The sequence below is a fragment of the Neomonachus schauinslandi genome, chromosome 7 (genome assembly GCF_002201575.2).
Source record: "Neomonachus schauinslandi chromosome 7, ASM220157v2, whole genome shotgun sequence".
Lineage (NCBI taxonomy): Eukaryota > Metazoa > Chordata > Mammalia > Carnivora > Phocidae > Neomonachus > Neomonachus schauinslandi.
Window position 1 is genome coordinate 38,843,315 of NC_058409.1, and position 144,179 is coordinate 38,987,493.

Here is a 144,179-nt window from a genome sequence, read left to right on the forward strand (position 1 = left end):
CATTCTCTCTCTCTCAAAAAAATAAATAAATTTAAAAAAATCTTTAAAAAAAAAATAACTCGGGGAAAACTACTGAATAACATGTATAAGTTTAAGCAAAGGAATCATAATGAAAACGATAAATTGTCGAGGGTGATGTTTATAAAACATTAAGTTGGTGCTATTTGGCCTTGCTGGGAATCTTAATTGTTCCCAACACGCATCCTCTTAGCTCTTCTCACCAGGGTGAATGTTGAGTGTTGGGTTTTTTGCTGTTGTTGTTGTTCTTGTAGTTTTGATTATTATACCAATGAATATGCTTTTGATTTAAGTAACAGAAAACAGAACTGAATATAGTTTAAATAATAGGAAAATTGTATTACTTTTCATTAAAATGTGAGAAACCCGGGGACTCCAGAGTTGACTAGTTCAAAGGCTCAAAAATGTAATCAAGGAGCCAGGTTCTTTCCACTTTTCTGTTCTGCCATCCTCAGTTTATTCTCAGGTACACCCCCTCATGTTCTCAACACAGCTGCCATAGCTCACTGTGTCTTAAGGCTGGAAGAGGGGAAGAGGCATGTCCCTTCCTCATGTGCCACCGTAAGGATGATGTAAACTCTTGCAGAAGTCCCCTGACAGATTCCCTTCCTCATTTGCTTCATAATCCTACGCTAGCCTTGGTAAGAAGAGAATACCATGACCAGCCTAGACTAATCCGGATTCATCCCTGGAACGGGGAAGAGCCCTATGTTTCTGAAACACGTGGTTATCTAATATGTGAACCAAATGGGACTGTATTAGCAAAGGAAAATGTGGGGGAATGAATACTGGGAGGCAAGAAATATGTCTGTCACAGTCACAGTTTGGGTGTCTGCAACCTTAGTTGCTGAGCGGATGAACCAGGAAGTGGGCTTTCACCAGACACCAAATTTGTCAACACCTTGATCTTGGACTTCCCAGCCTCCAGAACTATGAGAAATGAAGTTGTTGTTTATAAACCACCGTGTCTATGGGACTTTGTTATAGAAGCCCAAATTGACTAAGACACACAGTTCAGTATTGCTCTTCGTCTGAGTCTTAGAGTACTTTTGAATGCTGACTTTCCTTTCTTAGGTGACATAATTCAGTAGTAGTCATTTCAATTTGTGGGTGGAAATAAAACCCTTACATCATCCTGATTCACGTAGAATTTCAAATTTACCCACAGTCAACCCACCCCCTCTTTTTAGGAATAGGAGGAAAAGTCTAAGAAACGTATCTCTGATTGAAATAGAGGAAAGAGGTCAGCATTATCAATGAGAGGGCTTCTAGGACAGTGAAGTCAGAGGGGTGGGGGATGCTATAGGAGGGCAGTCTGAGAGCTGAATATGACATGGGAGGGGCATTTGGGGCAAAGGCCATCAGAACTAGAAATGTAGAATAATGGTAATACCTCTCCCTTAGATTGAGTTGTCACTCTGACCTGAATCTGAGATCCTGAGTGATTAGAAGTTTAAGATGGAAGCTATTGGGGGTGCCTGGGTGGCTCAGTTGGTTAAGCCTCTGACTCTTGATTTCAGCTCAGATCATGATCTCAGGTCGTGGGTCGTGAGATCGAGCCCCATGTCAGGCTCTGTGCTGGATATGGAGCCTGCTTAAGACTCTCCCTCCGTACCTTCCCACCTGCCTGCACGTGCGCACTCTCTCTGTCTCGCTCAAAAAAAAAAAAAAAAAAAAAAAAAAAGATGAAGGCTATTAAATTCCTCAGACTAGTCCAGAAGAAGACTGTCCCTTTCAGGATTAACCCTAGCAGAGTTAACCCCTGGGGCATATCACTCTTTGCCTGCTTCTTCCAGGAGGTCCAGTGTCCCCACAACGATAGCTGAAGTCTTGCAGAGGGTTGGGGAGGTTGGGCCCACCACTCCCACAGTCAGATCTCTTTTCTGTCTTAATTATTTGTGATGTTCTCCCTAGGGCCAGAATGTCCTCCCACCCTTTTTCAGACTTTTTTTTTTTTTAAGATTTTATTTATTTATTTGACAGAGACACAGCGAGAGAGGGAACACAAGCAGGGGGAGTGGGAGAGGGAGAGGCAGGCTTCCCGCCGAGCAGGGAGCCCGATGCGGGGCTCGACCCCAGGACCCTGGGATCATGACCTGAGCCGAAGGCAGACGCTTAATGACGGAGCCACCCAGGCGCCCCCCCTTTTCAGACTTTTGAGAACCTTCCCTGAAATTTCTTTTGTATCCATCTGCCCTGAGTGCATTTAATTTATATCCTGAGTACAATCTGGATCTTGGTAACTACTCTCAGAGCGTCAGGGACCTTTCAGGAATGGGGGTACGGGGCGGGGGATAAATTCTGAGTGTGGCAAGGAGGAGTTAGAAAGAAGTGCCACCATCAGTGCCCTTTGATGTTAAATACGTTAACACTGGGATGATGCAAAAGGCACACCTAACGCTCTTGGTGAGCCAGCGGAAGTATGAATGTGAAGAGGGGGAAGTGGGAGCAAACAAGAAGGATGCTACATATCTCAATTACTTTCCCTTCAAAATCCTTTTATTTTTTTGGTGTGTTTAGTAAAGAATTTTTGCTTCAAATTCATATACCTGTAATAAAACTATAACCAGAATGCTTAGAATGTTGTATTAATTCATATCCCACTTCTCTCGAGAAAGGAGATATAAAATCCAACTGTATAGCATGAACAATTATTAGAAATAAAGGGGGGAAAAAAGACAACATAAAACAGAGCCAGGAACATGACTATAAAAGCGTGCCATAAGCACCAGGCACGATTGAGCGGCAAACTCAACTCCAGGCTTACCAGCAACCAACTCAAAGTGGAGAGCGCCTCTGGTTATGCTGTTCACATAGCTGATAAGATAAACAGGCCAGTGGCCCAAAATAAGTCAGTTATTCTTGGTACTAAGACGAGACAAATGCTTTAGGGAGTCCTCTGCAACGGGACAGTGTGAAATGCTGAACAGTGTGGTCAACCGTATCTTTACAGGAGATCCAATGATAAGCTCTTTCTAATAGCATCTTTCATTATAGCAAATTCTACTCAGGGGAAGGGTGGGCGGTGGTTTCTTTGAAATGTCAGTGTGTGTTCATAACTTTGGAAAGCCAGAAACACATTGCCAATTTAAGACATTTCAATGTTTCAGTGAGAGAAAAAAAAACCTAAGAGTCCATCTTCTAGAAGAAAAAGAAAGTCCTGTCTTCAGAAGCCCTCATATCACTGTTCCCCTCCCCCACCAACACACACACTTCTCTAAATTTGCATTCCATGGCTTGGCTGAGTGAAGGAAAGATTATACTATAATAACTGTTTTTAAAATTAAAAAGAAGCCACCAATTAAGGAAACCAGGCAATAAATTATAGTGAAAAATGATTCACTCTTATATAATAGTAAACCAGATTTTGTGGGTCCTGGAGCTTATACAATTTGGGGCACTCTCTTTAAGGAAAATGATACAAAATTATGAATATAAAAATTGTATAAAAATAAATATACGTAAAGAGAAAATTAATCACAACAAGTTCCTGGCGCTATGGAGATTTGAGTCCTTTCCTTCTGAGATTAGGCAATTTACCAGAAATGCTTACAAAGAAAAGCTTCCTGATTACAACCTGCCCTCCCCTTCCCACCAGCAATGAACTCCCAGCACTCGTAGGGGCCTGGGTAAGCGAGGGGCCCTGCAGCTTAACCTTCATTAATTCATAGCTTTACAGAGAAATCTTCTGAGTTCCCGTCACTAGGTCTACCAGCTTTTCCTACAAGAGGAAGCTTCTCTCTTCCTCTGATAAAGCAAACTTTGAACTGTTACTGACAAGACCCCAAAGAAATCAGTGTCTTTATTTCTTTGAAAATGACTCCCTATCCATCTGGAAGAAATAATAGCTCCTCATCTTGCTCTGTTTAAAGTGATCATTTGCCCTTATTCACATGTCAGGCTCTAAATATGGGGTATCCTTGGCTCTCATACAAGAGAATTTCCAGAGAAGTGTTTGGGGGCAAGGAGGAGGAATGTGGGATCTGTTCTCCTCTGTGAGGCAAACAGCAGGAAGTTGGGAAAGTGTGATGTTCTGAGTGTATTTTCTGTACATCTTTTCCTCTATTCAAATCACTTTTACTTTTATTTCTTGGATGAAGAGCGTTAATCAAGCTGCCACTGAAGAGCTGGGAGCATTTTGACTTCAGCTTTGTTCCTAATGAATTTGAAAGTGGAAAAGCCAGATGGAAAAACAATCGCCAATCTAAAAAGTTAAAATCTACTTCTTGAAAAATATTGCCAATGACTCAGAAAAATTAGAATTTAAAAATGAAACCTCAAGGACACAGGTTTTGCTGAGATTGTTTCCTCTTTGCTTCTCGTACTTGTACTCTGGAATTTAAGCCACGTTAGCATATTCGCTACACAATAGATTTCCGGTGGTGAGAGGAAAGAGTCATAGGTTGAGTTTAACTGAAGGAAGGCAAGGCCCTCTGATGATTAACACAAAATGTAAAGTGGTCAGATTTTTAAGAAATCAACAAATGGTTTAACACAGGAAGATTCCCTTACATGCCTCCCATGGAGCCTTGGAGTAACCGAGCTCCTGGCAGTTGCTGAATGTCAGTGAGTCCCTCCAGGTCCCCGGAAGATGATGCGTGATGGGAAACTGGGTGAGTGTGAGTGCCCAGGGGGAGGCTGGGCTCTGAGCCAAGCCTGGAAAGCAAAGCCTGGGGTACTCAGAGCTCATTAGTCAATCTCCTGGCCCAGGGGGCTCTGGAGAAATCAGGGAAGCCTTTTAGAATTGATGTCTTTGCTTAGAAGGCTGTAGATCTGCCAATGAGAACCTCCCAAGCTGATCCACAGGATCACCGTGCATGGGAAAGGAACCTGAGATGATGGATAAGAAGGAAAAAAAGGCAGGAAAAGAAAGTAAATGTCAGTTTAAGCCCAAAGTATGGAGAAGAAACACTGATGGACAGCTCTGAAGCATTCAACTTCTGAGTTACTCTCAGTAACTCAGAATAGTGTCAAAGGGGTCTGATGTGGATAAAAACACAAACTATGCGTTAATTTTTAAAGTAAACATAAATTTCTTATTTTAAGGCATATTCCTTAATAGTTAAAGGGCAGAGGAAGCAAGCAGAAATCCTCCTGGGAGTGTTTAAATGCTTAGAGGGGGCAAAAAAGTGTAATTGGGTCAATTAAGTGTTATAAAATAGATGCTAAAATTACTTTAAGTACTCGAACACCGGTTTGTTTCCTTCAGAAGGCTAAACGTGATTTCAGCATTTGTTTTGCAAAATATTGCTTTGATGGAGTCTATCTCTTGAGCTTATTCTGCACTCTTCCTTTTTTGCAGGTGAGAAAGCATGTGGTCTTATCCCATGTGGAATGCGTTAGTATATTGCAGCAATCATCACATAACGGCTGCTTCCCATTTTGTATTTACTATGTACCAGGCTCTGGACTGATCTCTTTCTGCATGTGCGTTTTGAGATTTTTTTTTTTTAATTGAATTGACTAAAACATTTAAAAGAAACTGAAGTGCACAGAGTGAGATGCTCATAAAGTGGGTCTTCTACTCTTGTTCCCTAAACATTCTGCCCAGAGTCACCTTGGCTCACCAGTCCCCGACGTTTGCCTTCCAAGAGAGTGTGCTGAGCATTTACAATACATCACCATATGTAGTCCTCACTACAACCCTACACAGCAACTACTATTATTTTCTTTGTTAACAGATGAGGAAGCTGTGGCACAGAGCGTTCTTGCCCCAGATGACCAGAAAATAGGAGAACCGGGATCAGAACTCACATCCGTTTTATCACAGCACTTCCTTCCCATTATCTTCACTCCAGATGGCCTCAAAGCCTGGACTCTCCCTTCTCCACCCATCTGCTTGTCCAAGTCCTACCCATCCTCCAGGGCCCTGCTCAGAATAATCCTACTAGCATTTATTGAGTGCTCACTGCATGCCAGGCTCTCGTATACTCGATCTTCTTTAATCCTCATGAAAGTTCTACGAGGTATGTGCTATTATTGTCCTCATTAACAGAAGTGAAACCGAGACTTCAAAAGCCACACAGCTAGTAAGTGGTGGAGGCAACACTCAGCCAGGACAGCCTCATCTGAGGCCCCTGCCTCCCAGCTAGGACACACCCACACCCAGACCCCTAGCTTGCAGTGATTTCACGCCTCTGGGGACAGCCTTGGTACTTCTCGTCACAAACCAAGATGGCATCTGCTTGCAAGTCACCCTGTATTGTTCTCAGGCAATTCAGCATTCTAGGGTCTTCTCTTCCAACTTGGCTGTCACTCTCAGAGAGCAAAGACTCTACTTTTAATGCTTGGTTATATTGTTTAGGAAGTGCTTGGCAAACATTAAGTGTGCAATAAACAATTGGTTTATTATACTAAAAAAAGTTTTAGCGCCATATGAGCGGTTGCAGAAACCCCAATGAGACTTTACAAAGTAGGACAAGAAACTGGACTAATGAAAATCGAACTCTTCAAACCTCTGTCTGGAATTATGTCATCAGGATATTTAACCTCTGGAAAATCAACTATCTGTGCACTAGGAAAAAATGAGAGAGGAAAAAGGGCAACTGAAGAGTGCGGTGATTTTTGCCCAGCACTGCTCTCCTGGCGCTCCGGCGTCCATGTGGGCACAGCCCGGGTGTCTGACTCTTCCAGTAACGCAGGGAACCTACACGGCTCTCTCTACAGCTGCCGGTACAGCCACAGAAGCCCCGCAGCCCATAAAACAAGCTGAGGGGAAAGTCTGTGACCTTAGGGCTCTGCGTCTTCATTATGGGTAGCAGCACCCAGCGGCCACCATTTTTGAATGAAATTAAAACTCTCTCCTCCCAACTTCCATGAACTCAAGGGCCTCTCAAATCCATCCCAGTCTCCTAAGTGAGGTAAGGTCCAGCACACCACTGCCCCCCCTCCTGCTCCAGACAGATGGTCTGTTTCAAGGCAGTAAATGATTCACAGTGGCTACTCCTGCCGGTGGGGAGGGGAGACATTTCCATTCATTAGACTGAGAAATAGGAGGGATTTGGGCCATACTCTCTGCCATAATGTCTACAGGGAATTGTCTTGGCTGAGACACTCCAGCAAATCAGCCAGGAAGAGCACGATCTACTTTTCATTTCAGAGGGAGAGGAAGAGGTGGGCAGCTTGGGGCAGGGAGAGAACGGAGCTGGTGGGAAGTTTTGGAACAGCTGTGTTTAAATCAGAGGCCCTGGGTCAAGGGCAGTCAGAGAACATGAAAATTCCAGGCACAGAGAGGATTTCTAAATATGTTGACCCCTCTTTAGGCAAAGAGAGAAGTGGAGAAGTAGTCATGAAAGCAGGGGGTGTAAGCTGGAAATCCCAAGGGGACAGTCTACTCAAATCTGATATGAATATCTGTTGACTTTGGTCAGCAAGGGACCTAGAGAGCCTTAGCATTGACTGTGGCCACGAGCAATCTCTTCGTGTTTGTTTGTTTTTTAACAAGGAAACATCTCTCCAACAGCTACATTTCTAGTGCTGCCGTAGGTCTCATTTCATTCTTCATTCTTCCCAAACATGGTAATAAAGGGGAGAAAAAAGATGACTTTATACTTTCATACAAAATTCTTAATTTAGGGGTCAGTTAAACCTTTTTATTGTTTGGTTCTCCCTCTAAATAATTGTTTCCTGTTTTCCCTTTTGGCAGTGGTGCTCCCCTCCTTATCTCTCTGCACCCCATTGCCCTCCACTTTCCTTCTCTACTTTCATTTCAGTGGCTGGCAAAATCAGAACGTTATTTGGTTTTGAAATAGTCACTGTGGAAATTTATGAAATCTTTTTAACCGGAGGTTTTACCAAAGCGGGTCTGAGCCTCTCTTCTTTTGCAACAGTTTAGGGAGCCTGTGTGTGTTGGGGGAGGGGTTGGTGCTGGTGACAGATCAGGTGGCCTCTCAAGGACTCCCCTCCCTGTGGTAGAGACAAACCTGATCCTCAGAGTAGGGGCAGAGCATGGAAATGGGAAAAGCTTCTCTGCTTCCTCCTCAAGATCCAGTGGGAGGCCTGGCCATTTTGGCAAATAATGGTGGCTCAGTGCCACCACTTTATCATGTGGTTGATTTGGAAAGCAGATTGTTGAGAATGTCAAAGCAAAGCAGAATCTTGAACGCTGCTTTTAGGTGAGGGCCCTCCTGATGCACACTCCGGGATGGGGTCTAGGGCCCATGTGGGGCTACCTGAAGTCTTCATATCAGCTGTGTGGGGTGGACAATCCCCTTCCTGTATAAAGGTACACAGGGAAGTGGGGCCTGGGGGTCTGAGGCAGCTTCAGCTTTCTGCGACTATATTATGGAAAGCAACTAAGTAACAAGAAATAATCACTTGGGCTATAAAGCAGGTTGGTGCTTTATTGAAGCCAGTGAATATAGAAAATGGTCTAAAGAATCATAACACAAACATAAACCTGAGAGAGAAGGAGGGAGAAAGGACAAGCGTTCATCTTCAATTTCTAGATACACTGCACTGTTTGTCCTGGTCTAAGAGCCGACTGTTGTGGCCCTTTCCGGACTTCTACCTCTAGGTTCTTTTTTCCTTCCCCTTGGTCTCTGCTTCCTGAGGTCAGCCCCACTTCTTCAATAAGCTTTTCCTTGGGCCACCAGATCCTCCTGGGCTTCAGGAGCCCTCCTTTCTCTGTCCTTCCCCAACGTTCAGCGATTGGAGGCTCTCTGAGCACAGAGCCATCACACCGATGATCTGAGGTGGTGCCCAGGACTCGTCAACAGCCGTGACGGTCCCCTTGCTGCTCATGGAGCTCGGCTAAAGCCTGCCCTGGGCCTATAGTCGGTGGCTGGGAGTTAAGACCTACCTCTTAAAGGAAGGAAAGAGAATGAATGACAAGGTTGATTTGTCATGTTTTCTACTTATAAGCGAAACCACATTTGGAGAAAACGTGTGGCCATAACGTTGGCATCCAACTATCTGTATTTTTAGTCAGTCTTCTGTGGGAGAATTTTTCTTCTATTTTTTAAGAGAAAATAAAAGCCACTGGAGAGAAACTCTCTCAAATTTTTGCCACACACCCTTCTTCCGCCATTCTTTCATCAGCTCCCTCCACCGTAGTTGAAGAGATTGCTCATCGCCACCATCAGTGCTGAGGCTCTCCCTAATGGGCTTGCTCCGTTCTAGTCCCTTCTCCTTCCTGCTGCCTCTCTTGCTATTGCTTCATCGCATCAGCACTGAAACCAGCTCAAGTTTCTCCCATCCCCAAAACAATGCCCTCCTTTGTTTCCACATTTCTTTCTAATGGATTAACTATAGTTTCATCATTCTGTATTCTTGATGCTCTGGCATCCGAGGCCTTGCTGACCAGGGAGGGTCTGCCTCTCTCCAGGTTAGCTAATTCCTAGAGACAAAAAACTACTCACCTGTCCTGTGTAAACTAGCCATTTTGGAAGCCATACCCACACCCACCTCTTTTATGTGGCTCTGACAGGACTGATACACTTGGCCCACTCATCTCCTACCCTAATTACCCCAGGCCCAGGTACCAGACAGCTACAGAGAGCCCCTCTGCTCCAGAGCCTGCTGGAATTGGTCCTGCTCGCCAGTCCTCAGCCTGCTCACCCCGCCTTGCCTTGCCTTCCTGTAAAATCCACAAGAAAGTCTTCTGCCCGTGTTTTCCCCCATCTCCCTCTGCCTCCTCACTGACCCTGGTGCTTCCCCCACGGGGCCCGGTGCGGCCCGGTGTGCCCTTCCTCTGGGGATCTGGAACAAACTATGTTTTCCATGGCAGTGCTCTCCTGATCTGCTAGCTTCCCTTTACTGGAATAATAATGAAACCTAATTTTAAAACATCCACCTACTTCCTTACCTGTTGACTTTTGGCTTCAGTCAAGTATATTGAAACAGGTGTCTACACTCACCATCACCACTTCCTTACCCTCCACTCTGAAGTCCTCCTGAAATCTGGCTTCTCTCCCAACATTTTTCTCATACAGCTCCTGTCAAGATCACTAACAATCTTGTTGCTAAAATTTAAAGTGGCTTTTTGGGACGCCTGGGTGGCTCAGTCGGTTAAGTGTCTGCCTTCAGCTCGGGTCATGATCCCAGGGTCCTGGGATCGAGCCCCGCATCGGGCTCCCCGCTCAGCGGGAAGCCTGCTTCTCGCTCTGCCTCTGCCTGCTGCTCCTCCTGCTTGTGCTCTTTCTGTCTGTCTGTCTCTGACAAATAAATAAATAAAATCCTTAAAAAAAAAAAATTTAAGACGGCTTTTCTGGCATTATTTGATTTAAGTTCTAAGCAGCCTCTGATACTGGTAACCACTGTGTTCTTGAAACTGCTTTCCTTTGGCTTTAGTGATATTTATCTTTTCCACCGCAATTTCTTAGAACCTTTTGTGGGCTCCAGTTCCGTTTATCTCTTCGTTGCAGAATCCACAGAAAATTCAACAGTATACTTGTCATCTCCACGTGGATATCCACCAGCATTTCAGAATGGGGATATCCTAAATTGCGATCACACCTCCACCCCAAGCCCACTCCCGCACCGTACTCCCTTTCTCAACGAGCGGCACCATCATCCCTGTTTTTGTCCCTCGGGGCCACAGGGGTCAGAGTCTCGATGGCGTCCCCGGCTCCTCCCTCTGCCACATTCCCCAAATCTAGTCAGTCACTGAGGCCTACTATCAGTTTTGCTTCTTCAATTTTTCAAATCCATTTATTTCTCTCTCTCCCAGTTGTCCCTATGTTAGTTGGAGTTCTTTTATCTCTCATCTGGTTAATCCAACAGCCTCCTAACTAGTCTCCTCAACTTCATTTCCCCCCCCTTTCTTCCATTCTCCACATTGCAGCCACATCACTCTTTCTACACATTCCCATCAGAGCACGCAACCCATTTCCTCCACTTTACACCCCTCTGATTGTGTTTAGGACCCTGAGGACACAGTCCAGATTGCTCCACATGACCTTCAAGGACTCTCATCTTGAGTTCTTTGCTTGCTTCTCTTGTCTCCTTTCCTGTCGTCCCTCCTGCTCCCCCATCAGGCTGTGTCCTCAATGCCCTTTCTCATCTCTTAGCCTTTGTCTGAGCAGTTCCATAGACTCTCTTTCCTTCTCCTGTTCCTGGCCCACTCTAGCTCATTATCAGATTATCATTATCAGGTTAGGGATATGAATCCCACCCTAAAGTCTTCTCTGATTTTTAGGTGGCTCCAGAGCCAATGGAGTACCTCTACCAAGAGTCTTACCACACTACTTGTCAGTGCCTGGTAGTGATAAGCACCTTGGGGGCAAGCCCGTCTCTGGCTCACTGTACCGTTTCTAACACCTTGCACAGCGCTGACACAAATGCTTGCCGAATAAACCACTGTGATTCCAACCAACGCTTGTGGGCAAGAGTGGTTCCATGGGATGGCCTGTCCTGAGAACACTAACATTATTGTCCTCATGTTCCTTTCACCATCAAGAATAATATTCATTGAATGCTTACTGTGTGTCATGCAATTTTCCAAGGGTAGGGAAAAAAGCCAGACCACTTCCTTATTTATTCCATTGAAATGGTATTTAAATAAAGTCACTTTCATTTTTCTTTATTTCAGTGGTGATTACAACTGAGATCATTCTTCTAGGGGCGGGTGTATAAAAGCCCCAGAACTAATCACTGGCCTTAAGCAACACTGACCTCAGGGGGATAGATTTCCTAGTCATCCATCATGTATTATGACCATGTGCATCTAACCATTCATTAGAAGCCTGGAAATGTTAAGGCCAAATCATCACCACTTAAAAATATACTTGTTTAGGGCTTGTTTTTCAACTGGTTGAACTGGACCATGTTTCCCATCTCTAATTAATTCCCATAGTTAAATAATTAATAAACTAAAGCCATCTTTTGGTTTGCTTGTAGAAATGCAATTGTTAATATGATATGCTAATATTAATTGCCAATATGGGAAAAAGGAGGTCATTGTGGGGCAAAATGAAGTCACTACTTCTGAGTTAGTAGAATTTTTGATGATTTCCTAGAGCAAACAGATGTTTCTACATGTGAGGTTTTGAGCATATCTGACAGAAGCTATAAATAATATTGTAACTTACATATCTGGTACTGGCCATTGCCATCTCCAGAGTCTTTATCCACATTTGTTATGAAACAGTTCACAAAGACCTAACAGGAAGAGCCAGGCAATTCCTGGATGAAATTATTCCATTTCATCTTCAGAGAGAAGAAATTGTTGCATTTAATGCTTCCCTACCCCACCATTCAGACTAGGAGGAAAGGTGTTGTCTTAGTCCACTTGGGCTGCTGTACCAAGTACCATAGACGGGGTGGCTTATAACAACAGAAATTTAGTTCTTCCAACTTTCTTAGTCTGAACAGACTAATACAAATGGATCTTGCCCAAGGGAACTTCCTAGAGTAGAGAGGGGACCCCAAAAGAAAGGTAGGCAGTTGGGATCTTGGTGCTGGTAGGAAGACAAACTGCTGGCCAGAGGAGAGCTGTTCTCAGCAAGAGAGACCACAGAAGAGAAACGTGAAGCCATTGCACTGGAGAGAGGCAGCTATACCATGGCCATCACCCAGGGTGGGGCCGGGGCCAGGGCCGAGGTGGGGGGGGTGGGCGCAGGGCCAGAGCGGGACTCTTATCAGACTTTCGGGAATGCATCTATGCTCCCTCATCCCCTCTCTCCATAAGGTGACCCTGACCCTGAGGGGTCAATACAAGTGCCAGGAGGTTGGAGAAGAGGTAAATAAAGGAGGAGAGAAGAAGCTAACCACACCCAATTCTCCACAGCAGGCCTCCAAGCCTGAGGCCAACTTGTGTTCAGATGAGAATTAGGTTGGAGTTAAAATGCTAAACTGTTCTGAACTTTGACCATCAAAGACTATTCTTTGGCCTGGAAAGCTATGGGACCTGCCTGAGATTTTATCTAGGGCCTAGAAAAATGGTCTCCGTCTACTAGGGAATGATGGGCAACATTAAAATTGCTTTCATTTTCACCGTCAGTTGAGACATACATCTTGAAAGAAATGGGTCATGTAGGCATTTTGAAATGTTTGCTAAAAAATCAGCTTGATACTTTACGACTTTTTTTTTATGTGTACATGAGTATGTACATACATATATATCATACATACATAATCACAGACTTTTACAGTTGGAAGCATATTTACAGATGTTCTAGTCCAACATACTCATTTCATAAATCAGGAAAATTAAGTTTCATTAAGATCTCTTTCAGTTCCAACGTTCTGTGATTTTACAATATGGATAGCCACTCATAAAAGATACTGAAATAAACCATTCTTTTCTCTTATGGATGTGCACGAGGTTATCTTAAAACAGAGTGAAGTAACCTCTGGGGTCGGAGAGGTGCTCTGGACACCAGCTGGTTCACTGCTTCTGCAGGAGACACAAGGATGCTTGCTGCTTTTCTTTCTTTTTTTAATAGACTGGGGATCTGTCAGCCTAAATAACTGCAATATTTGACCAAAAGCCAAGCCTGGGAGTCTAAAAACAGAGTCCAACATTGCCCTTGTTTTAGATAAGATTATTTCTATTCACCTTCAGAGAACGTTTGGGTCTCACCTGCCTAGAGATTGAGGCTTGCAGGTTTACAAGATGTCAGTCTTTCTATAGAACCTTGGTTCTGCATCCCTGAGCTTTTCTCCCCACCCCAAAGCTGGAGGCAAAAGTGGAAGGATATTTCAAAGATCTTTAGGCAAGAAAACAGAAGAGTAGACAACGACCATAGTCCATCAATCTCATTCCTTCTGAGTTCTCCATTTAACATCATCAAATTCTGTTACCGCTCCCGAACCACTCATCATGTGTATTATGGTGATTGGTGGGAGCGGGAAGAGATTGGTATCTTCTTTTGCAGCTTGGCAAGCATTCTGTGGTTGACAGAGCACCAAAAATCCGAATCCCTTTTCCCTTCTCTTCTTAGGCCCCTATGGTCTAGAAGTAGATGTAGGGAATGAGTGGTTACAATGTCAGAGGAAAGAGGCAGTTGTCTGTAGCTATGTGTCGGGGCCTTGGATATTCAGAAAAATGCTGAGCGCAGTGAGGAATGTGAGGAACTCCCCCTGAGAAATCCCTTGGGCAATGCACAGATAGAATCCAAGGGTGTCTCCATGACTTGAAAGAGGAGGAGGCCTGCCCACCAAGACCTCTCTTGTGGCCTCGGGGCTTCTCCAGCACCAGTTCAGCTCAACTCTATGAGAAGATGCAGCTTGTACCAGCTCTGGGCTCCCAAGTCTCCTTGGCCTCCCACAGTGTACAGGTTGCCAGAGTGACCTTGTCCAGGTTGCTCGTCACCAAAAATTCCGAAGTGTTAGCTCTACGGGCAAAGCCGACAACCACTCTGTTGGTTTGCTGAGATTCCCTATACAAGATGACAAAGAGCTTTTCCAGAAAAAAAGAGGAGGTCCTAACAGCAAAAAGCTACTACAGTAGTAACTCCTAAATCTCAGTGATTTAAGACAAGATGAGTTATTTCTTGAAAACACTGAAGTCCATTTGGGTCTTCGGCAGTTGGACTCAGACCACATCAGGTAGTGGCTTCGTCATCGTCTGTGGCCTCAGAGCTCTCCACCGGGGCCTCCACGTCTTACTCATGGCGACGGAACAGAGAGAGCATGAATGGCCCTATGAGAGGTTCTAGGGAGTTCGGACACATCACGGCCACTCACCATCACAATGAGCCCACGCCTCACCCCGCTGCAAGGGCACGGGACAAGCAGTTTTGCCCTGTGCCCAGGAAGAAGAGGACACCACAGTGTTGGGGGCACCCGCGATCTCAGCAGCAACCAGGTGAGCTCCCTGGGGCAGGGAGGGGAGCAGGGTGTGCAGGGACAATGAGCCACATGGCCTGGGCAAGGAGGCTGGCCCTGCCCTTTACAGCTGTGAGGCAGAGTAATGGTCCTATCTCATGGGACTGTTGTGAGGGTTCCACAAGAGGACTCCCGTGAGTACCGGACTTAGAACTGCCGCTGCACCATAGGAAATGATCCACAATAGGAGGGACAGTAGCTGTTTCTGAATGGGCAGCACCTACACCACCTACACCAGGCCTGACAGAACACGAGCTGCTTTTGTTTCTCTTCTCTGGTATTGATCGCTTCAACTACAAATGCTTTCTTTCTCTTTTTTTTTTTTTTAAAGATTTTATTTATCCATTTGAGAGAGAGAATGAGAGACAGATAGCAAGAGAGGGAAGAGGGTCAGAGGGAGAAGCAGACCCCCCGCTGAGAAGGGAGCCCGATGCGGGACTCGATCCCAGGACTCCAGGATCATGACCTGAGCTGAAGGCAGTCGCTTAACCAACTGAGCCACCCAGGCGCCCCCATCTTTCTCTTTTTTTTAAAGTAGGTTCCATGCCTAGTGTGGAGCCCAACACGGGGCTTGAGCTCCCTGAGATCAAGACCTGAACTGAGATCAAGAGTCGGGTGCCACCCGGGCGCCCCTAAAAACGTTCTTTTCTAATATTTGAGGTCCTTCACAGACCTCCATCTGCTTCTCCTTTTATTTCCTGTTTTCTTCTTTGCTGCAGCTCTTATGGCTGTTTCCGTTCTGGATTTTAATTTCCTCCATCACACACCCTCTGGCTGTAAAATCTCCTTTGCTTATGCTCTATCCTCTGGCCTCCAGTTCCCTCCCCACCATCAAGTACCTCGTGAAAACCTCCTCTTAATAAAACTGTGTCTTTATTGCCCATTTAAAGAATCTTTCTAAATTAAATGGTGTGGTCCCCTCTGGTTTTCTACTTTTCTCTCTGTATGTTTTATCAATTCTCACAGGAAATTTACCCCAGGAAAAACAGGGCTATTAGCAGAAGTGATACCAGTAACCGGTAATCAGGTTTTGTGGAGTTCCTTGGACACTGATGGGACAAAGTCAGAAAATAGAACCTGATATAATTAACAGTCTTTGTCACTGCCTTACCCGTGTAAATGCAACCTGCAGAATTTTGGTTGGCACCCTCAACGACAATGAGCTTTATAAAAGTAGGCATTTTGTTTTATTCACAACGGTCGCTTCCTCGCCCTGGAACAATGCACATAATGGTATTCATAACTTTTTCGCTAAAATAATCAGTCTTTGTCTGGAGAAGGGAGAGTTAGCAGCAGAAGGTAAATGGTAAATGAAAACAAGGGAACATTTATGAAAGACTACTTAGTTTCTTCTGGTATTCTCTGCCACAACTTTTTATGGAATTTTTAATTACAAGATTAAAGTCATTATTAAGAAGTATTGTTCCCTGCATCAAAAACTATATTAGTAGTATTAGAAGGGCTAGCACATTTTATAAAAATGTATGTCTTAGGATCTAAATGGCCATTCTTCTTCATCACATTATTCATTTTCTCTTAAAAACTGTCAAAAAGGGTCATCTGGGTGGCTCAGTCGTTAAGTGTCTGCCTTCGGCTCAGGTCATGATCCCAGCGTCCTGGGATGGAGCCCAGCATCAGGCTCCCTGCTCCACGGGAAGCCTGCTTCTCCCTCTTCCACTCCCCCTGCTTGTGTTCCCTCTCTCGCTGTGTCTCTCTCTGTCAAATAAATAAATAAAATCTTAAAAAAAAAAAAACTGTTAAAAAGACACCTCTCTAGATTCACTTTAATTGAAAAAAAAAAAGCAATTACCCATATGTTCTTGCCAGGGAAATTTTAAAGTAATAAAAAAAACTCAGAGCAAAGCATTATGTTCTGTTAATTCTGATTTTAAAATGGTTTGTACAATTACCTTTCAAACGCTGAAGATAAAACACACTTGAGGAGCTTCCTAACATTTTGTTCTAAGTTTCTTTTCTCATAAGAACCAACATTACATTGAAAATGCAGAAGAGACAGATGATTTTTAACTTTATGCTTGATGTCTGCATGTGCACATACTTAGGTCTATGCTACTCAAAGCCAATTCTCTATCATCGGGGGACTGCTTTCAAAGTTGACAGATCTTCCACGCCTCTTTTCTTCCTCTTCCCTCTTCCAGAGTTCATGTGCACACCCACAGAACGTTTAAGAGGTTAAGAGAAATGGGATCACAGAAATCAGTTTGTTTTGCCTCTTGTGAGCAGCTGTGTTCAGAGAAGGTAATGGATAATCCATTAAAATAGCTGTGAACTGGAGGGTATTATGCTGAGCGAAATAAATCAATCAGCGAAAGACAATTATGATATGGTTTCACTCCTATGTGGAATATAAGAAAGTGCAGAGGGTCATAGGGGAAGAGAGGGAAAACTGAATGGGAAGTCATCAGATGGAGAAAAACTATGAGAGACTCTTAACTATAGGGAACAAAGGGAGGTGGATGGGGGGATGAGGTACCTGGGTGATGGGCATTAAGGAGGGTACGTGATGTCATGAGCACTGGGTGTTATACGCAACTGATAAATTATTGAACACTATATCTGAAACTAATGATGTTGGCTAACTGAGTTTAAAGTAAAAAAAAAAAGCCGTGGCTCAGGAGTACCAGAAGCACCTCTTTCCTCTTTCCTGGGGTAACTACCATTGCTTCTTCTGTCCCTCCACCCTGAGAAACTCTCTCCTTGGCCCTTGGGTTGGGCCAGGAATAGCAGAGACTGGGGCTGGTGAAAGTATGAGCTTCCATGTCCACCCCCTCTCACCACCCTCTTCACACTTCCTACAGAGTCTCAGCAGTTGGCTATCCTTTCCTGAATAGATCTACTGATGAGGAAATGAGGTCAAATTAGCACAAAGTTTCATTTTGAGAAAGAAATACTCAGCAATGCCAACACTTTGGAGAGTGGCACAGCTTTGTCAAATATGTCAGGTTTTTGGTTTGGGGTGTTTTTTTTGTTTTGTTTTGTTTTTTGTTCTCCTAACCAATAAGGTTACCACTTTATAAGAACCAGTCTAGATTTTCTCAAACTCTGATCTTCTACCTCTGGCTTTCATCGTCAGGATCTTGAAGAGGTACAATGTTAATACTCTGGATTATCATTTCACTAAATTGTTACTTTCCCACTGTGGGAATTTCTAACATGAAAATGTATTCTAGGAAAATGAAGGTCTTTTTTAAAAAAATAAAATGCTATAGAGGTGCCCAGCTGGCTCAGTCAGTGGAGCGTGAGACTCTTGATCTTGGGACTGTGAGTTTGAGCCCCATGTTGGGTGTAGAGATTACTTAAAAATAAATAAATAGCCATATAATAATTCAAAAAACAATAAAAGTAGAGAAACAATTTAAGAGTTAACATTTGGCTTTACTTGGGAAAATGAATAAAGGAAACCTCATTTAAAGGGGAGTCGGGAAAACCTGAAGGGGGAGCTGTCACACACTACACTGCCCGTTTGCAGACCCCACTAGGAACAAGCATAGCTCCAACTTCGCAGGAGGCCGAAGCTTACTTCACCATTCCACAACAGGAAGGAAGTTTCCTCCTTGCCCAGGACAGGCCAGCCAGTGACAACTCCAGCAACTCAGCCAATGAGAAGCTGCCACAACCCCAAACTCTTGCTCTCTTCCAATGCACTTCTGTTCCCGACAGCCCCTCCCAACACCCTGTGGATCCCTGTAAGAGCACATTCCTCTCCTTAGTTCTCTGGACTTGCCGATGGTTGCCATAGCTTGCATGTCCAGAATTGCAATTCCCTTATTCCCAAATAAACTCCTTTTGCTGGTAAAGTTGTTAGTTTATTTTTAAGGTTCACATATTAAAAGATAATTTATTGGCTTCAAATTCTAAAAATCACCAAAACAGAGAGTACACAATTTCAATGACTTTTTTTCTTCTAAGAAATACAGGAAAATCCTCATAACTTAACCTCATATAAATTTGTTTTATCCCTTATACTTTTTTTTTTAAAGATTTTATTTATTTATTTGAGAGAGAGAATGAGATAGAGAGCATGAAAGGGGGGAGGGTCAGAGAGAGAGGCAGACTCCCTGCTGAGCAGGGAGCCCGACGTGGGACTCGATCCCGGGACTCCAGGATCATGACCTGAGCCGAAGGCAGTCGCTTAACCAACTGAGCCACCCAGGTGCCCTATCCCTTATACTTTATACGTTCTTTTTCCTACAGCATCTGCCACAGGGCAAACAGTCAATAAATGTTTGCTGAGAGAATGAATGACAGCATAAATGCATTACAATCATCTGCTTCTGGTCCAAAACAAGCTAAGGCAAGAATGGAGAAGAGGGGCTGGAAATGGAGATAATTTCCAGATCTTGACATTAGAACTGAATCCGTAAGAGGCTTTCCAGCCTCTCTGAGTGATGTCTGAGTTCTTGCGTCACATGATGTAAACTAACCTTTCTCTTTACCAGCAGTGAGTGGTTGTGCAATCAGCCAAGCAGTTCAGACCCATAGATATCCATAATTTGCCTGGTTTATAAATATAAGGAGAACCCTGTTTATCCCCCTGATTCTAGGAGAGTTGGCGTGAGAAAAGGCACTGTCTCATTCATTTCCTACCTGCCTTTCACTCCTTACCAGGGGCTGGCATTGATCTCTTAGCTAGGAGTGCAGTTAAGGGGGAAACTATGCATTTCCTGAGTATTACAGGCCGTGGGGTAACTACAAGATCAGACATGAAGTTACACAGAGTCCTGCCTACATTACCACCAGGCTACCTACCTTGAACAGAAAAATGGACTAAATTGAGCTGTGAGCTGTTAAGAGGCTCACAAGGTAACAGGGAGAAACTGTTCATCCATGAATACTCATTACGGTGTGATCTGGCTCATGATGAGCTCTAAGGGGAAATCCCATTCTTAGTGCAGTGTGGAGTCATGCATACATGTATTATATGGGTTTCATTGACCTTGGATTATATTCTATCCCACAAAATATTACAGTTTAATACAGTAAAACATACACATGATTCCTGTGCCTCAGCATCAGTGCTTGTGAAAGGATATAATTTAAAAATATCGCAATCTGCTACACAGTTCCAGGTATGTGTCTCTTGCTTCAACAGTGTTTGGAAGGAACAGCGAGCCCAGGACGCCCCTTCCTCCCGCCTCCCACACCCTGCAACCTCTTTTCCAGTCGCAACCTTCGGAACCACCTTCTCCGCCATCCCCTGCCTCCCGTCGCCAACACCGCGTCGCAGCCCCTGTAGTGTGCCCCCCCCCCCCCGGAGCAGGAGCTCCCCCCTTCGCCCCCCTGGTTCCCCCCGGGGGGGGGGGCCCCCGCCGCCCCCCGCCCCCCCGGCCCCGGGCCCCCCCCCCTCCCCCCCCCTCCGCCAAACTGACCTGTCTCGGGGCTGCGGCTCGGCCGGGAGCACGTGGCTCCGTCGGCGGCCACTCCCGCCCGCCGGCGGAGGAGAGGCTCCCGGGTCCCCGGCGTCGTCGCTTGCGGATGCCAACCGAGCGGCCGGCGCGGCGCCTCTTCCAGGACGTGCGGAAGCCGCGTCCGCCCGCGGGGTCGAACCCTGGACGCCGAAGAAGCGGCCCGGGTCCTGGGAGGAACCCGACGCGGGCCGCCCGGGGTCCGCTGCCCGCCTGCCCAAGCTGGGCCTCGCGGTGCAGGTGCGACCCCCCCCCCCGCCCCGGGTCCGCGGCCCGCCTGCCCAAGCTCGGCCTAGCGGCGCAGGTGCAGCCCGTCGAGAAATTGGCCACGGCCGGCCCGACCCCCGCGGGCGGGCGGGTGTCTCCGCACCCGGCTCCCCCTCAGGCACCACCGGGAGCCTTGCTCCGAGGGTCCCCTTGACACCGCCCTGGCGTCTGGGCTCCTGCCTGAGCCTCTTCCTGCGGCCACCGGGCCTGTGTTCACCCTGGAGCCCTCCCCCAAGGCGTAGACCAAATGGAAACAATAAAGCTTTTGCAGAAAATAAAATTAAAGTGCTCTTATAGCTAAAAGATTACCCCCCAAAATGTTATACCCAGTGGTATGCTGGTAAACCAGATCTCAAATAAAAGAAAGCCCTGATTTGTAGTGTTTTCCAGTTTCCATGGTGTAAATGTTCCCACCAGGGCCAATGTCAAGCCACCAATGGTTGAACAACCAGTTCACAGACTTCTTGAATACTGGATTTAACAATCAACTCTTACAAGCTGGTAAGAGCTGGCTCCAGCATATCCAAGGAAGCAAAATCTTATTTATTATATAAGCCTTTGTTAGAACAGTAGAAAGGGCTTTATGGAAATTTGACTCTTCATCCTGGGATAGTAGACTGTGGCAAAGGGGAGGGGGTGCTCCCTAAACTTTCCACTAACTGAGGTTGAATGGGCTAGCTCTCAGGAACTCAGGAGCTAGACATCCAATGGAAGGGAGATTCTTTAAATCTTTTCCTTTTTTCTTTGCATTTGTATTTTTTCCTCCTCAAAGTCACTTATTCGGAGAATACTGGCATAGACTATCTAGGAGCAAGCTATTTCAACACATGAGACACTCCCTTGGTTTTTAGCTTTTCTGGAATTCAAGCACTTGCTTGGTTTTGTCGTAGAGATTTGAGAAAAGTCCTCTGGCTGCTTCCTTCTAGCCGTAAACCACAGTGCTGATTGGCCTCACCGTCTTTTTGTTATTCTCTTACATACTTTCAGAAAAACTTCTTCTCGTCTAGCTCTGCAGCTTGAATAAGTTATACTTTCAAATATGATTAGTGTTGGGCTCCATAGTGGTGCTCCCGAAGTCCCTTTTTAGGGTTTTAAGCTTCTTTTTTTAACCTGATTGAGCATAATGCCTGTAGGCTCTGTATCTCCTCAGTAGGTGGGATTGAACCCTGATGAAGTAGAGAAGTTACAGTTGGTATCTCCTGGGACATCTTGGAGCGATGCCTTACGTGTTAGTCAAGGGAAGGGTGTCATCTTCCGTGGGTGAGACCAGTTCTTGTGTTTGTCACAGAGAACAATTCTTTGGGCTCCAAGATGTGGCTTTGCTTCTTCATAAACTGTCTTTTTATTATCGGCCTCTAAAGAGTTGGTAAATATAATTGGTTTCTCTTTAAAAGCTTTTTTGGAGTAATTTTATACATCACATGAAATGGAAATGATGGAGATAATTTCCTTTCCTCATTCCTTTATGTCACTCACTGCTATGTCTCTGCTGGTGATTCACCTTCAGTGCACCCAGGATACTGTTGATGATCATCTGTAGCTGAGCTCAGTTCTTGCATTCACTGACCATGTGCACCCTTCACTCCACCTTCTCACTTTACAGCTGACCCCACATCTCCAAATCTCCAGACTCCAGCTTCCCATCAGTAAAGACAGTATGTTAGAGTCTACCTTGTCCCCCTAAGGGAACAAGCAGTGTTTCTTTTGCTCTCATTTTTCCTAGCTGTGGACCACTAGTAATTGCAAGGTGATTTACCATTCACCATTAATAAAATTTTTACTAGGGATTTAATAATTAACAAGCTATTTCCTGTTTTTCACACATAAGTGCGAAAACTACCTTTGTCCTTCTGATGACAGTTGTGCTAGCATACCATGCTGACTGGAAACTCTTGAGCTTTTGATACAATTTATTCATTGACTTTTCCTATTTGGCCTTTGGGATTTCTTGAAGCTCAGCTGACTAAAAGACCAAGGCTGGATGGACTAAAATAGAGGTCAGAATTGGAAGGCATTTTCTTTGGAAAGTTTTGATAGAAACATACCGTTTGCTGACAGTCTTCATCTATCAGTATTAACATTTCTATGTCAACGTCTAGGAAATATGTGAATCTGATGGAATTTCCTGATTTGATTTTATTTTTTTAAAGATTTTATTTATTTATTTGAGAGAGAGAGAGCACACACGAGAGGAGGAGCAGAGAGAGAGAGACAGGCAGACTCTGTGCTGAGCGCGGAGCCTGACGCGGGGCTCTATCCCAGGACCCTGAGATCATGACCTGAGCTAAAATCAAGAGTCGGTCGCTTAACCCGACTGAGCCACCCAGGCGCCCCTAAGGAGAAAGATCATTTTCCCTGAAGGCATTAAGAGAGGCTAACTGCTACATGTGAGAGCTGCTATCATGTGGTGTGGTTTTTTAAAAAATTAATTTAGTTTTTAAATTGAGTGTTATATTTTATGCTAAGTTCAAATATGTTCCTTCTTAATTACCCCATTTGGCCCTATGGTAGATTCCAAAGGGTTGTTTTCAAAAGGCTGCCTTTAAAATGCCAAGATGCCTTTGCTTAGAGACATGCATTGGTAAACTTCAAAGAGTAGGGGCAAAAGCAAAATCAATGGTTATGTTTGTTCTTTCTGGGAGGCACAATGTTTCTAATCGGTCACTTGGTGAGGTTTTCTAAAATTGTGTATCAAGCTGTGGTTTAATAGAGTTGGAAAGGATAATAAGCTGGAGTCACAGAAAGCTATTTATATTGGCTGAATTCTATGAAAATGAGAGCATTAGAGGTTAGTGTTTATGGGGAGAAAGAACACCTGTGTTGCACCAGGTGATTACCGAAGGGAAATAAGAAAAATGGGGGGAAACCCTACCTTCCAACAACTCTAATTGGCTAGCACAAATTACTGAATTGGTGAACTCTTTCCACAAATATTAACATTGGCTCCACTCTTCCTGTACAGATGCTTTGCCAAAGGTGTATCACACCAGTGAAATTTCTGGAACAGGAAAACAATGATTTGGGAATTATGTATGTAGACTATGGGACTAGAAAGACTCTGCCATTAACTGTGTGACTTTGGACAAATTAGTTAACTTCTTTCTTTGCCTTGGATTCCTTGTCTGTACTTGGAGAATATAGGTGGAGATAATGCTCCCAATGAAATAATGGATGAAAAGTTATGATTTTTATGTATGTAAATAAATGGTATGTCCTTAGCAAGGAAGGGAAATATAAGAGGTAAAATAAGAGAAAAGTCATTTTAGAAGAAAAACTTGCTTGACATTTTTTTAAGTTGGGCACAAATCAGTGAATACCTTATATCTGATTTCATCAGTAAAATATTGGCTGAGGATAAATCTACCCTAAACAAGCCACTTTACTTGGTGGCAGAAGGATAACTGCTCTATTTAAAAAGGTGGTAGTGGGCAGTATATTACTTCTTCATAGCTAACAAAAGATCCTTAAATCAACTTTAATGGGCAGGCCTAACATTAGAAAATCTGTGTGTTGGGGATCCCCGGGGGACTTAGTTGGTTGAGTGTCCAACTCTTGATTTCAGCTCAGGTCATGATCTTAGGGTTGTGGGATTGAGCCCCGCATCAGGCTCCATGCTCAGCAGAGTCTGCTCATAATTCTCTCTCTCCCTCTCCTCTGCCCCTCCCCCATGTGCTCTCTCTCTCTCGAAAATAAAATAAATACATCTTTAAAAAAATGCTATGTGTGTATACGTAAGTGCAAGTGTTGAGGGGCGGTGGCTTTTTCCAGAGCTATAGACAGATATGGTTTCTTTGTTTTTTAAATTGCTTTAGCCTCTTAGCTACCCACTTGGTAAAGGGAACTTAAATGATCACTTAGGGACTGAGCTTTGGTTAGTGTGGTAATTTTTTTGGATAATTCATAAATATTCCAATTCTCCCCTTTCTGCCCATGGAAGGATTGCATTTGCTTACCTCATTTGGAGTTAGGCATGTCCACATGACTTGATTTGGCAAATGAAATGTGAAAGGAAGTGATGAGATTCACCTCGCACTTCCTCTGTTTTTGTCACCAATGAGATGCATGCTGCAGTAGAATCTATATCAGCCAACTCTGTTAGCTGGTCCAGGCCAGGTATTGTGAATGAGAATTGTCAGCCAATGAGATTTGGGGGTTGTTTATTACTGAAGCAGAGGCTGGCCTGTCCTGACTAAGCTAAGCAGTCTATGGCCGGGTATCTACTGTGCATGAACATAGATTCGGAAGTGACCAGGTGACATAATAGAACCACTTAACTGATACTTAACAGAGAATGCAGCCCACAAACAAAACAAAACATAACATAACATAACAGAAAACCCTTCAGAATCTAGGTCCTGAGAGCTCTTCCGTTTGCACCAGCATTTGCCTTCCCTACCACCAGCTACTGTCTAGCTTAAGTGACTGCTCATTTCTCTTCTATAATCCCTAATTCAGACTACTATCATTGGCAAAATGAGATTGTGGACCAATAACCTCTTTATTACCATTTCCTACATCTCTCTACCTTGCTACCTCCCTCTCTACATCCCTACTTCCTTCCCTTCCTTCTTTCCTGGAAAAAACAACAACTGACTGCCTACTATGTGCCAGGAACTGTATACATTTCTAGAAGAGCAAAGCCAAAGAACTATGATTTGGCCTCAGAGGAGCTGCTATTTAGTTAATGGCATAGTCTGACCTGTCTCAACAAATAATGTTAATATAAAACGGCAAGCGTTGTACTTGAGATATTTACAGAATAAAATATAGGCTTAGATGTAACACGGAATGACTATGATCTTGTATGTCTGGACCTTGAAATTTAAATCAGTCCAAACAACACACAAACATCTTAGTAAGATCTACAGTTAGTAGTAGTCTTTCAAACTTTACTAAGTCATAAGTTTGGGAATGTCTTGAGTAGGCAGACACCATTATTTTCAAACAGAAAAAAGAATGATTAAATACATAGAGTATTTGAGGAATGTATGAGAAATGCCTATCTCATTCTGTTAAGCCAGGATGTAGACCCTTCCAACTCACATGATCTTCTCACTATTAGAACAATCATATCTAAAAATGACAATAAGTGGAAATAATCAAATAACAAAGAAGATACATAAACATTGGCAAACGATTTGGGCTGTAGCCAGGATGAGAAGATGTTAGAAAATATTTTACAGAAGCCTGTACATTTAAAAGCTATAAACTCTGATTAAAGGAATTTGCTACTTTAATTTTACTTAAGTTTCATCAACCTAAGGTAGAATTGCAATAAGTGTGAAGAAAAAGTATGGAAACAACAGCTTTTCTGTTGTTTTTTATTCAGCAAAGCATACATTTTTAAAACAAAATCATTCAGGAAAAAAAAAATCTGCTGATACCACAATGCAAACCAAACATAGCAGTTTCCCTACTGATAACATATTGTGATTTTTATTTTGGCATGGAGACATCACAGAAACTCACAGACTTAAAATATATATACAAAGATTCCAAGCGCTTATTTGGGAAATATCATTGGAATGTTATAAAACTGTGAATGGCTTCTAGAACACAATTTACTAAATCAGTCTTTGTTTTCTAGAGTAATCTCATCCTTTGACGGTTGAAAATATATATAATCTCTATTTTTACAACCAGGGACGCACAGTTAATTTTCGTCAGTGGCGGGATTGGCCAGGCTTTCACTGTCTTCGGCTGCTGTGTTGTGTCCCCGTTGGCTTGGAATAGCAGGAAGCACTCGGTTGGTCCGTAGAGGTCCTCCAGATAGAACTGGGGAGAAAGGATAGAACGAGAGACTTTCAAGGTTTGCTTCTCTCAGAGTCTCAGGAGGAATGGCTGTGGGAAAACGAGGTTATTTCTAAAGGAGTGGAGGCATTTCTAAGGAGCTTGTCTCGTTCAGAGCCTGGCTGCAGGGGAAAGCTGTGTCTCTATCCATTCAGGCTTCCCACATGTCATCAGGGATGTCAAATGTGCACAAACACAGGACGGGGCCAAGTTTGATCAAAACGTGATTGGGCCTTGCGTGCCTGGCAGAGCTCTCTTTTCCTGGGGTGGAGTAGCTGTTGATGGCCAAGTCAGCATAACGCTCTAAATGAGCCCCAAGACATCTGTATTACCCTTTTATGCGAACCTCAAAAGGTTCTTGGGGTTCTCTTAGGAAAAGCCCTCTGTACCTTTCCATTTCTTTTTCATAGAGCTGGAGTTGATCTAAGATCTTTATCTTCACTTCTCTCCGCACACTTAATTGTGAAGAGCAAAAAGCTCCTGGGCTCTGCCAAAGAAAACCCCCTCTCTGGCTTCTCCAAGCCCTACCAGGATTCAAGGCCGAGTGACTAGTTAATTAGATATCTTTGTGAGTCATTCCTGCTTAAAGACAACTTCAGGCTTGAATTTCATCCAGTGATTGAATTCACACCATCCCAAACCCTCACTTTTACAGAAATCAGTCAAAGCAGAGGAATGGATCTGTTAAGGAAGAGATTTTGGTTTCTGCTACAAACTCTTTGTGTGAGTTTGGACATACATCTCTACCTCTCCCTTTCCTTTTCTGCAGAAGGACAGGGTTTTACTAAGACCCCATGGTTCACTGTTCTTACCTAAGGAATCCTAGAACTCTTGATTGGTCCCTTCCAAACTACAGCCTGGGGCAGAAAAGACATGTTGGATATTTATTCTGTGCAAACAGTTGCCAGTGTTTTCCATACGTTACCTCATGTAATCCTCCCAACAACCTTATCAGGCTGGCACTTATAGGCTAAGGGAGGAAACTGAAGGTTAAGAAACTTGTCTGAAACAGGGCAGCTCTTAAATCATCCAACCTCTCCAATTAAGAGGGTATGGGGAGAGAGAGTGAGAGAGAGAGAGAGAGAACGTGCATGCTCGCATACATGTTATAAATGACGGGGCTGGGATAGAAAGAAGAGGAAAGGAAGGCAATTAGAATCCAGTATTGCTTGTTTGCATGAGCCAGCTGACTCTGTGTCTTATAGTTTTGCTCCCGGCTCTGCTACTTACTACCTAAGTAATGTTGGGCAAATCATGTAACCTCTCTGAACTCAGTTTTCTCATCTGTACAATAGGAATAATAATAGAACCTGCCTCCTACTACATATATGAGGATATACAAACTCAGAATTTCTGGGGTGTGGGGCCCAGAAATCTGTATAACAAGCATTCCAGGTAATACTTCAAATACACTCAAACTTGAAGATCACTGGCTGAATGGAATATATTTAATATTTTATATTGTAAGAAATTTTTGTACAAAATATTATAGAATAAATCAATAATGTCAAAAGCAATATGGGTGAACAGCATCTACATGATTATTCCTTTCTGTTTAGGGATGCATAGCTTCTGAGTACAGGAATGACACATATTTGTACCTGTTCATCATAGTAAGGAAACCAATGTCAAGAGACCAGTCTTAAGAGAAGAATTTTTTTGGGGCACCTGGGTGGCTCAGTTGGTTAAGCGACTGCCTTCGGCTCAGGTCATGATCCTGGAGTCCCGGGATCGAGTCCCGCATCGGGCTCCCTACTCAGCAGGGGGTCTGCTTCTCCCTCTGCCCTCTTCCTTCTCGTGCTCTCTGTCTCTCATTCTCTCTGTCTCAAATAAATAAATAAAATCTTAAAAAACAAAAAAAAAGAGAAGAATTTTTTTTTTTAGATTTTATTTATTTATTTATTTGAGAGAGAGAGAGAAACAGCACGAGAGGGGAGAGGGTCAGAGGGAGAAGCAGGCTCCCCGCTGAGCTGGGAGCCCGATGTGGGACTCGATCCCGGGACTCCGGGACCATGACCTGAGCCGAAGGCAGTCGCCCAACCAACTGAGCCACCCAGGTGCCCAAGAGAAGAATTTTTAAAGCACCTTCTTAAACACATTAAATAGTACATAGCTAAATAAACTTCAGTCATTGTTTTTACAATCCAAACATAAAAATTCCTCAAGGGAGGGAGTTTTTTTTTTTTCTAAACAAGCATTACCAACTTGGATGAAGCTTTAAAGACTGCTTCTCTTGTATTTTCCTGTAATTTACAAGTTTTGGCGCCTCATGTTCCCTCAAAAAACGAAAGTAAACTGAAATAAGAGTTAGTTGCATCTAGACATGTTAACACTTGCAAAGGAAGCTGAAGAAGTTTCATAATACTTACATTTTTGGTCTGGCAGGGGAGCTAGGTTGTTCCGAGTGATAGGAAGGTCCCTGATCTGGGCTCTGTTTGGGGAGAAATGCTGAAAATTTTGTCCTGGGGACAAACAGAATGGTATCAATCATTTGAGACATAACCAAGGGCGAATTATAAAATCCAATGGATAAGAGAATCATGAAGTTGTTAGAGATCGCCGAGTTTAAGATGCTAACAAGAACCAAAATCATAACAGCTACACTTTATTGAGTTTCTATTATATGCCAGTCACTGTTTCAATGAAAGAAAAAGATGTGGGAAATCAATTCTTGAATAAATTAATTGAAATAAAATTTTATAAACAAGCACAGTTGGCCACCCACTCTATAAAACTTAAAAGTTTGAAAAAATAAAATAGGGTATAAAGTATAACGTATCAATCAAATCTGTGGTGAATGACACAGATAAGTGGGATATATTTTTCTAGATCAGTGTTTCTCAATGCTGGTTGCACATAGGAATTATCTGAGGAGTTAAAAAACAACAACAACACTGCTGCCCTAGCCAAACCCCAGATCAATTAAAAGAGAATCTCTGGGGCTGGAATAGGGCATCAGACTTTTATCCATTCCCAAGGGATTCTAGTGTGCAATAGGATTGAGCATCACTGCCCTAGAAGATGGGATCTGGGTGAAGTCACCTGGGAGATGGCTATTCTCTACTATAGGCTATAAGCAGTGCTCTGCTGGAGCAATGTGTCCTGGCTCTTGGGAACCGATGGTGACAATTTCAGGACTTTAGTGAGGGGGTTGACATCACAGTGGTGGCTAGGCATCGGTCAAGGTAGAAGTATTTACACCATGGAAATCAGCAAGCACTGATCCTTCTGGAGAGCCAGCTGTTAAATATTTATCAACACAATACTGATTATAAAAGAGCGATCCAAATATCTGAAAATAGAAAGGAATACCCAAGTTATTTAGGTCCTTTTAAATAGTTGACCAAATGGGACAGGATTAGACTCATTTGCCAGCTTGGGCAAGAGATGCTCCCTCTCTAAACCTCAATTTCCTGACATACAAAATGGTGAAAATAATTGTATCTGTCTTTATCACTTGTCATAAAAATAAAGTAGGAGAACAAATGTAAAGCATTTAGCTTACAAGGCTAACGCTCAAGAAACATTAGTAATTATTACAGTTTTATTCTGTGAAGTGTTTAACATGATCTCCTGGAGAGTGGAGAATGTATTCATTCGATCTTTTGCCTCGTAGTCTTGTAAGAATCAAAACAACTATAGGACTGCTGATGGGTTTAATTCTTCTGCTTGGGCCGAGTACTCCTTAGAATAAGGGGAGAAAAGCACTAGCCAAGATCCCCTGTCCATCTGCGTAGGGGAGTCCGACGACATATTGTAAGGGCAGACATCTGAGCACTGCCATTTGATGAAAATTGAGCAAAATTTCCAGTCTCTCTGGTGGGTATTATATTTTTATTCCTTTGTATGCTAAAGGTCAAATAACTTCATAAGCTACTATTTAAAAAGAAAACATCCCTGAGTAGAATAACAGTAAGTAATTACAGCAAGTACCCATATCAACTCATACCTTATTTATCCATGACCATTTGAACAGAAATTTGCAAAACCAAGAAATGAGATAATGATAATTATGGATAATGTTCACTGAGAACTTACGACTGTCAGAGACTGGGCTGAATGCTATAGGCATGATTTCATTGAATCTAAACAATCACTTTCCCTTGTGACATAGATACCATCATCACCCCCATTTTACAAATGAGGACCCTGGCTTGGAGGCGTTCTCAAATGCGTTCAGGGTCACTTAATGGAAAGTGACAGAGCCTGGGCTCCAACTTAGGTTTGTCTGACATAGAGCCCATCCTGCCTTCCTAGCAGCCAAAGCCATTTTTACAGGATGCGAGATGGGCAGAAAAGGGATGCGGCAGTGATTTGGGAGGTGGGGGGAGAGCTCAACTTCATTCTGCACTGGCATTTGGCTCAGTTTTGAAGGACAGGGTGGAGCTGTACACAGCCCAAAGCTCTTTTATCTGTGCTGCAGGCACCTCGGGGAGCATCCAGCCCTTGGGGACAGGGTCAAGGACCACTGTCCTAGATTCAAAAGGCAGGAGGGGTTTTCACAGTTAAACAAAGGAATTTAGTTAAGCAACTAAAGAAATTCAGCACTCATCTATTGTGTATTCACCGTATTCCTGAGCCTAGAGCAAGAAGAGGACAAGGCAAGGTGCTCAGGAGGGGATTATAGTGTATGTTGGAAGAAAAACGGGCTAACTTATTCTTTTGGAGCCCCAGAATGGTGGTGTGAGGGCATCACATAGGAAAGAGGGGTCCAGAGAGGTGGAGGTATCTTGAATCCCACAGAGCTCACTTGAATGTCTGCTCTGTCACTTCCTACCTAGCTCTGTGACCTTAAGCAGATGGGCTAACCTCTCTGTGCCTCCATTTCCTCATTTCCAGAATAGGGATTAAGAACTCCCGAAGTGCTGTCAAAGGGGAAGTATGCACTTCACTATCTGCCCCACAGGAGGCTCAACAAGGTGGAGCTGTTCTTCTATCGTTCATAGTAAGAAAGAGCCACAGCTCCTACAGAGGTCAGGGTGACTTTGAGACAAGGGTGGCTTTTGAGCTGGTTCTTAAAAGATTGTACAAATCTAGGGCGCCTGGGTGGCTCAGTTAAGCGTCTGCCTTCGGCTCAGGTCGTTATCCCAGGGTCCTGGGATCGAGCCCCGCATCGGGCTCCCTGCTCTGCGGGAAGCCTGCTTCTCCCTCTCCCACTCCCTCTGCTTGTGTTCCCTCTTTCGCTGTGTCTCTCTCTGTGTCAAATAAATAAATAAAATCTTAAAAAAAAAAAAAGATTGTACAAATCTGCGAAGCACACAGTGGACAGAAGGTATAAATAACACGGGCACCGGGGCGCCTGGGTGGCTCAGTCGTTACGCGTCTGCCTTCGGCTCGGGTCATGATCTCAGGGTCCTGGGATCGAGCCCCGCATCGGGCTCCCTGCTCCACGGGAGGCCTGCTTCTCCCTCTCCCACTCCCCCTGCTTGTGTTCCCTCTCTCGCTGTGTCTCTCTCTGTCAAATAAATGAAATCTTTAAAAAAATAAAAAAAATAAAAAAAAAAATAACACGGGCACCAATGCCACAGAGTGAAAGGTATGGGTTATCAGGGAACTGAGAGACATTCAAGGAAGTGTTCAAGGGGACGGGGGAAAGGATAGGAGATGTGAGGCCCAGACACTGAGAATGGGAAGTGAGGCCCAGTCATGCTGGGAGCATTTTGTTTACCAGCTAAAGAATCTGATCTTTGTCCTGGAAAAGATGCAGCACCTCTGATGAGTTTAAACAGAGGGGTCACAGGATCAGATTCTACAGGATCAGGGAGGAGAGCACATTGCTGCTGGGATAGTCTAGAAAACGGGGGAGAAGGAAGTTCTCTCTTGAAGGAGAAGGGAAGCGAGCACTTTCTTACTTTCAGTGTGATGGCTTGTAAATAACCAGGCTGGTAGCAAACACCACAGAGCTTTCTGTTCCATTTTCTCTGGAAGCTGCTCACAATGAATTAAGCTGATGTGCTCCAAATTTCCTCATTAGGTTAAGTGCCTCATCCCGCATCTCTCTCCATCTAGCCCACTGACAGGTCTCAATGAATGTTAAGTAATAATCATTACAGTTAAATGTTCAGAGTTGCTGATGCAAGCACAGGATATTGGCTGCCAGGAATTCAAACAGTAGGACTGCTAGACCCTATTATTTCTACTAAACGCTAGGGCAGGAAAAGAGAAAATCCAAAGCTAAAGGGACTATCCAAGTTTAAATCAGTGGTGGGTGCAGTGGTATGACTTACAGTATCCGATTGCTTTATCGTATTAGACTTCGTATCAAATATGGGAGATCAATGTTGAAATGTGCTAGATAAACAACTTAAACCACTTAAGTGAACCCTCATAACTGTAGTCCAGAAGCCTCAGTAGTTCTAAAAACAACATTTCAAATTGGGTTAAAAATGTCCACAAAAATAAAATCCATAAGACAGGAAAATCTTTTTGTTTTGGGAAGGACAATGTAATTTCTAAGCACATCGCACCGTGGGTAAATTGGTAAGTATACTAACAAACTGGACTTTGAGATTTCAGGAGAGAAATACATTGCCACGGTGATACTTGCTATTTAGGAGATCTGGGTTTGAGTGCTGATTATGTCATTAATTAGTTGTAAGACTTTGAGCAAACCGTTTTGACTATTCTAGGCCATGTGAATTATAACTGAAAAGGGCCTCATGAGACATAATGGTCTCAGCCTCTGGATGAGTAAGAAACTCGCTCAGAGAGATGACATGTCTTGCTTTATCAATGAGGGCTCATCCAGGAAAAAAGAGACCTCTCCTGGTCTTTCAAACAGGGAATTTCGTATAGACTGTTGGTTATGTCTGCGATAGAAAAGCTAAGAAGACAAATGAAGAGAGGGTAGAAGGACAATCCAGAGATGAGCTGTTATATGAAAAAAAAAAAAAAAAAGCAACCCCCCTTAGGCTGGTGAGATGAGAGGAAGAGGAGGTAGAAGCTCGTGGGGGCCAGAGCCACAGTGAGCAGCTGTGGGGGGTGGGGGCGGGAAGGAGAGGATGGAACCGTCACTGGGGCTTCCAGAGGAAGCCGAGGGACATTGTGTACAACTACACTGCTTTCCCTCATTCTCCTACTCTTCTCCTTCTACCGCGCCTCCTGGGACTTGGCCAAAGTACCTGGAAGCAGCTTCAAGGAAGTCTAGGAAGGTTGTTCCCTGAGAGACAGAAGAGAGCTGGAGGGAAAAGCCTAGATGTGAAAGCAATGAAGCAGTTGACTAGCACATTCACTTAAATTTCATTATCTTTAAAACAAGGTCATTTCTAGCTTGTATCTGAAGCATAGTGCTTAGTATAGGGCCTGGCACATGGTTTTTTAAAACAAAAAACAAAAACCCAAATACTTCCTTGTGTGTACAACACTATATTCAAATCACTGTTCTAAGTACTTTACTCTTTTAATCTTAACAGCAACTCCCAGTCCTATGTTAGGTTTTTTCCTCCCAGTTTTTTCAGGTGAAGAAACAAAAGCCCAGAGATTAAGTAGCAGCAAATAAGTGACAGAGCCGGAATTTAAACCCAGATTTTTTTTTAAAAGATTTTATTTATTTATTTGAGAGAGAGAGAATGAGAGAGAGCACATGAGAGGGGGGAGGGTCAGAGGGAGAAGCAGACTCCCTGCCGAGCAGGGAGCCGGATGCGGGACTCGATCCCGGGACTCCAGGATCATGACCTGAGCGGAAGGCAGTCACTTCACCAACTGAGCCACCCAGGCGCCCCTAAACCCAGATGTTTTAACCACTGGAGTATTCTGCCTCTCGACAAATTAGAATGACAGAGACTCTAACCATTATAAAGACCATATAATCTTCTATCTAAACATGAGAAGAAAATTGCTTTAAAGTCAGTTGCACAATCATTTTAGCAAATCCGTATCTTTAAAAACTCATTTATAGGCTGAAGATTCTTGGGAGATTTATTTTATCACAACTCAGTTGCCTAGAATGGCTCCTAGTTATTACCAGTGCCTAAAAACATTGGTTTGAAAAAATAAATGCTTTGATGTGCCACAGCTAATTATTTAAGATTCCCTTGGAGAATTTTGTTGCTTCTTTTCTGCTATTCTGCAACCCCAGGACTATTCAAGTTACCTCACTGGCAAATGAAGCAAGTTTTCAAAGCAAGCTTATTGAATTTCCTTTTATTTCCAATAATATAGAAGGTTTTAGATGGCACCAGTGACAGAATGTACTAGTTCACTATCCAATATCTATTCTCTTCTCTCTTCAAAACAAAAATCCAATTTTCGAGGGACAGCCATATGCCAAGATAAAAGACTACAATTCCCAACCTCCCTTGCAGATAGGCATGACCATGTGACTAGAGTTCTGGCCAATGAGATGTGAGAGAGACATGGGGAACTAGTTAACGAGAGCTGATTCAGCTGGAGGCATATCCATCTTTCCCCTCTCTGTGCTCCTTTCCTCCTTCTCTAGTTAGCCATAACAGAAGCTGTGGAGCATGCAGATGGAAGGAGCCTAGGCCTTTGGTGATGATGGAGCACCTGGGAACTGCCTAATTCAGACTTCTTTCCTGTGACAGCAATAAAGTCCAATGTGATTGAAGCCGCTGCTACTTTGGTTTCTGTTACAGGCAACTGAGCCCAGTCGTAACTGACAGAGAAAAGACAGACCAAGGCTGTCCTGGGAACAGAAAAAGAACAGGATTTTCACAAATTTCAAAAGCTTTTCAAAAGGGAAGGTATTGGGCACCTGGGTGGCTCAGTCAGTTAAGCGACTGCCTTCAGCTCAGGTCATGATCCTGGAGTCCCGGGATCGAGTCCCGCATCGGACTCCCTGCTCAGCGGGGAGTCTGCTTCTCCCTCTGACCCTCCCCCCTCTCATGTGCTCTCTCTCTCTCTCAAATAAATAAATAAAATCTTAAAAAAAAAAAAAAAGAGAGAGAAGGTATTAGCCAGGACAGGACCAAATCCAGAAAGGAGGCTGGGTTGAGGCCCTGGAGGCCACTAAAGTGTCCAAAAAAATGAAGACCAATATCTTTCCTTCCTTTAACCTCCTGTAGAACCAAAGCAAAAACACTATCTATACCACTAACCACACACTTCAGTGCTTTGTGGAGGAAGTAAAATGTTGGGTGGAGTTTTTCTCAGATACTGGGAAATAGCCTTCCTGTGCTCATTCATATTTATTCTGTGCTTCAGTACATATAAATCTGTATGTGGGGAGCCATACTCTACCTCACATGTTTCGGACAGCAGGCACCTAGAAATGACAGAAGAGAGCCAGACTCATGCTGCGTATTAAATAGGAAGGAATATTTTACATTTCCAAATACGCATGTTCCTCCTCTTGGTCCTTCCTTCTTCTGTGTTTGACAGAAATAGGGGTTCAAGATACAGCATTTTTTCTCCCTCTCAACCCTACTATAAGGAAAACAACAGAAAGCCGTGGATAAAAACACCGGACATTCCACGGAGAGATACTAGGGAGTGTGCTGGATTGCACTGAAATGGGGACAGGAACGTCCAACTGGTGTCGAAGGGGACTGTGGTTATTCACATCCAGCCCATTAGGACCAAGTGGGATTTGGGTTCAGTGTTGCCTGACTTTTTAATTTCTCAAGAGAAGCTAGAATTTTCGATTTTTATGTAAAACTTCATGATTTTTAAACATTAGCCATTAACTCACTTGAAAACAAAACAAGACACTGTGGTAATGAACTGATTTGGGAAGCTGTTTCATAGCCTCTGCTTTACGACAATGGTTCCCTTTCTCTGGTGTGCATCAGAATCAACTGTGGCCCATCTAAAAAATTAAATGTTTTAGTGTGATACATTTATTTAAAAGGGGTGATTAGATACATATTGTTTGTATGTGTATAAAAACAAATTCTTCAGTGTGATACATTTATTTAAAAGGGGGATATGTCCTTATGTATAAATATTTCATGTGTGTGTATATGTGTGTGCACACACGTGTATAAAACATCTCTGGAAGAATACAAAAAATAACATCAGTAGTTCTGATGTGGGGTACTGTGTAGCTGGGGGAAGAGACAGGAGGGAGAAATGCAATGTGAGCCTTTGGAATGCATGGAAACTTGAGCCATTAATGTGTGAATGTGTTTCCTTTCTACGTGGATACACAGAAAGCATTGCCATTTTCCCTCTTCCCTCACCAAGATTTTGCTTCGGTAGGTCTGGAGTAGGGATTGAACACCTGATTTAAAAACAAGCCATCACACAAACAAATCAAGCCCTCATAATTGATTTTGCCACTTACCCCTGGTTAAGAATCTTTGCTACTGGAAATACTAACATTCCCGCTTGAATCTGCCAGTCACCACACATATTTGCTGGGAAGATGAGAAGGCACATACTTCAACATGATGACTGCTCTCAGGGTGGAAAAGCAGAATGCTTCCACAGCCTGGAGATCTTGAATCCAATGGATTCAAGGAAAAAAGTTGGCCCTAATCACCATTTTGTTCTGGCCCTGCCCTCTAGGCTACTACCGTCAGTCCAGTTCCTCACCCAGAACTACAGGAAACATTTCTCACATAGAGAGAGCTTGCCCGGAATGAGGGAGAAGGAAGCAAGGACAATACCTGATGAAGGATTGTGTAGGTGAGGAAGATGGGGCAGCCCCAAGACCTCCTGCTGACCAGACCTGCTGGTGAGCAATCTGTCTAGCAGCTTATCAGAAGAAGACACAGTCCAAGCCTTACAGAACACCTGGTTAGAATCACCTCTCCAGGGGTTATCTAGCAATGTCTGGCAGCCAGTTCTGTTGTGCAGTAAGTCCTGCTCGCTTCGGCTTTTCTGAGATCGCTGGGCCATCTGATGAGTACCGGAGCTCAGGCCAGCTTGGGAAGTGGCCCCCTGGGAAGCCACCAGAAACTTATTGCCCAGGGTGATGGGAGGGAGACTCTGCGTTCTGATTGGTGGAAGCCCCTTATGGGCCAGAGGCTTCTTTTCTGGCAAGAGATATTTTGAATTCTCCAAGGTTCTCTTCTTAAAGTCGATCATAGCCACCTGATCACCAGGCTCGTCTTGGCAGTTGGTCTCCACGATGCTGTCAAAGGTGGTGATGATGTCATCGACTTCCGAGGTGTGCTCCCCCCTGTGTCGGTCCCTGCTGTGATCCTTGTGATAGGCCCTCTGCTCTTCTTTTTTGTTTTTGCAGAAGATTTGGTTGAGCATGCTAAATCGTCCCTCCTTCTTCTGGGGTCTACTGTTCTGGGAAGGAAGGGGTCGAGTAGGCTCTGTTCTATGGGGATATAAAATAACAAGGATGCTATGAGGAGATAGGAAATAGAGACAATCCCCAACCAAAAAAACCCAAAAAACCTCCTTCTGTTCCATCTGCTTGAGAAGGTTGTCTGAGGTCATCCAAAGACACCCCAAAGCCGTGTCAAGTCAAAGGTGATGTGGAGGAATTTGCAACACCCTTTGTCACTTCCTTCCTTGCCATAGTCACTTCTCAGCCCAGTTATTTCTTAGATTCCTCTTAGTTCCTCAGGAGCTGTCCTTTCACAAAATTTACCTCTAGAGAATCTCCTTTCACCAAGGGATAACCTAAGCTGAACCTCACTTCTCAAGGACAGTGGGAGTGTAAGTTTTAAGTCACAGAGATGAAGGTCAAGCATGAGTTGAGGCTTCAACTAATGGGAGTGGGGTATGCTCGCAGAGGTGGGGGAAGTGTGGTTTGGGCTTTCTCTGAAAGAGATCGCAGCAGATCTGCGCAGAGCTCGGACATTATCTACTTCAGGAAGCTGGCCCATTTTACGCTATTTGGACGTTCTTCGCTTCCCTTTCAGTTTTTACTGAATTTCCTATTGAAAAAATACTTAAAAAAAAGTATACTAAGGGAAACCAAGGGAAGAAGCTTTTGTCTGGGCTTCAGCTGCTCGAGGAAGTGTGTATGCCAGAGATCGGGCGTGGCAGCAGAAGCAAAGTGAGCAATACCCAATGGGCAGGCAAATTCTAAAGAAAAAAAGGTCAGCAGTTGTCCGGCTGGTTCCTCTGCTGTGGTGAGTTTCCCTGAGGCACCATTCTGTTTTTGTTCCTTGGAAAATTCTGTTATTCTCTTTTGAGGCCACAATTGACTTAGTGCTTTCTGTGGTACGAGTTAATGATGAAACCTGACCCATGTGCATGTCCTAAAAGCCAGATTGCAACATTACTTTTTGGAGTGAGATATTGTAATCTGTAATTTGAAAAACATCACCACTTGACTGCATATAATTCATGTTTTTCTTTACAGGTCACACAGTGTGTAATTGAATCTTTACTTCCATGATGTATTTATATCTTTCTTCTTTCATCTTCCACTAGGCTTTTTGAACTATTGAACACAACTTCTGGACCCCTGATATTACCAGAGAGAGCCCCAGGGGATCTCTAACATTCTCTAAAGTGGACCTGTAGAGACTATTTCCCTGTGTGAATTAATCCTACATAAGTGTCTTCTACAATCTCTCCTCCTTCTGTTACAGACTGTGATTTAGGCCAGTGGGGTCTCAGAGTGCGGTCCACTGAACCCTGCGGGTGGGGTCCCTAATAGTCTTCAGGGGTTCCATGAGGTTAAAACTATATTCATAATAATATCAAGATGTCTTTTTCACTGTGCTGCTTTTTGCTCCAAGGGTACAATTGAGATAGTGAGTGAAAGTATTGGGCTCCTTGGAACAAATCAAGACAGTAGCATCAATGGACTTACATTTAAAAAAATTATCATTTAACTTATTAATGTCCAGTAAAAGTGATTAATTTTATTAAATATTAACCTTCGAGTATACATTTTTTGACAAAACAGGAAGTACTCGTAAGCAATTCCACTATATAATGAAGTATGACAGTTGTCTTGAGGCAAAACACTTGTGTAATTGAGTTGCCAGCTAACCCAGGCACTTTTTTTTTTCACAGAACACCATTTTTATGACTCACAGACAAACTATGGTTATTTGGAGTTGCCTATTTGCAGAAATTTTCTCAAAAATGAATAAAATAAGCCTGCCATTCCAAGGTAAACAATTGACAGGAATTGCTGCCAATGACAAAAGTCCAGTTTTCAAGCAAAAATTAGAATTTTGAAAAACCTGTATGCATGCTGTAAGCTTGACAGCTTCCTGATACATAAAGGCTTTTCTGATAAGATCAGTGGTGATATTAACAAACGTGATTTTTAAAAATTGTATAATGAAATGTGTCATTTGGAAGATATTCACAACTAACTGAACCAGTATTTTCCAAATGACCAGAGCAAGATGTTATAAAGTCATGCATGGGTATAAAACCCATTTAAAGTGCAAGGTAGACTAATGGATTTTGACACAACAGAGTATAAAAAGATCATTGATATGCCGACAGTCCACATTGCAACTAACATTTAGGAAACTAACACTTGTCAAGTTTTGGTGTAATATCAAAGAAAAAGTACCCAAAATTATCTCACAACACCACTGAAATATTCTCTTCTCCAACTACATGTTTACGCAAAGCCAGATTTTTTTCAGACACTTCAATCAAAACAAAGTATTGCAAGAGATGGAACACAGGAGTAGATATGGGAATTCAGCTGTATTGTATCAGGCTTCTGTTAAGATATCAAAGAGATCTGCAAAACAATGTGAAGCTAGGCTATTCTTCTCATTACAACTTGTTTTTAGTTTTGGAGAATAGGTTATTTTTAACTAAAAACATGGTATTTATGTCAACATGTAAATGTAATGGGGTTAATATTGCTTTACGTGAATAACTAAATAAATAGTTTATTAAAAATTTGTTTTAATTTCTAATGCCATAAATATCGATAGGTGTAACTCACGTCCACAAAAGCTCTCTGGGGTTCCCCATTTTTAGAAGTGCAAAAGGGTCCTGAGAACAAAAAGTTTGAGAATTGTTGATTAAGGAAAAAAAGAAGATGAAGAGACCATGGCATAAAGGGAAGAAGAAAGGGAGAAAAAAGAAAGAAGTGCCAGTCGAGCGGGCATCAGGGCTGATGGATTTGGGCTCGTGACTGTCATTTTGCTCCACCGAGTTGAGAACATGTCACCCTCTGTTAGACAATGGCAAACACAATATTAAGGTAATGCTGGCTTTGTACATCAGCAAGTTCAACAATTGTAACCGATTTTATACATCGCTGAGAGGAAGAAAACCAGTGCCTGCTGGTGCACTCACCTGCTCTCCTGGGAGAGGAGTCTGATGCAGGCCGCGTGGCCGCAGTACAGGGCGTAGGCCAGGGGCGTGCTCTCCTTGGTGTCTCGCAGGTTGCTGTCCATGCCCAGCTCCAGCAGTGACTGGACACAGTCTGCCTTCCCTGCAGCTGCAGCCCAGTGCAGCGGGGTCCTGGGGGACCACAGGGGAACAACACAAGAGTCAGAGCACAGACATGGCCCAGGTTGCTTAGCTGGCGACAGGTCCTGTTCAAAGTCTGGGCACGGCCTGAAACACACGTTGCTATGTAGGCCGTGGAAGTGGTAAGCATTAGATGCAGCTTCAGGATGATGGTGTGTCTGTCGGAGCCTGTCCTCTAATTCTAAGCATCCCCTGGCCTACTGCCTTCTCTGGCCTTCCTGAGAATGTCCTAGAAGAGGAAGTAGTGGGTCAAAGGCTGTGGATAATTTTCAGGCTCTTTATACACAGGGCCAAGCTGTCTTCTAAGAACATTGACTCAATTTAGCCACCTACCAGCTGGGTCCCTATTCCTTCCCTAAACTGAGTGTTATCAGAGCCTTCAAAAACCTCTGCCAATTTGGTAGGCAAAATGATACTTCAGGGTTGTTTTCTTCTGCATTTCTTTAATAGTGAAGTTGAACTTTTGAAATACATTTTTGTCATTTGAGTTTCCTCACTGAAATGACTCTTAATATCTTTTGGCTGTTTTTCTGTTAGATTATTAGTTTTTCTTGTTATTTATGTGGGCTCTTTATGTATTAAAGGTATCAATCTTTTTGCAAACATTTTCTCTAATTTGTTACTTGACTTTTAATTTTTTAGTGATTTTCCATAAAATTAAAAAAAATAACCATTAATCATCTCTTCACTTTCATTTCTTTCATAACTTTATGCTTAGAAAGCCCTTCATCAGCCAGAAGGTAGGTATATATTCATCAGTATCTAAGCCTTTATTAAATTGTAAAACCAGTATTTTCTTAGGAAAAAAAAGCAAGGGACTGGGAGAAAATACTGTAATTTATAAATTGCCCTGGGAAACGCTCAGTCCTGAGGCAGGAAAGAAGGGCATGGACAGCTTCTCCTTGGCTTTGTGGTGGGGCCTCAACCTTGGGCAGAAGGGCAGCCAAGTGGGCTCTCAGACATGGAGGCAGCTGAGGGGCTCAACCGAGAAGGGCTCAGTTGGGGCTATCTATGAAGGTATATGAGCCTTAATATTTGGAGAGTAGCCTTGTCCCCAGTGTGGCCAGTGCCCCGAGGTGTGGATTGTATCTCCTGTCAATCAAAGCATCCTTCACCTCAGATTATGCTATGGGCAGCAATTTGAGACCACTTAATAGGACCATATTTTTTTTCAATATAGTGATCAATCACAGTGCTTATTTGAATATGTGGCAGATGTGATTCATTCCACCCTACTTGAGAGAGGTCTCCAGACAATGTTTATTATGAAATAGGATGAGGCACCAGCCAGATTATGCCATCCTGTTTAGAGGATATATTGCCAATGAATTCAGTAGATGAAGGGCTGGACATCAATTTCATCAGGTTTACTAACACATGACCACCCACTGTGGAACAGCTTGAAATATTTCTTCACAACAACTGTGAAGACTGACTGTTTTAATTCTTCGGACTACCAACATGGAAAAAGAGGTCCGGAAGAACAGTGGGGAAACTGAAAATATTTTTCAGAAAAACAAGGGGAGTATATAGACAACTCCTAACTAATACACATAGAGCTTTTGTGCGCCATCTGTAGTATCCAATTTCAAGTGATCTCAGCTGTAATTCCTTTCTTATCTCCAAACTTCCTGCAAACACAGCAGACTGGTTTCAGCCATCACAGCGTGGAGTTGGAGGGTGAGAGCCCATGATGGAAGAAATTCATTAGAGATGGCCGAGGAGGTAGTCTCTGAATGGCAGGAAATGATGGCTCTGAGCATGCAGCATTGGTTGAGGTATCAGCAGCTATGGAATGATTTATAGGACATGGAAACATCCCCTAGAGAATTCCCAGAAACATGTAGTGGGGGGAACGTGATGGAAGACTATCTTTCCTGAAGATAAATGGGTTGAGTATTAAAGTCAAGTCTGACCCCAGGCGCTGATGAAACTTGGGACATTTATGCCACATAAGCTACTTCTGGGTCACATGTGCTGTGCCATCAATCTCAGGCTAATTTACACCATGTTTTATTTTAATTTTAATTTTTTAAAGATTTTATTTCTTTATTTGACAGAGAGAGAGAGAGACAGTGAGAGAAGGAACACAAGCGAGGGGAGTGGGAGAGGGAGAAGCAGGCTTCCCACCGAGCAGGGAGCCCGATGCGGGGCTCGATCCCAGGACCCTGGGATCATGACCTGAGCCGAAGGCAGACGCTTAACGACTGAGCCACCCAGGCGCCCCTACACCATGTTTCAAATATCATAGATCTATAAAGTACTTTAATATCTAGGAGGACTAGGGCCCCCCACATTTTCCCTCTATTTTTTTTTAATCACTGCCTTATTTTTCTTTCCTTTTCTTCAAACACTTTCTGTGAAGAAGGAAAAGACAGGAAATCACAGTTACTACAAATGCTTAAGGTACTTACACCTCTGAAAATTTTGAAAAAATTCTAGTACTGAGGCAAGCTCACAGTTTCAGCGTGAAGGCACAGCTGTGTGAAGCAGAAAACATGAAAACAAAACAGAGGGCAGGATCTGTCAGCGCAGGCTACCCAGCAGAGCCTTAGAGCAGGAACTACATCCTCCTTGAGACTTTACTTCACCTTGAACTCTCCTTGGACCTTATCTTTTGTACTCTCTTCCCTGAGGCTTGTGGAGCTGGATTTTCTTTGCTAAGTGTGTAATAATGCCGGATGGGAAATACCCTCTTCAGAGCTGGTTCTTTTTTTTTTTTTTTTTTTAAGATTTTATTTATTCATTTGACAGAGAGAGACATAGCGAGAGCAGGAACACAAGCAGGGGGAGCGGGAGAGGGAGAAGCAGGCTTCCCGCAGAGCAGGGAGCCCGATGCGGGACTCGATCCCAGGACCCTGGGATCATGACCTGAGCCGAAGGCAGACGCTTAACGACTGAGCCACCCAGGCGCCCCATTCAGAGCTGGTTCTAAAAGTACTTTGAACTAGGCAAACTCTTCTCCAGCCCTCCTTTTTTAAGACCCGAGCGGAAGGCAGACGCTTAATGACTGAGTCACCCAGGCACCCCAAATGTGTTGCTTTTTTCGCCTTTTGGATTATTCACCTTTTCTCTTCATATAACTTCAGTCCCGCTACTGTCTTACCTGCTCAGGATCAACATCTGCTCTTAGGAAAAGATCTACTTTCAATGACCTATACTTTAATTTTAATTATAGTCATGTTAACCATCTCCAGCTCCTGAGACTCAGATGCAATCCAAGATTTTTCCCTTGTGTTGCAAGGATTTCAGATATCAGGGAGTAGGAGGTGCTTCTGGGAGTTTATCTAAAGTTAGGATAAATAGGTGGCTAATGTTGCAAGAGGGGAAAAAAAACAAAAAACAAAAAACAAACATAGTGTGTAAGCCTTTTACTTATTTTCAATAGTCTTGTTTGTTGTTAGATTATTCTTGTATTTCCATTGAGTCAATGCTTAACCAAAAGAAAGATTAGATAAAGAGTGTAATTGAAAAGCTCTAATAGTTGATCATGGGGATGAAAAGCAATGTGGATTAAAAGTTCTCTGGAAGACGAGGGTCCAAGTCTTCCTTTAAATGCTAACTACCTCTGAGATAAGTCTCTTCCCCTTTCTGGATACTTTCCCATGCCAATATATTTTTAATGATTGGGGGAAAAAAGCTTGATAAAGTCCTATCTGGTTCTGAATACAAAACCTCTATCATGCTCTTGTCTGGATAACAAGAACTTGTTAACTTTATGACATAATCCAGAAATGAAGAAAAAAAAAATAAGACTTACTGTTAAGAATAAAAAAGAATGTATAGCAGGAAGTTGACCTACAGAAAGCCTTCTGAGAACGTTTAGCAAAAAGTGGAAAATCTGACAATACTGTACAGTCACAGCGTTTCTCTCCATAACAATGATTTTTCCTGCCCTGACTAAACTAGAGCAGTTGTTATTGTCCCCAGCACATGGGTAAACATTACTGGCAGTGAGGAGATACTCATATAGGATAACCCCTTCACCATGTTCTTTATTCTAAGATTAGCTTTTGGAGAAGATGACTGGTAGTCCCCAACACGTCCTGAGTGGCCGCGAATACCTGTCGTCCACATCCAGAGCCTGCAGGTTACACTCAGGCACTCTGGCCAGCTCATTAATGATGTCACTGAAGCCCGCGGCTGCGGCAATGTGCGCGCATGTCTTCCCACTCTCGTCGTCGTAGTTGATGATGGACGGACCCTGGTGGTGGCTCAGGATGATGGAGCACAGGGTTCTGTTTCCACTCTGGGGAAGAGAGGTCAAAGGGAGTTCATGAGGTCCAGCCCGGGGCTCTTCCCTGTTTACACACGTTGAGATAAAATACAAAGAGGAAAACAAATGCAAAAAGAAAAGGAAAAAAAAAGGGAAGTAAACACATTTTATCAAACCCTCCTACACATTCCCACTAGCCTCTTGTCACTGCCGGGATTTTTGTTTCCCCAAAGAGCTAAGCTGTCTTCTACGATTAGCCAGCTAAGAAGGACTTCAGTTAAATACAGGAATAGTTGACTGACATTGGAGCTGGTCCAAGCAGGGGCTACCTACCCAGCAACTTGCTGCTCAAATCTCTGTGCTTTCTTTCCCCGCCTGTGGCAGAGGCAGACCCCTGAGAAGCTGAAGAGTGAATTCTCATGTTAACAAAATGACCATGAGAAGTACTCACACTGGTGGCATAATGATGACCAAGATGATCCAGTAATGGTCAAATGGCTACAAATTGCTTGAATTTAATCTCCAAAACTCCTTGGTGAAAGGAAATGGATCATAATTAAGTAGCTAATCAATAAAGAAATCAACAAATACGAGAAAGAAAGAACTTCAGGCAACCATGTAAATTGGGCCTATCTCTCTATACAGATCTAATAAACTTTTTATCTTTGAAGGGAGGCTATTATACCCTCTTTTTAGTAAACTGTTCCAGCCTTAAAAGCCACCAATTCTTCCTCAAGAGTGTCCTACATCTCTTCAGATTGCACAAACAGGTGAGTAAAATCTGCATATTACTGGTTTGAATACCTTTTATTGACCTGAAAAATCAAAAAAACATTGCATGAGCATTTGCAATGTAAGATGACAATAAATCTTCAGGGGCGAATGAAAGAAATTCCCATTTTATATCATGCAATAAAAAGTCTTATCTTTCAGATTCTCCTGGTATCTCTGGAAAGATCATAAAACGATCCAAATAATTTGTTAGCATTTTAATTTTCTCAGTGAATCCTCAGAGAGACCTTGGAACTCCATGCACTAGGACTTATGGGTGGAATGGAGGTCCCTCGGAGGCATTCAGAGCAAGTTAAGGAAATGGGAGAGGCAAGTTGTTATTCTGGAAACCCAGCACGCTGGGGTCAGAGACCCGGGCAAGAGAGAGAGTTAGATTTTTTTAAAAAAGCTGTAATTCTGATATGCTTCAAACGCTGTTCAGCGGCTACCTCCAGATACATTTTTCCATGTAAAATTTCCTGTTGATCTTCTGCCCACTTTGTTACCCTGTTAATGTACCCCCAAGGTTGCGTTCTAGAACTTGAGTCAGTTTTCACAGTTCCATGGAATAGCACTCATTCATTTCACCTTTCCTCTTCCTTTCTCTCCCTTGTCTATTTGCACTCTGGGCTCTCTGGCTCTCCGGATTTCCCATTACTCAGCTGGCTGCTGGCTTCACAATGAGCCATTACACTATGACCCCTGGATTGTGCTTCCAGTGCATAAGGGGACAGCAGCTGACAACAGTCCTGAAACCTCTTGCAGGACCAAGGGCCAGGAGCCCTCACAGCTCTCAGGAAGAGTGCTGAGTGGGTGTTAAATGCTACAACCAGGGCCAGATACATCATGTGTGGGGCTCAGGGCAAAATGAAAATATGGAGCCCTCTATTTACACAGCAGGGCACAAGCTTATTCCTTCTTGGTGTCTTTCTTGACATGTCACAGTGATTTTTATTTGTTATTTAGTGTTGTGCTCCTTTGGGCTGGAGATTCTCACCCATTAGAGCAAACCCTCATGGGTGTCTAAGGACCCCTCTTGCAACCAGGCATATGCTTGATCCTGACCCTCCCCAAGTCTGTGTCCAGACCCCTTGCCAGGGGGCTGAGAGTTTGTCCTAGGGAGGCAGGGAGGAAGATACTGGGAGCCACGGTGCCACTGTCCTATCTGACTTCACTAACAAAACAAAAATTCAAAGATAAAATTAATGAGAATTTCCAGATGGCAACCACAAAGCACTATACCCAAGCACAGGGCTCCCTTCTGAGCATGGGGCCCACTAGGGCTGTATTGGTCACATGCCCATTAAGCGGTCCCTACCCACAAGCTTCCTCCTTCTCCTCCACTCAAACCCTCTCTTTCCACCTCCTCCCTCCATCCTCCCATTGTCTCTAATGACTTTAAATTATTTGGATCAGTTGGTGAAGTGCTATGGCATGCCTGTTACCAGAAGTCAGCTACACTGAACACATCCAAGCTTTTGTGCCTGCTTTATCAACTTTTCTAAGATTCTTTCACCTGATGTTACTTAAACATATTTTGAAGGAGTCTAAAATACATCTAAAACAATCAAGAGCCCCCACCCCCACCGCCAACACTGACACCTTTTAAAAAAAGTACCAACCATTTGAGAAGGAAAACAGAAGCAAAGAGTTCAGTCAGTTCAGTAAATTTATTTTGTTTACAATCTCCTGGAAGAGCAAAGGAATTCAAGTTGCCAAGGTGATTCCAAGGGCAAAATGCCCTGTCACAGTTCTCCCTCTGAGTGGAAGAGGGAGCGTCAAGCACAGATAGAAAAAACAAAATCTCCTCACCCTGTGTCTTCCTCCTCTCCTGACCCTGAGAGTAGCCATTTTGGAAGTGGCCAACACTGACACCTGGGCTGCTTCCCAAGACCTCTGCACCTGCCTCTTCTGGACCCGTCAGCAGCTCCCCTGGGAGCTGAAGTGTCACACACTCCAGAACTCCAACCCCTTATCTTTTTCCTCCAAAAGGCCTCTGTCCTGAATTTTCCAGGGAACTTCTTTGTCTCTACACCTAGCTCTCACTTATACAACATTGTCACTGTATCTTCTTTTCTCTGATAAGAAGATACTCCCAGAAATAATGGGAAAAGCTGTCTTTATCGAGTGAACATTGTGTGCCTGGCACTGTTCCAAGCATTTTCACGCACCAGTTCATTTCATCCTGACAACAACCCTGTGGGGTAGATCCTCCTCTGATCCCCATTTCGTAGAGCAGAATATGGCGGCACACGGGTTAAGTAACTTGCCCAGGGTGACAGCCAAGAAGTGATGTAGCAGGACAGACAGTCTGTCTGCAGAGCCCTTGTGCTTCACAGCTACACCATTCTGTCTCTGATAAAAAGGAACCCCGTCTGTTTATTTGATCTTTCATATTCATAGTGGAGAAACGAAAGTAAAAAACTCCTGTTTAGGCTGCAACAGCAGTAGCAATGATGTGTGCCTGGCCAAATGAGACCTTTTTCAGAGTGAAACACGAGGTCTTTAAAAGCCTCTGCTCTGAGGGTTGCCATGGTGCACCCTCAGAGGAATTTGAGGGGCCCGAGAGAGCACTAGTCTGTGAGCTGGGGCCTTGGCTCACCGGTTTCCTGGTAACCGCATTTCCTTCTTGGCAAGCTGGCTGTGTCAGGCAAAGGTAGGCTCTAGGCTTGGGAGGCCAAAGGGGGTTACAGAGACCAAGAAGCACCAGAAGGAATGGGATGGTGCCCGAAAGAGCCCTCAGGAAGAAAGGAGAGTGGGGCTTCCCCTTGGGAGAAATGTCATTAAACAGGGGAACTAACAATATTGTACAGATCCTATTCTTATGGAGCTCTGGAATTCTGCACTGGATGACCAGATGAAGATTGTGGATTTGTTTCTCTGTTTTCTGTCGTATTTGTTCTGTTTCGGTTCATGGATAATTCATACGGTTGCCTTCATGTGCTCTGAAAACTGCTGGGGCCTATAGTGCTAGTCATTGTCACTTTATACCTCATGAGGGAGGGTCCATAAGAAGCCTCGTGTGATATAATGATTTATAAAAAATATATATATGGTCATTCAGATTCCTGAAAATGCTTCAGAGCCATAAAGGTGAAAGGGGTGTCTTGTTACTAAAGAAGGTGACTTTTGGACCCCACCCAAGGGCGGGGCTGGTTGCCAGGAGGGCCAACCATGTGATTAGAGGGTTGGAGCTGTCAGTACCCCCACCCAAAACCTCCAAGGAGGGGAGAGGGGCTAGAGGTTGAATCAGCCCATGGCCCAGGACTTACTTAATCATGACCGTGTAGTGAAGCCTCCATAAAAACCCAAGAGGGCAACTTTTAGGCCCTTCTCAGAGAGCTTCCATGCTTGGGGAACCAGAAGGTTTCCATGTGCTACCAAGCCAGACCCCAAAATCCATGAGGACAGAAGTTCCTTTCTTTGGGACCTCACCCTATGTATCCCTTTAACTGGCTGTTGATTCCTATGCTTTATCATATCCTTTCATAAAATGGTAAATGTTAGTGTTTGCCTGAGTTCTTTGAGCCACTCCAGCAAATTAATTGAATCTAAGGAGGAGGTCATTGGCACTTCCAATCTGTAGCTGGTCAGTCAGAAGCACAGAAAACAGCCTCCTTGAGACTGGTGTCTGAAGTGGGGCATGAGGTGCAGCCTTGTAGGACTGAACCCTTCACCTGTGGAACCTGATGCCATCTCCAGAGACACAGTGTCAGAATTGTCTTGAATTCTCAAACACTCTTAAAGACCTTGCCACACACACACACACACACACACAAAGTTGAACTAATATATAATAATTTTGCTGCAGGCAGACTGCTAAAAAACAAGATTCCAATGTTCTGACTGCAGATGCTTTTTATTCTAGAAGACCTTCCAAAGGGTCTTAGTGGGAGATTTTGATTGAGTTGGTTATTTGCGAACACATGTCTGGAGAATTAGTACTATTGTGGCTTCTTCTTAGAGGGAACTCCAACCTCCCTCCTTCTCTTGGAAGCAGTGGCCCATTTGCATCACTTGTTGCATGACGGTGACCAGATAAATGGGAGGCTAGGATTTTAGGTCATAAGCCAGAGCCAGATGCATCAGGCTGGGAATACAGCTTCGAGGGAACATCTACCAGTCTACACAAGGTGAACATTTGAGAGTTGAGAGCTAACCAGATAAAAAAGATACCTAATAGCCTAAAGTCTGAACCATCTTCATGCTTAGCCCCTTTGGACACAAGCTTTACTGCTTGGCCTGACTCCAGAGGCCACTGTACCCCAAAGCCTGGGGCTGACTGCCCTGGAGAGCTAGGGCAAGACAGAAATTGGGGGGGATGGGGCATGAGGCATGCTGACCCTCCACTGCTGAGCTACTTCATTTCATAGGTTCTCTAATACTGTAGAGGAAAAAAAAATCTCCTTTCTTGCTGTGTTAGTGTGTAGAAAGGGGCTGAATTCTACTGGCTGTCTGACAAGATGGAGATCTCCAGGAGGGCTCTCTCTTGTCCCTGCTAAATGTCTGACTGGGAATCCTTCTGCTGAAATGAAGCCTAGCAGAGAGTAACTCTCAATAAATATTTGCTGAACAATAAATAAATGAGTGAAACAAGCCTGACAAACTATAAGCACATTGCCCTTAAGCACATACTCTAGAAGGGAAGAATCAGCCATTCCACTGCTTGCAACACCAGTCCTAGACATAAGAAAGTACTAGATGGGCAACTCAGAGGGAACAATTCTGAAAGGGAGCTCAACAAAGAAGGTGGCATTCGGTTGGGTCTTCAGGAATAAGAAAGAATAAGCAGAAATTCTTCAGGTGGAAGGGATGATGTGAGAAGTGCAAGAAGGGTTTCACCAAAACAGAAGAGGGTGACTAAGGTGCAGACAGAATGAATCTCTGTGATGTACTGAAGAAATCATTCATATTTCAGTATGATTGGAGTAAAGCCTATATGGGCTGAAGAGGAGATGTCAGGAAGTGGGTGGGGCGTAGGGAATGTTTGTTTACAACCTTTTAGGGGTAGTCACTGATCCTCACTGAGGAATTGAAGAAAGTCGTGGATGACCTCCTCAGAAAAAAGTTTGCTAACATATTCACACACTCACACATAGCATATTTCATACAGTTGTAGCGGTTTTAGAAGGGACCTGTCTTGTTAGTCCTTTTTACCCCCAATGCCAGCCCAGGGAGTTTGTTCTGTACCAAAAAATGGAACTCACTAAAAGTTTTTGAGCCAAGGCCCAACAGTGACCATAATAACTGTTTTGGTGGAATAACAATTGTGTTCATACATTCCTTTGGAATTTGTAGAAAGAAACCTTGGTGGCAATGTGAGAATAGAAGGGACAAGGAAAGGGCTGAAAGTAGGAATACAGATCCTGAAACTGTTCAGATGAGAGATGGTAGAAGCTTGATCTAAGAAAGTGACAGTAGGTGTGCAAAATTGTCTCCATTTGTTCTTCTGGGTTTACTCTCCCATCTTTTTCCATCCTGCTCTTCCCTCTAGCCTGTATGAATTGCATCAAATGGGCTCCCTTGCCCTATGGCTTCTGGTTGGGTTTGGCCAATGAGTGACAATGACAGGAGATGGGTGTAGGAGGACAGAGATTAGGGTATTTATCGTTCAGTTCTCTCTCTGCCAGGCCAAGTTTTGGTCATTCCATCAAAGGCTACACCTACTGTCCTGGGACCTCCCCTACAGCTCCATCTTTTGCTGTGTCTTAGTAACCACCCCTTCCCATGCACTCTTAGGCCCATATGCCCTAATGGCAACCTGCTGTGGTATTCGAATAGCCTCTTCAGGAACTTCTGCCCAATTGATCCCATCATGACTGGGCTATGTTTCCTGCTGTGACCCTGACCTGTACAGTGGGGACGGAAAGGAGGTGACAGAGATGTGAGAGCTGAGGAGGGAGAATTGAGGGGTCTTGATAACCAACTAGATATGAAGGGTGATAAGGAAGGAGTGTGGACCATGCAAAGCCCTTTGGCTTGGGCTATTACGAGGACAAGAATGTGATGGGAAGGGAAGACCATGGGTTAAGTTTGGACATGTCCAGTTTGAAGTACCTGGGAAATGATGTGGAGATGTCCAAGAGAGCTAGAAATGTGAGTCTAGAGTTTCAGAGAGAGGTCAGGTTTGAGAATCTTCCGAATAGAATGATAGTTGATACAATGGGCTTTCTGAGGAAGAGAGGAAGAAAAAGACGGGGGACTGAACTTCTGCAGGGTCTCCTGGGCAGACAGGAGAGGTGAATGAGGGCAACGGGCCCACAGGAGGGCATCACCAGCTACCAAGGCCCCTGAGAGATGGGGCAGAAGCCCAACCCCAAATCACTTCATGGGCCTAATGTTTCCAATCCTTCCTGCCTGGTTATCTGGGTGAAATACAGAGGCTTTATTATTTTAAAGTGCTATAGCTCTAAACATGGGCTCATATGGCCCAAGAGAAAAGCAGGAAGTTTGGGGAAAGGAATAAATGACAACGGGAAATAGACTCATTCATGTGGAAAAACCGTAAAAGGAGCACAATGCTGGTCCTGTGCTATAAATGAACCAGAAGGCTAAAGGAGGCAAGTGTAATCATGGTTTCAGCTGACATTTGGAATTACCCTTAGTCTTCTTTACAGATTAAAGGGCAGGACACACCACTTCTGAATTTCACTGCTAACCACAAGGACAGAGAGGGTGCATGGTTCTCCTACAAGTGTGACTCTGAACCTTTTAGGGGTAGTCACCAATTCTCACTGAGGAATTGAAGAAAGTTGTGAATGACTTCCTCAGAAAACAGTTGGCTAAATATTCACACACTCACACATAGCATATTTCATACAGTTGTAGGGGTTTTAGAAGAGACCTGTCTTGTTAGTCCTTTTTACCCGCAATGCCAGAAACACAGTAGGTGCTCAAGAAATATATATTAAGCAATTGAGTAAATAAATGAATGACGCAGTATGCTTACACCAAATCATGGTCAAAATGCAAATATCTTAGGTAGGAGTAGATAAGGTTTTAGCACCCATTAATATGAATTCATTTATCATAGCAGTTTTCAACCCTCGGTGCACATTACAATCTCCTGGGGTGAAGGGAAGCTTTAAAAAAATATGGATACCTGGGCTCTACCCCAGAATGGCTGAAAATCTAAGGGTGTGGGACTTGCATATCAGTATTGCTTAAAAGCTCTTCAGATAATTTTATTTATTTTTTTATTTTATTTTATTTTTTTTCCTTCAGATAATTTTAAAGTGCAGACAGGACTGCGATCAATGTAGCAGGTTAAAAGCTCTATCATTTAGTAGACAGAAAGTATAAGAAGATGTGGGTATGATAATTAAGCTGTTGTGGAGGAAATCAGGAACCATAACAAAAACGGTTATCTATTCTAATTACCTAGCACATTACATATTGCTGTCATATGCACACTCTCATTCATACCCCAAAGACACACTGAGAGTTATGCCAAGAGGGATTGGTGATTTTTCTCAGATCAAAACCAGGTCTGTCAATGCAAACAGATTTTCTGAGTTGAGTACTGAGTGTTCTTTTCATTTTGCCAAATGGCCTCTTTCAGGATAAGAGAAGGGGTTCCCACCCCTGAAGAGTCCAAATCAGAAGGTCTGGAGTGGGGCCTGGGAACCTATCATTTTACAAGCACTGCGGCTGATTGCACTGCAAGGCAGGGACTAGAGCAGTAGCTCTACATTGGGGGCAGGGTGGAGGCCGTGGGAGCAGAGATGTGAGCCCCATCCCAGATCTGCGGAATCAGCATGCAAGGGTGATGAGGGTGAACACAGGAAATGCTTGATTTGGAGACCACTCCCACCTCAGCTGAGCACCAGCACATACGGTGGCCCAGCCAGAGGACGGGGCCCCGGGCAGGGACGGGCATGAGGGGGGACGGGGTGGGAGATTAGATACTGAAAGTAGGTAGGAGGAGGCTACAGCAGGTGGCGAGAACAAAACCAGTTTTGCTCACTTTGCAGTCTTGCCCAGAGCTAGTCGCGGTACAGAGTAACTGAACAGCCAAAGTTGGAGGGACAAAACCAGAGCAGTTTCCAAATCACTTCTGTTTCAATTTTACCTCAGGCCTGAAAGTGCCAGGTGCCCATCTCTGGCATGCTTGGCACGTGAAACAACTGGGTGAAACCGCGGGCAGGGCAGGCAGAAACCCCTCTCACAAGGATCCTGGCCGCAGCTCAGCAAGGCTGATGAAGATGAACAGTGGAGGGGTCTCTGCTTGGGTATCAAAAGACAGAATGGGCTGGCAAGTTTGTTGAAACGATGCATACTACTACTCTCCTCTGAAGGATGGAGTAGATAACTCTGAATTAATCTATTCTTCTAAAATAGAAAACACGTCAATAAATGTGAGCTATGGGCATTCTTTCACCTTATTCTCACTTTCCCCCTCTTTGGGCTATAGATTTCTGGGGCCTATTCTGATTTTTTTGGTCATGTGTTCTGAGATAGACTCCCTTTTGTGATCATGGGATAGTGTTAAGAGGCATGATTTTCATTGCTCAGCACAGAACTCAGGGTCACCTGGAATAACTCTGCTTTGGAGGATTTGGAAGAAGAGAGTTATGGTCCAAAGACTTTGAAGGGATTTTCCTAATAAAACTTTGAAGGTTTATCCTGGTGCACCATGAGCTACTTAGCAAGAATGGGGATGGAGAGAGAAAGAGAGCAAGCAAGAGAGGTATTGTGTGTGTGCATGTGGTGTGTGTGTGTGTGCATGTGGTGTGTTTGTGTGTGTGTGTATAAAACAGCCAAAGCAGGCTCTCTTCCCCCTCTGTATCTTGGTGGGGTTTCTTCTCCCCAACTGATGCACCCAAATCCTCCAAAGGGACAGGTTTGCTGTCGCCCTTTGGTTCTGAAGGGTCGGGAGGAGGGCAGCATGAATCTTCCTTGCTCTAGCACACATATAATCTCCATATCAGTGCAGTGGCTGCACCTTTGATAATTCCACCTTTCAGGTCTGACATACTCAGAGAACTTGTAACATTGCTTTACACCATCTAAACTGGAAACAGGTTTACCGGCCAATTTCTCACCTGGACTGCCCAGTGGAGAGCTGTTTTAAAGTCTTTATCCACAAGAGTAGGGTCTGCTCCCTTCTTCAGCAGCATTTGAGTGTGTTGAGGCCGGTTGTGGAAAGCTGCCCAGTGGAGTGGTGTCATTCCCTACAAAACCACGGTCAGAAAGGGGAAAGGTGAGCACAGGCTATCAGGAAGGACAATGGAGCTCACACTTCCTCCCCAGACCCAAGGGCCACCACCAGATACGTTGGTTGCTGCCAGTCAGTTCATTCATTCCTTAAACCATTCAGTCAAGGGCGCCTGGGTGGCTCAGATGGTTAAGCGTCTGCCTTCGGCTCAGGTTATGATCCCAGGGTCCTGGGATTGAGTCCCGCATTGGGCTCCCTGCTCCTTGGGAGCCTGCTTCTCTCTCTCTCTCTCTCTGTCTCTCATGAATAAATAAATAAAAAATCTTTAAAAAAAAAAAAACCATTCAGTCAACAGATATTTATTGAGGTTCTGCTTTGTGTCAGGAAAACAGGGATGGAGAATACTACAGTGAATTAGATAAACAAGATCCTTGCCCTCATGGGAACTGCAGTGTGGTAGAGGAAGAGAAACAACAAATGCAAATGAGCAAAAGGATTTTCCAGATGGTGCCATGCTATAAAGAATGCATACGGCATGGTGTGAGGGAGTAATTGTGGGCTTAGTGACTCTTCTGCATGGCCTCTATGAGCCAGGCTGGGGGAACAGAGTAGCGAGCGCCAAGCCACAGAGGCAACCACTTGTGACTGGGGTCACACTAAGCTGCCGTATCCCACCACAGGGGGAGGGGCATTGTTTTACTGCAGTATCCCCAGTGGCTACAACAGAGACTAGGTAAATAGCTGTTGAATGAAAGAATGAATGGAGAGGGAGAGAGAACCTTGTGAAATGAGTCTGGAGAGGGAGGCAGGGCTGATCCTGGGATGTGGGATGGGGGATACAAACTCTGTATAAAGCATTTAGATTTTATTCTAAAGTCAATGGAAAGACAGTGAAGGGTTTTAAGTGGATGTTGACATGATCTGATTTACCCTGTTTAGAAGAAATCACTCTGTGGCAGCTTGTATGAGCCCATCTGGTGAATCTCAGCTTCTTTCAGAGCTTTAGGTCACACGCTTTAGACATCATTTAATAATACAATGAGCTTATGCTGGGAAAGGTAACCATGAGGACCAGTATTATTTGGGAGTGTATTATGAAAAGATGGCCTCTTCTCCTTGCCCACACCTCTCAGTTACACAAAATATGTCTAAAATGACTCTAGATTAAGATGCTTGGTAAAGGGGGTAAAGAGTATGGGCAGCTTTAAAGTTTTTTTCATAGTCACCTCTGCAGATAACATAAAGGTAAGAGTCTAATACTTATCAATCCAATGGTCTTTATGAGTTCTTATGTAGATTAATTCACCAAATCCTCCAAACAATCTTCTGAATTAAGTACTGTGCTGAAGTTTACTATGTGTTCCCCAAACTCTATGTCCTCTTCCTCCAGGGTGCACAGGGTACATTCCCCAGCCTCCCAGCAGATAGGGGTAGCCTTGAGACTGAGCATTGCAATGTGGACAGAGGGGGTGGAAGCCCCTAGTAGGCCTGCCTAGAAAACAAAACCCACGCGGTCTCCCACACCTTCTCTCTTTCCTCATCCAACAAATGAATGCAGAGAACAAGACTAGAGAAGATTCCAGAACCATGTAATTATGAAGCCCAGGACCCTGACTGATGGGGGAGAATCAGGCTACCCTGTCAACCAGGACTGGACTATGATTCTAGCAAGAAATAAGATTTTACTGTGTCAGGCCACTGATATTTTGAGTTGATTGCTATAGCAGTTGGCCAACTCTGACAGGTGCCGCTGTCCTTCTCGTTTTACAGAAGAGGAAGCTGAGCTCTAGAGAAGTTCCCAAGTCTGTGAGTGAGCACGGAACTGAATCTAGGGTTTGAGGTTTACGGGGGCACTGGGATGAGAATGTTAATCCCCTAGACCAGTTCGAAAATTCTAAATCATTATATTATGGTCTGCTTTCAAGTTGCGAGAGTCACATAAGTGAGATACGCTCTTGAGGATATTTCAAGAAATTGGTTCCATACGGAAAAGAATGCTAATACAAAAGCAGGGGAACTTCTTGTTCTTATTCTGACAGCTGAATATTTACTGAGGATTCAGAATAACTCCATGCATTTCAGTAAGTCCTCTTCATTGTAAATGTGCCCCATTGGAACTAGAAATCTGGACTCAAGAGAATCAGATTATCTTTATTACGCCTGGATTTCCCCTTCCCAGTGCTGAGTCCCATTTGCTTCAGACTCATTGGCTTCATCATGAAGTGCTACCAGTACTCAGGGTTAAAGACATCAAAGAAAATTTGAAGACACTGTAGTGGAAACCTCATGAGGGTAGGTCCTTATCTGCTGTCTGAAGCCCTAGAGCTTAGAACAATGTCAGGAACATTGTAGGTGCTGAGTAAGTTGTTATTTAAAATGAATGACTTCTTAACTGTCCTTGATTGAATTTTTTTGCTTTTGTAAAATTTAGCTTTGCTTTTAAAAACTACATAAATAAAAAAAGGCAAAACATGACTTCTCCTTTATAGAGAATCAATTTGTCTGATATGGTCATTGTTACCAACTCTTCAACTGAAACCTGGTAGAATTTTTGATCAGTTCTCCAAATAGGTATATGGCAATCACTCTATGCATAGGTATGATTTACTGATATGAGAACTGAGTGTGAAAATAAGGTTATGAATTAAGTTCTGATGATGCACTGCTAATCCTTGTCTCCTAAACACAACAGTTAAACTTCTAGAGTTATTTCCTTAAAACAACCCCACCCAACTTCGGCATGCTTTGGTAAAGTGGTGGGGTGGAGCGCTAGCATTTTTTGTATATCTACTTCCTGTCAAGAAATTTATATATATTACCTCATTGAATATTTATATACATACACAATCCTAAGGGGTAGGCATTTGTAGGCCCATTTTACAGGTGAAGAAACTGAAACACGGGTTAAGTAATTTGCCTAAGGCTATGGTTACATGCCATAGTTGGGATTTGAATCCAGGTCTCTTCAATCCTGGAGAATAACATTCTTCCCACACATCAGGCTGGTAGTCTTTCATTTTGGAAATGAGCTCAAATGCTGGAGAATTCTTTTCTTTGTGATTTTAACTGGATTCAGGGTCATCTAACTTTTTGGAATGGTGGTTTTCATTAGTGTAAGGGTCACCATCCTATATTATTATTTGTTGTATTTGGCATTGCCTCTAGGCTCTTACTAAAAACACAACTGGTGAGTATTTATTTTTGTAAGGTATTGAACTATAGATTTTCTTCCATCCCCCACCCTGGAATTTGGGTGATCATCTGACCCTAAATCAAGACTTGAATCATTCCATTCCTTCTTGAAATAATAATAATTATAAACACATACACACACATTGTTTATATTACACTACAACAGGCTGCAAATAGTCAAGTCAAGGGAACTTTTCCATTGCTGTTTTTTCAACTGGGCTAGTGAGCAATAAAAATAAATCCCCTTGAGTTAGTAATACGAAAACCAAAACTTTCAAAATCAGCTTCAGTGCAGGCCCTGGCATTGCACAACCCTCTGTGTTGAAAGCTTGTAAATAAGTCACTTTACAATTAAGCTCTGTGGTCAATGAAACAGGAAAAACAAACAGATCATTAATTGATCAAAATCGATCAAAATGTTTTTGGAAGATCTTTTTTTGGAATATCCACTGCAGCAGGGGTTATAGCCATGGATAGAAATCAGGCTTTGTGTGAGCTTAGATCAAAGAAATAAATTACATCCTTACGGTCACTAACTTCAAATTGAAATTTAGCATCTTCTTTAAATATGAATATAGGCAACCACTGTTAACAATACTTGTGACTTTGCCAATGATATAAATCACAGATACTTTTGTATTGCATTAATTAGGGCAGATATCTTAAAATATTGTTTGTATGCATCACTAGTACAGTGTTATTTGTCCCACCACTAAATCTTAATGCATTAACAAGCAAGCTTGCATATCACCATTACAGATTTGATCTTTATAATATTTTGATAACTGTTTTTCAAAATAACTGGTTTCTTTTGTAATCCTACGTATTTTATTTTAGGTAGTTTCAAACATTCTTCTACAGATGGATGCATCAGCTTCACCAGCACACCAGAGGTGTCCATGTCATAAAAATGGACAAGGACTCCTGGCCTAGAGTCTACAGCACATTTTTTGAAGATCCCAAATGATATAACATCTTATTGTTTTGAGAGTAGATTTTTGTCAATAATTAAAAGTCACCTGGAGAGTCAAGTCTGATAAATAAAATGGGTAACTGAATTGGGTCAACAAAACAAAGAGAAAGGCCAGTAAGATAAAATTATTTTAAATTTAGTAATTATCTATATGCACAAGTATATATTTGGGGTGAGGGCTCTATTATGTGCAAGTTACTGAGCTAGAGTCTAGGGATCCAAAAATAAAAAAAAGATATGGCCTGCCTCTAGATGCACAGGGAAAGGAGAAGGTGAGGGTTCTTAAGTAGCAGTGACTCTACTCCATTTTTTTTAAGGTGTTCATTTTTAGGATAAAAATTCTGGAGCATTAAAAAAATTTTACTTTATTATTTTACCTTTTGCTAACTGTAAAGTAAAATAATTTCTAGAGTCAGGCACTGTTTCTATTGATTTTGCCTTGACAGTGCACAGTCTCTGCTTATGGTTATGTCTTAGGGATGTTATAAATGAATTTAGTGCTAAGACTTATATCCAAAGGTTCACATCTGGTTTTGCAACTTGGATTTATTTTCTCAGAGCACTGTTATAATGAAAGTTTGGATTGTCCAGGTCACTCACAAAAATCTACTTATATCAGAATGTGCATTCAACATAGGATTAACAATATATCCTAAATACAATTAAAAACAGTGCTTCTCTGGATAAATGCATTAACAGTCCTAAACCAGATGCCATTAGTTTGTAGCCCTTTTTGATGGAGCACTCTTCCTGTCAAAGCTAAAATGAGAGCAAGAGAGGTTAGATTCCAGGAGTTTAGCAACTGGTCAACTCCCTGTAACTGCAATAGACAGCCGCTCTCTATGTCAGTGATTTCCTCTGAGGTCCAGAAGAACAAAGGCACAAAGGACAATCTGACCCATTTCGCCTTTCCCTCTGTGTTGAAAGCTTGTAAATAAGTCACTTTACAATTAAGCTCTGTGGTCAATGAAACAGGAAAAACAAACAGATCATTAGAACAGAACAATTACAAGAAAACTTAGCATAATGTAGTTATGTCTTTTTTTTTTTTAAAGATTTTATTTATTTATTTGAGAGAGAGAATGAGATAGAGAGAGAGCATGAGAGGGGGGAGGGTCAGAGGGAGAAGCAGACTCCCCGCCGAGCAGGGAGCCCGATGCGGGACTCGATCCCAGGACTCCGGGATCATGACCTGAGCCGAAGGCAGTCGTTTAACCAACTGAGCCACCCAGGCGCCCCGTAGTTATGTCTTGTGGGGTTAGGGAAGGCCTTCTTTAAAAAGACATCAAAAGCAAAAGCAGTAAGGAATAAGAATGATCACTTTGATTATATCATATTTTAAAATTTTTGTACTAGAAAAGACATCACAGACAGTTCTAAAATGAGCAATGGACTGTGAAAAACAATTTGTAATCCAACAGCAGGCAAAGGATTAATGTTCAGAATAGAAAATAAACTATGAATCCATACAAAAATGAAAAAGTAACTCAATAAATGAATGGACAAAAAAATCTAAAGAGGCAAGTCACAAAAGAAGATATAAAAATGGCCATTATGCCTATGAAATGGCACTTAATCTCATTAGCTATCAGGGAAATGCAAATTAAAACAACAAGAAAACATGACCAGCACACTATTCAACTGCAGGTAGAGCTATAAATTGATATAGCCATCTTGGAGAAGCACCAGTCGTGTGTATTGAAAATAAAAATGTACACCCTGGTTCCCAACATTGGTTTCTAGAGAAACAATTGTGTAAAATACTCAAGGAGGCTTGTATAAGAACAGTCTTTAGAGGAGTGTTTGTGATGGTGAAAAATGGGAGACAACCTAAATATACGTTCATAGGGGAATACCAATATAAATGGAGGTATTTTCATAGGGTGGAACATCATGAAGCCATTAAAAGGAATAAGCCAGATCTATATGTATCAACATGAATAGAGCTCTAAGACATACTGTTGGGTGAGAAACCAAAGTTGTAGAACAACATATGGAGGGTGATATCTTTTATGTTACAGTCCACAGTGCCTGTGAATATACAGAAGACTTTGGGAAGGAGACACATCAGACAGTGATTACCTGGGGGCTAAGGTGGTAGGGTGGAAGTAATCAAGGACTTACTATCATTACTTGTAATATTTAAATTTTTAAAAAGCAAATGTGGGGCGCCTGGGTGGCTCAGTTGGTTAAGCGACTGCCTTCGGCTCAGGTCATGATCCTGGAGTCCCGGGATCGAGTCCCGCATCGGGCTCCCTGCTCGGCGGGGAGTCTGCTTCTCCCTCTGACCCTCCCCCCTCTCATGCTCTCTCTCTCTCATTCTCTCTCTCAAATAAATAAATAAAATCTTTAAAAAAAAAAAAAAAAAAAAAAATAAAAAGCAAATGTGTTTACATATTACTTATACAAGTAAAAATTAATAATGCAAAAAAAATTGTTTTAAATCACTGAGCTCAGATCAGGACAGTTACTAAAGTGATAAATCATTTCCCTGATATGAAGTACTACCTCATGTTTTATTTTACTTCAACAGTTAGAGGAGAGAGGCTTCTTTCTTCCTGTCTCTATTCTGTAGTTTCAGTTTATAATCTAATCTATCTCTTAACAAAGTTAGATTTCTACTAATGGATCCTTTAATCTTTCATCATTTCTGTGATAAGCTTGGGAGTCCTTCTGTTACTCTTGGAAAATAATTTCATTCCGACTATGTAGAGGTATGCCTTGCTCTTTCCTCTTGTATTAGAAAACCCTAATGCTTCACTGGCAGCATTAACTTACCATTTCCCTCATTTCTTTTGCCTTTGATCTTTTTCCTTCCTGTTATTTAGCAGATGCAGGGTGTGCATGTGCCTATGCTTTAACTGTTATCCCCTCATATATAATGGAGACTGCGTTGTGCTTGGAGCTCATTGGCAAAGTGATTGACGGAGGGGGAGAGCAGGCCATTGCTTGTTCAGAACACTGAGAAGCCCAATGTAGGCAATCTACCAAGGTGGTGAATGAAAAAGAGCCTTCGCTGTGTTCTTTCCATGTCAGAACTGTCCTCATTTCCCAGTTGTAAAGAGCTTCTAGCCCTTATAAATTTATACAGATTGACTCATACTAGCAATCATATGTATATCATTGCTCTGTCTGTGTGTGTACACACATAATATATATATATATATTTTTTAAAATAGACAAGAACTAGCACTTAGATGGGTTTCAGATGTGCTGTGACACGTCCCAAAGAGGAAGCTAAAACATTGGAAGTAAGTGTCCTTTTTGAGGTCCTGCTCTCTGCACATAAAAGCCACTGGGTCACAATGCTGGTGTTAACAGTGGGAGGAATCTCCTCTGAGAGGTTACTTTGCATGAGAAGGAACTGGAGACATTTCCAATATTTAGCACATATTATCTGAAAAGTGTAACAATTACCACTGTTAGAAAGATCTGGGTCTAATGTCACTGTCCCCAGCAGCCAGGGGCCTTGCAGGGTGGGGAAGAATAGGGAACCATCACTTTGCTGGAGGATGTTCTTTTAGCTGAAGACTGAACGGAGTTGGAGGTCTATAAGAGGAGTTAAGCTTTAGGGTAGGAATGACTGAATTTGCCCCCTTTCTAAGAAACGCCAGTTTTGCTGGGTGAGGGTACGAGTGGAGGTAGAGGAAGTGGTTGTCAACTTTCCCAAACTCCAGAAGTTCGTGATCAGCTGGCAAAAACTGTACCACTTGGGATGCCTGGGTGGCTCAGTTGGTTAAGCGTCTGCCTTCGGCTCAGGCTATGATCCCGGGGTCCTGGGATCAAGTCCCATGTCGGGCTCCCTGCTCAGGTAGGAGCCTGCTTCTCCCTCTCCCACTCCCCCTGCTTGTGCTCTCTCTCCCTCTCTCTCTCTCTGACAAATAAACAAATAAAATCTTAAAAACAAAACAAAACAAAACTGCACCACTCAAGCTCCCTGCTTTCATACCATGGGCAGAGTAGTCAGAGAGTGCTTTCTCATTGCTGGTTCTCATTTTTAAAGCAGAAGTTTAAAGCAGAGCAATCCCCTCGTTCCGAGGGTTTTGCTTTAAGCCACTGAAGACATGGGGAGTGAAAGCAGCATGTGACCACGGAGTCCAGTGGTGTCCAACCTCAGACTGAGGTTGTGAAGAAGGGGCTTTTCGGTGTGGTCATTGATGCCAAGCCAGCTGGGAGGAACCCTGTAATCAGAAAGCTTGAGAAAGATGAGGGCCCAGCCCTGGAGAGGGCACTTCCTCCTACACTGCTGTCTCTGGCCACCTAGCTTCCTTGAAAACAGTGTAATTTGGGATTTTCATGCATATGCATTTTCAGTGCTATCATGCTTTCTCAAGGTTATCAGACATTCTTAGTAAAGTGAAGCCAAACCAAGCACATATTATATTAAAACAACAACAACATTAAAAACCAGGTATTTAAATCGGTTTAAAGAAGCTTGTTAAAGAAAACAGGCTGGTTAATGATAATCAGTCCTTTTTTTTTTTAAACAGTTAAGTAGCTAGAATAAGATCCTAAGCTACTCTGGGGCAGCTCTGCCTGGTATCTGGTAACAGTCCTGCAGGAATTTTGCTTGAGAGTCTGTATTGTCTTCTTGGAGGCCTTATATTGTCTCTGCCACATAAAGGAAACAGCAACTGTGATCATTGGCAGTAATGATGTGGGCCTCCAGAGCATGGAGCCTGGAATTATCCTCAATCTGTCATCTTTCTCTCAAAGGGAGAGCAATGGCAGCCACAGCTTGCCCCTGATGTTTCTGGGACTCAAGAAGACAGGAAAGAGCAACATTTATTTCTCAATATCCAGAGGGAAATTACAAAATTTCAGTGGTATGATAGATGCTTAAGTACTTAATGCAAGAAATCCTTCCCTAGTAGAAGCTACCCATAACCAGGGTGGGGATAAATTTCTGCCTGAGGGTTAAGAGTAGAGACACAAGCTCCCCTCTCCGGGTAGGAACCCCCAAATGTGCTCCATCCCCTCCCTGAACCTTTATGAGAGAAAGCGCTGGTTGAGAAAAGCCCTTCCTTCTACCCTGATAGGTGCAATGGCCAACTGTTCCTTGAGAGGGCAGGCTCACCTCATTGTCCTGGTGATTAATCTCGCTGAGATTTGACTGTTGCACCAAGACTGTTAGGAGCCTGTGAAGAAAAATAGGAGAAGAGGCTCAAAAGAACAGAATCTGTATGAGAACATAACGCTAGAAAGACAGTCCATTGAAGGCCTCCAAATGAAGATGGGCCCTTTCTGTTTATCTAGGGAAAAGAGCCATAGAAAAGAAGACAGTGTGATCTGTGAGGAGGCACCTGGGGGGATTCCTCTCTCTCTTCTCCCCCAACCTCCTCTCTGTCTCAGTGCCTCGGCTGGGGGTGGGGCACAAAGGGCATGGAGAAGGTGAATCTTTTTTTAATTTTTAAAAATTTTTTATTTTTTATTAATATATAATGTATTATTTGTTTCAGGGGTAGGGTCTGTGATTCATCAGTCTTACAGAATTCACAGCGCTCACCATAGCACATACCCTCCCCAATGTATGGATGGGTGATGGATGTTGAGGAGAAGGTGAATCTTTAGGTTCATCTTATTCACCAGACCTGTGTACCTATGCGTGCATTGAAGAACTAAAGTCCTCTAGTACTTATTCTTTATTCTTTTACATAACTGTATACAATGCTTTCAAATTGCTTCACCATCAGTACACGGGTCGTGCCTTTTAAATGTATAGATTATATAAGGAGACAGCATTTACAACTTCGCTTATTTTTTACAAAACATACAAATATCTAAGCATGAAATGACACTAATCAGTGTGAAACAACTATCAGTGATTCTCAAGTTCAAGTTTTTATCTCAGTTGGGTCCCACACTTGGTTGACGGCGGTCAACACCGTGAGAGAAGTGGCTGAGTGCAGTGGTTAGGGACCCAGAATCTGGAGCCAGACTGTGCGGGTTCACATCCCAGCCCTGCTACTGACCAGCTTTGTGACCACAGGCAAGTATCTTACCCTCTCTGTACCTAAGCTTCCTCATCTGTAAAATGGAGTTAAGGAAAAGTGCCTACTTTATAGCTCAGTGTGAGGATTAAATGAGTTAATGCATACAGTATTTACAGCATGCCTGGAACACAGCAAGTATTATTTCTAGAACACTTAACCCTGGAAGTGTTTTTTTTCTTTTTAAGATTTTATTTATTTATTTGAGAGAGAGAGTGAGCAAGAGAGAGCATGAGCAGAGGGGAGGGAGAGGGAGAAACAGATTCGCCTGATGAGCAAGGAGCCCAATGCGGGGCTTGATCCCAGGACCCTGGGATCATGACCTGAGCTGAAGGCAGACACTTAACCGACTGAACCACCCAGGCGCCCCAACCCTAGAAGTTTTAACCCTGGCTCCATCTCAGAATCTCCAGGGGAAATTTTTTAAAAACCACAAATACCTAGATTCTATATTCAGGGTTTCTGACTCAGTAGGTCTGGATAGAAGCTCAGCTTTCACAGTTTAAAAGGGCTGTTCAGGAAATTCTAGTAAACAGGTCTGAAAACCACTGAGAAAGGTACTAAATAAATTAATCAATGGATACTCATTGCTATGAACTGAATTGTGTCGTCCCCCTGCCAACCTCCAAATTCATATGGCTCTGACCTCCAATGCTTCAGAATGTGACTGTATTTGGAGACTGAGCCTTTAAAGAGTAATTAAGTTAAAATGAAGCCATTAGGGTGGGTCCTAATCCAATTTGACTGATGTTCTCAGAAAAAGAGATTAGGGCCCACAGAAACACACCAGGTGCAGGGGCTCCCAGAGGAAAGACCATGTAAAAAGGCAGCAAGCGGGTGATTATCTGCAAGCCAAGGACAGAAGACTCAGAGAAAACCAACCCTTCTGGCACCTCACTCGTGAACTTCCAGCCTCCAGAAATTTGAAAAAATAGATTTTTGTTGCTTAAGCCATCCGGTCTTTGCAGTTCTGTTATGGAGGCCCTACCAATCTAACATACCCAATCAAGATGACAAACGCATGTCTATGGGGAGACAGTGAAGGAAATTAATTTTGGAAGAAGTATTTGAAAAAATGAAATGGTTTAGCCTTTCCCCCAGTCAGATTTTCATTGTTTCTCAGCTTAGGTGACATGTAGTCCTGAGTGTTAAATTGCTACCTACAATAGAAGAAAAGAAAGTGGGACCGATCATGTTGCATTAGTGGTAAATGTAACACAAAGAGAGCTTAACGAGGGATGCCCTTCTGGTTGTTTGCTGTGGAGGTGAAATAACCAGGAAGCCCAAGGTTTAAATCTAGTCTTATCACTGTCTTTTGGGGAGACAGGATAATGCTGTGCTTTAATTCTGCCCTCACTCCCGCGTGACCTCTCTGAGCTTCTGTATCCTCACATTTATCATGGTGGTAACAGCATGGGGATAACAGGTGGTAAGGACTGAATACCCTAACAGGCATAAAGCTCTTAGTACACCGACTTGAAAAGAACAGTGGCTCTAAATGCAAGCTTTCTGAATTCTAAAATTCCTCCATCTAGTGGGATGAGGCTATAAAAATAATTGCACTTGGGGATAACGCTGTATTTATCTCGGTAACTATATTTCACTACTGGATATATTTTCCCTTATAGTTGCTTTATAAGGCTGGAAGGCAACTAGTAACTGATTTTCTTCTATCTCTTTACTGGCCATTGTTTAATCTCTAGGGCTCATTTGGTCTGAAGTGTAGGGGGATAGTGGGAGGGAAAGGCAAGAGGTCAGCTGTGGTCCAATCTGGTTATCCTCGGCTAACCCTGAGCAGACTGAGATCATATGTAGCCAGACAGCATCTTCTGGGGCTGCTCCAGAGCAGTGATCACACTGAAGGAAGTCGGGCTCTGACCAGATGGGAATGAGGGAGGGGAGAGCAAGACCTCTTGTCACATCCTGGGGATGCCAGGGTCATGGGATGAATCCTGTACCTGGATATTTCTCTATTTGCTTCTCAAATCTATTTGCTACCCTTCAATGTTCTGCTCTGAGATTGACCTGCAATGTCTTTATCGTGCAGGCTCCCTTGCCCCTGACTTCTTTCTGGGTTTGGCCAGGAGAACTGGCAGGAGAGAGGGGGGAAGCCACTTCCTTTTCTGACCATGACTTCTTTTCTTTACCAAAGGCCATGGCTCCTGCCAGGTGGATCCTCTTCTCCAGCCAGGGCTCTCAGCAGGTTCCAATAACAGCTCCCTTCCTTGCCCCTCCGGCCTAGGGGTGGAACATTTTCTTGTTTTGGGGGGTGGGCAGGTGGAAGTGGGGAATTCTGTTACCAACTCTTGTTAGGTAATTTTCAGTAGTCTTCCATGAAGCTTTCTAGAGTTACCCTCTATTATTCCACGACTTTCCTCTTATGACCAATTGATACATGCCCATCTATATTGCTTGATTCCGTTTGATTCCTAAGTGTCTCAGATTCATCGATTTTCAAAGATGGACACAAATTTACAGATAAGTATGCTCTCTCTCTCTCTTTTTTTGTGAGAGCAAATGACATGAGCCCCTACCTTGCTTGCAGGGCCATCATGCATTGCCGTGGTGGTGATCCAGACTAGACTAGAAAGCAGATGTTTGGTTTCCAGCCTGGGGCTTCTGTGCTGTTCCATGGTACAGGCGTCATCTGCCAGATGCTGGTCCCACATCTGTCTTAATTACCAGAGGACTCACAGACCTCTTGGTTTTGTTTTCTCAGAGCTCTCGTTCTGTGCGAAGGTGGCTCAGGAGTATTTCTCCCACAACCCCCAGCCTAGTCTCCTGTTAGCACCAGCTCTGTCCTGTTCTCAACTCTCTAGGAAGCAGTGCAAAGCCTACCTTATCCCAGGTAGCAGGACAGCAGGCGCAGATGCCCAGCAGGAGCACTCCCAGACACGTAGCGTGGTGGGTGGTAAGACAACAAATGCTGGGGCCATTAGAATCCCTGCTCCATTACCAGCCAGCCAGTAAACTTAGGCAAGCTAGGAAACTCTCAGTGCCCATATTTTCTTATCTTTGAAATAGAAATAATAATAACACCTACTTCTTCTTTTTTTTTTTTTTAAAGATTTTATTTATTTATTTGACAGAGAGAGAGAGAGCGCACAAGTAGGCAGAGTGGCAGGCAGAGGGAGAGAGAGAAGCAGGCTCTCCGCTGAGCACGGAGCTGGACGTGGGGCTCGATCCCAGGACCCCAGGATCATGACCTGAGCCGGAGGCAGCCTATTAACTGACTGAGCCATCCAGGCACCCCTAATAACACCTACTTCTTAAAGATCTGTTGTGATTTTAAGTGTGTCAATACATACAAAGCACTTAGGATGACATTTACATGCTGTAATAAGTTCTCTATAATTTAATAATTTTTTTTTTTTAGAGAGAGAGAGAGTGTGTGTGTGGTGGGTAGGCAGAGGGCGGGAGAGAGAATCTCAAGCAGGCTCCATGCCCAGCACAGAGCCCATGCGAGGCTGGATCTCATGATTCTGAGCTCATGACCTGAGCCAAAACCAAGAGTTGGACTTTAACCAACTGAGCCATTCAGGCACCCCTAATTTAATAATTTTTTAAAAAGCTCCACTCTTTATGTTTGGGGATCCCCTTATCTCTATGAGGTGACTGGGAGGCCAGAGAGAGATCAGCTATATGTGTGCTGGGGTGGGGGTAGCTTGGCTCTGTGGGCTTCTCTGTTTTGCTGGCTCCTTGGGCTCACAGCCCTGAATCTGGCCAGCACAGTGATGACTGGGGAAAAGGGTCCCTAAGCTATCTGTCTGTCTTCCTATTCCTAAAGCTGCCGATGTAAGAGTATCCCGTAGTATAACACCCACCCACAGGTTAGAATATATCACCTGGTACCCTGAGAACAGGACCCCAAAGAAATAATTTCCTTCCTCCCTCTGTTATCAAGAGCCATGAAAAGAGGCAGAGCCGCAGGCACTCTGGCAGGGAAAAAAAAAAAGAATCTGCCAGTAACCATGGAGACCATGAAAAAGACTTTCAGAGAGCCCTGTGGCTGCTTTCAGAAGAAATCGCCGCTCGCCTTCCAATGCTAGCGTGTGCAGCGTTGTACAAACACAACTCCTTTCTCTTTGGAGCTTCATCTTAACGATCATGCCCCCTCTTTCACACTGGTGCCCTCTGAATGTCCAAGCCAAGGAAGCAAGAAAAGCCATGGAGAGCTGAAAGGAAGAAAACGTGGACCTACTGAGAAGTTGAGGGTTCAAAGCAGGAAAGGGAACAGTGAGATAAAACCTGCACGCCTTTGCTTTTATCCACCAACTTGCTTTCGTGTTCATAATTATAAATCCCTTATTCCTGCATCAGCTTAAATCCCCACTGAGCTGCAGCTTAGCTAAGGCTGTGTATTGGAACTGGCTGGTTTGTTCATCAGTTGTTTCCATCACAGAATCTTGCTGGGGGCAAAGGGCTAATTGAGGTGTCCCCTTGGCTTGTTTATAAGCAGCTACAGTCTGAGGCTTCACTCTAAATAACCTCCAGTTGAGCACTGAGTAGAAGGATCATGCTATTTGGAAATCTAAGGGTTAGTAGATTTTAAAATGAGTATGAATACCTGAGTACAAGGACATAATGTGGCCCATACATATGTTTAGGATCAGGGGACAAGTAGAGATGAATATGCACTAGCAAGGTAAGGAAGGGAGTTTCAGGGGAGCTGAATGGTTGAGTTTGATGTTCATTGGATTCTAAAGTCTAGCAACAGTCTTGTAGGGGCCAAGGGCAGGCCACCCCAAGATGGTCTACTTTGGCATGGACATTACTCTGAGTTAAAAGCAATCAAAACTCAGTAGACTCAGAAAAAGCTCTTTAGCTCCCCTTCAACTGCCTTCCTCTACCGGGAAGTGCGCTATTAACAGAGATTCCCTTTTACCTAAGAAACTTACCTGTCTAATAGCACAATCTTTGTTTTCCAAACATCTCCTCTCACCTTCCTTCTAATGGCCTTCCTCCCCTTTGTATGCTCAGACCCCAACCCCTCTCCTTAGATAAGTCTCATGTTGCTTGACTGTCTCTGGAATTTCCATGTCTGTGTGGATTCCCAGTACATATGCTACAAAATTTTAGTTTCTCCTGTGAATCTGTCTCATGTCAATTTGGTACTTAGTCCAGCTAGAAGAACTCTGAAGGGTAGATGAAACCCCTCCTCCCCAACACACCTGTATGTATGAACATATTTTTTTGTGGACCTGTGTGCGCTAAGGTAAAGAAGACTGGGGTGAGAACTGATGAGGTGGGAATAGCAGGGATTCATTCTTTAGCACTGATCTATGGTATTTCTTTATTTCTATCTACCTTCCATCATGATCATCACTACTATCATCTCATTATCACCAACACTTATTGAACACTGATGATTGACAGTGTTCAGTCCTTTTCACATGTTTTCTCATTTACTTCTGCCTATTTACTATGAGATAAATACTGTATTATTCATATTGTCTAGGAAAGAAAGCTAGCTGGGCCTTGACAAGTTAATATGGTCATTAAGAAGTGGACCAGATTCAAACCCAGTCAATCTGACTCCAGAGCTTGCACGCCTGGCCACCCTTTACCTCAATCCAAAAAGGATTTTAGGTGGTTTTCAGATACATATAGTAAAACAAGATTACAAGTGAAGAAACTAGACAAAGAGAAAACAAGGGCAGGATAAAGATGATGCAATTATGGTCCTACATGTGTTCCAAAGGTGGGACACAAATTGGGCTTTGGGTTTTTTATTTTTATTTTTTATTTTTTTAAAGATTTTATTTATTTATTCACAAGAGACAGAGAGAAAGAGAGGCAGAGGGAGAAGCAGGCTCCCTGCGGAGCAGGGAGCCCGATGCGGGACTCGATCCCGGGATGCGAGGATCATGACCTGAGCCGAAGGCAGTCGCTTAACCAACTGAGCCACCCAGGCGTCCCATGGGTTTTTTAAACATACAGAGAGAAAAACATAATCATAAGTCACAGTGTCCACATAGTAAAAATAAATAATCTATCAGGAGAAGCACAGCAATTCCTCCTTTAGTAGATATATTTTTTGTGGTTTCTCATTTTTTAGATGCTGTGACAAACAAAGTATTTCCTGACAATGAGACAATAAGGAATTTTGTAAAGCTTCTTAAGGTAGGGCTTAATGACAGAATGTGGCCATTAAAATACATTCTGTAGAGTCCACAGCAGTGGATCCTAGGAGCCTAGCAGGTCCCCTGGGCAGGTTACTTATCCTCACACATACACTGGGTAATACATTTTCTTCTTAGTGCCTCAGCTTCCTTATCTATAAAATGGGGATAGAGATACCTATCGCATAAAGGTGTGGTCAGGATTAGATGAGATAATACATGGAAAACACTCAGAACTTTGCTCTGAACATGGTAAATAATCAGTGCTATTTGTCCTTCTTTTCCTCCTCATTGTAAATGCAGGCCTATATACTTTAGTCGTCAGCCGAACCAGCCTAAAGTTGTATCCCCTTAGGAAAATTAAGCAAACAGGTTTGCATGGCCTAATGGAAGGTCACTCCTTCTGCATTGTGTCTGTAGGATTAGGAAGTACCCACAAGCCAGACCAATTTTTTTTTTTTTCCAGAAAACAATTACAATTTCATGCTGACACACAAACAAATGGAAGAAAGAAGGCCAACTTTTGTGCCAGAGAGCTTGGCTTGGCTGCTTTCTGCTTAAAACACTGAATGCAGATGCTATCAAACCCTGACATGGCCGTAACTTTTCTCATAAAACAATGATAAAATATCTAATTTTAAGCAATGTAATTCCAGAGGGAATTCTTTAAGGCAAGCTAGTTTCTAAATGTTCTCTAGGTAACAAAGCCAGTTGCTTTGCTATATGAGTTGTTGAGGTTTAACCCAATTCATTTTTGGAGAACATTTACCAGAAATGATGGTTTTGGAATAGTTAATCTTAACCTTTGGGTTTTCCTAGTTACCACAGCTAGTATTATCATAACTAAAGCAGGATTTTATCTTCCAGAATCAGTGAAGTGTCCATTTAGGACAATAAAACTGTATCATCAGCACACAGAAGGATGTTTATTTTTCTGGCTTCAACTCTTCCGAAGGTGGTGGTTGGGTCATTAGGTATAATATCAAGAGAAGGGGAAACCACAACTCTGTGTTATCTCAGTTATAGTGATGTAATGTACATCCTAGGAGATTTAGGGCCACTGCTGGGCATAATAAGAAATAGACTAATATGTCCATGAAAGAGGAAGTACAGTTGGATTGGTGTTCAATTTATTACTGCAGTGATTTGAGATGATGAGTCTGACCAAATTGACCTGGAGTGTGATTTTGACTGAAAAGTCTTGGTTCACCCCTCAGGTGCAATGGCATGATGACAGAGAGAGCTTTCACCAAAATTTATGACCTACTTTCTTGGATTGGAGTCATTGCCAGGAGGTGGATTCTATTCTATATTCCCAAGTGCTCCTTATACCCATGTGTGGTATAGGACCAGTATGGTAAATGACTAGTCCTTATTAAAAGAATGTGAGCAGAAGTGAATTGTATCAAAGGCTGAGATTTTAAAGAAATAAGGGGGGCATCTCCACATTACTCTTACCCCATTCCCAGGCTGAACAAAGAATTCTTTGATCCTAGAGGATGGTAGAGCCACAAGATGGAAGAAACTTAGATCCCTGAGTTACCACGTGGAGGGGAGCCACATCCAATCTAGGAATACCTACATTGGACAAAGCTCTTCCTGTGTTAAAACGTGAAAGCTTTGGGTTTAATGTGTTACAAAACCTATAATCACCATAAGAAAAGCAGTCATGTATCTTCCAGAATCAGGCAGATTTTAAAATGATCACTGGGTGAGGCAGGTAGAACCAAGTAAAGCCAATCAAGGCAGAATAGTCTTAAAGATATTTTTTAAATATAGTTTTTTAAAGATTATTCTTGGGAAAACAGTGTGATTTTGTGACTAAATATTTTTGTGGGCTGTCCAGAAAAGTCATTCTTTCTTTTTCCCAATTCATCAAAAAGGAGTCATCCCTTTATGATGTCTATTGATTGTTAGTTCTGAGCTTGCTGTTTCTTTTCTAAACTTCCTTGTTTTGTTGGGCTTTGAGTAAATCCTAGTTCTTTATTATTCCTGGATATAATCCAATGATAACAAGAGGCAATGCTTGGTTGGGATTAGTTCTGGAATTTCCCAAACCCTTTTAGTGTAAAACAGAATGAAATGAAGAAATCCTGTTACCTCTCAACCTTGGTCTCATGAACCCCCACAGAGCTTTAGTTTTAGTTCTGGACACAGGGTCTAGAGGCTGAGGCTCCCAGAATGCCCCTCTGTGGTGCTGGCCTGCGCCTAGCTCTGGGGAATGCTAAATTCCTGTCAGAGGCACGTTCTGTGCTGCAGAGGTTAAGGAAGTGCCCAGAATGTTGCTGAAACCACAGTGGGAAATGCTGTTATTAGGTGCTCCAAGGGGTTTTTGAAAGATTGTAGACTGAGGCCTTTTAGACACAGAGGACTGGGGAAGCTATACTTGGTCTGGACAAAACTTTTTCCTTTTTTGCTCAATTGTCTTACAAAAATGTGACCCTCTTGATCATCCAACTTCTTTGAGTATATTTCTTCATACAGCTCCCAGCAGCTCAGAGGCCTGGTTTTCTTTCTAACCCACTCGTTTCCCTGTCTCACTCTACTTTGCTGGGTCCCTTGCCTCCTTCCAACCCATAAATGTTGGCATGACTCTGGGGCACCTGGGTGGCTCTATCAGTTAAGTGTCTGACTTGATTTTGGCTCAGTTCATGATCTCAGTGTCCTGGGATGAGCCCCTTGTCAGGCTCCGTACTCGGTGGGGAGTCTCCTTGGGAGTTCTCTCCTTCTCCCTCTGCCCTCCCCCCACTCTACTCTCTCTCTCTAAAATAAATAAACAAATCTTAAAAAAGAATGTTGGCATGACTCTGACTTCAGACATGAATCTTTACGCCCAGTCAGTGCTTTTCCATTCCCCTCCCCACTATTTGAAATTATCCTATTTATTTTGAAATTACTCTATTTATTTGTTTACTAGTATGCCACTTAGCTCCTTCACTAGAATGTAAACTCTGTGGGTCAGATACACTGTCGTGCTTACTGGGAACCCCTAGGGCATAGAATAGCACTTGGTCCATGATAAGCACTCAACAGTTATTGAATCAATAACTGCCTGATTGAATGAATATATGAATTCAGATAATGAAAAATAGCATTTCTTAAATCAGAGATTAGGAGGAAAGGGTTTTATTGAAATGGGGGGGGGGGGATTGAGACTAGAGTTTAAGATTCTTCCAGGATATTTTGATTGACTGAAATGTGGTCCTGTCTGCTACAACTTCAAAAAAAATGGGCAGGTTTTGTTTTTATTCACCACTGAGGGTTGATTAAGTTACATTCTAATCTAAGCTAAGTCCCTCCCAGTGTGAGCATTGTGTGAACCTGGCTACTTACCTCACATCAGGCTCAGCAGTGGCAGCGTGCAGTGGCAGACGGCCATTTTTATCTGGGATATTGTGCTTGGCACCATTTCTAAGCAGACTCACACAGCCTTCCAGCCAACCCTGAAATACAAGAGCAACTGTCATCATATAACACAGCCTGGTATAACATAGACCAACAAACTTTCTCCAATTTTCTTTCTCTTTCTTCTTCGGTGTGGCTAAAATCATGTTTTATTGATTTGAAGTGGTTAAGGATCACAACTCTTCAATTTAGGCACTTCAACAGAAGGCTGAAGGTCTTGAGGTGTGGATTCCTGAGTTTCCTAGACTCTCTCCCCTGTCTCCCATTTCCCATTTCTTACTTGCTGTTTTCCACTTTTATACTGAGTTCCTAGGGCTAAATGTGGCACATGGTAGCTCTAGCCTCTCATTCTATGGGCTTAGCTCCAAATCATGCTTGTCAAAGGTCTGACCCAGGTGCCGTGGTCCAATTCGAAAAATTGGGCTCCTATGTCATTCTTGAGTTCCAGTCTCCACTCTGTGCCTCAGTTTATCTATATCTGATAAACAAGCTTTGGTCCACTTTTCCAAGTTCCCTTTCTAGTAACCACGAGGATAATATTTTGCTTATTCTAGTCTGTCTCCTCCCAATATCTAGAATCCTGACCTGAGCCCTAATCCAATGGCTGGGCCCCTGCCATCTTGTTGAATGATTTTTCTGATGCTGAATATGGGGCTATCACCAGGACCCTCTAAGTGTTCCCTATAGTTGTGTTTCGCTCACTATGAATTCCCCCAAGAAACTTCATGTAAACTCCCTGCTGTCTACTGATCCTCCAGATTGAGAGTGATATTACTGCACCTCATGCTTGTCGCCTTCCTGGTTAACACTTATAGCTGGGTCATTTCCCAACTATCTCTCATTTCAAAGGGCAGATAAAATGGACAGCTAGTCCTCCCTCCCTTTCTGTTCTATATTACTTTAAGTAACTGACTCAACTCTACTGATAACCAAGTTTGGCTAAGGAGAGTGCCTCCTACATTCATCCAGAGCCACTGGGGTTACTCATTCAATTATAAGTAGACATATAAGTAGATGAAACTATTATTATGAGAATAATATATATAACTCTCTCTCCCACCTTCCTCCATTCCTGTATAGTTAAGCTTCAAGACTACCCAGTCAGATGAGAATGACTGATTTTCCCTCACAATACTGGAAGCAATGAAAATCAAAATGTTACTAAATGAAAGGAGCAGAGAGATAATAAGAAAAGAACCTTTTGGTTCTGGAAATTCTGGAAAAAAATCTTTCAGTAAGAGCACATTCATAGGTTCTAATATTGAATATCAATTTGAGTTGACCGATAATATATGTCTTAAGTAGAAGCAAATGTTGTTCAGTCTTGAGTTATAGTTTCCTAATGTATTAAATCTGGTTTTAGTTGCTAATGTCCAAGTCATCAAGATCTCTAATTAAAGGGAAAAAATATGACTGGGAAACCCAAAAGAAAGGCATGCTGGGCAAATTTTAGAGTTGCCTAAGTTTTATAGTTTTTTAAAACAGATCTTCTGATGGGGGAGGGTTTGAAACATACTTATCATTTTGCAACATTTCCTGGAACTGTGTGTATGTGGTTTTCTTTTTTTCTTCAGAAAAGAAATCAGAAAATCACTGAATATACTTGAAACCAGTGGTCACTATTCAGAACCAACAAGTACATTTTTCACTATGTGCTGGGTGGTTCCACATGTGTTTCTCTTTCACTTGTGATAAATGTAGGATATTATTTTTTACTACATTTTACAAATGAGGAAGGAGGCACAAAGAGGTAAAGTGATTTGCCTAAGGTTACACATCCATGGTAAGTATATTTGTATATTGAGTTTGGAGCTGTGATGGACACTTAATTTCTAAGTGCCCGCTTTCCCAAGTTTCTCTTTTAATACTTGAATTCAAACATTGCTAGAAGGGAGTGGTGGGCTCCACAGTGCAATCCCCAGGACCACCCCTCACCCTTCCCAGGAAGCCTCATAAGAAACAGGGATGGGTCCTTCCTTTGGTTACCACAAAGAAGGGGGGCATCATTAACAGGGCGATGCCACATGCTTTCATGTAAGCCTATTTCCCTCATGTAGCTCCTTAGAACGCATTCCTAGGAAGAGCTGTCTGCAAAGGGAGCACCTCTCTAGGCTCACTATTCACTGTGATCTACAAGATAACTCTTCCCAATCCTGGAACTTTAGAATTTTGAATGAAGTGCAGCTTGGTTTCCATCTATTCTCTATGCAAGTAGCAGTCAACTTTAGAAACCATCTCTATTCACTTCCTCCACCCCCTGATCCAAATTTTCTCTTCTCCTCAGCTTGGATACAAAAGAAAGAAAAAAAGAAAAAAGAAAAAATCCATTGCAGGAGCAGTTATTAGGGCATGCTTTAGAAGGGAAGGGGCTAGGAGGGCATTCCTGTGTCTCTCTGAGATATGAGACTTCACCTAGTACTCATAGACCAGTGGTTTTCAAACTTGCGTGGGTATAAAAATGGCCAGGGAGGTTTCTTTAACATGCAGACACCTCCTCCCCACTCACTACCCATGTCTGCTCACAGTGTCTGGCTCAGGAGGTCTAGGGTGTACTCCTGGAAAGTGCATTTGAAACAAGTACTCCAGCACTTCGGGAAAAAAAAATTCTAGTTTCATGTCTAAGTCTTAGAGAAAGAGGGCATGCAAATAGAAAAAGAAAAAGTAGTTTCTAAAGAAAATCTCTGCAAGAATTGGGCCATGCCTCATGCAATCTCTGCTAGATCGTGGCAGGAAGGTGTGGTGTTTGGGGAAGGGACATTCCTACTTCAGCAGGACAGTTGCAAGACAGAGTGGGGCTTGCTCAGGGCAAATCCCCTGCTGTCAATGGGCAGCAATAGCAAATCCAAGAATCTGCTTCAGCAGCAACAATAGTTAGAGGAAGATTTCCAGGAACCTCATTGGAGATAAAGGAGAATGATGACCCACCTGTGGCACTAAGAACTTGCTTGACACATACTCAAGGAAGCCCTGTGGTTTCTTAGAAGGATTTGAGGGAGGATTTGAAAAGAGAGGGACTTGAAAGTTTTCAGTAAAGCTTACCAAACTTGCTCTAATGTTGGGAAATGCTGAGCTGAAATCTCTTGATGAGGACTCACTCTATATAACTTTGATACTTAGTATTGATTGTGGGTTGAGTCCTATGCTTGGTATTGCCACTTAATAGCCTGACATATCTCCCCTACTCCTACCCCCCCCCCAATTTTCCCAGTTCCCAATGTTCCCCATATTCTCCAGCTTCCACTCAACTGATCCTACCCCACAATGTTACCTGTAGCTTCAAGGACTACCACCCACTCAGGGTATTAATGGACTGTGTTCTTAGAAGGAGTACCAAGTATGTCCAGAAATGCCCCAAGGCAAATTCTGATGCAGTTAAGATGGAAAGTAAAATTTCTGTAATGGCAATATTGCCTCTATCTTGGAGGATTGTTAGGAAGATCCAAAATGTCTCAGATCCACAAAACCAACTCTTCATAGTGCTATAATTGTCAGAGATGATTAGAGCAAAGATTCAAGTTCTGCTTCCACTGGCTAGCTGCATAAATCCAAGAATACTCTTCCACAAGGGGGACCCCATAACAACACATTTAGCCCTCCCCACTCCCTGACAGCCACCAAAGACAGAGTTGGTACCAGATAGGTTGCCAGGCATAGACTTGTGCGACCATAAGCATCCTGCATGTTAATATTGGCCCCCATCTTCAACAATAGCTTCACTGTGTCCACTTGACGTCCAGAAACTGCATGCATCAAGGGTGTACATCCTGGAAGGAGACATTTCAACAGCCTTTAATAATATTTGACTTGTGAAATTTATGGGCAAAATTTTTTGCCCATATATGCTCGTTGCAGATAAATGAGCTGCCCTCAACACAAACCCAGCTGTTGAGCTACATGGGACTGAAGAGAAATGAAGATGATTGTTGCTACATTTATATAAACTGTGTATTTTTTCTAGCTCTATTAAATCTTCTATAATTTTGCAGTAATTAGTTGATAAAACATTTCGTGCCAATGATAAAAATTCCTCATTACTACCTTGAGAATCAGCACAATTTGGGACTAACAGGCAGGTTTATCCTCACTTGGCTTGAACAATGTAGGATCCGGAGGTGTCTGGAAAGCAACTTGAGCCAGGCAGACAGTTCCAGCACACTTTTACTAGAGGTGGTGGGTGATAAAGGGCAGTGATGGCAGCCTAGCCTTAGCTTGCATACAGTCTTAAGGAAAGGGTCCACCTTTGTTGCAATACTTCTCTGTTTTGGTTATTAATATAAGCCAAGGCATTTGGTTCTTCATGTCTTTTCTTTCTGAACAAAAACAGAGATGAAATTACACATTCTGATTAACTTGTAGGCCTGCTGGAACAAGCTAGCCTGGTGAGGCAGAATCCAGGTGCTTCACACTCCTTCAGGTGAAGAAACCAAACCTCAGACACAGTCCCTTGCCAACGTGAGACTTGTTTACAAGTGTTTTCATTGGCGATTCACACCTTCTTCCTGTGAACCCGCAAGCTGTGACCCTAGGAGATCCCTGAGAATGGACAAATGGCGGGACTGCTGTTCTCACCGAAAGACTGCGCGGGCAACCCAGTTGCTCTGCAAATCTCTCCCTTCCAGTGCTCTTGGGGTAAAAGCAGCAGTGAAGAACTATGTCTTCCTTAGTCTCAATAGTTCCTTCTTCATTTCTTCTTCTCTCTCCTCTTTCCCTTCTTCCCTCCCTCCCTCTGTCTTCGTTTTTCTGTTTGCGGGTGTTGAATTGCTCTAGCACTGTTTGTTGAAGAGCCTTTCTTCCACTGAATTACATTTGCACCTTTGTCAGAGATCAGTTGAGTATATTTGTGTGAGTCTATTTCTGAATTTTTCATTCTTTTCCATTAATCTATGTGTGTAACCCTCAGCCATTTCCACAGTCTTAATTTCTGTAGCCATACAATAAGTCTTGAAATTTGGCAGACTGATTCCTCCTGCTTTATTCTTTTTTTTTTAACATTTTTATTTTAATTCCAGTTAGTTAATATACAGTGTGATATTAGTTTCAGGTGTACAGTATAGTGATTCAACACTTCCATATGTCACCCGGTGCTCATCATGACCAGTGCCCTCCTTAATCCCCATCACCTTTTTAACCCATCCCCCTACCCACCTCCCTTCTGGTAGCCATCAGTGTGTTCTCTATAATTAAAAGTCTGTTTCTTGGTTTATCTCTCTCTCTCTTTTTTTCCCTTTGCTCATTTGTTTTTTCTTAAATTCCACATATGAGTGAAATCATATGGTATTTGTCTTTCTCTGACTTATTTCGCTTAGCATTATATTCTCTAGCTCCATCCATGTTGTCGCAAATGGCAAGATTTCATTCTTTTTTATGGCTGAATAATATTCCACTGTGTGTACATACCACATCTTCTCTACCCATTCATGGAAACTTGGGCTGCTTCCATAGCTTGGCTACTGTAAATAATGCTCCTATAAACACAGGGGCATGTATTCCTTTGAGTTAGTGTTTTTGTATTTTTGAGGGTCATAGGGTAGTTTTAATTTTGAACTTTTTGGGGGGACCTCCATACTTTTTCCCATAGTGGCTGCATCAGTTTGCATTCCCACCAACAGTACGTGAGGGTTCCTTTTTTTCCACATCCTTGCCAACATCCATTGTATCTTGTGTTGTTGATTTTAGCCATTCTGATGGATGTGAGGCGACACTTCATTGTAGTTTTGATTTGCATTTCCCTGATGATAAGTGATGATGAACATCTTTTCAATCGTCAGTTGGCCATGTGTATGTTTTCTTTGGATAAATGTCTGTTCATGTCTTCTGCTCATTTTTAAATTGGATCATTTGTTTTTTGGGTGTTGAGTTTTATAAGTTCTTTCTATATTTTGCACACTAACCCTTTATCAGACATGTCATTTGCAAATATCTTCTCCCATTCCATAGGTTGCGTTTCAGTTTTGTTGATTGTTTCCTTCACTGTGCAGAAGCTTTTTATTTTGATGTAGTACTAATAGTTTATTTTTGCTTTTGTTTCCCTTGCCTCAGGAGACATATCTAGAAAAAAGTTGCTACAGCCAATGTCAAAGAGGTTCTCTTCTACAATTTTTATGGCTTCAGGTCTCACACTTAGGTTTTTAATCCATTTTGAATTTATTTTTGTGTATGGTGTGAGAAAGTGGCCCAGTTTCTTTCTTTTATGTGTTGCTATCCAGTTTTCCCTATACCATTTGTTGAAGAGATTATCCCTTTCCCATTGGATATTCTTTCCTGCTTCGTTGAAGATTGACCATATAGTTGTGGGTTTATTTCTGGGTTTTCTATCCTGTTCTATTGAGCTATATGTCTACTTTTGTGCAAGTACCATACTGTTTTGACTACTATAGCTCTGTAATATAACTGGAAGTCCAGAATTATGATGCCTCCAGCTTTGTTTTTCTTTTTCAAAATTGCTTTGGCTATTTAGGGTCTTTTGTGGTTCCATACAAATTTTAGAATTGGTTGTTCTAGTTCTGTAAAAAATGCTGTTGGTATTTTGATAGGGGTTGCATTAAATGTGTAGGTTGCTTTGAGTAGCATGGACATTTTAACAATATTTGTTCTTTCAATCCATGAGCATGGAATGGCTTTCCATTTCTTTGTGTCATCTTCAATTTCTTTCATCAGTGTTTTATAGTTTTCAGAGTACAGGTCTTTCACCTCTTTGGTTAGTTTATTCCTAAGTATCTCATGGTTTTTGGTGCAATTGCAAATAGGATTGCTACCTTAATTTCTCTTTCTGGTGCTTTATTATTGGTGTAGAGAAATACACCAGATTTCTGTCCATTGATTTTATACCCTGCAACTTCACTGAATTCATGTATCAGTTCTAACAATTTTTTGGTGTAGTCTTTTCAGTTTTCTATATATAATATGATGTCATCTGCACATAGTGAATGTTTTACTACTTCCTTACTGATTTAGTCCCTTTTCTCATATGATTGCTGTAGCTGGGACTTCCAGTACTATGTTCAATGGAAGTGGTGAGAATGGACATCCTTGTCTTATTCCTGACATAGAGGAAAAGCTCTCAGTTTTTCTCCAGTGAGGATGATATTAGCTGTGGATTTTTCATTGATGGCCTTTATTTTGTTGAGGTATATTCCTTCTAAACCTACTTTGTTGAGGGTTTTTATCATGAATGGGTGTCAAATGCTTTTTCTCCATTTATTGAAATGATCATATAGTTCTTATCCTTTTTCTTATTGATGTGATGTATCATGTTGATTGATTTGTGAATATTGAACCACCCTTGCAACCCAGAAATAAGTCCACTTGATTGTGTATGATTTTTTAAAATGTACTGTTGAATTTAGTTTGCTAGTATTTTCTTAAGGATTTTTGCATCTATGTTCAGCAGGGATTTTGGCCTGTGGTTCTCTTTTTAGTGGTGTCTTTATCCCATTTTGGTATCAGGGTAATGCTGGCCTCATAGAATGAATTTGGAAGTTTTCCTTCCTTTTCTATTTTTGGAATAGTTTAAGGAGAATATATATTGACTCTTGTTTAAATGTTGGGTAGAATTCACCTGTAAAGCTATCTGGTCCTAGATTTTTGTTTGTTGGGAGTTTCTTGAATACTGATTCAATTTCTTTTCTGGTTATTGGTTTGTTCAGATTTTCTGTTTATTCCTGTTTCAGTTTTTGCAGTTTATACATTTCTAGGAATTTAGCCATTTCTTCCAGGTTGTCCAATTCGTTGGCATATAGTTTTTCATAATATTCTTTTATAATTGTTTGTATTTCTGTGGTGTTGGTTATTATTTCTCCTCTCCCATTTGTGATTTTATTTATTTGAGTCTTTTTTCTTTTTTTTTTTTTTTCTTGATAAGTCTGGCTAGAAGTTTATCAATTTTATTGAGTTTTTTTTTCAAAGAACCAGCTCCTGGTTTCATTGATCTGTTCTGTTGGGTTTTTTTTAGTTTCTCTATCATTTATTTCTGCTCCAATATTTATTATTTTTTTCCTTCTACTGGCTTTAGGTTTTGTTTGTTATTCTTTTTCTAGCTCTTTTAGGTGTAGGGTTAGGTTGTTTATTTGAGATTTTTCTTGCTTCCTGAGATAGGCCTGCATTGCTATAGGCTTCCCTCTTAGAACCACTTTTGATGAATCCCAAAGGTTTTGGACCATTGTATATTCTTTTTTTTTTTTTTAAGATTGTATTTATTTGACAGAGAGAGAGTGAGCACGAGTCATGAGAAGGGCAGAGGGAGAAGCAGACTCCCCGCCAAGTGGGGAGCCTGATGTGGGGCTCAATCTTGGGACTCCAGGATCATGACCTGAGCTGAAGGCAGATGCTTAACTGACTGAGCCACCCAGGCACCCCTGTGTATTCATTTTTATTTGTTTCCATGTACTTTTTAATTTCTCCACTGATTTCCTGGTTGACCCATTCATTGTTTAATAGCATATCACTTAAACTCCATGTATTTGTGGTCTTTCCAGATTTGTTCTTCTAGTTTCATGGCATTGTGGTCAGAAAATATGCATGGTATGGAGAATGTTTATGTGCACTTGAAAAGAATGGGTATTCTGTTGTAGGATGGAATGTTCTAAATATATCTGTTAAATCCTTCTGGTCCAGTGTGTCATTCAAAGCCATTATTTCCTTGTTGATTTTTCTGGTTAGATGATCTAACCACTGATGTAAGTAGGGTGTAAAAGTCCCTTACTCTTATTTTATTATTATTGATTAGTTCCTTTCTGTTTGTTATTAATGGGTGCTCTTATGTTGGGTGCATAAATATTTATAATTGTTATATTTTTTTGCTGGATTGTCCCCTTTATTATTATAACTATTACATAGTTTCTTTCTATGTTTTACAGTCTTTGTCTTAAAGTCTTGTTTGTCTGATACATGTATTTACTATCTGGCTTTCTTTTGACGTCCATTTGCATGATAGATGTTTCTCCATCCCCTCACTTTCAAACTGCAGGTGTCTTTAGGTCTGAAATGAGTCTCTCGTAGGCAGCATATAGATGGTCTTGTTTTTTTATCCATTCTGTCACCCTATGTCTTTTGATTGGAGTGTTTTGTCCATTTACATTCAAAGTTGTTATTGATAGTTACACATTTATTGTCATTTTATTACTTGTTTTGTAGTTGTTTCTGAAGATTTTCTCTGATCCTTTCTTATCTTTCTCTTTCATGTTTTGCTGATTTTCTTTAGTGATATATTTAGATTTTTTCCTCTTTATTCTTTCCATGTTTATTAGTGGTTTTTTATATATGGTTTGAAATATTGGTTTGTATATAACCTCTTTTGCATGTAGCAGTATATATTAAGTTGATGGTCATTTAAGTTTGAACCTATTCTTTTCTCTTCTCCTCCCCACATTTTAGTTACATGCTGTTATATTTTATACCCTTTTTTGTGAGTTTCTTGACTGATTTTTTACAAAAATATTCATTTTTACTGCTTTTGTGTTTCCTGCCTTTAAACTGTCACTTTTGGTCTCTCCTTTAATATTTCTTGCAGGGCTGGTTTAGTGGTCATGAACTCTTTAGTTTTTGTTTGTCTGGGAAACTCTTTATCTCTCCTTCTATTCTGAATAGTAGTCTTGGCCCAGAGCTCAAGGCAAATTTTGTTAAAGCTTTGCACATGCCCTGCCCAGCAGCCGGATACACAACTGTCACCTTGTGCCCCACCCAGCCAGCCGCATGCCCCCTGATGCCAGGGCACAGCTCCAAGTCCCACTGGTTTTAAAAACTCACAGAATTCAGCCCCTCTGGTTTTTAAAATTTTATTTATTTATTTGCCAGAGAGAGACACAGCGAGAGAAGGAACAGAAGCAGGGGGAGTGGGAGAGGAAGAAGCAGGCTTCCCGCTGATCAGGGAGCCCGATGCGGGGCTTGATCCCAGGACCCTGGGACCATGACCTGAGCCAAAGGCAGACGCTTAACGACTGAGCCACCCAGGTGCCCCGCCCCTCTGGTTTTTAAGGAGAAAGCCTTATGGGGATCAGTCTTCCCAGTGTGAGCTCCCTGCGTAAGGGCCTGTTTCTGTGTCCTCTCCATGTGCAGCCCCCTCTCTCCTGCAGGTAGCTTCCCCACCCACCCACCCCCCAACTTTCTGACCTTCCTAACCTTTCAGAGACAGCTTTTTCTCTATATTTAGTTGTGGAGTTTTTCTGTCAGTCTTTGGATCACTCTCCAGTTTATTGACTTGGATGTGGATGATATCTGGTAAACATGGGATGGGGTGAACTCAGGTCCTCCTGCTCCTCCATCTTCCTAAGTTCTCCTTCCCACCTTATTCTTCTTCAAAATTGATTTAACTCTACTAATTCTTTGGCCTTTCTATATAATTTTAGATAATTCTGTGTATATCTACAAAAAAATCTTGCTGGGGTTTGATAGAAATTGCATTAAACCTGTATATGAATTTGAAAAGCACTGCATATTTACTATCTTGAGTCTCCTAATCCATAAGCATGATGTCTCTCCATTTATTTAGATCTCCTTTGATTTCTGTCATCAGCATTTTATAGTATACAAATCTTGTACATATTTTGTTATATTCACACCTAAGTATTCTTTGTTGAGTGATTTTAAATGGTATTGTAGTTTTTTTGTTTTGTTTTGTTTTTGTTTGTTTTAGTGAGAGAGAGAGAGAGAGTGAGCAGGGGGAGGGGCAGAGGGAGAGAAAGAGATTCTTAAGCAGGCTCGATGTTGAGCATGGAGCCAGATGCAAGACTTGATTCCACAACCCTGAGATCATGACCTGAGCTGAAATCAACAGTTGGATGCTTAACCAACTGAGCCACCCAGGCATCCCAAATGGTATTATAGTTTTAATTGTGGTGTCATGTGTTCACTTCTGGTATACAGGAATATAATTTGTTTTTCTGGACTGATCTTATACCCTGTGACAGTGCTGAACTTACTTAGTTGTAGGAGTTTTTTTGGTAGCTTCCTGAGGATTTTCTTTGTGGACAATCAAGCTGTGCAAAAGGGGATAGTTTTATTTTTTCATTTTCAATAGATATGCTTTTTATTTCCTTTTATTGCCTTTTAGCACTGGCTAGAACTGCCACCACTCTGCTGAATATAAGTAAGAGTGAACATCTGTGTACACACATACACACACACACACACACAATGGAATATTAGGCAGCCATCAAAAAATTGAAATCTTGTCATTTGCAATGATGTGGGTGGAACTAGAGGGTATTATGCTAATCGAAGTGAGTCAATCAGAGAAAGATAAGTATCATATGATCTCACTGATATGAGGAATTTGAGAAACAAGACAGAGGATCATAGGGGAAGGGAGGGAGAAATGAAACAAGATGAAACCAGAGGGGGAGACAAACCATAAGAGATCTTAATCTCAGGAAACAAACTGAGGGTTGCTGGAGGGGAGAGGGGTGGGAGGGATGGGGTGGCTGGGTGATGGACATTGGGGAGGGTATGTGCTGTGGTGAGTGCTGTGAATTGTGCAAGACCGTTGAATCACAGACCTGTACCCCTGAAACAAATAATACATTATGTTAATTAAAAAAAAAAAGAGTGAACATCTTTGCTTTGTTCCTGATCTTAGGGGCAAAGCATTCAGTCTTTTTTACCATTAAGTAAAATGTTAGTTCTAGGGTTTTTCTTTCTTTTTTTATAGATCAAATTGAGGATGTGCCCCTCTATTCCTATTTTTTTGAGTTTTTAATCACCAATGTGTATAAAATTTTTTCACATGCTTTTCTGCATTCATTGATATGATCATGTGATTTTTCTTCTTTAGCTGGTTAATATGATGGATTACACTGATTGATTTTGAAATACTGAATCACACATTCCTACAACAAATCCCAACTGGTGATGGTATGTAATTCTAGTTATAAATTGCTGACTTATATTTGCTAATATTTTGCTAAGGTTTTCTCTATCTTACATTCATGAGGAGTATTGGTCTTTAGGTTCTTTTTTTATATCATACTTTATATCATCTGTTTTCAATATCAGGGTAATATTAGCTTCATAAGTGTAACTGAGAAGAGTTTCCTTCTCATTCTGGAAGAGGTTATTTAGAATTGATGTTAATTATTATTTAAAAGTTTGTAGAAGATTCCAGAGAAACTATGTAGGCCTGAAAATTTATTTTTCTGGGAATTTAAAAATTATGAATATACTTTCCTTAATAGTTATAGGGGAATTCAAATAGTCTATTTCCTATTGGATGAATTGCAATTTATCTTTTTTGAGGAAATGATCTATTTCATCTAAATAGTCAAATTTATGTGTGTAGAGTTTTTTTGTTGTAGTTCCTTTTTATTGGTTAGATGTCCACAAGGTCTGTAGTGATATCTTTGGTTTCACTCCTGATAGTGGTAGTTTGTGACTTCTTTCATTTTCTGTCAGTATTGTTAGAATTTTGTCAGTTTTATTGATTTTTTTCACAAAGAATCAGTTCCTTGCTTCATTGATTTTCTTTTTGTTTTCTGTTTTCAAATCCATTGATTTCTATTCTTTCTTTATTATTTCTTTCCTTGGGTTTATTTTGTTTTTCTTTCTCTAGGTTCTTGGGGTAAGAACTTAGATTATTGACTAATACCTTTCCTCTTTTCTAATAAATGTATTTAGTGCTTTCCCTCAGTACTGCTTTAGCTGTGCCCCACAAATTTTAAGATGTCGTATGTTCATTTCCTCTCAAAGGCAGTAGAAGCTAGGATTGAACCCAAAGAGTCTGGATCTTGCATTATTACACAAGTGGTATTTAACATTTGTCTCTCCTCATTTTCCATTTCTAGCCCCAAAGCAGATGTACATGTAAGTCTGATTTAAAAACAAACAAACAAGCAAGCAAACAAATAAAACTACTATGGATAATTAGGGGCAACTATTCACTTTACAAAACATTTTGCTGCCATGATAAGGAACTCCCAAGCTCTTCTTGGACAGGTACACTGGTTAAAAATCATTAATGATTTCCCACAAGTACTAGGATGGAAAAAACAATGATAGAACTTTTGTTATAGTCCCGTAGGTCCCTGATGCTCTTTTTTTTAGAAGCCTATTTTCTCTCGGTTGTTCAGATTGGCTCATTTCTGTCGTTCTATTTTCAAGTTCATTGATCCTTTCCTCTGCTTCCTCATTCTGCTGCTGAGCTTATCTACTGAATTTTTGAATTGTGATTATTGTATTTTTTAGTTTTAAAATTTTCCATTTCGTTCTTCTTTATGTCTGTTATTTCTTTGTTGAGGCTTCCTATTTTTTCTTTTGTTTTGAGCAAGTTTGTAATTGCTCATTGAAGCATTTCTTTTTTCATGGCCTCTTCAAAATCTGTCAGATAATTCTAACATCTGTTATCTCACTGTTGGTATCTATTGATTGTCTTTTTTCATTCAGTTTGAGGTCTTCCTGTTTCTTGATATGACAAACAATTTTCTATTGAAACCTGGACATTTGGGGTATTGTATTGAGTTACCTAATCTTACTTAAACCCTCTATTTTAGTTGGCTTTCTCTGACACTGCTCCAAAGGGGAAGTAGGGGTGTATGTGTGCCACCTCATCATTGCCAGGTCAGATCAGAAGTCCAGGTTCCCTACTTAGCTACCATTGACATCTGAGGGAGAAGACTCTTCATTATTAGGTGGTGGTAAAAATACTAATTCTCAAAAAGGCTTCCTCTGACACCACCCCAACAGGTAGGGGGAGGGAGGCTGAGTAGTTGGGGTGGAGGTCCAAGATTTCTACTTGGTCTTTGCTGGAATGATGGGGCTAGGGCAGCAAGTTTTAGTTTGCTTGTTTGCTTGTGTATTTGTGTGATGTTTGGTTGGAGTAGACTCATTATTGTCTAAAAGTTCTCTGCCTTGCTATGTCCCTTTCCTGGTTCTTTGGCTAGAGAGCAGGCTTGTGTGTGTGTGTGTGTGTTTGTTTGTGACTATTAGCCTTTCTGGGCTGTTGGATTTTTTCAACTCCAAGTATGGGATATACTTGGAAAGAGAACCAAGGAAAGTTATCACCATGTCATTCTTTGGGTCCCATGGTCCTAGCTAGTCTGTCATTTTCTTTCCACTTTCCAGAGTGTTCTTATGTTTATATTATACACAACATCCAAAATTTTTAGTTATATTTAGCAGTAGGAATAAAAAAAGTACATCTACTCCATCTTCTGAGAAGCAAATCTTTGCTTTCTGGCTTTAATAGTCACACTTTCCGGGCGCCTGGGTGGCTCAGTTGGTTAAGCGACTGCCTTCGGCTCAGGTCATGATCCTGGAGTCCCTGGATCGAGTCCCGCATCGGGCTCCCTGCTCGGCGGGGAGCCTGCTTCTCCCTCGGACCCTCCCCCCTCTCATGTGCTCTCTGTCTCTCTCATTCTCTCTGTCTCAAATAAATAAATAAAATCTTTAAAAAAAAAAAAAAAAAAAAAAAAAAAAAAAAAAAAAAAAAAAAAAAATAGTCACACTTTCCCAACGTCCAATGCTACCAAAAATAGCCGTCTTTCCATACTCCTTTTTTAACTACTTGGCCTATCTACTTTAGTTATTCATACAAAGAAGTTGAAAGTAAACCCAAACCAACTAGCTTCATTATACAAGGTGATATAAAAGAATTGGAAAATTTGTGTCCAAGACTATCATGTAAAGAATTACTAAAGGACTTTCAGCCACAGAGGCAGGATACTCCTTGTCCCTCCAGTATCAAAATGGTCTGTCATATATAATTTCATTAACATTGCTCACCTCTGAAGGCCATCTCTAAAAGAATAGGACAGAACATTCTGCAGAATTAAAAATGCATAAATAGCTCACCTTCACTGTCACAGCATTCTAGGATGGAAGGGTCTTCCCGAATTACTGAAGTCAGAGCATTGACATCTCCGTTAGAAGCTGCCTGATAAACCATGGTCAGGTTGACTTCCTCAGATGAGTCACCTTCATGAATCAAACAGAGATACACTTAGTGTGTGTACCAAATTCACTGAAAGAATAACACCCACAACATCTCCCATACAAGTGATTCATGAAAACGTCTCTGATGAATCCAGGCAGGAGGCTGAGTCATACTCCTCACAAGCACCCTCAATGCTTCTGAAGAAAGGTGGACCCCTGTGGGCCATGTTGTAACATCACCATATATTGGGAAGGAGTCTGAGGGATTAGATGTCCTCCGAGATTTTATGATTCTCTGTAGGCCTTCAAGGTATTCAAAATCAGTGAGACCAGAGAGGAAAATGGGACCCTTGTGTTGGTTCTAGGTTTCCCTCTTTGATCTGAAACATGTTAAACTTTTCCTTTCAATGACTCAGTTTACCCAACTCTGATACAGATATTGCATTCTTTATTTTCTGTTCTCCTGATGTATTCTCCACCCCATCCCCTCCTGCTGTGCACCCTGAGGGCTGACACTTGCTTACTGTATCATCCAGGCCCACTCGCTCTCTGGTTTGAGGGCTGACACTTGCTGACTGTATCACCCAGGCCCCCTCGCTCTCTGGTTTGCCCAAAGGAGACACTGGCAAGAAACTGGTGGGGAGAAGAGAGAGAGGTAGGGAATTTCTTTCTGCCTTCTCCTGGTGTAGTGTCTAACAGTGGCTGCTTCTCTTCCACCAGGAGTTTCCTCCTTCCCAGAACCAGCTTTTACTGGGTTCCCTTTGGTAACAAACACCATTCTCTCCACCCTGCCTCATCTCTGTATGTAGTCCCTTCACAAAAGCAGTTGGGGTTTCATGACATGCTGTTTCCAGAAGGAACAGACCTATATGCAACTCCTTGGAATTTGGTAGCCACCTGTATTATACCTTTGTGCACGACTGAACCAACTAATAGTACTACCAAAGGTGAGAACAGAACTTTGGGTCAAGTGATGCCAGGGGAGCACTGAAGGGCTGGGAGGCAAACTCTGCTCATGTGGAGACCCCTAGTGAGGCGCTGTGCAGAGCCCCTCTGCTTTTACAATTTCTCCCACACATAGCCATTATTCAGGGAAAATATGTGTGTGCAAGAAAAGTTTTTAAAACTGTTTTTCTATGAATGTGGACATTACACCAGAAATACTTTACCGTTCTAATCTTTAATTGGCAGTGATCCTAACCTGTTGGCTGGGTTTCTCTGCTCCAGTACTTCTTGGAAGTCATTAGTGACTTTTTAACTAGTTGACCTGTCCCAGGAGGAGCTTGTTATTGAAAATGGTTCACTTATGACAACAAGCTCCTTTGTAAAGTTGAGTAGCTGTTCCCTAATTTATCCACAGTAAATTGTTGTTGTTGGGGGTGTTTTTAAAGCAGGCTCACCTGCACATTTGCCTGGGGGTTGGAAGTAGGAGGTGAGAGATATCAACATCAAATGCCCCTTCCGTGGTAAGTGTGAGGACTCTGGAGCCACACAACTTGGGTTCAAGTCCTGGTTTATACTAACTAGCTCTGTGAATTTGAAAATTACCCTCTCTACACCTGTTTCCTTGTTCCTACAGTGGAAATTATGAGGGGTGCCCGGGTGGCTCAGTTGGTTAAGTGTCTGCCTTCAGCTCAGGTCATGATCCCAGGGTCCTAAGATTGAGCCCCGCATTGGGTTCCCTGCTCAGTGGGGAGTCTGCTTCTGCTCTCCTTCTGCCCTTCTCCCTCACTCATGCTCTCTCTTTCAAATAAATAAAATCTTTAAAATAATAATAATAAAATGGAGATGATGATGATGATGATTATGACAACCACCTATGTCTATGTCTTTGTGTTTACTCTAGAGAGATTATTCTATGGGACCATGATAGCAGCAGCCTTCAGATATTTGAAGATCTTTTTTTTTAATTAAAAAATTGTGGTGAAATATATATAACACAAAATTTATCATTTCAACCCTTTTTAAATATATAGTTCAGGGGCATTATGTACATTCGTAGTGTACACTCAACATTCACATTGTTGAGCAACCATCACCATCAATCATTTTCAGAACTCTTTTCATCTTCCAGAACTCAAACTCTGTATCCATTAAATAGTAACTCTCCATTAATCCCTCCTACAGCCCCTGGAAACCACCATGCCACTTTCAGTCTCTATGAATTTGATTACTCTAAGGAATCATTTAAGTGGAATTAACAGTGTTTGTGTTTTTGCAACTGGCTTATTTTACTCAGCATAATGTCCTAAGGTTCATCCATGTTGTAGCATGTGTCACAATTTCCTTCTTTTCCAAGGTTGAATAATATTCTATTGTATGTTTAGACTACATGTGGTTTATCTGTTCATCCATCGATAGATACTTGGGGCTGTTTCCACCTTTTGGCAATTTTGAATAATGCTATCACAAACATCACCTCTTTGAGACCCTGCTTTCAATTCTTTTGGGTATAAACTTAAAAGTGGAATTGCTGGATTATGTGGTAATTCTATTTTTAATTTTTTAAGAACCACCAAAGTGTTTCCCACAGTGGCTGCACCATTTTATATTCCTGCCAACAGCATACAAGGGTTCCAATATTCCCATGTCCTTACAGACAACTGGTATTTCCTGTTATTGTTTTATGTGTTTGTTTGTTTTAATAATAGGGAGTTAATAGGTGTAAAGTGATATCTCATGGTATTGATTTGCATGGCCCAATGATTAGTCATGTTGAGTATCTTTTCATGTATTTATTGGCTATTAGTATATCTTCTTTGGAGAAATGTCTCCTTAAGTCTTTTATCCATTTTTAATCAGGTTGTTTAATTTCTGGTATTAAGTTATAGAAATTCTTTATATACTCTGGATATTAACCCCTTATCAGATATATGATTTACATATATTTTCTCCCATTCTGTGGGTTGCCTTTTCATTCTGCTGATCATGTCCTTTGATGCACAAAACCTTTTAACTTTGATGTAGCTCAATTTGCCTATTTTTTCTTTTGTTGTCTGCCCTTTTGTCATCATATCCAAGAAATCATTGTCAAATTTAATGTCACAAAGCTTTTCTCCTATGTTTTCTTCTAGGAGTTTATAGTTTTAGGTCTTATGTTTAGATCCTTGATCCATCTTGAGTTAATTATTATATATGGTGTTAAGGTAAGGGTCTGATTTTTATTCTTTTGTACATGGCTATCAATTGTTCCAGCACTATCCTTTCTCATTGGATGGTCATAACACCCTTGTTGAAAATCAGTTGACTTAAATGCATGGGATTATTTCTAGACTCACAGTTCTGTTCCATGGATCTATATGTCTATCTTTATGCCAGTACTATAGAGTTTTGATTACCACAGGTTTGTAGTATATTTTGAAATCTGTAAGTGTTGAGAACTCCAACTTTGTTTTTCTTTTGTAAGATTGTTTTGGCTATTTGGGGCTCCTTGAGATTCCATATGGATTTTAGGATGGATTTTTCTATTTCACAAAAACAAAAATTTTTTTGACAGAAGGTTACAAAACCATTTATATGCAGAAGATCTACGTAAACAATACATAAATTTTTCCTTCTCTTCTTTCTTCTTTCCTTATCCATTTTTTTATCTAGTATCATTGGAATTTATATAGAGATTACATTGAATCTGTAGATCTCTTTGGGTAGCACTGACATCTCAATATTATCTTCTAATCCATGAAACAAGGATGTCTTCCTATTTATCAGTGTCTTCTTTAATTTCTTTCAGCAATATTTTGTAGTTTTCAGTGTATAAGTCTTTAGCCTCCTTGGCTAAATTTATTCCTAAATATTTTTTTTTGATGCTGATGTAAATAGAATTGTTTTTCAAAGAACTTTTTAAACAAATAATTTGATGGTTTAATTGTTTTGTGGAACTCCAGCAATTAGAAATAGCACTGAGTGAGAGTGACAGAGAAAAGGGTATTTTAAGTGTTAAAGCAATGCAAAAATATTCCGGGTCACTTAAGAGGTAGTGAGTTTCCTGACATTGAAGATGGCCAATCTTAGGTAGATGGCCACTAAGGAAGTGTATTATGGGAGGAATTCACACAGCATGAGGCATAGCATAAAGGGACAGGAAGATGTGTGAGGCAGTAAGGGGACAGGAAGATGTGAGAGGCAGAACAGAATTTACTTCCTTCTAGAGTACCTTCTAGCCCTGAACTATCATACTAAACAACGGAGCCATTAAGAAATAGGAAACGAAGGGGTTTCCACAGAGCATGTGTAGAAACAGCCAATTTAAGTTGAAGTCAATGCAAATAATTAGGTATAAACTTAAGACTATACAAAGAATTTCTGTGGAAATGAGAAAGTGTGATGAAGAAATTACATGTACAAAGAGAAGGATGAATGATGGTCTTTAAAGAATCTAAAACAGAAGCAAGAAAAATTTTTTCTACCAAAGGTCACGAAACCATTTATGTGCAGAAGATCTATATCTAAATAAACAAACAATACATGAAGTCTTCCTTCTCTCCTTCCTTCTTTTCTTATCTATCTCTGTATATATCTATCATCTATCTATTTTTCTATCTAGTATTATCTAACTATCATCTGGAGCATGTTTTCAATGGCTCTAGCCTCTCCCCCTCTGTGTGAATTCTGGAATTTCTCTTTATGCACCCATACATAAGTCTATCTGTTTTACTTTCACACAGTTAGAGAGGCTAAAAGTAGATAAAATGGAAAAGAGACAAAGAAGTAGGAAGAAAGAAGCATGTGAGTAGATGTAAATTATGTTTTCTAAAATGTTATCTATGTATATGTATAAATATGAAATATGTAAGACTGGAAGAACATGCATCAAAAAGTCAACAAAGATCATCTCTTAGATGTTCTTTAGAGCTTTCTATACTATATTTTCCAAATTTTCTATAATGAGTTTATATTTCTAAAAATCATCAAAGTAAACCAAGTTTTTTTCTTAAATGCTGAGGAAAGTGTCTTATAAGCTTTACATTAATGTGCTACTACTAAAAGGGTAAACAGAGCCTAGTGTGTCTGTAACTGAGAAAACAAGTCCTGGATATTTGACAAAGTTCTAAAAAACAAAAAAAAAAATATGTGTATTTTTCTAATTCTGACCTTTGTAAATTCCCTAGATTAAACAAACAGGTACATATATTAAGTTTTTAAGTTTTACCTAAAAATTGGAAGGATAGACATTCTTGCAATCATCTATTTCCCTCATTTTTCATGGTTAAAAACCCTAAAAGGTTTCTGCACGTGCCATAAATTATCCACCTAATTCCAAGTGCCTAGCTCTTTAATAGTGGGATTTCAGACATATGACAGGCTTCTAGAAATGTTTGGGATTCGAGGACCTGCCTCAGAATTTCTCAGATTTTATACAAATGTAGGCCTCTTTTCTAGAAGCTTCACAGAGTAATTCTGCCCTTGAGTTATTATTGCGGAGCTGCTTGGGAAAGCCATTGTCTGCATCAATTACTGGCCTATTGTGTTGAAATCTACCCAGAGGTCGGCTTGACACTTGTTCTGCTTAAGCTGTGACCATTTTGTGGAAGAGTCAGATCAATGTAAGGATAGACTGGGTATTGCAGTTTCAAGAGTCCAGACGGGAATGGTCTTGAGAGGCTTTCTTTAGTTCATTCTATTCTGAGGATCCTTGGGTGGCTGAACCCACCCTAGAATCACCATGAAGTCCGGGTCAGGTTCATTTTGGCTAACAACAGGGGATTTTGTAGCTCTTCCTTAGACTGTTCGTTACAGTGGAATTGATTGCCTGTGAAGAGCTGAAGTTTAATGATTTATCCATTTACCTGACATCTACCCTAGGCTAGTGAAATTGTGGGGACAATATTGCAGAGTCTCTGTCTTTAAGAAAGACATGTCCTAGTGGGAAGACAGTGTGTAAATGACAACTGAGATACACCAGGGATATGGCAGGACAGAGGAAGAATCACTTAAATGAATAGTTCTCTGGGCATCCCTCTCTCCTCCTGCAGGATTATCCTGGGTGTTCCAGGGACAGTAGAGAAAGTCCATTTCAGGGGTTGTGTAGAATGACCTATATAGGGTGGGGAGGCCTTTCCACTTTTAGGGAGGATGCCAAGCCTACGCTGTACCCTGATGGCTCCATGTGACAACATTGCCACCCACTGGTGATGAAGAGTCCGTGTGGGCCTTGACCTGGTCCCTGAACCAGGATGGTACCAGTTCTGCTGGAGAGAATTAAAAGCTGGTCTGGAAGTCTCTGGCAGTGCAGAAACAAGTTAAGATCATTGATACAGCTGGCTGGCATTGAAACAAAAGTAGTTTCATATGACTCATCATATATATCATGTGACACATTGCATATATACTTGGAGGCACTGTAGAAAAATACTAAGAGCACAGACCCAAACTCCAGAGTTTGAATCTTGGCATTGCCACTTACCTGCAACCTGTGTGACTTTAGGGGAGTTGCTTAACTTCTCTATTCCTATTCTTCACTTGTCAAATGGGATAAGAATAGCAACTACCTTCTAGGGCTGTTCTGAGAGCTAAATGAGTTAATCCATGCAAGGTGCTTCGGGCAATGCCTGCACAGAGTAAGTATTCAATCCATGCCAATTATTATGAATATTACTTCTTTGACATAGATAGGGCTCTCTGTCTTCTATGTCCTCAATGAGACCCTTTGCATTGCTGAGCAGGCTACAGAGATCTTGTGAGCTGAAACATTTTGCTATTTCTCCTGTTTTCTCCTCCAGTCCCTCAGGGTATATTGGCTGAGGCTTTAAGAGTTTTTTATAAAGTGCCAGTCATATGTGAGGAGGAAAAAGAGTCTCTTTCTAACATTTTAAAAAATTTTTTTTTAATTTATTTTTTTGACAGACAGAGACATAGCGAGAGAGGGAACACAAGCAGGAGGAGTGGGAGAGGGAGAAGCAGGCTCCCCGCCGAGCAGGGAGCCCGATGTGGGACTTGATCCCAGACCCTGGGATCATGACCTGAGCCGAAGGCAGACGCTTAACGACTGAGCCACCCAGGCGCCCCTCTTTCTAACATTTTAAAGAGAAAATAGCTCTAAGCGTTCTGCATATACCAGCTGAACAAGTTGAGAACAAGTACTCAAAGGAACTTTCATGCCCTGGGGGTGGAAAAGGGGATTTCATTCTCTGGGGCGGAAGTCTTGCAACAACATTATCTCAAGGGTAATTATCTGGCCACAATCAGACCTTTCTTAATAACTGGATTTGTGATGCGACACATGTTGTGTTTCTTTGAATCTCAGCATCACTGTGTCCCTCGGGGTGCTTCTTCTGACCTGTGAATGCCATTCCACAGTTGGCATCTCTACTGGACCTGGGGTGGTGGTGGGGTAGGGTGTGGGGGCGCTGGGAAATGGAATTTGCTATTTTAAGAAGCATATCTGTGTTGAGCTTCAGTAATGATGCCTCTCTAGAATGTATTTTCATAGAATGAACTTCATTTTAATAATACCAATTCTTAAAAAGTGAGATCTCAATCTTCAATGCATAGGGCGTTGAGGATATGTACAATGAATGGATTGATTGAGTGATTTAGCATACATGTTCAATGGGTTTTCTCATCCATTGGAGTCTTGTGGAAATCTCCTTGATGTTAAAATATTGTGTCGATAAGTTCTTTGGCAATTAGGCAGGTATAAATTTTAAATGAATTTTGTGAAGGACTGTACTAGCCTAGTTGGTCTTTGGAAATTGCAAAGTAAGCCAAGTGCTGTCATTTCAACCACCCTTCCTCCAATCTCCCTAACTCTCTTCTGGATCAAATATATCACTCCAACTACCTCTTCCACGTCCCAGAAATGACAGGTTTCCACATCAAGTATTTGCCATTTTAACTGGGGACTCTGGAAGGTGAGGAACAGGTGAGGAGGCAGAGTTTGTTAGCTAGGAGAAGACATGACAACTATTTTCAAATACTGGAAAAACTGGAAGAGGGTTTAGACTTGTTTTCTGTAGATGCACAGGGAGAACTAGTCCTAATGGGCAGCAATTGAACTAATTAAGACTTTGAATGACCAGAGCTATTCAGAACTAGAAGAGATTATCTTGTGAGCTAGTGTGCTTCTCATCACTGCCCATGTTTAAGTGGGTTCTGACCAAACATAGCTTGGAATGCTGTTGATTAGATACCTGTATTGAGTAGAAGGCTGACCTCTAAGGTTCCTTTCATGACTGGTGTTCTATGTGTCTTTCTCACATCTGTGGAGAAGCAAGTAACAAATAACCTATTATTGAAGAATAATGACTATTGGGCTGGAAGGGATTTGGAGAAGGAGGTCTTCCTTGGGTCCTCCAAAAGGCTTCCTCTGAGTAGCCCTCTACTGTGGCCACTTACAAAAATGTTCCTAGTGCCTTGATCCACTGAAAACAGTTTAAAAAAACAAACATAGTATGAATGGCTGGGCCATTGTCAAAGAGGAAACAAGTCTATCACCCTGCAGTCCCTTAGCTTTGCATTGCTCCTGAAGCCCTGTTGCAGACACTTTCTGCTAGTTGGCCTTCCATGGATGTTCTTGTTGTCTTGACTCTGCTTTCTCCCTCTTTATCAGTAATCCATTCCCGGATTGGACATTGATCTCTTACTTTCCTTTACTTACTTTTCTTGCTTACTTATTTCTCTAAAATTGCTCTGACCCCGAAAATGTCCATATTTGCTCTCTGTCCACAGTCACAGATTGACAGTAAGTTCCTGAATAGCTGTCTCATGTGTTTCTAAAGATGCCTGAAGAAATTGAAATGGAACTGTGGCAGACTTCCTGCCATGGTTTCGTTGCCTTTTTTTTTTGGTAACTATTTTTATTTTTATTTAAATTCAAGTAGCCAACATATAGTACATACTTAGTTTCAGATGTAGTGTTCAATAATTTATCAGTTGCATATAACACCCAGTGCTCATCCCATCACATGCCCTCCTTAATGCCCATCACCAAATTACCCTATCCCCATACCCACTGCCCCTCCAGAAACCGCCAGTTTGTTTCCTATAGTTAAGAGTCATGGTTCTTCTCCCCATTCGGTTTTTCCTTCCTTACCCTATGATCCTCTGTGCTGTTTCTTATATTCCACATATGAGTGAAACCATATGATAATTGCTTTATAAAAGGCAAAGAATAAAACCAAACCTAACGAATAATCACTCTTTATATGATTGCACTAGAATTTTGGCAGTATGGCTTTGTCTTTATTACAGGAAAAAAAATCTCTAACATTAGATAGTAGAAGCTAGAGTAGTGTTGGATATATTGTAGATAATTGATAAATATGTTTATTGACTTAATTGGCATATTCTTTTCCAACTGACAAATCAACAAGAGTAGATAAATGAAGTCTCATTTTTCATAATTTTTAGGAAGAGAATTAGGAAAAGTGGTGGATGAAGGTGTCTTCTGCTCCTTTAAACAATTTTATAAGGCTTATCACTAGGATTTTAAGTAGAGTTGAAGTAAATGAACAGCTTCCATCAACTGTCATATATTATGGATATAGGGTTAAAGTAAGGCTGGTTTAAACCATATTTATCAGAACTTTGAGCATGTAATATTGTGGGGTCTAAAAGAGTGACAAAAGAAATTACTTCTCAGTAACTAAGAGATTTGACTTCTCAGTTAAATCTGAATCTCATAAAGAATCCTCTGCACATGAGCATATTAGCCAAGTGTGTTACTGTGAACCACTTTGGGTTCAGCTATCTATTTTGTAAACTGAAAGGGTGATTACATCCCTGGATCTCAATACTGGCTATACATTAGAATCACCTTGGGAGCTTAAAAACAAAAACAAGGGGTGCCTGGGTGGCTCAGTTGGTTAAGTGTCTGCCTTTGGCTCAGGTTATGATCCCAGGGTCCTGGGATCAAGACCTGCATCAGGCTCCCTGCTCAGCAGGAAGCCTGCTTCTCCCTCTCCCTCTGCTTGCTGCTCCCCCCTGCTTGTGCTCTCTGTCAAATAAATAACTAAAATAAAACAAAAACGTATATATAATGGAATATTACTCAGCCATCAGAAAGGATGAATACCCAACTTTTGCATCAACATGGATGGGACTGGAGGAGATTATGCTAAGTGAAATAAGTCAAGCAGAGAAAGTCAATTATTATATGGTTTCACTTATTTGTGGAACATAAGGAATAGAATGGAGGACATTAGGAGAAGGAAGGGAAAAATGAAGGGGGGGAATCGGAGGGAGAGATGAACTATGAGAGACTACGGACACCAAGAAACAAACTGAGGGTTTTAGAGGGGAGGGGGTGGGGGGATGGGTTAGCCTGGTGATGGGTATTAAGGAGAGCATGTACTGCATGGAGCACTGGGTGTTATACGAAAACAATGAATCGTGGATCACTACATCAAAAACTAATGATGTGGGCGCCTGGGTGGCTCAGTTGGTTAGGCGACTGCCTTCAGCTCAGGTCATGATCCTGGAGTCCCGGGATCGAGTCCCGCATCGGGCTCCCTGCTCGGCAGGGAGTCTGCTTCTCCCTCTGACCCTCCCCCCTCTCATGTGCTCTCTCTCATTCTCTCTCTCTCAAATAAATAAATATAATCTTTAAAAAAAAAAAAATTACAAAAATACAGATAAAAAGAACATACCCTTAAAGATAATCACTGTTAAGATGTTGACCTGTTGTATGTACTTGACTTATGTGGCACCACGGGCTTCCTGCCCACCTACGTTCTTCCTGGAGCCTCTGTTCCTCGACCTGCCTGTGTAAAGTAATTAGAGAGTATGGAGAAATACTAGCAGAAGCTGAAGCCTGGAAGCCTGAGGATCTGGTTGCTTCAGAATGAGCATTTGTGAACCTCTGCCCTTTCCATCTTACTCTTCAAAATCTGAACTGTCTCCTGCCCTCCCTTCTGGACTCAAAATGGATATGACTGAAAATGAGTGGTAACCCAACTCACAGGCTGTATAAATGAGAAGGCAAGTTCCTGAGGAGCAAGCAAAGGGGATAAAAAATCCAAAAAGCTGCGAGGCCAGGCGACAAAAAAAGTTCTGGGAAGTGCTACAGCACCCTGAGGCGCTGAGCCTCAGGGATAAGGACAGTGGCTTCATGCCTGTGGCGGCTGGTGGGGAAGGACTAGCTGACCAAGCTAGCAATGCAAATCTTAAAAGAGCTCACACTGTGATCTTTACATAGCTTGGAATACAATGATAGAACCTGAAAAAAAAAAATGACTAAAATTTTCTAAGATCCAGCGTGAGTTTGGCTAATAGTAAGGGCATTTTGTTGCTTATTTATTAAGTGAATCTCTGTATCTCCCCCACCCCAAAATCCCCTTCCATAATAAGGGACCAAGTCAAGGGTGATATTAAGAGGATCCAACAACTGGTTTATCAGAACCTCCATCAGAACGGAGGCAGGCCTAATAGCTGGGGTGGGATCTATAACTTGTTAGCTGCTAAATTGTGCATAATGTGTATGTGTTCCTGGGGAATGATTGGTACAGGAAGATGGGTGGTCTCTATTGATCTGAGGGTATGGAGATATTTTAAGATTGTAACAATCAGTGACTAACAGTTCTGAGCCATAGTGCTGGAATTATACATACCTATTTATTTTTTACAAAAATAAGATCATGCTGTACATATAATTTTTATTTTTGCCCCTTTTCACTTAATGTTTGATCATAAATGTCTTCCCATGTCACAAGGTAAGATTTTAAAATGTTATTTATAAAATGTGGCATAAAATCCCATTGACTGAATTTAACACAATTGATTTGATCATTTTCTTATTATAGGACATTTAAATGTTTTCTCTTTTTTCTGGAGAATCATAGTTTTTTGGCCATTCCAAATAATGTGATAATATTCTTGCATATATATCTTTTCTCACATCTTTGACTATTTCCTGTGGACATATTCCTAGAAGTGAACATGGGAGTCAATGCATTTGACTCTTTGTCAAATTGGCCTCCAGAAAAGTTAAACCAATATACCCTCCCCAAGCAGGGCTTGAGAGCACATACTTCATCTTTCTTAATGATGCTATATATTATTTTTTTTAAATTAACATTGATGTGAGGGCGCCTGGGTGGCTCAGTTGGTTAAGCGACAGCCTTCGGCTCAGGCCATGATCCTGGAGTCCCTGGATCGAGTCCCGCATCGGGCTCCCTGCTCGGCAGGGAGTCTGCTTCTCCCTCTGACCCTCCCCCCTCTCATGTGCTCTCTCTCATTCTCTCTCTCTCAAATAAATAAATAAAATCTTTAAAAAAAAAAATTAACATTGATGTGAAAGAAGAAAAATAGTCTATAATTTTCAGTGGTCATTTATTTTTCCTGAGAGAAAAGTTTTTCCAACTGTTCATGGCCATTTTATGAATTATTTATTGGTGTCCTTACATCTTATTATTTCCAGGCATTTATCTTTATCTAATTGATTTGAAATACCTTTTTATATAGTAAGGACACCAGTTTTTCACCTGTCATCTATGCTGCAGTTATTTTCCCTGTTTGCTACGTAAGTTTCAAGTGTTTCGTTGGTTTTTGAAAAACACATCTTCAATATTTATGGATATTGCATTTACAAAATTTATTGCATTGCTTTTATGACTAGAGAGGTAAGAATTTGTGGGACCTTAGACTTACTTATATGTTAATATTTAACTATAATTAATGTGGAATTTCTAAACTATATTTTTGTATGCTAAAATTTTTTCCCAAATAGCCAATTATTGGATAATTTTCCCTTTTCTTGCTAATTTGTAATGGCAACCTTATCATATACTAAATCACTATTAACTCCCTACAGGAGGCTCTTCCTACCTCCTGTTCATCGAAACTGTGGCTTGGCAAGCAGAAGCCCAGACCTGCCCTCTCTGCCATGGTGCACACATGAACTTGGGGATATAGCCAAAGTGCACCTCAGGCACATTCCATAGAGTCTTGTGGCCAGTCCACAGTCAAGGTTCTGAGCTTTTTTGTCTTTCCAGCAGACTTTTGAATTCTAGAATTTTTGGTAGCATATTTGAAGCAATTAAAAACTTAGAACAACCCCAGAGTTAGCAAAAACTATGATACAGCCACTTCTACAGGACAATAATGTCTCCCAGTCACTATGATAGCATCCACTCTTACTGCACCCTTCATGTCTCTGTCACTGTCTGAAGAACAGTCATAATGATGGTTAACAGTTACATCATGCTTACTATGCACCAGGCACTGTATTAAACCCTTTCTGTAAATCAGCTCATTTAATTTTCACCTTATGAAGTAGGTACTACAAATTATCCCCATTTTATAGATGGGGAAACTGAGGCATAGGACAGGAATGTGACTTACTCAAAGTCACATAGGTAGTAACTGGTGAAACTCAGAAAAGGCTGCAGGCTGTCAGGTCTCAGATTCTACCCTCTGACCCATGTGTACTATTGTATATAACTGCCTTTTCACTCAGGAGGCAAAGCTCTCACATATTCCAGTGAACTTGTGACCTTTCTTTGGAGCTGGATGGTCATTCTACATTCCATTCTCTCTAACAGAGCCTGTGCCCGCATCTACTCTCTGCTGCACAAGCTGCGTGGCTCAGCATTCTGCCTGATAGACATCACTGTCCTGGACTTTAAACTCATTTGTAGCAAAAATAAAATTCACATATCAACTGAAAATTGGAAATGTATCTATGAAGAGTTGGTTGTACACCAGAGAGAGAATTAAAGTTGGTGGTAATAGCATAAAGATTCTAAAGTGAGGTTGACTGAATTCTTTTAGTTTGTTAAGATAAATACCAAATGACCAAGGAACAAATAATTCTCAAACTGAAGCACAGAAAAAGGGAAATTTGGCTAATTTCTTTTCTTATTTTTAAAGAATTTCTTTTTAAATAACAAACTGAGGGTTTTAGAGGGGTGGGGGGTGGGGGGCATGAGTTAGCCCAGTGATGGGTATTAAGGAGCGCATATATTGCATGGAGCACTGGATGTCATTTGAAAACAATGAATCACGGAACACTACATCAAAAACTAATGATGTACTGTATGGTGACTAACATAACATAATAAAACTAAATTAAATTACAACAACAAAAAATAATAATCTCTACACCCAACATGGGGCTTGAACTCACAACCCCAAGATCAAGAGTTGGATGCTCTACTAACTGAGCCAGCCAGGCACCCCCTCAAATTTATTTTCTAAGGCCAGCAAAACCGGTAAAACACACACACACACACACACACACACACAAAGGCACCTACAGAAGAATTCAATTTGTGAGCATAGAATTCTAAGTTTTAAATTAAATTCTACCAGATAAAATTCAGTTGGATATTGAAAGAATAATACACCATGATCAAATAGTTAATCATTTATAAAGATGTTTCTGTTGAGGAAGCAGAAGGCTTGCTGAAGACAAAGCATAAGCTGACACCCTGCAACCTTCCCCACCCCACTCCTGGGTGGGACATGTGTGACGGTCTTCTAGGGATCTCCCAACTATCTTAATGTTAATACCTTGCAAGAGGGGAAAACAACCTTAACTTGACAATGGCAAGGGCCTCCAGTTTCTTGTAGGTATCTTGTAGGTCGGTCCTCTTTAGCATATGAAAGTTCTTTTGAAACCTCCCTTTTCCTTACTTCCCCCAACTCCCACGTACATAATCACCACTCCTCAGGACCCTGGTGCCGCAGCTCTTTCTGCCCTCCCTCGGGTCCTGTCCCTGTGCTTTAATTAAAACCACCATTTTGCACCAAAGATGTCTCAAGAATTCTTTCTTGGTCCAGCTCCAGACCTCACCCCACTGAACTTCACCTATATTCCAAAACCACAACATTTTGATTTCTTGATATCTATTAATAAAATATATCACACCACTAGAACAGAGGGGAAATACATGATAATGTGAGTAAGGATCTAAAAAAATGCTTAACAGCTGAAAGCTTACATTCTAAGTATGGTTAAGTGCGTTTATTTCTAATCAATTCCAAACATCATATTTAATAGTAAAACAATAGAGAAGAAAGAAGACAATCTGATGCAATAAGTATGAAGCAAAAAAAAAAAAAAAAAAGAGGGCGCCTGGGTGGCTCAGTTGGTTAAGCAACTGCCTTCGGCTCAGGTCATGATCCTGGAGTCCCAGGATCGAGTCCCGCATCGGGCTCCCTGCTCAGCGAGGAGCCTGCTTCTCCCTCTGACCCTCCTCCCTCTCATGTACTCTCTCATTCTTGCTCTCTCAAATAAATAAATAAAATCTTTAAAAAAAGAGAGAGATATAATAATCACAAAGGGAGAGGGAAATTATCATAGTTTTAATAATAGCTAACTGTCCTAACAGTATCATTTGAATTAGGCTATTTATTTGCCTCAACAATTTTATGAAGTAGGTAGTATCTTTATCCCAATTTATAGATGAAGATATTGAAGCATGGAGAAGTTTAATAATTTCCCCATAGTTGGCAGAACAGGATTTGAAAACAGTCCATTAGGTTTCATCCTGTGCACAAGGACGGCACAAGAGAACTAATGACAAAACTATTAGAAGTAATGAGATTCGATTAAGTTAGCAGATTTTAAAATAAATATAAAATATAAAACTAGATAGTTCTCTGTAATAAATAATATAAGCAGGAAATAACTCATTACAATGAAAATATAAAATGTCCAGGAATAAATATTTAAAATCTAACTGAGGAAAACTACAGAATTTTGTTGAGCAATATAACAGAAGAGCTGAATTCATGGAGATATATGCCATATTCCCAGAAAGGGCAAACTAAATAGGATAATAAATTTTAATTATTATACAGATTCATTTGTAAGTTTAATGTCATTTCAATAAAAGTTTCAATAGTTTTCTGGGGGGTCAGGTTCAGGAAAATGACACTACTTTTAATTTGTAAAAACAAATGGATAACTTTATGCTTTAAAGAAGAAAAAAGATTATATTTAACTATTTGCTTATCTACACAGAATCTCTCTAGAAGTATACATAGGAAACTGCTTATATTGTTTTGCTTCCAGGGAGGGGAACTGGATGATTAAAGAGTTTGGCAGGGTGGGAGATTCTTCATTGGATATTGTTTTACACCTTGAACATGTATTAATGTGTATCTTCCAAAAGCAAAAATAAATAAACAAAAAAAAAGGAAACAAAAAATGAATAAGAATATCCAATGAAATTGGGGGAAAAAAGAGTACTGAGGGAGTTTTTCTCTATCAAATCGTAAAACATGATAAAACTATTAAATTTTAAAAAATGAGATTCTGCCTCAAAACCAGATAGATTCCCAGAACCATGTAGAGAGCCCAGAAACCTGCCTGGCACCAGCATGGACAGTGAAAGCTAACAGGTAGACTGGCTTTTGGGCAAAAGGAAGAGTTTTATCTGGAAGGACAGAACACCAGTAACAGAGGACAGGCAAAGTAGAATTAGTCCAAGTTGTGTGAGCTTTCCTGGAGAATTCATTTCCTTCTGATGTGGTTTTCCTGCCCAGGAAAATTGTGCCCCTTCCAATTTCCACAAAAAACAGTGGTGCTATGCCATGTATTCATTACTAAGGAGGAGCCAGCTTAAAGGGTAAGATGTTCTCTTGACCTGGGAAGACCAGCTGTCCATGTGACCTTATGTGAGTCATTTATAAGAATCACTGGCACTCACAGAGTGATTCCTCTGGGCCATGCCTAGTTCCAACTGCTTTGTATGTATTCATTAAATTTTTAGAACAATCCTTGTTATAACCATCTTTACAACAATCCTATAACCACCACTGGCACTCACTGAATGATTACTACGAGCCAGGAATGGTTGCAGGGGCTTTGTATGTATTCATTAATTCAATCTAGATAAGCAATCCTCTGTAGTAGCTTCATCTTAGTTTACAAGGTAGGAAAGTGAGCTGTAGAGATGTTAAACAGCTGGGTCACACAGTAAGTCGTGGCACTGGCCTTGACCTGTTCAGTTTGGCTCCAGGGGCCATTACAGCATTACATGGTATCCCCATCAATACCTCTAGGTTTCAGTCTTCACAGATAAAAAGTGAGGGAGTTGGATTACAGACTGAGGTTCCTTCCAGTTCCAAAATACGACTGTTCTAAGTCAAAACACTTCCAGGATCCATCCTGAAATTGATTTCTGCTCTGACTACCTGAAACCAGATGCCTGTGAGCCCATCCTGACGCCTCTCTATAGTTACTGGTCATGCTGAGTCAGCCAAGTTGTAGCCAAAACTCTAGAACACCATTTTTTAATAGCACTAAGTAATCAGAAGGATAAAAGTGTCAATTCAGATGAATTTCAGGTGTACCTGTCACAGTTCTTAAAAAGAAGTTTAAAAAAACAAAACAAAACAGCAGACTGTGTTCTGATTTATTATGGTGAGTTAAAGAACAAAGAAATGGTCTCAAGGTTATTCACAATCAAACCACAGGATATCGATGTCCAAATAATTCTTTTTTTCTTTCTATCTAATGCTGTTTATGTGTGACCTTGTTTTCAGGGCTGGGCTCCCTGAACTGTGTTTTGGAGAAACATCAACAGGTTGCTGCAGAGAACAAATGTGCTGAGTAGGAATATGATGAAGAACTTGGCTTCTGAAGCTTCTGTGATGGAACCCAAGCCTTGACCTTGCAAATACCCAGCTTCTATCACATCAGCTCCACAGGTCACATTTCTGTGTCACCCCAATCTTTTAGCTGTGGACTCCTCTCCCAAGATGCTGGTGCCCTTCTCTGCTCCCAAGGCAGCCTGCCATGGAGACTGAATCCATCGCTACCCTGGAAAAGGTCAGGCTGTCACAATGAGCAGTACCCACTGAGAGCTCATTGCAACTGGACGTTCATCGTGGGTTAGCCACTTCAGGGCTGTCAGCTCCCACCAGTCCCACTTGAGGTGCCACTACCTTTCTTTTCCTATTTGCGCTAAGAGTCACGAAGTGGTGGATGGGGTGGGCTATCAGAGACCACAAAGTCTAACTTTGTGGTGAAGGGGAGTGTGAGTAGGGCTTGGGTTTCAGAAGCTGGAGTTAAAATGGCAGCTTTGCCCTTGGCCTATGTGGTGCTGGCCAAGTCGTGTAACCTCAGACAACCAAAGATGGAACATATCTCATAGGCTGTGTTGAGGTTCAAGTGACGTAACAGGAGTAAAGAGTTTAGCACAGCACCTAGCACATGAGAGCTGCTTAATTAACCAGTTATTGCTCTTCTTCTGATTAATGATGCTGATTGATATTCTTGGCCTGATCTCCTTTATCTCCCATTGGAAGCTACTTCCCAGCCCCAGCAGGGAGGGTGAGTTACTATGAGTCCATCTTGGTGGCTGAGAAGCTGAGGACAGGCTGGGCTCACAGACCGAAGAACAGAGCCATTCACTAGCTATATAACATTCATATGGCTAGAATACAACACTTTTTATGCTGAAATCCTTTTTGTATTGCTTGACTATTTTGAAGAAGGTCGTATTAATTTTATAATAGGAAAAAAATCCCAGTATATTAAGAAAAAAAAAACATTGTAAGAACTGGTTGATATGTAGTAGTGCAAGACCTGTCACTTCAAATTACCATTTAAAAAGATTTAAATGATATTGTGATAACCTGAGATGGAGACATCACCCTGTGGTACTTTGGCTGGGAATGCATCATCTAAAACTAGTCATGAGGGAGCATCAGACAAACCCAGAAAGAGGAACTCAGTATTAAAAAAGAGAGAGAGACTGTAATTTCAAAATGTCAGTGTCATAAAAGACAAAGGAAGAGTGCAGAAATGTTCCAGAAGAAAGGAAACACAAGACACATGACAACTAAATGTAATACCTAATCCTAGACTGGATCAAGTACGGGAGGAAATGCTATGAAAGATGTTACTGGCTCACTAGACAAAATTGGAATGCAGACAGATTACAGTATACACACACATATGCATATATATACATAGAGGGAGGCGGAGAGAGGCAGAGACAGGGAGATGTGGGACAGGGAGAGACAGAGAAGAAAGCCAACAATAAAGCAAGTGGGGCAAAATGTTAATGTTAGGTGAATCTGTGTAAGAGACACAAGTGTTCTTTATACTATTTTTACAACATTTCCTTAAGTTTGAAATTATTTTCAAACAAAAAGTTAAAAAAGAATTAGAATGCTATTAAATATTGTACATGTATATTTTAAAATTCTGAGGAACATTTAGAAATAGAAATATTTCCTGTGTAAAAGGACAGTCTTCCCTTTTCCTCCTCCCCAACAGACTCAATAAAACAAGATCATGGATGAGTCAGTGACATTTTTAAGTTTTACAAAGAGAAAACAAACTAGGGGCTCCTGGGTGGCTCAGTCGTCAAGCGTCTGCCTTCAGCTCAGGTCATAATCCCAGGGTCCTGGGATGGAGCCCCGCATCTGGCTCCCTGCGCAGCAGGAAGCCTGCTTCTCCCTCTCCCACTCCTCCTGCTTGTATTCCCTCTCTCGCTGTGTCTCTGTCAAATAAATAAATAAAATCTTAAAAAAAAAAAGAAAAGAAACCAAGGCCCTTATTAAACACACAACTCTATTAGTTGAAAGCTAATAAGTATTAGGTAAAACCACCATGATTTTAAGAGATAAATCAAAAAAGCTGAGATGTAGATCATTCTTCAACAAGTGGATTCTCAGAATCAGCCAACACTGCCCTGCCTGATAGACAGGCTTCCTGATAGAAGTGCTAAGCATGACTCCTGGTTGGATGTGGTCTTTCTGCAAGATGGTATCTGTACACATCTTCTACACCAGTCTTGCATGCACGTGCGTCTAGAACCTCACCTTCTCACCTTGTGTCATATTTGGGGATAGGTGAGATGTTTGTTTCGTACATGTTTGGTAATAACAATAGCTACATGTGTAGAAATTTTTTTTTCAGATTCCGTTAAAATATCCTTGCATCCAAATGGTTGCATTAAAGAGAAAATACATGAATATCAATTTACTCAACACAGTTAATAATTGTTAAAGAAATGTGGAGTTAATGAATAGAGATGGCAGGAGAAGCTCAGTGTGGTGGCCTAGCTGACTTCTGAAAAAGGGGCTGAATAGCGGATTTGCCTTCTGAAATTGATCTGGCTATGTTGTGGGACATAACGTCAGGGTTGACACAGACCTAAGGGACCTGGTGTACCTCCATTCCCTCGGGCTACCACTCCTGGATCCTCCTTGGGATGCATCCTACGGCAGGAGGCCCCATTCCCCAGGACAGTAGGGCTGTCCTCTGGAGAAGAATAGTGACAATGACACCACTCTCCTAATCCCCAACCTGCTGAATCACTTGCATTTTCATGGCTCTCTAAGGCTGTGAATGGTAATTGTTTGGATAAGATTTGTCAAGGGCTTCCCTCCAGCTAGGCTCACAAGAGGAGCCAGGAGTGGACTGGTTTGTCACAACCTTTCCCAGGAGTTGGTTGATGGGAAGGAGTTTTCCTGTGCCAAAGAGACAGCAAGGAAGCAAGTAAGGGCAGGCTTCCAGCAAACCTGTTTGACTAAACTTGGTCTTGAGTGGGCAATAACACTGGAAGAAGAATTCTCTCATCTCTCATTTTCCCTCTGCTCCTCTTCCTTCACCAAAAGAGAAGGCTAATCATTTCCCAGAGGCCACAGATTATTCTGCTTCTAAACCTGTGGATTGATGATTTACCAGCTAATCTTCCTTTATCTGGACCATCAGTCTGAAAATTAATCACAGCATTCTCCTCAGTGTTCTGGGTTTTAGTCTAGGCACCCACTCAAGGTTTTTGAACCTAAAATCATCATGTGAGCCCAAATCATTCCCTCTCTGTCTTGTCTCCTTTGCCTGGCTTTTCTCTGCTCTCTACCCAAACCCCTTTGAAAATTTGCTTACACTTCCTTTGGAGGCATCTGGATGTCACACAGAATTTTCACTTTTGCTTTTTCAGCAAAGTGCAAATCTGTACACTCTAAATTCTTTTTGTTTAGCATTCCCATTTTGGATGAAAAGTTGGACATTAAAACCATCACATCTGTGTGTGGGAGCTTTAAAAATCCACAACACAATGGAAGAACAGCTTGATTGTGAAAATACTGCTTCATTAATTTGAATTTTCATTAATCTCTACTTCTTCATTAAAATGTATGGCCGATGAAGGAAGAGTACTGTCTAGATCAGACATGGGTTTTGAAGTCAAGCAGATTTATGCTTGAATCTCAGCGTTGCCATTTTATCTGTCGTAACCTTGGGTCAGTCATAACCTTTTAAAATTTCCTCATGGGTAAAAGGGGGGGAATAATAGTGGGGCAGATATGAGGGTTAAATGAGCTAGTCTACGCCCAGGTGGCACACGGCCTGGCTCTGCTAAGTGCTCAATGAACATTTGTTCTTTTCAAATGTAATCTATGTAAAGTACCTGCAGAGTCTGCACCAAAGAGATGCCCTTTTCACCTTCCCTCCCAAATGCCAAATTTCCCTCTAGTTTCAGTAAGAATGGATTTGTACCAAAACCCCAGTCACGATACTTTCTGACAAGGGACTTGAGATTTGGTATCTTTTCATGCCATGTAGCAGGCTGAATGGTGGCCCTGAAGATATGTCCACGCCCTAATCTCCGGAACCTGTTCATTTTACTGTATATGGCAAAAGGGTGGATATCACCTTATATGTCAAAAGATGTGAGCAAGTTAAGGCTGTTGAGAGTAGAAGTTTATCCTGGATTATATGGGTGGCCCTCAGTGTAATCCATGCACTGGTACTATGAGAGAGAGAGAGTTCTAAGCCAGATGCTAACAAGAGAGACACACGCAGAGGACAAGGCCATGTGAAGACGGGGCACAGGCTGGAGTGGAGGCCACAAGCAGCCAGAAGCTGGAAAAAGCAAGGAAGGATTCTTCCCTGGAGAGTGCAGAAGGAGCAAGCCGAAGTTTTGATTTCATACTTCCGGCCTCCAGAACTGTGAGACAATGCCTTTCTGTTGTTTTAAGCCACCCAACCTCTGGTGCTTTGTCAGGCAGCCCTAGGACCCTACTGCAGTGGTTGAATCTGCACCGGAGGGCCTTGCCCTCCTCATATTGTCTCAGCACCTCTACCAGTGAAAAGCCTGTGGGGTGGGCCCCAACCCCCTCAGGTGCCCACAAACACACTGCTCATCAAACACGTTACCTCCCAGGCCCTGGGTGGGGCCGGGTGTAGGCAAGACCCTTGGGAACGCTTGTCCAGCTCCCATTCTCTCTCTGAGGCCTCAGGTTCCTCCTTCAGGCATCGCAGACCTTTTCCTTCCACAATTACGGACAAAGCTTACAAATGCAAATCTCTTCAGTTATATAACATCTCTACCGCAGTAGGAACCTTTGTGTTCTGTAGTAAATGATTTTACTACAGGTCCTTTCCTGCATGTGGGCTTTGAGAGGGAAGACAGCCAGGAAGAGCACGTGGGACCAGAAGCGATGTTGCTATGGTGAAAGCAAAAAGCACAAAGCAGGAGTGCGGAGCTCTGAAGACCCAGGCTTCCTGTGCCACAATTTCACAAAGCAAGCCAGAAACCCGGCTCTCATTCCTTTGGCCAGTCAGAGAACCAGATCTTTAAGCCTCCCAGCAGCCCTGCCCCTGCACATTTTTCAGACCCAGAGATCAGTCTGCCCAGGTGCATGCAAATGGGAAGAAAACTGAGACAGAACATGGGCAACTGCCATCTGTCCGTACGCCCCTAGCATAAGGATGCCTTGTTACCTCTACCAAAGAGAAATAGAGAAAAATGCCATTGGAGGGATTCAGACTTAGCACATCCACATCATTTGAGCCCTGAAGGTCATTCTGTGTCATATTTTTCGAGTGCTAACCATTCTCTGGGAACCCATAAACCAGAGCAGCCTGAGCCCTACCACCACCCCATAGTAGCTACTGGGGCCAGAGACCACCCATGAAGAGAAATTTCTCATTGTTCTATTGTCTGGATAGTGAACACCTGGGGCTCAGTCCCCTCTATTACTCATTAGCTGGGGGTCTTAGTACAAACAGGGCCCACCTTTTAACCTCTCTGTGCTTTACTCTTTCCATTGGAGATGTTAGGGGGATGGGTTGGATGAGTGGTTCTCAATCTTTGTGGTACATGAGATCTTCCTGGGGAGCTTTTGTTAGGCCACACCCCACACCAATTAAACTGGAGATCTAGGCATCAGCATTTTCAAAACCTGTCCACGTGATTCTCATGTGTGGCTAAGTTTGAGAACCTGTGGATTACATGACTTCTAAGATCCTTCCAGATAGCATGTCTTTCCTCAACATCTGCATCTACCAGAATTTTGATTTTCTAAATATTCAGAATTCATGGAGAGCCCTCAAATAAAGCCCACATTCAACTTATAGAGAGAAAGTCACTTTGCCATGGTTTGCCCAACAACACAATATTGGTATTTAAAATCTATATAATGGTCTAAACCATTATGGCCTTTCATGCTTTTAAGAGGGTGGAAGGGTTAATGTGATAACAGAACTATTCAGGTATCATTTAATTTATTATTCTAGGGGACTGCTCTGAATGGTACCCTGGAGTTCTGAAAAAATATTAAAGTTTTCTAGTCAACTAGTATTAACCAAACTCTCATTTGTTCTGAGGACTGCTAAATTCAAGCTGGAGATAGAGAAGTGAAGAGCCTTTCACGTTTGAGGAACTCACGGTCCAAGGTAGTAATAATTATAATGGCAACAATAATAACAAAAGCAACCACAATTTTAAGGTACTTATGGCACATTAGGCAATGGGACTGGTGCTTTTTACAAATTATTTTATATTCTCACAACAACCTTGCTAGGCCAGCATTATTTCCTCCATTTTATTGCTGAGGAAAATAAGGCCCAGAGAGGTTAGGTAACTTGCAAAGGTCACACAGTTAAGAAGTTGATCTGCCATCCCAGCTTATGCTATTTCCACCATACCGCAGCATCTCTAGAAAGAAAGGATTGAGAACTAGATGTAGAGCTGTCAGGGAGAAGGTTAACTTCGATGAGGGAGAGTCAGGACTGGGGTGGAGGAAATGCTGTGAATTGCTCACATGAAAGGTGCTATAAGAAAATAAATATTACAAATTAATATGTTAACTAGTTACGTTTTAGGCTCAGTCCTGTAAGGAGACACAACCCTAGAACATGAGGAATTCTTTATGAAGGGCCAGCTCTTCGCAGTCAGTTCCAGCTTCCTTAAATTAGTCTTACAAAATAAGCCCACTATGCTCCTCTTTGGATTGCATAGCTCAGCAATGTCATTTTTTAGCCAGTATTAGGTCTTTGGATTTAGCCATATTTTCACTTTTCCTGATTGTCTTCAGTGATATAAGACGTATGCAAGGGAGAGGATAGTTGTGGGCACGGCCATGACAGTCACTTTCTCTATGGTGTTCATCATCCAATGCAGTGTGAACCAGCACATTCTGAAGGTGCACACACACACACACACACGATTCAAAATGAGGTAAGGAGTGGAGATCAATCTGTGTGTGTGTCTAAATGTAAAGCTAATATTTGAGAAAGCACTGAACTAAAATAATTCACCCATGAAACCAGATGTAGCTTGAAGAATAGTAAACACAGTATGGCCTAAAGCAGGAAAAGGGAAAAAGAAGCAATGAATTTTCTTAATGAGGCTTTCACAAATCACCATTTTCATGTTGTACCCCAAACAAGGAAATGATCAAAGAACTTGAGGATCCTGAAGAATACTCACAGGTAACAGAAAGTGGTTTAGATAACAGATTATTTTTTAAAATATTCTAAAAAAATATCTATGACATTTACAGAGTGGAAATTTCCTGTGCATAGAAAAGGTGCATCATTGCACAAAGATATTATGTATACACACATGTAAACACTTCATATGCAAAATGTATATGGCTGAATACATGGTTTTTATGAGGATGGGTTGATTCCACAGCAATCTTTTCATGTGGAAAATGACCTCCACTCTGCAAATTATGAGTAAGAAAGATATATCCCGTCATTACAAATAATAACATAGTAATAAGTCATACCACAACCCTGGATGAGATAATATATCAACTACAGAGTAAATCTAGGTTAACATCTATTCCTAAAAGGGAATCAAGAAGTATTTATGAAACTGGAGCAATGAGATACTGGGTTAATAGACTGAAAAGAGATACGTGATTTATTCTTCTTATATTACTTCCTATAACATTTTTTGAGAAGATTTGAAAAAAATCAAATGAGAATAAAGATGATCGTATCTGAAATAGCTGGTGTGCTCGAAACCCAATTTTTAAAATTTGTAGATCAGAATATTTTAACAAGACAAACAGACCAGAAGCTTATTTTTCCCTTCCAAATGCTTATCAAATAAGAAGCGAACATTTAGAACAGGTTTTCTATCTGAAATCCTCTTTTCTCTCTCTCTCTCCTCTCTCTCACCCTCTCTCTCACACACACACACTACTCTCTTTCCTCTTAGAATTGCAAAATCTCAACTACTGAACTAAAGATGCAAAGAACCAAAGGATGTATGAAAACAGCGTTTTTACCTTTTTGCTGATCAAACACAGATGGAGTGCTGAAATCCATGGTTGCCTGTCTCATCATTCACCATCAGAATGGCAAAAAGCATCCAGGTTTCTAGACAGGAAAAAAACACCACCTCACATGTTACAGTCAACACATCAGTCAGATACAGCATCAGTCGCCAAGACCTCTGAGAATTAAATGTGCATTAGAGCTGCAGGTTGTTGTCAAGGCAAATGATGGTAATAAGTAAATGTTATTCCTACAATACCTGCCAGAAAAAAGAGTTACTTCTTAATGGTTCCATTCGTCAGCTAAGCTTGTGGGTAATTATCATACACTGTCCGACCCCCAACAAATAAACAAAAAAGCTCAAACTCAAAAAAACACCATTTGCAGGGGGCCACCTGCCTTGGATCAGAGCCAGGAAAACACTGGAGGTCACGGAGCTTCAGGAGCTGGAATGTTGCTTTAAACCAAAAGAAATCTCAATGGGTGAGTGAGGATTCACAGGGCCAGACGGAGCATGTGCAAAGCTGCCAATGCAGTTGGATTCAGCTGTGTTCTTGGTGGAGTGCGAGCTGCATTTGGGTCATGTGAGCGGAGAGTGCCATCTCAATGGACTAGGACGTAAATAGTGTAGCAGGAAGCTGCTGGCCATGTGCGGTATGGAGTGATTACCCGTTTGCCTAGCTCATCTGCAGTGTCCCCCTTCAGCTAGCTTCCTTCTCCAAATGACAGGGAGGATAAGGGGAAGCAAGTGGCATTTTGAAAGGTTAGATTTCAAGGCTCAGATACGCATGACAATGAAATTAGAACAGTCTGCAATCACAAGGGTGTTCAGTGCAGTATTATCTGTGGTGGAAAAAACCCCAGAAAACACCAGAATGTACATCATTTGAGGAACAGTTGAATAAATGATAGTAAATTCATCTCTAGATTAAAAAATGTGAGGTAAATCTCTCTCTGTATTCATCTGGTAGGATGTCTCTAATCTATTGTTAAATGAAAAAAAAAGGTATATATTTCATTTGTTCACATTTCTATAAAACCAAAACCACCCACTGTATATGTAAATATATTTATATATGTTCTAAGGAACATCAAGGAAGATGTAGAAAGATACCCACTAAACTTAATAATTGGTTACCTCAGGGGATTGCAATTAAAGTAGTAGATTTCTAACTCCATCCACCTTTGTACTTTTAGTCTTATAACAAATGTCTATTATTTTTTATTTGTCATTAAAAATCTGATGTAATAAATTCAAAGCAAACTAACAAAGTTCTATACTCAAGATAATTTGATTTTGGGCTAAATCACACAGCCATACAACAGGTGCTCGCCTAAATGCTATTGAAAATGGTAATATTTTCTTTTTAACTTTGTGTGTGCATGCGGAAATGAAAGCAGAAACCATTTTTCTTCATATATGACCATAATTTGTTTTGATATGGACTGATAAAATTTATGACGTGTTCTTCGATAGACAAGCTTCTTTCTTATATCTTGCTTCTTATATTTTCTCTTATCATGTATTTTCCATTAAACACATCATCTGGCCTCAATTCCCTGTGGCAATATTGCTGCTCACTCACCTTTCCCACATCAGCCCCTCCCCCCTAAATGCCCTCCGTTCTTTTTATTTAAAACGCGAGCAGAACCTACTTCTCATAAATATCATTATGCAAAATGTGCTCCATAGGTCAATCTCTTACATTTCCCAGTGCTGTTTTTTCGCATTAGCCATGAAAGCTGAAGCAAGAAGGCTCAGTGGATTGGCAAATAAAGTGACTCATACTAGCATATACTCAGCTAAGGAAAGATGGCTCAAGCTTGCCCAGATGACTGAGGCAAAAGGATTTTTTTTTTTTTTAGATTTTATTTATTCATTTGACAGAGAGAGAGACAGAGAGAGAGGGAACACAAGCAGGGGGAGTGGGAGAGGGAGAAGCAGGCTTCCTGCCGAGCAGGGAGCTGGATGTGGGTGGGACTCGATCCCAGGACCCTGGGATCATGACCCAAGCCAAAGGCAGACGCTTAACGACTGAGCCACCCAGGTGCCCCGGCAAAAGGATTTAGATTAATTTCCTTTTCATTCGTTTGCTCATTGATTGATCAAGTGCTATGGAAGGATTACCACATTCCAGTCATTTCTATAGGCTCTGATGATGCAGGTATGAGCAAGGTCTCCACACTCAATGAACTTAACACTTGGGTGCAACTTCTGCTTCTGGCCAAGGTGGAGTCATAGGGACTGGATTTACCTACTGTGTAAACAACTAGAAAATTGGGCAAAATATCTGAAACAATGGTTTTCAGATAGCAGGTAGTGATTCCTGGAAGAAGAGAAACAGATGAGCTGAGTCTGATGGGTCCCCAGCTGACTGCCTATAGGGTCTCCAGGCTGGAGCACAGGGAGGGTGCAGTGGGCTCAATGGTGGTCCCCCATAAGATGCATCCACATCCTAATCCTCAGAACCTGTGAAAGTGACCTTATTCGGAAAACGGGTTTTTGCATATGTAAGTAAGTTAAGGATTTCGAGTAGAAATCATCCTACATTATCTGAGTGGGCCCTAAATCCAATGACAAGTGTCCTTAGAAGAGCCATGCAAAGAGAAGGGGAGGTCATATGACCAGAGATTGGAATGATGCAGCCACAAGCCAGGTACCCTTGGAGCCACTAGAAACTGCAAGAGGCAAGAAACAGATTGTCCCCTGGAGACTTCACAGAGGGAGCACAACACATTCCCTGGTTGATGGATTTTGAACTTCTGGTCTCCAGAAGTGTGGGAGAATAATTTCTGTGTTTTCAGCCAAGTTTGTGCTAATTTGTCACAGCAGCTTCAAGAAATTAACACAGAGGAGGTACTGAAAATAAATGCAAAGTCTCAATAATTGTTACATTTCTGCACACATGTTACCAAAAACCAAATTAAAATATAGACAATTTCATGTGGGTAAAAGGGCTGTTTGGGGCTCATTTTGAAGAAAGGCAGTCAAACAGAGTGGAAAGGATATGAGTTTGAGCTTGTTTCTCATTCACTGTGTGATTAAAGCAAGTTATAGAACTTTCTGAGCCTCAGTGTCTTAATCTGTGGCAAGAAAATAACACCTCCTAACTTCTCATGAGAGATACTATTGTTGAGTCTGCTCCTGGGCTTCAAACAGAGAAAATTCTTGCTATCCAACTAAAGCCAAGTGTAAGATAACATTTGGTTTATTCCTAGGTATCTTATGGTTTTGGGTGCAATTGTAAATGGGATCGACACCTTAATTTCTCTTTCTCTGTCTTGTTGTTGGTGTATAGGAATGCCACTGATTTCTGTGCATTGATTTTATATCCTGCCACTTTACTGAATTCCTATATGAGTTCTAGCAGTTTTGGGGTGGAGTCTTTTGGGTTTTCCACATAAAGTATCATTTCATCTGCAAAGAGTGAGAGTTTGACTTCTTCTTTGCCGATTTGGATGCCTTTTATTTCTTTTTGTTGTCTGATTGCTGTGGCTAGGACTTCCAATACTATGTTGAATAGCAGTGGTGATAGTGGACATCCCTGCCGCGTTCCTGACCTTAGGGGGAAAGCTCTCAGTTTTTCCCCATTGACACTGTTGGTGGGAATGCAAGCTGGTGCAGCCACTCTGGAAAACAGTATGGAGGTTCCTCAAAAAGTTGAAAATAAAAGCTACCCTATGACCCAGCAATTGCACTACTGGGTATTACCCCAAAAATACAAATGTAGGGATCCGAAGGGGTACATGCACCCTGATGTTTATAGCAGCAATGCCCACAATAGCCAAACTGTGGAAAGAGCCAAGATGTCCATCGACAGATGAATGGATGAAGAAGATGTGATATATATATATATATATATATACACACGTATATACATACACACAATGGAATATTATGCATCCATCAAAAAGAATGAAATCTTGCCATTTGCAACAACGTGGATGGAACTGGAGGGTATTATGCTGAGCGAAATAAGTCAATCAGAGAAAGACATGTATCATATGACCTCAATGATATGAGGAATTCTTAATCTCAGGAAACAAACTGACGGTTGCTGGACGGGTGGGGAGTGGGAGGGATGGGGTGACTGGGTGATAGACATTGGGGAGGGTATGTGCTATGGTGAGCGCTGTGAATTGTGTAAGACTGTTGAATCCCAGACCTGTACCTCTGAAACAAATAATGCAATATATGTTAAGGAAAAAAAAAAAGAAGAAGAAGAAGGTAGCGGGAGGGGAAGAATGAAGCGGGGGAAATCGGAGGGGTAGACGAACCATGAGAGACGATGGACTCTGAAAAACAAACTCAGGGTTCTAGAGGGGAAGGGGGTGGGAGGATGGGTTAGCCTGGTGGTGGGTATTAAAGAGGGCATGTTCTGCATGGAGCACTGGGTGTTATACGCAAACAATGAATCATGGAACACTACATCAAAAACCAATGATGTAATGTATGGTGATTAACATAACGTAATAAAAAAAGATAACATTTGGTTGTTTCTTCAAGTACATTTTGAATAAGGCCCTTATTCAGACAAACGGGGTGCCTGTGGTTCATTAACTCTTATCTCTAATGTAGGAGGGGAAAAGAGAAGAGGTCTCTGTAATTGTGAAACCTGGCTGCTGGTCTCCCCTGCAGCTCATCTCCCACTACCTTTCTCAACCCTCACATCCAGCCACACTGCTCTCCTTTCTGTTCCACGAACATGCCATGCCCTCTCCCAACCTCGCAAAACTTTGCCATTTGGTCCCTCCATTTGGAGTGTCTTTCTTCAATTCAAATGTCACCATTTCAGAGAGACTTTCCCTGACCACATTATCTAAAATAGTCCTACAGTCCTTCATCCCACCAGTCACTTCCTTCTCCGGAATAACACTAGTGGATTTACAACGAGAGATACCCCTGTCAGGGAGACTGGGTCGCTGTGCTTCTCAGACTACCTGCGGCAGAGGACCAAGTTTTAAAATTTCCAAAACATCATGGACTGATACATTAATAAAATGTGATAAAAATTAATAATAGAAAAAGTTTCTAGAATGCCAGCCCCAATATTTATTATTAGATTCAGTAGCCATAAAGTTATATGTCAATAAAAATAATTGAAACAGGGATGCCTGGGTGGCTCAGTTGGTTAAGTGTCTGCCTTCGGCTCAGGTCATGATCCCAGGGCCCTGGGATCGAGCCCCGCATCTGGCTCCCTGCTAAGGGATCCTGCTTCTCCCTCTGCTGCATCCCCACAATCATGCTCTCTCTCAAATAAAAAAATAAAATCTTAAAAAAAATTAATCAAAACAAACATAGGATAAAAATCGAATTATAAAAAAATGTACACATTGGTCACTGAAAGTACATTTAGGCATTAAAATGCTGCGCTGTCCATTATGGTAGCCCCTAGTCACATGTAGCTATATAAATTTAATTAAAATTAAAATTAAAAATTTATTTCCTCAATCACTATGGCCACTGTGATTGTATTTTGTCATAATTAAAAACTTTTGCTCCTTGAGAAGTGCTTGTAAGAAAATGGAAAGACAAACCAGATAGGGAGAAAATATTTGTAAAATATATCTGATAAAGGACTTGTATCCAGAATAAACAGAGAATCCTCAAAACTTAGTAAGAAAAAACAAACAACCCCATTTTAAAAAGGGCAAAGATTTGAACAGACATGTCACCAAAGAAGAGACCTAGATGGCAAATAAGTACATGAAAAGATGCTCAGCATTATTAATCATTAGAAAAGTGTAAATTAAAATCACAGTGAAATACCACCACACACATATTGGAAGAGCTTTAAAAAAAGCTAACAACACACTGGGTGCTGGTAAGGACAGGGGATCTCTGGCAGATTGCAGATGGCCACTGACATCTTGGAAAATAGTTTAGCAGTTACTCAGACAGTTAAACATAAATGTGGCTCAGTTATCCAACTCCCTGGCATTCAACGAAGAAAAATGAAAATACTTGTTTTCACAATGCATATGAATGTTTATAGCAGCTTTATTATCACTCAAAACTGGAAACAGTCCAAATGTTCGTCAACTGGTGAATGAACAAACTGGAGACACATGACGATAGAATACTACTCAGCAATAAAAAGGACAGAAATACTGATATGTGCAACACACAGATGAATCTTAAGTGCATTACACTGAGGGAAAGAAACTGCACACTAAAGGCTATCCACCACATGATTCCACTTACAAGGCATTCCTGCCAAAAATACAGAGATAGAAATCAGATGAGTGCTTTGGGGAGGGAACGGACTACAAAGGGTACAGAAAGAACTTCTGGAGCGATAGAAATACTCTGTATCTTGATCGTGGTGATGGTTACACGCTCTGTGTTCACTTTTGTCAAATTCCTATAACCAACCAAACACCTCAAAAGCTGATTATGTAAATCATATCTCAATAAAGCTGAAAGAGTCAACGATACAAATTTTACCTCTGTAATTTAACGAATAATGTTATCCTAAATTTTTTTTTTAAAGATTTTATTTATTTATTTGAGACAGAATGAGAGAGAGAGCACATGAGAGGGGGGAGGGTCAGAGGGAGAAGCAGGCTCCCCGCCGAGCAGGGAGCCCGACGCGGGACTCGATCCTGGGACTCCAGGATCATGACCTGAGCCGAAGGCAGTCGCTTAACCAACTGAGCCACCCAGGCGCCCAATGTTATCCTAAATTTTAAAGCACATTTGTTAAAAATTAAACTGGAAATAGCAAGTTTTAAAAATAAGTAAGTGCTTATATCAGATTTTCATACACTTTTAGATTATAGTTGACAAGCTAACCTTAAAATATCACATATTTAATACTGTTTTACTGTGCATGACTTTCCATGCAAGCTTGACAACACCCAAACAAGTCTACACAATGTTCAAGGAGACAAATCCATCACCATAGGCTTAGAAGTTGGAGCAGTGTCAAATTGCTGTAACCAATTCTAAATGGTTACAGTTAGAACTACTATCAATTTTTGTACTTACCTTGTCTCCAACTGATGACAAGCAGTTTCTGTACTGGCACTAGCCATGCCCCAGACTTGGCCTAGGGCTGGTCTAAAACTCCCTTCCCTTGACCCATCCATAGCGGGCTGCTTCTTATCCTAAGGTTTCAGCTCAGAGGCCTTACTGATCTCCATGTTCCACCTAAAGCAGTAGCCGCTTCCCTGCCCCATCCCAGTTACAATTAATACAGTGAGCTCATTTTCCCTTCTTATAATTGTCACTATCTGTAATTAACTTGTACTTTGTTAGGTCTTCATTATCTGTCTCCCGGTAGCTGATCTTTTCAATGTGCTTCAGTTTCAACGTGCTTCAGTTTCAACTTTAAAATGCCCATATCTGTATTTTGGTCTGAGGGTATTCTTCCAGAATTCAGAAGGCCACTCTGCTAGCTCTCAGGGTAGGTCAGAAGTTGCAGGGGCTTACTCATGCCCTCCCCAACCGACAGCAGCCCTCAACCAGTGACTCTTGGGAGCTGGTCTATACCCACCAGCTGCATTGCCTTTGGATGTAATGATTCTGAGATGGGCTTTCCCGTTTAGGACTAAGCTCCGTTGCCACCTGTGTTAACTGATTTAAGAACACACTTTTTATGGGTTGCTGGTCCCTCCCTGTGTGACTTCCGCCCTTTCCTGCTAGTAGTTTCCTGCACTTTTTAATCAACTACTTGCGTTAGAATCATTGTCTCGGGATCCGCTGCTAAGGAAACCAAAATTAAGACCCTTTTCCACTAGAGGGTAAACTTCACAAGGGCAGGGCCCTTCTCTGCTTTGTCCACTCTGTGTCCCTACAGTCTAGCACACAGCAGGGCACAAAGGAGGTGCTCAATAAATATTTAGTGAATGAAGGACTTCACTGGATACTTTGAGAATGAACATCATTGAATGACTCTCCCTGCCAAAGCTGATAATTGTTACATTAAAACCCAATTAACCATCACTCTTTGGGGTAATTCCATATTAAGTACTTTCTGGTAAGAACTTGTGATGAAAATTTCCCATAGAAACAAGAAATCATCTATTTGAGAATTTCAGATTTTAATGATATTCTGATTGTGCTGTAAACCAAAGGTGAACTCAGAGAAAAATTTTAGGTAGTTCTACATTTTATTTAGGCAAAACCAGAGCTTTCCCTGCAATGTGCTCAAGTTAGGGAGGTGAGAGCTGTACCAGGGGCAGCCTAGGCAGGGCTCAGGGCCTTGGGCATCAGGCAGCCTTGAGTTTAGGTCCCAGCTCAAGCATTTGATCTGGGACTATCACATTTGTGATACTGAGCAAATCATTCAACCACAGTTACAAATGAAGATCAAAAATACTCATAGTGTTGTTGTAAGCATTAAGACCCAATAATATATGTAAAATACTATCATGGAAAATTGAGATCATGCTCTGGTTTTAAAGAAATTTATTGAAGTCACTTATCTATCTTACTAAAAAAATGCCTTTAGGTTTGTTTCTGATTATAGAAGAATACCCATAGTCTTTTTTTCCTGGTTGAGTTAATTAAAACTAGGCCAAAGAAATCAGTTAGTAGGTTAATTATTCATAAGACTCATGAGAAAAGTTAATCTCTCAAAATGAACATGGTTATAACTTTAAGTGAACAATTATAGTTCTCTACCACAAACTTACTAAATCTTGTAGTTTCTTGTAATAAATATAATATTATGAAGTCAAAAATCCTTGGATCTTTTTTTAAAACAAAACTTTCAATATTTTATCTCTCTCCCCCCTTTAGTAAGCAAACTCAACTTTATAATGCCAATATGACATCTAAGTCTAGATTAAACTTAAATTTTATGGAAATTGGCACATAATTTTTTTGAATCTTGTTATTTTAAAATCTCTTAAAGGCTACAACTTTGCATTCTTAAAGTACTTTAGGTCAACAACTTCTTTATTTAAAACTTCGCATTAAGATTCATGATGTGTAGTTTCAATTATAATTTTAATTAATACCGACTTAAATAATTCAAGTTTCTTTCATAATTTTTTCCACAGTGCTCACTGTAGATGAATGTTTGTTTTTGCCCCAAGTTCATGTGTTGAAACCTAATCCCCAATATGATGGCATGCGGAGGTAGGGGCCTTAGGGACCCAACTAGGTCATGAGAGTGGAGCTGTCAGGAATAGGATTAGTGCTCTTATAAAGACTTTTCTTTGAGACTTTAATGGATCCTTATAAGTGGTCATTGCAGAGCTTCTAAGGCTGCAGTGTCCAATTACCGTAGCTATCAGCTAATATACCTGCCTATTCTGCATTTGAAATGTGGCTAGTCCAAACTGAGATGTGTTGGAAGTGTAAAACACATACTGGATTTTGAAGACTTATCTGAAAAAGATAATCTAAAATGTGCCCTGTTTTAATAATTTTTATATTAAGTATATATTATGATAATATTTTAGACATACCAGATTAAATACAATATATCATTAAAATTAATTTTGCCTGTTTCTGTTTATTTTTGAATCTGCCTACCAGAAAAATTAATATTACCTACGTGGCTTGCATTTTATTTCTATCAGACACTGCTATTTTATGGCACTCCACGTAATCTTAAGGAAAGGCTCTTTAGCTGACTGGCTCAGCCGTATCACTGATTTCCAGCAGGACTGATGTGGCACAGTTTGAAAGAGGATAGAGGAGGAGAGGAAACAGGGCTACACTGAAGAACACGGAGCCCTGAAGAGCCCCAAGAAGCCATCATCATTTTCATCATTATCATTATCGTTATATGACACGAGTCAGTCACCTACCCTTCAAGCATCACCTTCCCATGGTATCAGTCTACAGGCTGCTTTAGCTTATGTCCCTGTGGAACTGGGCTTGCTTCTTGGTGAGGTGTGTTTCTCTTTACTGCTGCTTGATGCCCCCGTCTCTCCCTCGTCCCCTCCCATCCCACACCGCTTCTCTCCCTGATGTTACTCCCCACCGGATCCTTGATTAGATGCTTCTGTGAACCAGCACAGTTGGGGATGAAGAAGTCGTGGCTGTGCAAGAATATTATCAACTGTGGAAAAGAACCATGGACCACAGGACAAGAGTCCTTGCTGCTATCCCTGGAGTTAAGGGGTTTCTAAACTACTTCTGAAATCAGTGGATACTGTCCAGAAGCTTATCTGGACCTTTCCTAAGGATTGATAGCCCGTACACTTAAGAGTTCCCAATGTTTTACTCAGAACTATATTCTTGTCTGAAATCGTGGAAGAACTGGAAATCGATGGTCTCTGTCACTTTGGATCTCCAACCATTTATTTATATTCTACCCACTCATTTCAGGAAGCAGCAATACGAACTTTCTCCCTATAAAATATGCAGTATACTCTCTCTCTATATATACGTGTGTGTGTGCGTGTGTGTGTATACATATATATACATTATTCTTAAAATAATTTTCATGTTACTTTGATCTTATAACTTGTACCTTTTTTTTTTTTTTAAAGATTTTATTTGTTTATTTGACAGAGAGAGACACAGCGAGAGAGGGAACACAAGCAGGGGGAGTGGGAGAGGGAGAAGCAGGCTTCCCGCTGAGCAGGGAGCCCGATGCGGGGCTCGATCCCAGGACCCTGGGATCATGACCTGAGCCGAAGGCAGACGCTTAACCGACTGAGCCACCCAGGCGCCCTAACTTGTACCTTTTAACACCCATCTACTTACTCATTCACACAAACAAACATTTAGCACTTACTATGTACCAGGGACTCTTAGAGCTTAAACTATATCTCCTTTACAAAGACTTCTTTGACCATTTAACATTCATTACCCTATCTGGCACTTAATCATAAGTTATTAATATTTTGCATGGTGTTTTTTAAAATTTGTTACATGATCATGTTAGACTTACTTCGCAACTAAATTCTAAGTTCCCAGAAGGCCTGAGCTGAATGATTGGTCTTTCGTCTCTCACAGTGCCAAAAGAGTGCTATGCTCACCGTAGCCAATAAAGGTACTGGTTTGTTAAATGCCCAATGCTAAAGGCCCAAATGGGCAGATCCAACTTTTCGCAAAATGATGAATTGGGTGATGGAACCTTCTGACACCACAGTAAGTGCCTCTCTTCTCCCCTTCCCAGTCTGCATAGTCCTATTCCTATTTAGTGCAAACACCCCCATTTCTGACTTCACCCTGTGTTTTCCTTTTATTTTTAGTTTCCAGGATACCATCAACTTTTTTTTTTTTTTTTTTAAGATTTTTATTTATTCAGGGGCGCCTGGATGGCTCAGCTGGTTAAGCGACTGCCTTCGGCTCAGGTCATGATCTTGGAGTCCCAGGATCAAGTCCCGCATCGGGTTCCCTGCTCAGCAGGGAGTCTGCTTCTCCCTCTGACCCTCCTCCGTCTCATGCTCTCTCTCTATCATTCTCTCTCTCTCTCTCAATAAATAAAAATCTTTAAAAAATAATAATAATAAAAGATTTTTTTTTATTCATTTGAGAGAGAGACAGAGAGAGCACAAGCAGGGGAAGGGGCAGAGGGAGAGGGAAAAGCAGATTCCCCTGCTGACCCTGAGCAGGGAGCCCGACGTGGGGCTCGATCCCAGGACCCTGAGATCATGACCTGAGCTGAAATCAAGGAGCAAACACTTAATTGGTTGAGTCACCCAGCTGCCCCAGGCTACCGTAACCTTTTACCTTCATGCACATCATGATGGGAACTTGGTGAGTATTTACCAGGCATTTCTAGTATGCTGAGGTTAATCTGGAGCAATGGCTTTATTCATTCATCCATCATATGATAAATATTTAATGAACACTAATTATGTACTAGGCAATGGTGCTGGTGTTGGGGGCATGGTGGTGACCAAAATAGGCATGTGGTCCCCATTCATAAGAAGCTTTCAGTTTAGGGATGATTTACGAGGCTACCTTTTGTGGCCTCCTGGCACTTCAGAGTCCTTGGATGCTATTCTTGGTCACTAGAAGCCTGAAGAAATATCTCTGAATGACCACCTTCTGTAAGAACACAATAACCCTCCCCAGACCTGGGCAGACAGAACACTCTTCCTTCTATCCTTTTATTGAATAATAGAGTGCTCTTACTTCTATCCTTCTGTTGAATAATGCTGCTCTTCTGGACTCTGGAAGGCACATTTGCTACCCTACCTTGGCCAGATGAAAAACACTAAGGGAATTTTCACCCTGCTATCCCAGTTGGATGTATTTAGCCTAGTACTCGTTGATGAGCACTAATACCCATGGATGTCCACAGATTAGAATAATTTTGGCCTTTGTTTTAAAATCCCAAATAGATCTTTTTTTGAAATTTGTCTCTGAACTGCATTTGTTTCATTTCTAGATTTCCATCTCGACTGGAAACTGTGGAGATTTACCTTCAATTGCATCTGGTTTCTGGCCATTTCCTCAGCAACCTGATGGTTTGGGAAAATACAGAAAACAAAACATAATAGAAACCCAACCCACGATACTTTTTAAATGTCTATGTGGATGGCGAATTTACTGAACATCTCAAAAGTGTTTCTCAAAGTTCTAACTTTGGCCACATATCTTTTCCTTCTATTTTCAACTCATGAATGATTGGCCAAGTTCAATAAAGTCCTGTGGTTTGAATTAAGTTAGCATGTCAGAGAGGTCTGGCTCCAGCAAGCTCACTCCTCCGCACCACTTCCTGACAGACTCTCAAGTGTTTAGAAGTTATTTTTCTTTGCATTAATTTTTCTGAGAGGAAATCCTTGTGAGGAATCTAGTTGAACTTGGCTCTCCAAAGTTCTTGTAGAATTAGAAAAAAAATTTTTGAGGTTACTAAGAGGGTTAATGGAAGAGAAGCCTGTGGCTGTTTGCTCAGAATAGTTGCTAATGAGGCCAAGTCTCAATCCATAGAGTCGCTCTGTTTTGTGACCACAGACTGTTACCCCTAACGACCACAAAGGGGATGGGATAGGAAAGAGTGTGTTGTATCAGTGCCAGTCACTGCCAACGGCAAAACAACATACAATGTGACACATTCTTGGTACATGAGAACCCCAGTATGATCGTTGTAGGCTAAAGTGATGCTTCTTAAATTTTAATGGACTGGGCGCCTGGGTGGCTCAGATGGTTAAGCGTCTGCCTTCGGCTCGGGTCGTGATCCCGGGGTCCTGGGATCGAGTCCCGCATCGGGCTCCCTGCTAGGCGGGGAGCCTGCTTCTCCCTCTGCCTCTGCCTCTCTCTCTCTCTCTCTGACTCTCATGAATAAATAAATAAAACATTAAAAAAAATTTTTAATGGACATACATATCACCTGGGGATCATCTTACGGGGCAGATTCTGACTTAGTAGATCTGAGTAAGAAAGATTGGATTTCTACCTAGCTCCCAGATGCTGCTGCTAGTTGGCCCATTCTTTAGGTAGCAAGGGGCCAGAAAATATTTCAAATACTAAGTAAAATATACACTTAGTGGGCTTTGACACCAAGGTTCTCTACTGGACAGTAAAAACCTAGTAATATTAACTAAGCCCCCAGGGACCACAGAAAATGCATCTATAATAGAAGTGAGCCAGAGTGGGGATTGGTTACCACCTGGAATATCTGTGGCTGTTTTTAGGTTAAAGAAGGAGTACAGGCCTATAGCTAGATGTTATTAAGGTCATAGAGCCTAAGCTTCCTTCAGAGTTCTGTCTGCATTCTAGTTCTTTGCATTTGGGCAAATTATATTTCTCCCAATATGTACACTGGAGAGAACAGTGATCCTTATCTTAAAAGGTTGTTGGATGAAATGGAATAACAAAACAGTGGTGCACTGAAGTCAGCGCCTACTGGCTCTCTAGAGCTAACTGTGAAGTAGTGAGGAATTTTTTGAGGTGCTTTGGTAGCTTGAAATTAGCAATGATGGGAATATTTACACCAGGGAAATGGGCAAATGCTAATAGTAAGGGCTATTTTTTTTTTTTTGAGAGCTGATTTACTAGCCTACCACTTTGTGTAAATTACCTAGTGCCCAAAGAACTTGATAAATATGAATACTATCTTAGCTACCTTATCTTAATTCTTCCAGCACTTGTGGTTTGAAACACATCCTTTAGCACTAGATATTTTATACCAGTTTCTTTTTCAATAAATTCTGTAATTGGGTTCTTCTCAAGAGTGGGTCTTTTGAAACTTGATGCTGCAGAGGTGTTGGGGTTAATGTAGAGCATGAAATCAGCCATAATAGCTGGCTTGCTAAAATGTAACATGGAGGCCGCTGGGGGCGAGGGAGGGTTCTGGAGAAGGGCATGGGCCTTTGGGATGCTGGCGTCTGAGTGACCACCCTATTGTTGAAATGCCACTGGGAGTTGCCTTCCCAAAGCTCTCTTAGCCCAAACAGCTGCCCTGGGATCTAAGATGTATGCATTGTCCCCTAGGCTATGTTTAGTAGAACACGCAGATTAACATATCTTATCTTTCCCATAAATCCTCCCAGTTTCATTAAGACCAATTGTCACACATCACGTACTTGAGAAACAGCGATAGGGATTTGTGATTATCCTGAAGGACCAATAAAGGCGGGAGCAAAGAAGAGCAAAGGGTCTTCATCTCTGAGCGTTGACCCCCTTGCCTTCTCCTCTCTTTCATGGCAAAGTTTGGAGTAATCGTTCATCCATCAGTACAGGGATTGCTGGCCATTCCCAGCACAGAGGTATGAACACATTCTGCCATATCCCGTGATTGATCAATGCCTTGATTTTGAGGTCTCCAAGGAAACTACTGAGCATAATTTCAGAATTTTTGGAGTTCATTGCTCCAAGAGTTTTGATTCCTTTCACAGGAAAAATCAGAAGCCAACCTGTACGATCTCAAGATAGATCCCAACATCTTAAATGTCTCTTCAAAGTTTGTCTAGTGTAAATCAGAACAGGGAGAAAGAGAATATATACAAGTGCTATAAAATAGGTCTGTGTTCCAGTCACAAGTTTTCACACATTTGTCAAAATAATTGTAGCTGGTAGATTGGGAAATGGCACCTGCCACAGCAAGTAGGGAGGTAATGTCCCTCTGTGTATCTGTGCCAACAACATGTATCTGAACATAAGAGAGCTTAAGAATCAGCCTTGCCATCTAATGTGAATGCCCTCAGCTCTTCTCTCCTGTTCCTCCAAATTTCTCTGTACCTTCCCCTAGCCTCTAAATCCCTTCCGCTGCAAAGAAAGAAGTGTCTTTTCTCCTTGAGAATGCTAGGCTACCACTAGTGTACCTCATTCTACATAAAAACTTTCCTTAGCGAGGCAGATTTGCACAACCATTAAGAGCTTGACTGGAGCCTGACTGGCTAGTTCAAGCCCCAGTCTTGGAACTTGATGCTGTTTAAGCTATGCCTTATTTTTCTCATCGGTAAAGTCAGAATCATATTAATGACTTCCCATAAGGTTTCAGAGTGAATTAAATTGGTTTAAATATGTGCAGCTCTTAAAGCAATGCCTTATACATAGTAATTCTTATATATATTTACTATTATTTCCATTAGTTATTCCATCTCTTTTTCAACTTCATCCTTTCCCCCCAAGATCCTTTTCCTTAGCCGACATGTAGGCTCACATCTTTCAATCCTTAAAAAGCAAACTGAAACAATATAAAACAAAACTGTGATGTTCCTTCAAACAGGTTTACTTTTACTATCCCAGCGTGCTTTTTTGGCGGGGGGAAGCCTCCATTTGCTCTTTCCTTCCTGACCACCCAATCTTTCCTTGGTCTGTTTAAATTTCAGTTCTGTAGCTGCTCAGCACAGGCCCTGCTATACAGATAACTCTGTTGACTGGCCACCAGTTCTGATGGAACGGCTAGAATTCCCTTCATCTAGGGCTGCACCTGTGGCTGGTGGAGCTGGGCGGTAATGCCTGCTATGAAAAACAGATAGGCTCAAATAACATTTCCCACATATCTCAGGGCTTCTACCCCTGAAGCATCCAGGATTATTTTGGGGGTAGAGGCAGGCCCTCGGCAGTGCAGCCCAGGCAATGCGGTATGGTGGAAAGAAGGGTGAACTTCATTATCACAAGACCCGGGCTCAAGTTCTCTTCTGGTCTACACATTATAGATCACTATAGATACTTCACCAATACTTGTTCAACTACACTGAATTGTTTCCCAGCAAATCACTCGGGACTCTTGCCTTCTTAGTTTTATGCTAATGTTTCAGTTATCCGGGTTGGTTCTGACTCTGACAGCCTGAAAGGAGGTCCTGTGTCTGAGCCTGTAAGTCAGGCTTCTACGGGCAAGAGTGAGTAAACCCAGGGGCTTTGAAAGGATTTTTTCTCTGAAGGAAGATTAAGGCAGGAAGATGAACTTGGTCACAGGACCCAGATCGGACCCTTTAAATAAAGAAATGGGGCTCAGATGAAATCCTCTCCTGCTTGAAGCCAGTCTGGTTTTTCTCTGGTATCATCTATAACGTATCTTACCTCTTTCTAGCTCTGCCTCTAATCTCTTTTTCCTCTCAGGAGAAACTTAACCCCTGAATTCCTCCTGTCACATGTCTTAAAAAAAATTCTGAATGTTCAGAGAACCATAAAATACATTAGAGCAAAAAATTATCTTAACTGTTCTAATTTGACAAACAGACTCAGAGAGTTGATAACTAAACCAATAATCATCAGAGAAAATAATTTTCTCTCATTTGTAGGAAGAAAAATAAGGAAGTTTGGATTATTGCTGGGCTGGTTGAGGCGACACTCCCATTGCATGAATACAGCATCAACAATTTAATGACATCAAGGCTGTGGGGGTTTCCTTTACACGTTGTCCAAAAGGATGTTTTCACATGAGCTCATGCCAGATAACAGTTTTGAAATGCTGAGTTGATATCCAGCAATCCCTTTTTGGATTTCACAACTTCTTTTTGTGAGACACAATTAAAAATATATCCTTTTCTTCTCCAGTGAAAGTGGCATTGGAGCAAACAGATCTATATTAAGCTTACGAAGCAGAGAGTTAAAATTTTAGCCAAACCATTATGTATTGTATTTGGTCTAAATTATGCTAAACAACTGGTTTGGTAGGCTTTGGGTCCCTAAAGTAGCCATCTTTTGGGGATCATATAGACCTAGGCTGCATGTTTCTGGGTAAAACAATGCCTGAGTCCTGGTTTGGCCTAATTTGTCCTATTTGTCAGTGAGAGACATGCGGTGGAAGTTATACATGTAGCAATGTATCAGCCTTTAGGCAACTTCCGCTTGGTGGAACACACCATCTGTTTGCAGGATCTAAGCTTCCAGGGCTTATATTCTGACATTCCCCCTTCTTTCCCTCAGGGAAATGAATTCTGTTGAAATCCAAATTGAGAAACAGAAGGAAAAAAGAGATCTTAATTTGCAGCTGAGATTTTAGGCAGGATGAGGTTTAAGGAAACAAAACAATAATTTTTAAGAGCTAAATCTAAATTAATCTCTGAATCTCCAACCAGACAACAGGCTTAATCTTTCCTTCATCCAGTTAAGCAAACAAACTGAAATTCTAGGGGCATAGGAGTAGAGCTGTCATTTGATTATATATTCTCTTTGTTAAAACTTAAGATACAAAGAACATACAGGGAGAGGCTTTAGCTATTTGCCTGATAGACTGAGATATGAGAAAAGGGATTTTCATTATCAGGCAACTAATAATTGTTGGGAATAAGACATGGCTATGATGATCTCTGAATCCCCCTTTGGCAACGATAGTCTCCACAAGAGGAAATCAGCCTCTTTAAGTGCTACTCAAGTGCTATTTGTGTAATTCTGTTTGCATGGAAACATATTCCTGTGTATTAAATTCTACGCTTACCATGCACAAATAGAGGTCCAAATCAGAATTCTTAAGGTTTTCTGAGTGAAAAACCAAATAACTGAGTTAGAATGATGTATTAGAGAAGATCATTCATTGACTACTGATCAAGAAGTATGGATTGGATACTCATTGAGTGCCCGGCCTGATGTCTGATGCCATTTATTCACTATTCCAACATGCTTCAGAAATGAGCTGCCTATTCTCAGACCTACTGTACCCCTAAACTCCTAATAATCAGAAAGGAGAAGTATTTTTCAGTCCAATTTCTCTGCATGGATAGGTGTAAACTAAGGGTACATTTTGTCCCTTCTGCTGGCTCATGAGTCTCACATTATGACACTTCTAGACCACCTCCCAGAGCAAGTCCTGTGTGTTCAGAACCTTTCCTGCCCCTCGGCCAGTTATACTTCCTCTTCAAGGCCAGCGTCTGTGAGGCAGGTGCCAATGGTTAGCTATTCTAAGATCCAGCTCTATGGTTAGAACATAATCATCCTCTCAAATCAGCAGACTCCTTCAGATATCCTGACATCAGGAGGACAACCAGTCCAACACCCTGATTTTACAAAAGAGAAAACCAAAACCAACACACACAGAGGTGTGTTGAGCCAGGCCAGTGCTTTCTCCACTGCTCCGTGTCGACTCTTGCTCTGTGGGGGGAAATTAACATTGGTTAACTATCACAGGTGCCTTCTGGGGATGATCTCCTAGCCAAAGACCTGCAACTTTGAGAACTGGGCAATGTGAGGGACAGGAATAATTTATCACACTTTTCAACACAAAGATATGTCTACGACTAGGTGTGAGTCAGCCCTATCAGCCCTGATTGCCTCACTGGGCCCCCAAATCTGAATTTGCTCTGAAGGAGCTAACCTGACCCTTTGACTCTCCCCCCACCTTTTCAATTCCCTTTAACTCCCATGATCCCTAGTTGCTATGCGGCCACAGTTTTGCACACAAAACTTACATGGATAATAATATGTTCATAATTAACAGATAATTTGCATTAAGAGTTTACAATGGGTCAGATGCTATGCCAGGCTCTTTATGTATATTTTTTTTCATTTAATTCTCACAGGAGCCCCATGAGATAGGTAGTATTAATAGCTAGCTTCACTTTGTAGATGAGAAAATTCAGGTTTGGAGAGGTTAAGTCACTTGCCCAAATTCCAAGAGCTAGATTTTGAATCGAGGCAGTCTTAAGTTCAGGCCTAAGCACTGACTCATACTATTAATAAACCAACAAAAACACTTTGAGTATTGACTATATGCAAGCCATTCGGCAAGGCTCTATGAAGGATGGGGCTTCTAGCCTAGACATCAGAAGACCTGTTTAGCAACACATTATGTGGTAATGCGTAATAAGTAATAGATCAATTATAAGCTAGGGTGGGAACTTAAATCTTTTTTTCTGTTTGCGTCAGGGACCTCTTTGGCAGTCTGGTAAAACCTATGGCCTCCTTATCAGGATAAATGCATAAAATGAAAAGCACAGAATTGCAAAGGAAACCAATTACATAACAACATAGTACAAAAAGTTTTAAAATGTTGTCATATAGTGGTGTATAAGCTTCTATATTAACACATCATAAACATCACCATGTTGAGAACCAGTAACATGGAGAGGAAGAGCAGTGGGTAGTGAGGGGCCAGAGCTATAGGGAACCAAGTGGATTGGGGCCCAAACTGCTTCTCATATCTCTACAGCTCACCCAACCCTATGCTTCATTCCCAGAGATTGTAAACTGTATGTATTTTCATTGTGCTGTGCATGTCCACATACTAGTTTTTCTCATTGCTCCGTAATAAGTAGATTTTCTCATGGCTCACTAAATAGACACATTTTTGCACTGTTATTACATCTAGTGACCCTAAAGTCCCACATCTCAGAGAGGGATTTTAAAAGATTGTGCACGCAGGTTTCTCCAATGTTTCTTCATCAAAAAGCAATTTTAAAACCACAGTTTTAAATGTCAAGAAATGAATTTGGATAGATTTCAATAATTGCAGTCACTAATTCCAAGAGTGAGGTTTCTGTTATAGGTTTTCACTTTTTGCACTAGGCTGGCAAAATAATTACACTGGGGAATTAAAATTCATTTTACTGCAACATGAAAACCTTTAAGAGAAACCTCACTCTTTGAATTAAACTAGGCTGTTTATAATTATTAACACTTATTTTAACTCACTTTCTGGTATTCAGAGCTGTGGTTTTGCAATTGTTTTTTCAAGGAGAAATACGGGTGTTTCTGGACTATGAGCAACATATGGTATCAAGATGTGGTTTTAATCTGCATTTCCCTCATGAGTAATGATGCCGAGCACCTTTTCATTTGCTATTTGACCATTCTGATATCCTCTTTGCAAAGTGCCTGCTCAGAATTCTTGTCCAATTTTAAAAATTGTGCTGTCTATTGTTTTCTTATGGATTTATAGAATGTTTAAAAAGATATTCTTGATATAAATCCTTTGTTAGATGTCTGTGTGTGTGCGTGTGTGTGTGTGTGCATGCCAATCTAGGGTTTGGTTTTCCATTTTCTTTTTTTTTTTTTTTTTTTTTTTTTTTTTTTTTTTCCAAAGATTTTATTTTTTTTTTTGAGAGAGAGAGTGAGAGAGAGAAAGAGCACAAGAGGGGGGAGCGGGAGAGGGAGAAGCAGACTCCCTGGCGAGCAGGGAGCCCGATGCGGGACTCGATCCCGGGACTCCAGGATCATGACCTGAGCCGAAGGCAGTCGCTCAACCAACTGAGCCACCCAGGTGCCCTCCATTTTCTTAATAGTGTCATTTATTGAATGGAATTTCTTAATTTAATTAAATCCAATTTATCAGTATTGCCTGTGTTGTATTTAAGAAACTGTGGCCTCTCCGGGGTCCTGAAGATATTTCTTGTGTTTTCTTCTACAAGTTTGGTTGTTTTTTTTCACTTTTCAGCTTTAGGTATATGATCCATCTTGAATGAATTTTTGTGTGTGGTTTTGAGGTGAGGGCCAAGCTTCTTTTTTTTTCCATTTGAGCCAGCGCTATTTATTGAAAAAACCATCTGTCCTTCTTCCACTGAATTGCTGTGATGTCGTTGTCATGAAGTGACTGATCACACATGGGTGTGGATCTGTTAAACTGTATTCTATTCCACTGTCTACTGTCTGTTCTTTAAAGATTTTTTATTTTTTAATTTTATTTATTTATTTGACAGAGAGACAGCGAGGGAGGGAACACAAGCAAGGGGAGTGGGACAGGGAGAAGCAGGCTTCCTGCCGAGCAGGGAGCCCGATGTGGGGCTCGAACCCAGGACCCTGGGATCATGACCTGAGCCAAAGGCAGACGCTTAACGACTGAGCCACCCAGGCGCCCCAGTCTGTTCTTATACTAATACCACACTGATACCTGGTTTTGTTTTTCTCCTTCAAGATTGCCTCAGTTCTTTAGATCCTTTGTATTTCCATATATGTATTATAAGTAGCTTGTCAATTTCCACCAATTAAGAAAAGCTGCTAAGATTTTTACTGGGATTGTACTGACTCTAGAGATGAATGTGGAGAGAATTGATATCTTAACAATGTTATATCCTTGAATCCCATGTTCATGTTACCTTCCTTCATTTATTTAGGTCTTCTTTTACTTCTCTCAGTACTTTTTTGTAGTTGTAAGTATAGGAGTACTATATATCTTTCATTAGATCTATTCGATAATTGATGTTTTTGGTGCTTTTAAACTTTTACTATCTAATTGTTTGCTTCTTTTTGAAAAATAGATTATTTCTCTGTTGAAATTCTCCAACTGCTCTTCTGGCTACCATTTCCTACATTTTCTTTTCTTTTTTAAAAAGATTTTATTTATTTATTTGTCAGAGAGAGAGAGAGAGAAAGAGAGAGAGAGAGGGCACAAGCAGGGGGAGTGGCAGGCAGAGGGAGCAGGCTTGGGATCATGACCTGAGCCGAAGGCAGCCGCTTAACTGACTGAGCCACCCAGGCGTCCCTTTTTCCTACATTTTCTTGAACATATTAATCATTATTATTTTAAACTACTCATGGACTAATGTCAATATCTGTGTCGCCTATATATCTTTTTCTATTATCCATATTTTTTACATGGATTTCAGTAATTTGATCCCCTTTATTTTTTATTATATTTTCACAGGCATCATCATATTTGGTTAAATGCCAGAAGTCATCAATGAAAAATTGTAAAGACTTGAGATGATGTTACCCTCTTCCAAGGTTAAGTTTTCTTCTGACAGGTAGATCGTCGAGATCTTGAGAAAACTTGATTTTATGCTTCTTGGGGCTAGTCCATTTCAGTTTTTTCCTGTTCCTATGGGATTTGTCCTTATTCCTACAGCATGCCTCTTATTCTCAGGGCAGGACTCTTGAGGGTTTGATTCAAAGCCTGGGATTTGTGCCAAGCTATCTTAGTAAGGCTTTAATTATGACTTCTGCCTCCCTAGTACTACTGAGATCTCTGATTTCAGAGGGAATGTATATGCAGAATTTCAGTGTCCTTCTCTGCTCACCTCCCTCCTCCAGGACTTGGCTCCCCAAGTAGCAAACTCCAAGCTACTCCAAACTCTGACTTTTGCCTCTTCAGTCCAGTGAGACTATTGTTGCATGCCCCCGTTCTGCAATTTGCAAATGTCTGTAGGAAAATATCTGGGAGGAATGTGGAACTCACGTCATGGACTTTCCTTCAAGTCCGGTCTGGATTTGTTGTCTCCAGTGCCTTCAGACAATTGCTTTAGATATTTTGTGCAATATTTAGGTGGTGTTTGAAGACAGTGTTAGTATGATGCCAGCTAAGGCTGTGTAAAGCAGAACTATTTTTCCGGGAAAACAGAACAAAACTTGTGCTACATTCCTTTCTCAGAGAGTATCATGTCATCTACAATCTGAGGTCAGGGTGGGATGTAGGGAGAAACAAGAAAAGATCCATTATTACTCATTCAGGATGATCTATGCTGGAAAGTGGAGCTTAGACAATGCACAAATGGCTTCCTAACCTTTGAAAACATGTTGAAAATTATATTTAAAGGATTAACCCTGATAACTCAATGAATCAAAACTCATGCTGCTTCCTACTCATTTTCAAAGGAAAAAAGATGACCTCATATATGGCTCCACAACTTTCCTCTGAAAATTGTTTTTAAAAATAAGTCGTCAAGTTTTTATTTCTTAGTTGGGCATATCCACAGTGTTCAACATTGGTCAAAAGTAAAAGCATTTGTAACCATAATTGTCCTAGAACTTTGTGATAAAAGTAATTTAGAGCAGTCAACTCTTAAGAATTCATGGCAAGAAAGTTTTATAAGCAATGTAGGGAGGGTGAATCAGAGAGGAAAAAAGCAGATAAGAAAACCTTTTAAAAAATTATTTATTTTTTTTAAGATTTTATTTATTTGACAGAGAGAGACACAGAGAGAGAGGGAACACAAGCGGGGGTGGGGGGTGGGAAAGGGAGAAGCAGGCTTCCCGCTGAGCAGGGAGCCCAACGCAGGGCCCAATCCCAGGACCCGGGATCATGACCTGAGCCAAAGGCAGACGCTTAACTGACTGAGCCACCCAGGCGCCCCAAAAATTTTTTTAAAAAGATTTTATCTTTTTTTTTTTTTTAAAAAGATTTTATTTATTTATTTGAAAGAGAGTGTGCGCGCAAGAGAGCATGAGTGGTGGGGAGGGGCAGAGGGAGAGGGAGAAGCTGACTCCCTGCTGAGCAGAGAGCTACATGTGTGGCTCAATGCAGGGCTCAATCCCAGGACCCCAAGATCATGACCTGAGCTGAAGGCAGATGTTTAACCGACTGAGCCTTCAGGCACCCCCAGAGTAGACAAGAAATTCTTAAGGAGGTGGGTTTCTCAGATCTGGAAGAACATTGGTATGAAGAATAGGAATGGCTACAGGAGTCATCCCAGGAATGATCCAATCCAGTTTTCTGTGTCTCCTCCTCTTCTAGTCAGTGACTCTTCAGAGGCACCAGAGTCCTGATGCTGTTCAGGGTTCCCACTCCTGGACTCCCAGGCCTGTCCAGAGGACCTGAACTGGGGGGGAGGGGGGAGGGTAGGAGGGTGGGGAAATTAAGAGGTAGATCTTCTATTTGCTAGATGTGTGAACTTCACCAAGTTACTTAATCAATCTGTTAAGAAGCTTTTCAGTGCAAGTAATAGGAAATTAAGCCTCAAAGGCTTAAAAAGAAGAACTCAACTATCTCATATATTAAGAAGTCAGGATAGAACTTCTGTAGGATTGGTTGATTCAATAGCTTGATAAGATCACAAAGAATGCAGGTTCTGTCCATCTTCCTACTCAGCCATCTTATATGTATTGGTATTGTCTTTAGCTATTTGGTTCTCTGAGTTACAACCAGACACAATATCTGAAGGAAAAAAATGGAAATTTTCCTTCCTATGTGTCTCTTTTTATTAGCTACTAATCCTTTCCCAGGATCACCCCCACCCCAGCACACCTCATTTCATGATTTGTTGAACATAACTAGGTCCCTTGTTCCACCTAAGCCAATCTCCAGTAAGGAGAATGGGATTCCCGTGACTGGCCTCTAGAATCTGTATATAAGCCAAAGCCACCTGGGGAGAGATGGGCATTTGAATAAAAGTGAACTCTGACCACAAGGAAGAAAGAGTATTAGGTAGATAACCACCGGTGTCTACCACACTTGAACTTGCCGAACCTTATTTTCTTTATCTGTAACATGAAGAAATAATAGTATTTGGCTTTTAGAATTGTTATAAGGCTTAAATGCAAGAATCCATGGGTTATTCCTCCAAAAATTCCCACTAGATTCCTATATAACTTCTGAAACTGTGCCCCATAGGGTTAAGGAGGTTGAGACTAAGAGAAAATTTAAAGCTTGTTTTTCAGAGACTTGTTTCTCCCTAATCAGCTATTGTTTCTTTTCAGACCTCACTAACAAATCCACTAGCTGTCGCCACAGAGGCCTGGGCTGACACAAATGAAGGTCACTGATATGATTTTAGCCTACAAACAAGCTAGGCTCTGCATTCTTTCCTAGAGATAAGGAGCCCTAGACCCCATCCAGTTTATACCAACTTTTGGAGCATGTGCACAGCCCTCTCCTTGTCTTACAGATCACCTCCTGATGTCAGGGGCCAAATTTTGCCTCATTTTAATGTTAAATCTCCACCCCAAAGTGAACATGGGATGTATGTTTCATAGATGTTTGCTCAGTGTAGATGCTCCATCTTTCTTCATGAATAGTATTACATTTCCCCACCCTTGTCTTCAATGTGTATATAACCCCAACCGCTATGATTGTAAAACTTGTTCTAATCTCAGGGGAGGTAGATTTGGCGCTTGCCCTTCCATCTCCTCATCTGGCTGTCTCTCCTTTTCCAAGGAAAAGTAAACCTTTTCCTTGCTGCATACTCGCTGTCTCAGTGATCAGCTTTGCTGTATGGCAGGCATATGAACTTGGTTTTGGTTATAATTCTGCTCTACTGATAATACCTCCTAGCTACCATTTATTTTTGCTTGGTGTCATACACTACAATAGGTGCTTTATATATATTTAAAATATATATAAAGTTCTTTTATATATATATAATATATATGTGTGTGTGTGTTTTATATATATATATATAAATGTATATATATATATATTTTTTTTCCTAATCCAACCACCAAAAATGTATTCATGCATTCTCTTCATTCATTCATTCAACACATATTTGATGGCCAGGAATCTCATCTTACAGGCAATGCAACAGGTTTGAAGAGGCTGACTAGTATGTTTAAAATGACATAGCAAGTGAGTGGCCAAGTTAGAAATGTGCTTAGGTCTGTCTGACTCCACAGCTTACAAAATCTTTATGACTTCTTTTCCCAAAAGCCTCCTCAGGGTCCCATTTCACCAAGCTAAATCTATTAAAAGGGGTGGCTGGGAGCAACTATGGAGTGTCAACACACACCCTAAGGTCCAAAGAAGAGAACGGTCTTACTAGATTGCCCACAGGAGCCTCTTCCCTGGAATTGTGGGTTAGTTCTGCTTGGCTCCAGCAGGGGGCGGGCTGGTAACAGTCAGCACTTGCCTCCTCTCCTAAAGCAGCGACTGAAGTGGTGAGAACGACTTTCTTGGCCAACTACAAATCAGACTCATCCAATTTTGGTCGCACTCTGTAGGAAGGGCAGCTGGCCCTTTTCAGCTCTTCCCAGGCATGAAGTGAGAGAGAAAGAAATTGCGTGTGAATTAACCTTTTTACTTTTAGAAAGTGCTCTCATTTTTATATACACATTCAACCCAATTACAAATGTTGAGATGCTTGGAATAGACTTTCTCACCTATCATTAGCAATTGTATGGCTTTATTCCCTTAAATGCTGTGAGCTCCCTAAAGCGGTGGGTAGAGTGACTTATCTCTGGACACTCAACATCAGGCACACGGCATATTGTGACTGCTCAGTCAATATTTGCAGAGTGCATTCGTGACTGTCCTGGAGTACTATGATCTGGTTTTGAGCTTTGTCTTGGTTATTTCCTATTTGGGAGGGTCTTAGTAAGTCATGTGCTCTCTGAGCCTCAGTTTCCCCATCAGTAACATAGTGATGATGATGATGGTGGTGGTGATAATTCCTAAGCCCACTTGTTGTGACAGGGACAGGGATATGAAAAGGACTTAATAAAATACCTGTCAGGGGCGCCTGGGTGGCTCAGTCGGTTAAGCGTCTGCCTTTTGGCTCAGGTCATGATCCCAGGGTCCTGGGATCGAGTCCTGCATTGGGCTCCTTGCTCAGCAGGGAGCCTGCCCAGCAGCGAGCCTGCTTCTCCTTCTGTCTGCCCCTCCCCCCTGCTTGTGTGCACCTGCTCTCTCTCTCTCTGACAAATAAATAAAATCTTAAAAAAAAAAAAGTACCTGTCAGAGATAGTTTTTGTTTTTTAGGTGAATGTGCCAAAATTGTAAAATACACTAGTGGTTGATACTTCCTGATAGGGATTAGAATATAAAGTGCCTGGGGTCAGAATTTAGCCAGGTCCCACTGGGGACATCTCCTCTCCTATTGCCATTTCCTGCCCAGCACTCAAGGACTTCCCTTCATTGCCTCACATGGAGAAACACTGGAGTGATCTACTTATTGTCTGTCTTGGCTCCAATTCTACCTTTTTCAGCCCCAGTTTCTAAAGGTGTTATTCCAGGAGGTCCTTCCATTACCTGCCTTCAACCTGCTTTTCCCAAGCGACCATTTGCCGCTCACTTATGTACATGCACAAGCATCTGCAGCAGGCAGCAGCTTTACTCCTGGAAGCCCAAGCTACCTTGTGCACTTTCAGTTCTCTGCCTGTATGTGCTCCCACTCCCTCTCCTTCTCCACGTTATCCCCCGAGCCCACACTCAGCCCTCTTGCCAAGCCTTCCTCCAAGAAGGCCTCCTCTAGCCCACACCGATCTCCTACCTTAGAACTCCCACTGCTCTCACGAGGCACTATAGATCGCTGGATCTCCAAGGGCATGGTCTTGGGTGTCAGACAGCCTGGAATCACATCCTGGCAAGTTATTTAAACTTTGTGTGTCTTGGTTACTTTATTCTTAAGATGAAAATAATAATAGTACCTACCTCATAAAGAAGTTTTGAGGATTTAGTGAGAAAATGTATATAAAGCATTTAGCACGGTGATTGGAAAAGAATAAGCACTCAATACACAGTAGTTAGTATTATTACCATCATTGTCATTAAATAGATTACTTGATACTTCTTTGGTATGTTTTTGGGCCATGTCGCCTTTTCCTAGTAGGGCAGTCAGCCTCTTGTATTCAGGGACCATATTTTGTATTTATCTGTAACCCTTGCATTGCCTTGTGTGCTCCTTGAACATGATAGGTATACCATAGCTTTTTATTGCTCAGTCTTACCCAGTATTAAGAAGTAAAACTGACCCACAAGTTAATTTTTAGCAAAGGCACATAGACACTGGTTGAAGATGCCATTGCAACATGCCAAGAAACTTTATAAAGTTTTCTGATCATCAGACTGGCCATTCAAAACTCACAGAGTACTATGTATGACTATAATATACATTTTACTAAGTCGAAGAGATTACTTTTATACAATTTAGGGATTATCTACAGGACAGGAAGAAACAGAACAGGAAAAAATGTGATAGGTGACAAAATAATATTCATATAGTTTATCAACCAGAGAGCTTGAGTCGGTCCCTGATCTCCCAAGTATCTCTGCTCCCCACACCCCAGCCCCGAGTTTTGTGATGATGATGAATAATCACCCAGATCCAGGATTCAGCTGCTTTCTCCTTTGTTTTTATGATTCTCCAAAGAAGCACTAACCTGCTTTCTCTCACCTGCCAGGGGTGGATGTGGTTGCAAAGCTCTTCTCAGTCCCAAATCAGGATTATTTTACCTGTGGGTCCCAGGAGATGTAGCTCTATTTCTCAGGCCTTTTGTGTGTGTGCTGGGAAACCCTCAGGTGAAATGTCACTTCTCTGGAGAGGTAGGGGATCTTTCACCCCTTGGGAGTAGCCCAATCTCACACTCCTGTGTTATCACTAGTGTACCTTATCACTCCTTACCCTGGCGCCCTCTGCTGGCCGTGAGAAACAAGACAGAAAGCTCTTCTTTGAGATAAGAAACCCTGAATTTTGTCTTTGAAAGTAGGACACTGAGAGACAAGAATATTGCTATTCAGCAGGGACAGTCACACTTGGGTGATGATTCAAAACAGTGAGAGAAGACTAAGCTAGAAATAACAATATAAATCTTCTGAAAAGGGGATTAACAACTGGATTCGGGTCTCGATTAAAAAATCAAAATTAATTCAATACAGAGTACTAAAAAAAATATCCTATTGGGAGTACCTGTGATGTACAATTGTTTTCTTTTTAGTGCAGGGTCAGCAGTCAGTAGAGATTGCTAAATTGGTTTGAGCAAACCCACCGGAAAGTATGCTCCTTACCCACCAACACTCTGCCTTTCCCTGGGTTTTTTTTTTTTTTTTAAGATTTTACTTATTTGACAGAGAGAGAGAAAGAGAGGAGCGAGCACAAGTAGGGGGAGCGGCAGACAGAGGTAGAGGGCGAAGCAGGCTCCCCACTGAGCAGGGAGCCCGACGCTGGGCTCGATCCCAGGACCCTGGGATCATGATCTGAGCCGAAAGCAGACGCTTCACTGACTGAGCCACCCAGGTGCCCCTCCCTGGTCTCCCTTTAATGTATGTACCAGATTACCAAGGTATCCTGGTGAGAGATGCCAGAGAAATACCAGAATGAATAGATGGAATCAAACACTCAAGTGTGCTCAGTAGGTGGGGCATCCAGATGACAGACTGGGCTCTGTGGCCCACTGGCCCCAGCTTCCGTTCACTGTCTGCCCTGGCTCCCTACAGAGATTTACGGAGTGTTTTGTATACGTAGCCAGTGCTTTTGCTCTCCCCCAGGGAGCACAAGAGAGCATGGGCTCAGGTGCTGACCCAGCTGAAGGGCTTCTCATAAACAAAGAAGCAACACCTGGTGTTTGTTGGACCAGAACAAGAGAAACCAAAACCCACCACAAATGTAACTGCTCAGACCTTTCTCTTGGCTCATTTTTGGATCCCAGGGAATGAAATCCATATACAATATAATGATAGGAGACATATCTACCACTCCAGAGAAGAAATAGATGAAGAGTTTAAAGAACTGGCCATCCCCAAGATGCAACACATGCCAGCAGCCAGTGGGGGTCAGAGGTGCTCTATGTCTGAGACAGAGTCCAGCTTGCGTCTACTGCTTG

General features: G+C 41.7%; 1 protein-coding gene across 1 annotated transcript; it reads right to left on the reverse strand.

The window, feature by feature from the left end:
* Positions 1-26,133: 26,133 nt before the first annotated feature.
* Positions 26,134-114,763, reverse strand: ANKRD55 (ankyrin repeat domain 55). Its single transcript, XM_021702013.1, has 11 exons — positions 114,706-114,763; positions 89,197-89,319; positions 78,052-78,182; positions 74,347-74,456; positions 63,979-64,039; positions 54,624-54,752; positions 44,657-44,841; positions 40,416-40,583; positions 36,839-37,500; positions 28,640-28,732; positions 26,134-26,255 (listed from the first exon to the last, which is right to left on the reverse strand). The coding sequence occupies exons 1-11, from the start codon at positions 114,761-114,763 to the stop codon at positions 26,134-26,136; spliced, it is 1,842 nt and encodes a 613-aa protein (XP_021557688.1).
* Between the last annotated feature and the right edge of the window lie 29,416 nt (positions 114,764-144,179).

Coding starts and splice junctions, on each gene's coding strand:
- ANKRD55 (XM_021702013.1), bottom strand. CDS start 114,763: ATGATGAGACAGGCAACCATGGATTTCAGCACTCCATCTGTGTTTGAT. Junction 64,040..74,346: donor ACTGCTGAGCCTGATGTGAG/GTAAGTAGCCAG, acceptor TTTTCTTCACAG/GCTCCTAACAGTCTTGGTGC. Junction 54,753..63,978: donor TTAATCACCAGGACAATGAG/GTGAGCCTGCCC, acceptor GTGGTTTTGTAG/GGAATGACACCACTCCACTG.